General features: G+C 41.9%; 2 protein-coding genes across 3 annotated transcripts; both read right to left on the minus strand.

Annotated features, from left to right (window-relative positions):
* Window positions 1-594: 594 nt before the first annotated feature.
* LIN9 (lin-9 DREAM MuvB core complex component) lies at window positions 595-44,269 on the minus strand. 2 transcript variants are annotated; one of them, XM_069852689.1, is made up of 15 exons: window positions 44,186-44,269; window positions 31,348-31,380; window positions 30,204-30,298; window positions 27,363-27,467; window positions 25,341-25,474; window positions 22,219-22,344; window positions 16,583-16,740; window positions 16,084-16,217; window positions 15,002-15,121; window positions 14,728-14,829; window positions 9,390-9,470; window positions 5,894-6,019; window positions 5,346-5,528; window positions 3,334-3,431; window positions 596-1,999 (listed from the first exon to the last, which is right to left on the minus strand). In XM_069852689.1, the coding sequence occupies exons 1-15, from the start codon at window positions 44,262-44,264 to the stop codon at window positions 1,894-1,896; spliced, it is 1,680 nt and encodes a 559-aa protein (XP_069708790.1). In that variant the 5' UTR covers window positions 44,265-44,269; the 3' UTR covers window positions 596-1,893. The 2 variants fall into 2 exon arrangements, with proteins under 2 accessions (XP_069708791.1, XP_069708790.1); XM_069852690.1 differs by lacking the exon at window positions 27,363-27,467 and having other exon boundaries at window positions 595-1,999.
* A 6,091-nt stretch (window positions 44,270-50,360) lies between these two features.
* On the minus strand, window positions 50,361-82,973 carry PARP1 (poly(ADP-ribose) polymerase 1). Its single transcript, XM_069852718.1, has 23 exons — window positions 82,796-82,973; window positions 78,556-78,718; window positions 77,597-77,715; window positions 76,376-76,590; window positions 70,894-70,990; window positions 69,170-69,286; window positions 68,080-68,256; window positions 67,524-67,665; window positions 65,800-65,940; window positions 64,932-65,174; window positions 63,907-63,975; window positions 63,080-63,212; window positions 61,463-61,658; window positions 60,066-60,194; window positions 57,904-57,987; window positions 56,970-57,092; window positions 56,452-56,580; window positions 55,325-55,423; window positions 54,632-54,784; window positions 54,219-54,346; window positions 53,839-53,900; window positions 52,630-52,744; window positions 50,361-51,216 (listed from the first exon to the last, which is right to left on the minus strand). Exons 1-23 carry the CDS (start codon window positions 82,913-82,915, stop codon window positions 51,135-51,137), a joined length of 3,036 nt encoding a protein of 1,011 aa, XP_069708819.1. The 5' UTR covers window positions 82,916-82,973; the 3' UTR covers window positions 50,361-51,134.
* Window positions 82,974-119,249: the final 36,276 nt, after the last annotated feature.

Here is a 119,249-nt window from a genome sequence, read left to right on the forward strand (position 1 = left end):
GGCAGCCTGTGCTAGTGCTCAAACAACCCTTTTGGTGAAGAAATTTTTCCTAACATCCCATCTAAACCTCCGCTGGTGCAACTTGAGGCTGTCTCCTTTTGTCCTGTCACTTACTGCTTTGGATAAGAGACCAATATCTACCTCACTGCAACCTCCTTTCAGGCAGTTGGAGAGAGAGAGAAGGTCTCCCCGCAGCCTCCTTTTCTCCAGGCTAAGCAGCCCCAGTTCCTTCTGCCTCTCCTCGTAAGACTTGTGCTTCAGACCCTTCCCCAGCTTCATTGCCCTTCTCTGAACATGCTCCAGCACCTCAGTATCCTTCATGTATAGAGAGGGGTCCAAAACTGAAAACAGGATTCAAGGTGTGGTCTCACCAGTGCCAAGTATAGAAGCACAATCACTTCTGCTGGCCACACCATTTCTGAAACAAGCCAGGATGCTGTTGGCCTTCTTGGCCACCGCTGGCTCATGTTCAGCTGGCTGTTGCCCAGGTCCTTTCCCACCAGGCAGCTTTCCAGCCACTCTTTGCCAAGCCTGTAGTGTTGCATGACGGTGTTGTGGCCCAAAAGCAGGACCTGCAATTAAATCATCTTTTAAAAAAATGACCTGAGACCATCTGCAAAAAAGTTTGCATTTTTGTGAAATATATCAACTCTCATAGGTCAATTTATTCAGAGTTACAAATTTCATTGAGAATAAAAGATTTAGGCGTTTCTCTTAATTAACAGAACAAGTTTAGCTAAATATAAACTCTGCACTAAAGTTTTGCAGTGGCACAATACCAACACAGAATACAGAAGCATCTTTAAACTATACAAAATTTTAAAATTGAAAATAATCCTGTTTACATATTCTTTATACATTAACATATAAAAGACCTCATTTAATGAGGCATCTAAAAGAATCAAAAACATCTCTACACAGCTATCTCTGAAAATTCGTATCTGGAAACAGTTGATAACACAGAAGCTTTACAAGACTATTTAAACAAACCAATACACACTTTTTACAAGATTAACATTCCAAAAGGTACTCATAGGCAGGTTGTCACTTTTTGCGGTTTCACTTACTGGTTATCTTTAATTATAAAAGTCTTCATATTTATATATGTCGGGTATTGTTGGATAACCAGCAATCTAATTTAAAAGTTGTGCAAAACAAACAAAAAGTTGGAAAAACAATATGTTTAACCAGTCATTTATTATAAAACACCACGTGTGAAGGAAAAAAGCCATTATCAATCTCTTTCTAGAAAGTTACCATTTACATTCTTATATTCCTTCATTAGGCCCCTTCTATAAGTTATGATAAATTAAAAGTTCTAATAAGACATTGATGAATAGACCTGCCCAACATCCTCAACTTTACAGCTTCTGTTTGCTGTCTGTATCCTGCTGCTGCTTCTTTAGATCAGGAACACTCAGCCCGCGTTGTCACCACGCACCAGGTTGCCGAAATGGCAACTCTCAACACCTCCATAGAAGTGTAGCTTTAGGTAACAAAGACCTGCCATGTGCCTACTGATTTGAGCCATTTCCTCTTCATGACTTCTAATGTACCTGGAGAGCCAACAGCAAGAGGTGTGTAGAATTAATCCGAACTTTTAAAACTAAGTTTGAATTATATGGAAGCATGTTTTCCAGTTTATTATAGTAAATGCAATTACTAAGAGGTTACCAGTTAGCAAAACTACTGCATATGAAGAAGAAATGCAGATATCTAAAGTAACGCTGGCCAGTAATGCTGGTTTTCTCAAGAAGCAGATATATTTAAAAGGGTCCGGTTTTGAGAGGTTTTCTTTTCCCTTATCTTCTGGCAGTTGGGGTATTTGGTGAAGCCTACATAAAAGGAAGAGGATTTTCCAGAACTACTTGATGTACACTTGAAAGAAAATTTTCAGTCTCTGTTGGTGTTATTAGCTGCAAAAGCGTGCAAATTTCCCATCTGGCTCAGACCACTCTGAATATGTGCAACATGGATCTCAACGTTATTCTGAAAACAACTATAGGATGAAAAGAAGAGAAAAAAAAAGTGTTAAATCCCACGTTAAAGAGTCGTGTCTGAGTAGTTCTACAGTGAAAGTCAAAGCACGAACATAACTAATATAACAATTCAGATGAAACAGAGAGTAGTATATACTAATGCAACTTATACTAATGCAGTTTGCTAGAGCTATATCTGAAAATGGCATTTGCTCAAGGAGCTGCATGAAATAAGAGTTCCTGTCTCAGCTACTTTAAAGAAGACTTTAACATGACTGGAGTTAAAGAAATAAAAAAATATTATGAAGAGATGTTAGAATACCCAAAATAAGTGCAGTAAAATGGAAAGATCATCACCTTCTTCACAGTACATGTCAACCTTTGGCTGAGTCCATTCCAATGTGCTATTTCCAACGTTGATTGTAGAGAAGTTTCACTAACGTTTGGGGTTTATTTCTGTTTTTTACTAATGAAAAATGCTATAAAATAGCATTTCTCAGTAATTATTTTTAAATCAAAAGGCCATACCCATCCTACTATCTTTGCAAAAAAAAAAAAAAAAGAAAATTCGTGTGTGTAGCCTTGTATTGTTGTGCAACAATACAAGTTTGGAGGGTGTAAAGAAACACTTGCCATTTAGGTATACTTTCTAAGTGATGTAATTTAGCAGTATTATAATAATTAAAAAAAAAATCCAGGTGACAAACTGCTGGAGGCTGCAGTGTACTCCAGACAAGCATCACAACATTCTTGCTATTTTTATAATGCTTTCTCAGGCACCTGCTCGTAACAACTGTTGAAAAATGGCCTAGGTAGACTAGACTGGCCTTTGATCTGGGGGCAATATGGCTGGTCTTCTGTTTCTTGGTTTAAAATATTGTTAATTGCAGCTGCTCAGAAGACCAAATTGTCTTATATGCCAGGTTTTGATATTCACAGACAAGAGTTTGAGTAACTATGCAAAAATAATAATGAAACTATGCTGTTCTGTGGTTTAAAGAACTTACAATACATTTACTAGTGAGATTTCAAAGTCCAAAACTGTTCTAAACCACTTATTAGTTGTCATAAATGGCTGAAGAGCAAGAAAGTCTAGTTGTTGCTGCATCAATTTAGCACTTTTTTCTTTTTTTTTTTCTTTTAAATCAGGTGACTTCATTGATAGGTGCAAGGAGAAAGCTGCTAATTTCACTCTCCCTTTAAGAAGCCCCCTTTTAAATGGGGCCATTGCTATAAGTAAAAGTTCCTAGATTAAACCTCTTTATTATAATCAATGTTAACTTCAAAAACATAATAAGAATTGCTTCCTGGCACAAACCATGTAATTAAGCATTACATATTCAAAAAGTAATACCTGATATTTGAGGAGTCTATTGAATTCTTAATGTCATTTAACGAATCTGTAAGTGATTTAAATTCAAAGGAATTCAGGTCACCTCCTTCTGCTAGACACTGTAGGAGAAGAAAACAGAAGGTGTTCTCTTGGTTCACACAATCACAGAATGGTTGGGGTTGGAAGGGAGCCCCAGAGATCATCTAGCCCACCCCCCCACCCCCTGATCCCACTAAAGCAGCATCAGTTAGAGCAGGTGCACAGGAGCGTGTCCAGGCGGGTTCTGAATATCTCCAGAGAGTTGACTCCACAATCTCTCTGGGCAGCCTGTCCCAGTGCTCTGCCACCTCACAGTAAAGAAGTTTTTCCTCGTGTTCAGGTGGAACTTCCTGTGCTTCGGTTTGTACCCATTGCCCCTTGTCTGGTCACTGGGCACTGTTGCAAAGAGTCTGGTCCCACCCTCTTGATGCCTGTCCCTTAGATATTTGTCCCCTCTCAGTCTTTTCTTCTCCAGCCTAAGCAGACCCGGGCCTCTCAGCCTCTTCATAAGACAGACGCTCCAAGTCCCCTAACCAACTTCATGGTCCTGTGCTGGCATCTCTCCAGTAGCTCCTTGTCTTCCTTGAGCTGGGGACCCCAGAGCAGTACTCCAGATGCAGCCTCACTAAGCCAGAGCAGAGGAGGAGGATAGCCTCCCTCAACCTGCTGGCTACACTCTTTTTGACGCACCCCAGGATACCACTGGCCTTCTTGGCCACAGGGACACATTGCTGGCTCATGGTTAACCTGTTGTTTACCAGGACTCCCAGGTCCTGTTCCGCACAGCTGCTTTCCAGTAGGTCAGCCCTTGACCAGGACTGGTGCATGGGGTTATTCCTCCCTAGGCGCAGGACTCTACACTTCCCTTTGTTGAACTTCATCATGTTTTTATCTGCCCAACTTTCCAGCCTGAGTGGCAGCGCAGCCCTCCGGTGTATCAGCTACTCCTCTCAGTTTTGTGTCATCAGCAAGCAAACTTGCTGAGGGTGCACTCTGTCCCCTTGTCCAGGTCATTGATGAATATGTTGAACAAGACTGGGCCTAATACTTCCCCTGGGGAACACCGTCATCTGTGCCACCAATGACAACCCTCTGAGCTCCGCCATTCAGTCTGTTCTCAACCCACCTCATGGTCCACTCATCTTACCCAGAATTCCTGAGCTTACTTATGAGGACGTTATAGGAGACAGCGTCAAAAGCCTTGCTGAAGTCAAGGTAGATAACATCCACTGCTCTTCCCTCATGCACCCCAGCCAGTTATGCTCTCATGGAAGGCTATCAGATTGGTCAAGCATGACTCCCCCTTGGTGCACCCGTGTTGACCACTCCCAATAACTTTCATCCAGATGCTTGGTGAGGACATTCAGGATGAGCTGTTCTATCACAGTTCTAAGAACAGAGGTGAGTCTGACTGGCCTGTAGTTTCCTGGGCCCTCCTTTTGGCCCTTTTTGACGACTGGAGTGATACTAGCTTTTCTCCAGCCCTCAGTCTCTCCTGTTCTCCATGATCTTTCAAAGATGACAGAGAGTGGGTTAGCAATAACATCTGTCAACTTCCTCAGCACTTGTGGGTTCATCTCATCAGGACCCATGGATTTGTGAATGTCCAGTTTGCCTAGATGATCTCTAAACTGACCTTCCTTGACCAAGGGACAGTCTTTCTTTCCTCCAGCTTCTGGGATTCCTGAGAACTGGCCTTAGCAATAAAGACTGAAACAAAGAAGGCATTCAAAAATTCTGCCTTCTCTGAATCCTCCATCACAAAGGCACCCACCTCATTCAGCAGCAGGCACACATTTGCCCTAGTCTTCCTTTTGCTGCTGACATACTTGAAACAGCCCTATGTATTGTCTTTGACTTCCTTTGCCAAATTTAATAACAAGTGGGCCTTAGCCTTCCTCGCTGCATTCCTACATACTCTGACAGTGTTCCTATATTCCTCCCACCTGGGAGGAAATTTTATGAGAGAAACTGTTATGTTGCAAACATTTTACCTTAATCTGCAGTAATATTGCTGTAAGTCTAGAGATGAGATCAGTTAAATTTTCACTTTCAACACAAAGCTGTCCTGTTGTTGAGGAATTTGCTTGCCTGACAATCTCCTGCGCCTCCTCTTCACATCTACGCCTCAGATCTGTTGGTTGGTCTGCAGGCTGGAGGCCTTGGTCAGGAGCAAGCTGCATGGATATAATAAAGAGAAACAAAGAACGCCAATCACTTTTGCATTTGGTGTATGTAAGAAATGACAAATTATTCAAAGACAGTTCACGGGTACATAGCACACAGCGTTTTTTCATCATTTAGGTACATGCACGACTATTTAAAAACTGACCACTGCCATCAGCAAAAGTGCATTCTAGTAAAAGAAACGGAGATAGATGGACAAAGGCGGAGACAGAAAGAGAGATGGAATCCAATACAACTGCTAATAGTTTCATTTCAAAGTGACCCCCACCTATGCCTTCTTTCCAGGGAATTCTATTTTTTTTAACTTAGGTTAAGCAAAACCAACAAATACATATAGATTCCACCAAAATCTTACCTCATAACAATACTGTTGAACTTTATGTAAAACTTTATTTAAGTCTTTGTTTAGTTGTTCTAGATCTAGAACAATAGTTGCATATCTCCTTTGAAACTCAATGCTTATTGGCATAGAATAAGACTTCTGTGGAAAAGACAAAGCATATTCAAGTTAATGCAATACTTTACCTATGTATCTTTTGAACGTATCAAAAGGAATTTTCACTTGAAAATAATAGAGATAATTGAAATCCCGTTGTTTAATAGAAAACTGTTGATATACAAAATACTAAACCCTAACCTAGTATTGCTATCAAAACTCTGAATGACAACTGTGTAGTAAATACCATGCTTTTATTCTCTTCATAAAGTGCTATACCACATACAACAACCATGGTCCAACCTGCTTATTACTCCAGTAGCTGGGTATGGCTTCTCTCTACTGTATGAGCAGAAAACTATCCTGTCAGTATGAGAACAGTATAGGACAATATGGCCACAGCCACCACTCCTGCAGGATGGGAGGAGGTACAGTTGCCTACTAAGTTCGTGGTCACCTGAGGATGACTCTATGTGCCTTCTGTTACAACCACAGTTCTGCCAAGAGAGTTACTAGAGCTTATATTTTGTAATACAAGTATTTAGCGTAATACAAGTATTTAGGGTAAGCACAGTTTTCCACTAAAAAAAAAGAAAATAAAAACCAAACCAAACCAGAATACAGTACGTTTTTCTTATAGTGTTTTCAGAATACATCTGAACACCGTTTGGGTGATACTTACAACACTGAAGCAGAACATACAATATATTGTAAAATTTCCTCTACAAATGGCATCTTGCAAGATATATTTCCACTGCTTCTTGGCCACAAGTCTGAGATATATGTATCTCACACAATCAGACCTGTAGCCATAGATTTTATGCTTCAAGATGAAGCAAACTGCAAAGCCAAGAGCCTTCATCAGGAGGATACAGGTCAAAAACTCAAAATCGAGATTTCAGTTATCAGTACAGTTGTTAAGTTCCCCATTAAACTTAATCACTGAAATGATTTCTAGGGATTGACAAGTCTGAATAACAAATTGACAGGGCTTTTAACTAACATCATAGTTTAAGAATTCACTTAAAAGCAAACTAGAAACCAGCATATATTTAACATACTTCCATGGCTCTGGAATGTAAGTAGACAATAGTAACTTTCAGACCTTCTTCAGTAACCAGCCCCTCTAGAGCAGGCTGCACTACCACAGGTTTGCTGTGAAAGCCACATACAATTTGTGAATTCCTCATCGGAGAAGAAAGGCTAAGGGTATTCTATGTTAGTGAGGATGAAAGAAATACTTCTTAGCACCAGCACTATTTCTGATCCAGGAGCAATTGGAGATCTGGAAACACAAACAGCTGAACTGGCAGACAAAACATGGATGGCTTTAACTAAATAGAAGCAGATAACATCTATGACTGAGCATCTACATGCTTCTTTACAAAAACCAGTATCACCTTTATCTTATATTTATTACAAGTCAAGTGAAAAAAATGAAGTAGCCATCCTTTTTATTTAGATTTGTTTATCTGAGTGGATGTTGGAAGTGTATTTACTGCTTTATGTACATGATAACTTGTTTATAGCCTGTTACCAAGACTAGTAGTGATGTCAAGATGCTTAACTGTCCTTTCAGGAAAATTAAATAGAAAATATGCAGTTATATGCACTAACGGCTCCTCTGAAGGCATCCCCTGCCTCATGTAAATTCATTATTATTGTCAGATAATAACATTCAGTATCAGATCTGATTCTGATCAGTTCTGTTTATTTCTATATTGGATCAGTCATTAAAAAAAAAGTCTCCATAAAAGGACTCCTTTAAACCAAACAGAGGTGTTACTCATAACAATTATCAAATCACAATTGTATGAATTATTTTCAAAGTCTGACAATAAAACTAGACCTGAATGAACTCAAAGGATTCTATTTTATTCATGTTCAAGTACATTACTGATGTGCATGGATTGGTGCCAGAAAGACTCTGTTCAAAGAAAATACATTATAAAGGAGAAACGACATTTACTCAGCAGCACAAACATAAATGGGATTGCCAAAGGACAAAGAGGATTAGAAGGCTAAGAATATGGCACCAACAGAAAGGTATCTCTTCCTCTATTTTTATCAGGACAGCCTTGAACAGTAACGGAAGTTGTTTTATGATTGCTAGTTTACAAAGGAAACAGCACAAGGGAAGAATTTCAAATTTGAAGACCTTATCTAGGCTACAACCGAGCTAAAATATGTAAAATGTAACGTTTATTTCTAGATCTGTTTCTTTGTTTGCTCTTTCAATTTTGTTATTTTCCTTGATATTCTTATTCCACAATACAGCTAATGTATGACTTATTAGCCGAGTCACACGTTAACATCTGGATTCTTGTCAGAGGAAGGCTACTGTCATTCTTATGGATTTCCTTATCCATGCAAAAGTAAAACCAAAAAGTTGTTTAGTTTGTTTTAAGAAAAGTTGTTAACTGTTTAATATTAGTGTTACAGGTTGCACTACGTTTTAATCTTGCTTCTTCTTGCATCTATTATTTATATGCAAAATTAAAAGACAAAACATTTGATGCACATGAAAAATTAATGTAGTAACTGAAATGATAATTAGGTTTTGAAGAGCAGCATCACAGCACAAAATAAGAAAATTACAGAGACATATAGATATGGCAGTAGGAAGCAGAGTAAGAGAACGTACATAAGTGTGTGATCACTGAAGGGACAAGGAAAGAAATCTTATCACAATAATCAATTATTCAACATTCAAATGTTTTACATGGAAAAAATCAGCATTTTTGGTTTCAAGAATAATAAAAAAAAAGGATTCCTCTTCCTCTTCACAAACCTTCAGTCTTCTATCTATATGCTGTAGAAAGATCTGTCTGAATAGACACTAGCAGAAGCTTGAGACTGATAGCTTTCCACTTTCAAGTTGATTGATAGCCATGGGTGGCAGAAGCAGCATTCTTATAATCCGATTTGCTAACTAATGATTAGATAAAGCCTACCAAGAAAAACTATGCTGCTGCTGCTAATTATGCTGTAGCTACTCTGGTATTGTAATTTTAAATGCCAGTCAAGGGCACTCAGGGATTTGTATAGAAAAATCTCTAAACTGAGTTATTATAGCCAGAAAGCTAAGTAAGTACCTACTTACTTACGATGTCTTCCCATATAAACTTATACCCAAGATTCTCAAAACACATAGTATTTCCTTATTTTATGTGTCAACTGACATTCTGTTCAGATGTTAACATTAATCAGTTTCCAAAGCATAATGCTTTCAAAGGAGAATCACGGTTTTAAACAACTGACCTCTCTGACTTGTCTTTAAGAAATAATAAAAAATAATTCACATTATAGAAAGCAATAAAATACAGGTTTTATCTGGACTGGTTTTAGTTGTATCTGTTTGCATTAGCTGTTAGAGCATATTCTGTTTTAAGAACTGAAAAGTAAACATCCTCACCAGTTTTTCTGCTTCTGTATTCATCTCCCTCAATCGTTTGATGTGTTCCTTCTTGATCATGAGGATTTTCGATAGCCTGGTCTAAAACAAAGCAACTATTATTAGAATGAATAGGTCCTTAAGTTTTGAAATGCCATAAAAATTCAAGACAGTAAAATGTGTTTATTTCATCATTTAAAAATACATTTATCAGTTGTTCATCAAGTTAAGATGCAGAAATAAAAATAAATTAAAATTAAATTATGGATTTTCTGAGAGACTTTTAAAGAATTTTCAAGAGCCTTAGAGTGGAGAATGCTAAAATCTATCAGATGAAATTCCCTATAGGAAGACTAATAGAATTTGTGGCCAGCTATAGGCTGAAGAATCAAGAATCTTGCTTTTTTTCAGCCTGAATGAAAGCAAAAGGTGTTATCATCACATACTATAATTAATATCATTCACCTTACGATATCTTTTTTCACAGAGTTTTCAGCCTGTTCTCAGCTGTGCCCTTGACCAAGCACCAGCCCTTTGTGTACACTCCTGCAGTAAAAGCTGTCATAGAGATTGGATCTGTCTTACACAAAACAAGTTTTGTGTAAGTTGGGTTTTCTATTTCCCTCTAGTCTCATAGGAATACCCTGTTTGTGCTACCCTTGGGACATAACAGGCTGAAGTGGAAATTACTGGGAGCGCTCTCAACACACACACCATGCCTCAAACTATTCATACTCTCTAGGGCTCTGAGAGAAGTCCTAGTTCTACTAAAACCAGCAACTGTTTTATTACTGATGTAAACAGCCAAGATTCCAGGTTTTATACATCACAAAGGGGTTAACTGCATCCTCATACTGGAAAATGGAACTGGAAGAAATGTGAACTTCTAATTCAAAATACGTGTGTTTTATATATAATCTTCGTTGATTTTCAAGTTAAGACTTAAAGCAGCCAGATTTCTTGCCCTCACAAATCCTAATAGAAAATTATTCCAGGACTTCTTTCATCGATTATGAATCTTCTTGGAATTTCCATGTTAAATGCATCCTTATTCACTTAATTGTAATTTGTTCTGCCAAAGCTGTTTTTCAGCTAAATATAGGCTTGCCCTCTTTGTATTTATCCCTGTTTATTCACAGACAGTAAAGTGTTTCTTCCCCACGTTAATTTAATTAACCTAGATTAATCAAAACCCAGGCCTTTCCAGTCTTCTTTCCCATAATAGGCTCTTGATCTCCTAACCTTTTGTGGCCCTTCCTGTATAATTTTTTCCATTTGCTGTCATCCTTCCTGAATGGGAGCAACAGGAGGCCTGTACCAGGCAGACCTGTAAACCAGAGCTGTAAAATGGCATCAATACTTCTCTCAATACCACAAATACTTTGTTAGATGCATCTTATGAATGGATGGCCAGCCATGGTCATATGTACAGAAGATTCTAGCTGCTCATTTCTGCCCTTGTGCTGTCCTCCAATGCCCATGCTGAGCTGATACTTGTATTTTTGCATCTACATGAGGAACTCAATCAAGGAACCAATAATGACAAACAATAAGTTCAGAAGAGGCATGAAAAAGAAATTTTTTAATTGTTTCCTCTGAGCTGGATTATCACTCTGATCTACTTTCTAGTACACCACACACATGCTCATGTTGGCCAAAAAAACATCTGGGAGGAAGGAAATCACTGTACACCATCTGCCACTGCTGCTAAAAAGTTACTCATCAAGCTCTACTTTCATCACCATTCAGCAACTGCCTAACACATCCAAGTCGTCCTTCTACATGAAACTGGTGAGTCTCCTACTTAATGCAGAATATATCATTTGTTCCCCAAACTTGCAAGGTATTTGGTGCTTAACTTCTATGTTGGAGTCCAGACATATTTGAGGATGCAGGGCCCTAGTTCTCCTGTTTATGAGCTTGGATCTTATATTATATTCCTCCTTGTCTCAAATATACTCCAGTGATCAAAATAATCTGATTCCTTCTAGAAGAAACTCTGATCTTTCACTATATCTATAATGTCTAGCAACTTTCTCTCATTGTTACATTTTACTGAATGGACTTCCATTTTAATTTGCCAATATACTGACTGAATGCCTTAACTCAGTTCAGCTCTATTTCCCTTGGGAAATTCTTGCCTAACAGCTCCATCTTTAGCATAACTCGGTTTCCTATTATAGTTTATGGTGCTCATTAAACTGGAAATGAGATTTTAGTACAATGCTATTCCACATTAAAAAATACGATGGAACAACCCAACCAGTATGTTTAGATTTGTACTTTAGATTTAATTTTTAATCAAGAGTATTTGTAAGAACACAAGAATTTCAAAGAAAAATGTTCAATAACTAATTATGAAATATTTTAAAAATTTTTGTAAACACAAAATCGTCAAAAATCCAGTATCCATTTTCAGACTTTTCATCATGCATTTAAGTTGAGAGAACAACTCCTTTTTCCGCAGCAATCAAGAAGACAACAAGTCACTTTTCTGAACGTGCTGCCTTAACATACTCCCTCTACTGGACACGCAGCAACCTGCAACAATCTCTTTCCTTCTCAGTTTAACTTTTTTCCCAAAACTAAGGGAGAGGGTTGAGCTGTAGCCGAGCACTTGGAAAAGCATCATCTAAATTTTAATACTGACTAGAATGTAAGAATGTAATCTATCAATTTTGACCTGCAGTATAGCCTATGAAATATTTAAGGATACATTACATATTGCACGTAAGCATGAAAGCCTTTTCATTTTTTAGATTTATTACTTGTTTCTTGTTGACTTGTCCCAGTGTTTACTTACAACAGCAAGTTATATGTAAAGAGAACATCCCTAACATTTACTTATCAGTGTCTGCACATGATTTTGGCTATACTTCCTTTTGTAAAAAAAGAACAGAGGGGCTGGGTTGAAATCTTATTCAAGGTGTGCTGGTTTTTTTTCTAGTTGGTCCAAAATAAAGTTTTCCCATGAAATTGTTTATTCATGGTATCATAAATAATTGCCAGTTCTCCATAGAGTTTTATTTGAATCAAACATTTTCTGACCATTTACTTCCTGAATCATCATTAAATAAGAATGAGGACTTTCACCCCTTTATTGTATCAACATATAAGAAAGGCTAGAACATCTATAATGGCCACCTTTAACATAAAAATACATCTGGACTGGTGAAAGCAGTGCAATCAATAATCAGTATTCACCAGTCTCATGTATGTCACGATACCAAATTGCAGTACCATCATTAAACTCTAATAAAAAAGTTGATGCTTAAAATGCCTAAGGTGGTAGACTTAAAATTAATGCATGGTCCTTCAATACGTGTTTTTTTAAGCCTTCTGATTCTTCATCAAAAACCTGGATTAAGTATCAAGATGCCCACGTAAACAAATACCAAAAATCTGTGGCTTGATTTTGTTCAAAATATTTTTATGCTCTTCAAGCAAAAATATGCATTAACACAATACTTCTCTAAAATGCCACCAATAGTAATAATATACTACCAAATGTGACTAAGAAATCACACATTTGCAGATAAAAATACAGAAATATCATAAACAGATCAACATGACACACTAAACAGTTGTGAAGCTCAATACACTTTAGTTACTGAGTTTCATTATCAGTGACTCAAGTAGGATAGGTGCAGATACAGTTTAGCAGCATAAGCAAAGACTGTTTTCTTTGGTGTATTGAAATTTTTAACGTAATTAACCATACAACAACTACATCTATTTTAAATTTTCTTAGTCAAGCTAGATGCCAAGCCACCTTTTTCAAAATTAGCTTCATACAATAAGTTTCCCCTTAAAACCCGAACAGAACATTCTGTCCAATAACATTTATTATGTTGAATGGCCAAAATATTAGTGTCTCATGTGAACTACAGACACAACTTCATTCTTTTGACTAATAACATACACTTTAAAATTTGAGAAGCATTTAGCAACATTATTTCTCAGTTCTTCATATTTTAAACAATCATTCCAATCTCGTTTAGCATGTTCAAAAGAGCTTTCATTGTTAAAGAATTCAATCACAGACTTTAAGCTAAGCCAACACAAGCAATTACATTCTTCCATCATCCTGAAGAGTAACTTACTTCAATGAGATTTGATATGTAATGAGTCTCAGCTCCCTAACATTACTTGTCTGTGCTTTTCTGGACTCGTGTAGAAAAACTGCTGAGGAATTTTTTCATAAAGATGAAGACAAAAAATAGTTCTTTCATTTATAACATAAATTTTTACTTTCAGAGAAAAGAGCGCTTATTTTCTTCTCCAGGAGGGTAGGGCATAACATCAAGTACAATGTTATACAATACATGATAATGCACACAGGCAAATATTCTTTGCATAATGCAAGTATATTTTAATTTTTTTTTAAAAATGTCAGCACAGTACAAAGTTTGCAGGTAGAAATAATATCTATTTTTAGACCAAATGGCAGAGCTAGAGAAAAGAAGACACACTTTTAGGGACATAAGCCCCTTGTGTGGTCTGAAGATCAGCCTATGAGGTCCGACACAAAACCAATGAGACTAATCCCATAACTTGAGAACCAAGAGTGGGAAGGGAGAGACAAAGAATCATAGAATCATAAAATGGTTTGGGTTGGAAGGGACCTTAAGGATCATCTAGTTCCAACCCCCTGCCATGGTTATAGAACGTGTTCTAGCTTCCCAGAGTGAGACAAGGCTCACCTTGGTTGCTTCACGCAGTATGAACAGATATGTGTTCCAATATAGACATTTTCTTATCCTCAGTTGGAAAATTTCAGTGTGCACCAGTCTACAATGCTTTGTCTGTGAAGCAGTTTTTAGCTAATAACATCACTGTGTTTCAGCACCAACCCTGTTCACCAGACTTGGCTCCCTGCAACTCTTCCAAAAGATAAAGTTGATGCTCAAAGGAACCCACTTTTTGTCAGTAGAAGATGTGAAAGCAAAAGCGACAAAGATCCTCAAGTGCCTTTCAGAAAATGATCTGTGGAATCACTTTGAATGTTGGCAGCATCATATGCAGCTGTGTGTCATCTCAGAAGGGAACTGTTTTGAAGGTGATCGTGGTTGATTTTCTTAATTTGTTAAATAAAAAAGAGTTACAGGCATAGTCTCAGTTTGTTGGGTTTTTTTGTGTCAGACCTCGTATTTCAAAGCTTATGGACAAGAGAGAAAATTAAGAAGGGGACATGGGAAGATGGGAGATAAAAACCAAATACTATTTATTAACAACTTTTCAAAATTTGGATATCTCTGCAACCATTATAAATCAACAGAAGATAATTTAACTGCAGAAGAATTGGCAGAATAAACACAGGAAGATGTACACAAAATTAAGAGTTGGAGTTAACACTTACCACTTGAATAAGGAATTCTACTGGAAAGCCTCCTAGCGTTTCACTGTCTGTGCCTGAAATTTTGTTTTTCCATGAAGATTGTCCTAATAAAGGATCACTGTCCTATACAAGAAGGAACATTCAATTTAATAACTTATTTTAGAGGGATTTGCTAAAATTTTTATCTTTCCAAATAGCCTCATGAAATTAATCTCAAAAACTGTTTAAGGTAACAGCTTTGGCATGTATCAGAAAATATTTCAATTATTAATTTTACATGAACAGAGTAACTTACTGTAATTGGAGACTGGAGTGAAGGTGTGTACTGCAATCGGGGAGGGGTAATAAAGAACCTTGAAGGCCGTTGTTTTTGTCCAAAGGCAGCGATTGGCATGGTTTCATGAGGCTCATTACTCTAAGACAGGAAAAGGAAGGATATACTTCAGCTGTCAGACTAATTAATTTTCCACACTTGTTGGAATATATAATGTATTGTATTTCTGGAATCTGGAGTAGCCATGCCCCAAAACCAACAATGTTCAAAAATTAATAGCTCACTTTTGGGCTAGCAGGAGCTTCAAAATCATACTCCACTGCTGGAGTTTTCAAAGTATTATGGCATCACATTAAATAAAACTTGCGAGAATAATTTCAAAAATACTACTGGCATGTTGCAGACAAATCATGACTGCAGTAGAGGATCGAAATTCAGATCATGACAGCAACTAGCTCTTAGACAAATTACGGGTCCTTAATAGATTCAGCACTACAGAACATATAAAAGAAAGTGAGGTCCTCTGAAAAGCTTGCAGTCTAGGTCAGGCTGTTTTGCATGAACAATTTCTGGAGCTCATAATTCAGTACAGAAGCCTATGAGCTAGGAAATAATCACAAAATGTTTGACCAAAGCAACATTCCCACAGGTAGCTTCACTACCATAAGAAATCTCAAAATGAAGTTCAATCAACTCATAATACTTGCTTGGGACTACCAAAGGCCTTCCCAGACAGATTACAAAGGCCCATTTTCTTGAATATCTGCAAATCCTGCCAGGATCCTATAGCAGATTTTTCTTTGGGATCTTACACTACTTGTTACATTTCTCCATATTAAACTCAGCCTATTATAATAACCTATAACAGCAGCTTTAGTAAACTAGTCCAGCCTGAGCCATTATTATAGAGGGTTATCCTGTTCTATAAAGTCATAAAAGGTAGAAGCTCATTCGCCTGGCATTTCCCATGCTTGTTTCTAATTTATGACAATACAACCTGGATGTAAAATTTTGAATTATCTTCTTTTTGATTACAGCATACAGCTGTAGATTTTTTTTATTTTTCATTACATGTATTTTAAGAATGTGTCATTAATACTTACAAGAACTTCATAGTCTGGGACTGTGTGTGTTCCAAGACCTGCCCTGTCAAAAGTCACTCTATATGTAGCATTAAGAGTGTCTACAGCATCTATTTGTCCAGTGAACAGTCCATCATGGACACCTCGCAAACGTGCTTAAAAAAAAAAAGAAAAGAACAACAAATCAAGCATTATCATGTTCTGATATCACTGAGAAAAATCGACTCTATAAATCTTTCGAAAGCAACCCTTTGTCTGCATATTTAAAACCCACAGATTAAACGAAAAAAAATCTACAATTTGGACAGCAGAAACAAATTGTACCAAGGTTGTACCTCTAAATTGTATTACTGTTTTAAAAATACTAGCTAACCCTCACAGGTATCTTCTCAATGAGCCAATGATAAATATATGCAATTGCCGATGTTTTAAATTTAACTATGTGTACTAAGTATATTATCATTTACTAAAATCTTTACAAAACTGTTGGCTGTTCTTCTCTTTGTCTTTAAGAAAATACCTGTAACTTTTGTTCCTATTACAAGTGGTAACGGAATTTCTTCTGGAAGATCTTTGAACTGTGAAATATCTGCAACTTTCCGCTGCTGCAGAAGTCTTATTTTCTGTCGTTTCTGTTTTAATGCTGATCTCTCTTCCTCAAAGAATGCAGAGGAACACCTACAATACAATTAGGTAAAACCATACTTAAATTCAGCACTGAAAACATACATATGTGAAGACACATCAAATAAGCAGGCAGTTTACAAATCAGAGAAGGAAAATGAAAAAGCTTGGGTGAAATGTTCAGGAGAGAAGCATTTCCTTAAATGGATTTAGACAGCCTTATCACTCCTAGAACAATAGTTTATTTATAAAATAATACTCAGGAATGCTAACAGTTTGCATTCATATATCAGAAAAGTACAACTTTTTAGGACATTTTCTGCTTCTAGGGATCCACCTAGTGTCACAACAAAGCTAAAGCAGGTCCCACAACCAGTCAGCTCTGAATACCAGTTCAATGCACATAAAGAGGCCTCCCTGGTTGCCATCACTTATAATACATAGTAGATACCTTTCACATGTCCTCATTAGCTCAATTAAACTAACTTTGTATGAAAGGGCATGAGACTCAGAACATAAAAGAGCACTTCTCCGTTTCTTTTACTCTGCACAGATGTATATTGAACTATTGTGTAAAACCAGATAATCTCCAAGAGTCCCCTGCCCTCTTTTGGGACAGGTGTGTGCGTGTTTAAAATGTAATCTAAAAGATGAATCACTTACTCCCAAGGGCCTTACTTGGCTTAAATATTTTTTCACTTTTAACCTACTGAATAGGCATGATGCATGAGGGAGATACTGAAAGCCTTAAGACATTAAGGACATTATCTCTCATTCCTTATAAAAAAAAGTTTTATCATTCTTATATCAACGAAAATTAATTGAAAATGAATACAAAAGCTACTGTAGGTTTGCTTAATTGCAAAGCAGTTTTTTATCAAATAATTTACAACCTTTGTTAATTGCTTTATTGCAGTCAAATGCAATTTAAATATTTTCTGTAGAACTTATACAGTTATACATTGATCACCAGTCAATAAAATGTCCTATTTTATGAGGTTATTTTAGAAGACATTGACAACTCCTCCACTGGTTCCCCCTTCTATATGGCAAATCATTTTCTCTTTTAAATCCCTTCAAGATCTTCCTCAGTTATTTATTTCCCACTTGGTACTGAGCAGTCAGCTACTATTTCCAAGACTGCTTCTACTACTCTCCTATCATATACTGAAATAAACATTTATTCTGTGTAGCCCTCCCTCGGAAAGTTCCATGAAGCCATTTCACTGTTCTCCAAAACTTCTCTTCCTTGCAGCATGTTTGAGAAGATCATTAAGAATTAAGCTGCCAGGGTGCTGAGACCTCTTTCTTTCATACTTAATAGCAGTTTTGCACTTGCTTGTCTACATGCCTTTTATCCTATACATTGAACTGAAGCTGTGATGTACTTCAGTACTTCTGTCAGGTATACGCAGTAATGCACCGCACCAGAAGTTCTTTTCCAGACTTTCTGTTCCCTATCGCTGTAAAATGTGTCGCTATTCTTTGTAAAGTCTAGAAATTTGCCAGTTTACCACTGAAGAGCAAAATGGGTTTACCTGGAGTTGCGTATAGCCTAATAATCCTCATTAGGAATTCAAAGTAACTGGAAAGGGATATGGCAGAGAGAGAGTGATGTGGTTTGGAGACTTATGCAAAACCTATTTGGATATTCTGAAATAAAGATGCTATTTGCTTCAAACAAGTGTGAAATAATACTTGCTGTGGGCTGTGACTATGCTGTGGCAAAATGGAGGTCAGAGCTTTTCAGTTCCATTGAGGAGAACAGAGTGACTAATCACAGCAAGACATAAAAGGGCCAAAAAAAAAAACCAATGTAGCAACATAGACTTTTAATATTAGTTGTCCTAATCATTGCCAGGGTCTTGCATTGGGAACATCAGATAATGCCTGATGTTCTTTGATCCATACTGCTGAAAATACAAATTCAAATGCTGATATACTAATTACTGATGTAATTACAACAACAACTACTGTTTAACATAATGCTCAGATGTTCTTAAAAAGTCTCTGTTCAGACTGCTCTAGGTCACGGATGTAGAAAGTATTTGCAATGTACTTCTGGCTTCTGTTAAAGGAAATGTCCAATCCCACATCCACCAAGTGTATTTAACAAAGGTTATTCCAATCTTTATGCCATTGCTATGACACAATGAAGATTAAAATTAGGTCACATTGCAACCTCGTCAGTTTTCTGTAGAAACTTTTTAAGGGGTTGAACATTCTCTCTTTCTACCTCAGTCACAAGAATCTGAACTAAGAGAGGAGTCGTCACCATCATATAGTAGCAGTACAAGCATATCGGAGCTCAATTCACATCCATTATTATTTCACAACCGCAAGTTTATACAGAGTACACAAGACTAACTATTACCTCTTCCTTTTCTTGAAGCATATCTTTTCCCACAGTCTACTGGAATCTTACAAGCTTTGCAGGCTCCCATGAAGAATACTGTAGTGCCAATCAACCACACTGTTGATGGTGTGATAGGACATTTAAAGTAGCAGCAGACATAAGAAAATATTACAATATACTTAAAACAAAATTTGAAGAAAGATGACAACCACATGCGCAGCTATCACACAGAGACACTATCATCCTCTGAAATCAATACTGTGGATGCAAAATGTCTCTTTTTCCTTCCCTCATGGCGAGATACTAGTATTCATAAGGAATCTAACTTACTTGCACATGATGAGGAGAGACAGAAGAAATTTGTAACAGAATAGTAACGTAAAAAACCCTTTGCTCTACAGGTAGATGAAAATTATCTTGGAAAACCATTCATAGAATCATAGAATCATTAAGGTTGGAAAAGGCCTCCAAGATCATCAGGTCCAACCATCAACCCAACACCACCGTGCCTGCTAAACTGTGTCCCAAGATGCCACATCTAAATGTTTTTTGAACACCTCCAGGCATGGCGATTCCACTATTTCCCTGGGCAGCCTGTGCCAATGCTTGACCACTCTTTCAGTGAAGAACTTTTCCTAACACCCAATCTAAACCTCCCCCTGGTGCAACTTGAGACCATTTTCTCTTGCCCTGTTGCTAATCACTTGGGAGAAAACACCAACACCCACTTCACTGCAACCTCCTTTCAGGCAGTTCTAGAGTGATTAAGGTGTCCCCTCAGCCTCCTCTTCTCCCGATTAAACAATCCCAGTTCCTTCAGGTGCTCCTCATAAGACTTGTGTTACAGAGCCTACACCAGCTTCGTTGCCCTCCTCTGGACACACTCCAGCACCTCAATACCTTTCTTGTAGTGAGGGGCCCAAACCTGAACACAGGATGTGAGGTGCAGCCTCTCCAGTGCTGAGTACAGGGGCACAATCACTTCCCTACTTGGGCTGGCCACACCATTTCTGAAACAAGCCAGGATGCTGTTTGGCCTTCTTGGCCCCCCTGGGCACACTGCTTGCCTGTGTTCAAGCCTGCTGTCAGCCAGCACCTCCAGGTCCTTTTCCACCAGGCAGCTTTCCAGCTGCTCTTCCCCAGGCCTGCAGCATTGCATGGGGTTGTGATCAAAGTGCAGGACCCAGCACTTGGCCTTGTTAAACCTCATACAATTCACCTCAGCCCATTGATTCAGCCTGTCCAGATCCCCCTGTAGAGCCTTCCTTCCCTCAAGCAGATCAATACTGCCTATTTTGGTGTCACCTGCAAACTTACTAAGGGAGCACTCGATTCCTTTATCCAGATCATTGATAAAGACAGTAAACAAGACTGGCCCCAGCCCTGAGGAACATCACTTGTGACCAACCACCAGCTGTATTTAGCTCTGTTCACCACAGCTCCCTGGGCCCGGCCAGCCAGCCAGAATTTTACCCAGTGAAGAGTATGCCTGTCTAAGTCCTGACCCACCAGCTTCTGTAGGAGAATGCTCTGGGAGACAGTGTCAAAGGCTTTACTGGAGTCGAGGTAGACAACATCAACAGCCTTTCCATCATCCACTAGGCGGGTCACCTGGTCCTAGAAGATCAGGTTGGTCAAGCACAACCTGCCCTTCATGGCTGGGCCTGATCTCCTGGTTGTCTTGCACGTGTCTGGTGAGCTCTCTCAAGATGAGTCACTTCATAATCTCCTCTGGTACAGAGGTCAGGCTGACATGACACTGGAAGGCCTGCAGTCATCTGAGATCTCCCCTGTTAACATTTTATCAATGGCCCAATAGACTGCTGCATGAGGCAAGCTAATCTTTTACAGTAGCATCCACTTTTGGCAAAAGTTAAATTAATAAGCAATCATTAACCTCCAAATACACCATTACCCATTTAGTGGGAAGCATGTTAGTGGAATGAAAAATTATCTCAGCAAAGCTCAAATGATATGAACATCTTTCCAAAAGGAGCTATTTTAATCTGGTTCTGCTGCCTTCCCCTAACTGGCAATTCTTAGTTATGTAAAGTTGCTTATAGGTACAGAAGATTTAATAGCCTCCATCAGACAAAATTTAATCTGACCCAGCACAGTGATCCATGAAATGGATTCAGTGCTTTATTTTTTGTATTTTCAAAAATAAACCAGTCTTTTATTTCTGCAACACCAGTTTTACATTTTTCTCCTGATCTTGCACAATGACAGGACGGTTGAGTTTGGGAGGGACCTCTGAAGATCACCTGCTCCAACCTCTCCAGCAAAGTCACCTACAGGAGGCTGCCTAGTACCATGTTCAGATGGCCTTTGAGTATCAATGCGGATGGACATTCTACCACCTATCTGTGCAACCTGTGCCAGTGCTCAGTCACCCTCACAGTTAAAGGAAGCGTTTCCTTAGGTTAAGACTGAACCTCCCATGTTTCAGCTTGTGCCCACTGACTCTTGTCCTATCTTCAGACAACACTGAAAAACTGACCTCATCTTCTCTATGCCTTCCCTTCAAATATTTATACACAGAGATGAGATTCTCCCTGAGCCTTCTCTTCTCCAGTCTAAATTGTGTAGATTCTGTGAAAAGGCTGAACGGAATCAGTGGGTTTTAAGAATTACAATTCTAAATTTGAGAAAAAACTGTCCTTTGCTAAAGTCTTCTTCTCCACAATTTATGATATTTTATGGGTAACTTTCCTCTTCTCTTTTCCGCCAGGAAAAGTTGAGGATATATAACACGGTTTTAAAAATAACAAAATAAATTAGATGAAAATGTGCACTTGTTTTCCCTATGAAGTGCTGCATAACAGTCAGAAAAACACCTTGATGAAATCAGCCTTTTGTCCATGTCAGAAAGCACTGCAGCATAGAAGATACAATAACAACTGCAGCATATTCTAGGTCAGACACTCAGTTTTCTAGAGCAGGAAGAGAACATTTCAAGTACAGGCTCATAAGAACTATATGGACTGGACACATATATAAGGAGTAGGGTGTGTGCTAAGAGAACATCCTTCCAATAAAATGTTTTTCTACTCTCAGCTATTATTTTGCTTTACTACCTGCATGCAAAATTATTTTAGAAGGAACAATTCCAGTAACGCCAAAACTATAATACATGTAGTTACTAGCTTAAAGGAAGGAAAGAAAAAAAAAATTACCTCCGTGGTTTTCCCATTAATCTTCTGATTTTCCCCCACTCTACTCTTGTCAATTTTCTGGTTTTCAAAGTTGGAAAAGATTCTTTCAGGCATATACAGAAGTCATTATCTCCTTCAAATAGTGGTCTGTTGAAACATAATTGGTCTTCTGTTAACTACACTTAGTAAACTTTTGTCATGAGATTCCAGAAAACATCCACCATAAGAAATACAATGAAAGAAAAAGTATAACCTAGTCATATAAACAAGACACTCCTATTCAAAGGACAAATTTAACCTGAAATAAATTCAGTTGAAAACAAAGACAGAAAGTTTCCAGGACTGTTGTTCTATTTGAGCTTTATCATCAGTGATATTTAAAAAAGTTCCTTTCTCTTGTTACTACAAGGAAATATGTTTTCATCCTGCTTTACAATGTATATAAAGGCACCAAATGAAACTTCAGTAAAGCAAATGCAGTGTCATGAGGGTTCTGCAACACACTGAAGGAAACCATAAAAATATGGTGAGGTATTGAGAATAAAGGGAGAGACAACATGATGCTGAGAAACAGAAAGTCAGCACCTTTTTCATAAATTCAATTATAACCCAGATTCTCAACAGAAGTTGCCAAAACATAGGAAGTTGAGCCAACTTGTCATTCTTTACAGCTGTACAGGTGAGACTTTTACTGTATCATACCATGACTCCATGATGAAGCAGAAGATCGGTACTACAGAAGTGACAGTTCAGAGAACCTACCTACGTAACTCATGAATTTCTCTTTGATGCTATGACCTGTCTGTATGTTTTATGACTGCTTTTTACTTTGTAGTACCACATCCTTATTGGGCTGAAGAGACAAAGGAGCAGCAATGGATAGGCCTGTCTAATTGCAAGTTAATCATTAAAGACTACATGCAACTGAAATAGACCTCACCTGGTGAGAACAAAAGAATAACTGCATGCTAGATAAAGCCACTTTTCTCCACTCTCTGCAGGGTGCTGGGGTTTAGAGGGGAATATCCCCAAGCACAGAACAAAGAGGATCTTGGAAGTTGCACTGCTTTCAAGTGAGCGTGTGGGGTGGCAATAGAGAGGAAAGGTGCATGGAGGTAAGAAAGCTCAAGCAAGAATTGAAAAGAATACTTTTGCAGTAGAAGAATCTGCAGCTGTGGCATGAAATGAGAAGAAACAAAAAGAATGATCAATGAGGCTCGTGAAACAGACAAGGAAGTGTATAAAGAAGTTTTTTATCCAGATTTACTGTTGCTAACTTAAGATATCTGTGTAAAGAACAACTGTTTGGGGTTTTTTTGAGAAAGAGAATCTGTATCTGATTGATTTTACCTTTTTGCTTGTCCCTAAGCAGATAAACCCTCAGCACTCACAAGAATGGAAGCTCTGGGAAATGGTTTAAGTAAACTGTAGCTGCATCTGGTTCTGAGGGTCTATGAACACAGTAGTTAAAATAAATAGCTCTCTAAATGTCTCTGCGTGTCAGAAATCAATGGGATTTTACCAAAAAGAGCCCTCGGTAGCAGCATAGAGAGAATCCAATGGAAACAGTGAAATAGCTTCAATAATTTAATAACCACAGATTACAGTTGTACAAATTAAAATATTTCAAAGACTTATAGCAGACATGGCATTTAAATTGATGATTTCAATTTCAGTTGGAACAATTTGATTAAAATATTTTAAGACTTGTACAGCAAGCCGTATTTTGTCAGTTGACAGCATTTTGCTTTAAGCTATTTTAAGCTTCTCATTAAGTCTCGATCATATCACTCAAAACAACATACATCAAAGTTTTTCTTCCAAAGATACGTAGTTCCTGAGTAAACTGCTATAAAATCTTAACATAATCATATCTTACTAGCATTACAAGAATACATTGATAACTATAAAAGAGGTCTTTCAGAATTACCTGATAAACTCAAATACTAGTCTACCGATACATCTAAAGTTCCACAGATAATTATTTGAGAATAAACTAAAAGTTCTTCAACTGTTGCAAAAATCATAATTATATATGTCACATATTAAAATTACTACTAGGAATAAGTAGAATTCAAGTTCTTTGGCTTGCTTTTTGCTTTGTTTTTTTTTCCCTCAAATAAGGGAGAAAAAAAGGCATGTAAAGACTACTTCTTTCAAAGGAATTAAATCCTACACATGATGAATTTAGAAATAAACAAAATGGCCACGTAATTTTTCTACTTGTGATGAACATATCCTAAAATGTCTTTCTGTTGCTATGACTGCCTTTTCAGTTAAAGAAAACTGCCACAGCAATCGTGATAAAAATAGGAAAAAAACCCACTAATTATTTTGTTACGACTAAATTCTGGAAAATACTGCTTTTTAACCCTGAAGCAATTCTTTAGAATATTATATACTAGTGTTTCATCTATTAGTCAGTCAATGTAGATTTTAAGATTCTATTCATCAGTAATGATTTTTACATTTTCAAATTTTTAGTTTTTCATGACTAGAGGCTAAATTAAAATGGTTCGTTTGAACAATTCACACCACCTCGCTAGTAGTGCCAGAGGGACTGAGACATAAATTGCAGAAACAGTCTAAGAGACAGATTAGGAGATCCAGGAAGACTGCTGATACCTAGACAACAGCTGAATAGTCACAACCCGGAGCTCTGTTAGTGACCAGAATAAAAACAGGATGAGGGGGAAGAAATATCCAAAATCAACATTTATACCTTTTAGGGAAGCAGCACCTTACGAAGCAGCAGTCTCCTTCCCATCCCCCGTGTGTAACACTGATCCAAGGGTTCAAAAAAGTCTAAGGGTTCTGATAACTTCATGCTTAAGACGCTAAAAACATACTGAATAAAATCTTGTATCTGGTAGAGGCAGAGGTGATAAAACAAAATTATTTCCATGAAGGAAGGCTTTCCATATAAAAATACCCACGGAACTACCCAAGTAGGTTACACATTATAAAAAAAGATGGGGGCAGGATGGGGACAGGGGGTGGAAGGAAGAAATAATTTTCAATAGCTATTAATTTAATAATTAACTTTGGGGAGTATCTAACCAGTATATGGAAATTTGCAGCTCAATTTCGGAAAATTACTTGTTTCTATACTAATAAGAGATAATTACATAAAACAAACATACTTATCTATATTTGAATAGAACCATTCGTATATGCACCACTTGTGAGCTTTGGGAAGTTTGAGCAGGTTACGTAGCCGTAAACCAATCTTCTGTGATGCTTTCTTGTCTGGCGTTGACATTGTTGCACTTAACTTCTATGTAGTAAAATAAAGCAAACAGTTAAACACAGTATAACATTCTTCTATATTCAAATAATTGAACTAGATTTTCTTGATAGAAGTTTGCACTTTAATAATTGTTACATTCATTGTACATACTGTTCCACAACAATTTTTTTATGGCAGATTTATAATAATCTTTGCTGCGCTGTATCAGTGATGCAATCAAACATGGCAAGCTTTAGCAGGGTCAATAAAAAAAATTATCTCAATACAAATCTCTCCTAACAGAAACATTTTTCGATACTCAAACTAGATTATTGGCAGCACAGCACTGAAGTACACATAGATTTCAAAGGTTTGAGGCACCACTGAACAGTCTCAAGCAAACATATGTGATGTTGCAGTTCAGATGCCAGCAACACCAACTGCCTCATTTGCACTAGTGCTTCTACTCTTGCTAACTCTTCTTCTGAGGATGAAGCTTATACAGCCAAAGCTTTGAGCAGAGTGTTTTTTTTTTAAGAGAACTGCAAGAGAAACTAGCATGGACTTAAGCAATCAAGTTTTAAATACATTTGGAATTACATTATAAAACAGAACTGCAGAAAAGATGCTGGCTTAGATTGTGTGCAGAATACATAGGCGTGTGTTTAAACATGCCCACAGAAAAAAAATTCTGCAATTTTGTTCCAGGGATAGTTGTCTTAACTGACAGAAAGAAACACTTATTTGCAAAAAGTAACAGCTTTTGAGAACATTAGTTTAACTGGATGCCCATGCCATAATGAGTTAGCCCTCCTCAAATGCTTATAAGTACTTTGACCTTTAGTAGCAGCAATAATAGAGTAAAGCATAAGGTAAGGCTCTTGCTGGCCTGGTGCTTTTAACCACTACCCTCTAGATAGATGTCCTCTTTCACTGGAACTCCAGGAAACAAAGCCTAGCAGGCCATCCAGGTCCATAAGCTACAGCAGTTGCAGTCCCTCACAAATGTTTATCTAGCTATCACTGAATCTCCTGAACCAGACATTTAAGTACAAACCAACCAGACTTAGAACATTATCTAGGCCTTTCTACTCTAATGAAATCATGGTCATGAACAGAGAGAAATGTCACAGTCCTCATCTCTGACAAAATGGACCCAACAAAATGGCAGCTGCTAAGTCTTCCCCATTCAGCACTGCACAGTATTCCAGAAGGCAAATAAGACCAGTATTCAAATAGCACTTTTCCACTGTAGCAAATTCTGGCTCACAAGGTGATGGTACAGAGAAGTGATTTGGATTACAAAGATAACAGAGAAACAATTCTTTAACACTAACATATGTTTCCCTGTCTAACATAGGAAATAAAAGCTGAGAGAAATTACAGCTGCTCTTTCATGCTATATCAAGGAGCAGACAGTCAAGTGGAAGAGTAGAAAATTGAACTGCTTGAATTGCAGGACATTACAGGATCAAGAAGGTATAGATGGCCATGAACACATTTAGGGTACAGATCTAGAGTGAGTTCTTAACCGTTGGAATACACGAAGTTCTACACCAGCTTTCTAAATGACATAGTCAATCCAAGAAACCTAGTCATTTTTTAACTGAAGCTGAGTAAGTTTATGCAGAGTATAGCATATGACTGTTTGTGGGGGCAAGATGGGCAATTAATCTGGAATCCTTTCTAGCTCTTCTGCTTATGGCCAGGATCAAAAAAGAACAGGTACTCCCATAAACAAACTGAGGAACCCAGTTGAGAGGAAGAGAAATAGAAATCTGTTTTGAATTGTGACTTATATCTAGCAACAGCATTCCTCACAAAAATATTCATCAACTGATAATGCAATTTGAAAATCAAACATATTCCAATTTTCCGCTACCACAGACAGGCTTGTTCCCCTTTTTGGTAAAAATATCTGCATACATGTAGGTACCTGTGGAACCATCAAAACCTTCTGATTTCTTTTGGGTGACCTTGTGTTTATTTGTCTGTCATCTTCTTCACAGAAGAGTCGACTCCGTTTTGAATTTCTGAAGGGCTGCATGTATCAAAATTAAGAATGAATTACAAGGGAAAAAAAAATCTGATTTCTATGTTCATGCACAGAATTCACAGTGAAAGAAATGGAATGCCTTTTTCTCTTGCCACCTGTTAGTTTTAAGGCACATGGTACACAACAAATAAGGCCTCCTAGCAATTAGAGATCTAAGGCATAAGAGAGGAAAAGGAATTTAAGATTCCAGGCTTTCCAATGCTAACTATAACCCATTACTATACTGCTGGCCCAGGTCCACAGAACTATTTAGAACCTAACTCCCACTTGTTTCCAGAGGAGTTAGGTGTCTAAACACTTGAGTATCTAAGCTTAAAATAGTCCTTGCTTTGGTTACAAGCACATCTGTTAAGCAGTTCATTATGAATTTTAGGTGAAAAAATGTTTATTCAAACAATGTATTTGTTCTGGTATGTTCCCAGTAAAAGCAGTAGCTGGATATAATGTTTTTGCAAGGATTTCTTAGAGGTCTAATAAAGTGTTGCAGCTTTGTTGTGTTTTTAAAACACTGAAAATGTCTATACTGCAAACACCTGAGCAGCTGATATCTGAAGAAACTAAATCTTGAATGAGTTATGTAAAAATATCAGAAAAGAGTTTAGAATTTATGCTAACTAAAATTTACTTGATGTTACAGCTCAAAGAGAATTAGAAGGCTGATTGAAATCAAGAAACCATATTGCAAATGTGTCATGAAAAAAATACTTCCATTTTCCAACCTAATGATTCTATAATTTAGTTTTCCTCAACATTTTACCCTATGACAAAAAAAACTTGTCCTTTCAATGAGGACAAGAGTTAACTGGCTGTCAGTGCTGAGAGCAAGCAGCTTTTCCTTCCATGAAGACTTTATGGCCCGGCACAACAGCCAGACTCAACTGAAATGTGTCTCATTCGCAGAATGCCATGATTGCACCATGTAGCATTTCTTGCACTTCAAGCTATTTACAAAGGTGATAAGTAAAAGCAGAGCAAACACAGATTCCACTTCTTTCAGAACAGTGGTAAAAGTGCTACAGATTGATACAGGCATGCAATCTACAACATCCACAACGTGAAGAATACTTATGATAAAGATAAACCCTTAATAGGTGTCAGAAACAAAATAAATCAGCAGAGTGAATTAAAACTTCACTAATAAGCAGGTACACATAAGACAGTAAGTACGTGACAGATTAAAGCATCTATTTGAAAAGAGATATTCTCTATTAATTAGCAGTAGCAAAAAAACCCTGTCCCATATCCTGAGAACAGCTGGAGCTTTCCCAGGGAAACATGCCTTTCTTATTCTAACTTACGTGTATTTTATAAACATAACTACATAAGTGTATTTAAGTAACAGTAGTGCCCTGTATATGCTAGACACCTAAGCACATTCAGCACACAGAAGAAAACGACTGTTCCTTGTTAGAAACCAGGAAGGGGACACGCATCGATACAGAGCAACTATATACTGACAAGGTAACCAAATAGTGCCCACATCATATTAACACAGTAAATAGTGTTTTGCAGGTACTAAGGGCCTCGCAAAGTTCTGCCCACTGCCTGGAACTGCATTTTGTAGACCTTATGTTCTGTAGCATGAACACATAGTAACACGTACATATACCTGTGTGAATCCTACCAAAATAAATACCTTCTTTGTGTAAATTTCTCTATACAGGGAGAAGATCACAGAACAAGCTATATCTGACAAACATTAGCCACACTGCCTGATGTGCCACTGGATGCTGCTCAGATATTTTGATTGTGTCCAGAGCAGGTAAGTGCGTTAGTTTTTAAATATAACATCTCCCTTCCAATAAACAAAAAGTTCACAATAAATAACTATTTGAATAAAAAGGTGATAGTTGGCAAGTTGGTCGCAATTACTGTAGAAGGTAGCACCAGAAGAGTATGGGAGAAAGCTCTGCCTATTCATTGAGACATCATTTCATATCCTCTACAAGGTGTAGCAAAAAGAGCACACAGAATTACAAATGCAGGCAAACATGGCACTGAGTGCCATATAGTTAGTGGCAGAACCAAACCAAAATGACAAAATTCAGTAAGGTGGAGGAGGTTGTGAATAGTCAAGAAAAGTTCAAATGCAATATAATGGAGAAAGAAACAACAATGAAATATTTCAAAAAGAGAGAGTGAAATGTTCAACTCAAACACTAGACACATGCCCTTGGAGGCTGCAGGCTCATTACCTTTCAATCCCCCACCCAAAGGCTGTTATTTAACATAAGGTCTCCTACAAGACTTCTCAGAATACTACACAATATGTCAATACTGACATTCCTTCTTTATATCAAAATCAGCCCCTAAGAAGGCACAATGATGGAAGCGCATTGTGACATCTTGCCTTCCTCTTCTTTATATGACAGTTCTCAGCCACAATTAGAAGTGAGATATTTCATGAAATAAAACAAATGGTTGATCAGAAACGGTAATTCCTAAGTTGAAGTACAAACATTTCACACAGAGCTTCCTTTATAAAAAAGATAGAAAATAATTATGAACTATCTCAAACAAGGTCAGCAATTGAATTTGTTTGATTATTCTTTTACAAAACAATTTTTGTCTCATATTCAAACTGTGTGGATTGCATGTGAAGGACATAGTTTAACATTCAGAAATGAAGAAACAATAAGCTCCGGTCAAATTTTTAGATCCTTAAGTTTGATTCACTTTATGGTATTTTACCAGTCCTGAAGTCTTTTTATTGCTTCTTACCATTTCCACTGCAGAACTAGCATTCTTGCTTTTCCAAATGGATGTTTTCTGTAGAGAATTATACTTTTCATTCCATGAACTGGATAAACTTCCCTCTGTTGTAAAGAAACCATGTCATTAATATACATACATATATGTGTTAACATAACTACTTTCCAAAAGCTAGTATAACATCACTAATACATTCCTACTAATCACATTACTACATCACTAATACTAACTACTAATGCATTTTTGTTACTTGTGACACCTTCTTTGGCTTGAACTAGAGGTGGATTTTAGATTTCAGTATTTTTATTATTTTTTTCTGGAGACTAATGAAAAAGAAATTGGAAGAGATCTTCAGTACCAGGAGAAACATGAAGAAAACATTTTTTACTCCTGATCATTTTTAGTTTTCTAGAAATCTCCTTCACTGGAATCAGTTACTTCCACTGCCAGATTGACACATATCTATCTAGAAGCTGTACTGTGGCTGTAGCTGAAACCTGGAGAAGATAAAACTCTACAAGACCCAGACTACTTCTGGTTCTAAAAAATGATTAAGTGGGTGAACACCAAAATCAACGTTTATTGGAACAAACCCATCTTAGTTATGATAGACCATGTCTTCTTCTTTGTGTAATAGAAGCCTTGTAACATATAAAGAAACTGTTATTGTTAGGCAGATTGTAATTATTTGAAATTTGTATGAATGTTCATGAAGACAATTTCAAAGGAAAAGTTTTGATTTAGCCCACAACTTGTTGATTAAAAACACAATGAGATTGTGGAATTCCTCTAATGTAAATTTTGTCACATGTGCAGGTAGCACTAAGAATATTTCTCCTATCTCATCCTCAAGAGAAGAGAGATTATCTCAATCTTCTCATCAAACCTGATACCTAGGCAGCATTTAGGAAAAAAACCCAAGCCACATTTTGGGAACTTCACCCAGAAAAGCAGTGTCTAAATACACTGCAACATATGCAGTTTCAACCACCCCAGATTATTAGTCTACAGATCAATAACAAATACTCACAATAATAAAATATCCATATTTCAACAAAATCTCTTGTTCAGTGTTATTTAGCTTTTTGAGGCCAGAAACTAAGTACACCTAAAGTCAGATTTGGTACAAGTAAATAACACACTAATTTCTTACCTTTCAAGCTCACAAGTGCTTTTGCTGAAGAACCTGCAATATACGAAAAAGTCCATATAAATCATAAGTTATTTCAAGCCATACAACTTATGCACAGTCCACTCACTCTTAATTCTTAGGCAGAAATTGTAATCTAATATTAAGTCTTTCACAGCTAAATGAGTGAACCCAGCGCACCCTCAATGGCACTATGTTTATTACGCAATGAATCTTTAAAGCATGTTAACGTTTTTTTTCTTTAGCTTCACATCTACAAAATGGTTTCAGATGCCAAGCACTTTTGTTTAACATGGCAAATTCTGAACAAGCTTTATGTCCACACTACACACTTCCATGTGGCTACTTGTTTGATGCAGCTGCAAATATATTATAAAACTCACAAGGAAACTGTAGTAAACACTGCTTCTTTTTTCAAATATTTTTACCAATTCAAAATTCTTCAATGCCAAAAAGTTCCACAAAAGCAGTAGCTTATGCTCTTCAAGCCTGGTTCACAAATGCAGATATGGATAGTTAGTTGCCCTCGATTTCCTCCTTATTCAGAAAGGCAGCAAATTCAGATATTGTAAATGCAAACAGGATCCTTAATTTGCTTAAACTGTTCAAACTGTGCAACATGTCCATCGAAATTTCACTGCTCCCCTTCTACAGCACCTGTAGGACCTCTGCAGTGCTTCTGGAACAAAGGCCCTCATGCTCTGGAATTTTCAAATGTCTCTCTAAGAATAAGCTGTTTGAAGCAACTACATTAGCAGAGGGAAAAGATATTTCTGCATAACAATGCTTCCACAGATTAATGTTTTATCAAATCAACTTTATCTTTCCAGTTACGTCTCAATGTTGCTACCACTCCTTTCTGCATTGCATCTTCTTTTCCCCCTCCCTCTTTCAGCTTCTCTTTAGAACCGCTGTTCCAAGAATATTACTGACTCTAAAGGTCTGGAAATTCCTTTTCTTGTGGCTGCTTTATATCTAGGTCCTAAACCCACTTAACTTCACAGTGCCAAGGATCCTTTCTTCTAAGGGGATACATTCCAGAGAATATCACAGAGCCAAAAAAATTAGCGATTGCCCCTTTCCAGGAGAACAGAGCATTTTGGTTTGGGGTGGACTGTTGAAGAGAATACAGGTGCAGTGATGGCAAAAAAACCCCATGTTCCTTATTTTTTCATCATATGGTTTTGTTTGCTGCCATCTTATTATGCCACATGTTTTAAAAAAGAAAAAGGAAAGAAAGTTTCTATTCTTTTAAAAAAAAATTTTAAAAGTGTTTAGGATAGGAAATGGAACTAATTTGACTGACAGGTAATTTAGAAGGCCTTCACTCCAGCATCTCCCAAGCTGTTCCTGTCTATGACAGCTAACACAAAGGAGATTACAGGTCAAAAGTGACAAACCTGGGCTATACTCTCGCTCTTTTTGCATGTTTCTTTTCTGACATGTCAGCTTTGTTGGCTTGGAGACCGAACAGTGGCTGCTACAGGAACATGCTTCTGTGATGATCTGATTGACAGTGAATTCAGCTCCTGTAACTAAGCTGTACATTAAGGGTATAACAGGGTTAAACCCTCCCCCCCTTTTTTTTTAAAAAATTCCATACTAGTAATCAAATACTGCATACCATGGTTGTATAAATATATAGGTACCCTGCTATCAACCAAGAAAGCAGTTCTGAACAGTAACAGCATGAACAGTAAAGAACTAGTGTTATCTCCAAATTAACATAAGCAATAGTGGGAAATACATGCAGCGATTAATAAATATATACAGTTTAAGAACACAGGGGAAGCACATGTCATTGGGGATCAAGAGGCAGAAGCAGGGTCATCAGGACTGTGCAATGAAGGAGATGCTGGCTTTTCAGATGGGATCACTACTCTGGATGATCTTGGGCACTTCATCTGTAGGACTGAACATAGAAGCATTTTCCTCTTTTTCTGACCAGTTTTCTTTCTGACCATCGTCCAACAGGTCTAGGGAGGCTATCCTCCCCTTCTACTCTGCCCTAGTGAGGCCGCATCTGGAACGTCAAGTTCTGGGCTCCCCAGCTCAACAAAGACAAGGAACTACTGGAGAGATGCCAGTGCAGGACCATGGAATTCACTAGGGGAGGGGAGCAGCTCTCTAAAGAGGAGAGGCTGAGAGACCTGGGTCTGCCCAGCCTGGAGAAGACTGATAGGGGACTTTATCAATGCTTATAAACATCCAAAGGGTGGGTGTCAAAAGAATGGGGCCAGACTCTTTTCAGTGGTGTCCAGCAACAGTACAAGGGGCAATGGGCACAAACTGGAACACAGGAAGTTGCACCTGAACAGGAGGAAAAAATTCTTTACTGTGAGATGACAGAGCACTGGGACAGGCTGCCCAGAGAGGTTGTGGAAACTCCTCTCTGTACATATTCAAAAGCTTGGATGTACTCCTGTGCAACCTGTTCTAGGTGACCCTGCTTTAGCAGGGTGGTTAGGCTAGATGATTTCCAGAGGTCCCTTCCAACCCCAACCATTCTGTGACAGGAATCAAGTTCAACGAATTCAGTCAAGGGTTAGTGTGTCAACAACAGAAATGAAATAAATCAGAAAGAGGCACCAACACTCTCTTTGAGGGGCGGTGTCAATCTCATAGCTGAAGTGCCTGAGATTTGCTAACCATCAAACTCAGATGCTTCACCTGTAAGACTGATGATGGGTCAGTGAAGCAGGGTGTTAGATGACTGGCATCAGAAAGAACAGCTAGAGAAGCGATGGACAGCAGAATGTTACTGTGCTACCTTCTAATGCTATATGATTATCACTCCAAAACAACATTAATTGCCAAGGACTTTTCCAGACTGGATAGTTACCGTTCCCCAGATGCGTGCTTGAATAAGCATGACTGCCTCCTGTTCTGAATACCAAATATGTCATAGGCAGTCTTTTTAACCATCACTTTAATTATAAACACAGAGATTAATGTAGAATATACACACATTCTTGAATGCAAATACCTATTATGACAATGACACAGACTTAATTTCTAAAAACATCAAACACTCAAAATAAAAAAATGGATGGAAAGGAAAAAATAAGGCCTATGCATCATTTAGGGTATTACAACCAAAATCTACTGCCAGCTCTTTCAGGTTCAGAGGATCATAGAGTTGACTTTTTTAATACTAAAAGTAAAAGCTCCTCAGCCTAAGGAGAAGTACAGCCAGCTCACTACAGCAGTTGCTCAAGAATTAGAAAGCCTGAATTCAGCAGCCTACACTGGCATACTATTCCAGCGTAAACTGTACATTTGGCTTAGTCTCATCTTAGTATCCTATTAAGCATTGCTTTGCGTACGTAGTTAGTAAATTAACTACTTGAACATGGTGTTCACACTTTGACTAAATTTGAAAAAATTAGGAAAGGATTCAGAATGCAACTAGGAGAAAGATTTAAAGATTTAAAAACATGCCTTATTGCGAGAAGTAGAGACACTGTTTTTAAAGAGAAAACGATAGTTAACAAGAGAGCATGGAATCAATGTACAGAAATGCCAAATAAAAATGTCCAAGCACACATAATGAACAATGCAAGATGATTATAACAGCCTTTTCTAGCCCTAAAAAAAATTTTAGAAAATCAGTAAAATACACCCACCACTGTGTCCTAGCTGATGAGGCATTTAATAGTACAATAACATGAAGCTGATTAGTGAAGAATAAGGAAAAAGTGTGTTTATGTACTTTAGAACACTTGCAAGAACATGTTCACGCTCAGCTAGCTAGAAATCTGATTGGCTTCAGCAGCTGCCAGTGCAGCGTCTGGCGGATGGACAGCTCCCCGAGTACTGAACCTGCCGCTCTCCCTGCGCCGGCACAGCTGCCAGGAATCGTTCCTCTCACCTCAACCTCCTTCTCCCAGCACAAGGAAGTACATACAGAGGATTACCATGAAGAGAAACTGAAAACCTCCTCTAACTGCTCTGTAAGCAGACTTTAAAAGGAACTTGGATAGTTTGCACTCCAAAAAGTATTTCTAATGTGGAGATAGGCTTTGAGGCACGAGGGAAAAGAGATTTCAAAAATCTTTCAAATATTGAAATTTTCAAAAATTAAAGTGAGGTTTAAGTTTAAAACCAAGCATCTTTTCACTCTCCCCATTTGAAAATACTGTTAAAAAAAGAGGTGGAGTATGACTGCAATTTAATATGTGCAGTTACGGACGCCCTTATGCATATTTTCAGTAAAACAACTTCTCAACAGTTGATCTTAAAATTTAAAACAGAAGTGAAGACAAGCACATTACACCTGTGAAATTATTGGCAGTTTTTTTTCATTAATGCATTTGTGACACATGACTATACTTTTGAAAATAAAGGTGACAAATAACCAGAGGGATATTCCAGAGCTACCAGTTTTATTAATGTGTGGGCATAAAGGGCCATACATAAATCAATATAGAAAATCCTAGGATCCACACAAGCAATTACATAGTGTAAAACCTTTCTCCTCCAAATCATCACACTATTGTCTAAATTCTAGACAGGTGAGCAGTTTGTTTTAACATTGTTTGTGTGACTACTTCAAAAGCCTGTGTAATTAAACTATATCATCAGCACTAAAAATGGTGTAACAGAGGAAATTCATGGAGAAAAAGGGAAAAACATAAGCCTTTTTTATGGACTGAGTCATTAACCCTCCAAGATCATTCATTTATCTACATAAGCATGGCAGAAGTTGTTTCAGCAGAGGAAGCATCTCAAATGATTGGCCACTAAAAGGATGGCTTATTCAAGAAAGCTTAGAAGGTAAAAAGCACAGATCAGAGGAAAAAGTGGCTTTGGGTAGCTTTTAAGTTCCCCCAAAACTCTGGGCTTGTTGAAGAGGTGAATAAATAACTAAATGAACAATAACTTTTCTCTTCAAGTATGAATCAATCTTTCTCTCACATTATGAACCCACTATTAAGTGATATTTGTTTATTTCCAAATCCTAATTTAACTACTAGGTGGAAGCCAGTTTTTCAGCCATGTTAACCCTTTTACAGGACTTGAGCAGACAATAACCACAATACCAAAACCCTCTTTTTAAAAAATTGTATTCTCAGGATGGACAATATGCTGATGCTATGGTAACAGACAATTTTAAAGGTATGCAACACAAATGATCCCAAAATTAGGAGTTGTGGATGCTATTTAGCAGTCATGAAACTGATCTTGAATCTTCTCCTACATACTGTAGTCTCATAAAGCTGTGCATCCTGAGCACAGTGGTACTAGGCTCATAGCCCCTTGGGACTGGAAAACAGAAGTGGCAAGAGGTGTGCCATGTCCCTCCTCTAGCCATCCAGGAAAGGATCAGAGCAGAGCAATGGGCTATGTAGGAGAAGGGTACCTGCAAACCACAGCTTAAGGTTGTACTGGGGTTAAACACAACAATTTTTGCATGAACAGCTACAGCTGTTATGCTGTAGCCTCCATCCACGACATACAAGGCGATGCAGAAAGATCCATGTCCCTCTTAGCTTCTTCCGCCTGTCCAAAACCACAAGCCCCTCGAAACACTACCAGTGATGTCTACCAACATATGACATTTGGCAATACACTACTGTTTTCAGTATTTGTACTGTAAAACGTTAACGTTTTGACATCCATCACTACTGCAGCCTGGCTTCTTTCTGATTCACCTGCCACTATGTTTATCTACATACCACACAGAAACACTGCACTCAGCCTTAGCTCAGTGGTTTACTTCTGGCAGTGGCCTCATGCTGATGGTCGTTTAGTTAGTTAAGCATGCTTTCACTTCTAGCAAAAATGGCATGTCACACTCACTTTTACAGAGCTGATTACAGGTGATTCACTTGTGAAAAAAAGAACACACCAAGACGCAGCTTTGCCTATGCTGTTGCCTGCAGAGCTCTGCCTGTACCAGGACTAGGACAGTCTTCTAGTTACATCTGCAGATGTTGTTTGTTATCAAATTTTCACCTCAGCTTTGCTGCATGTATTTTATAACCAAGTTATTGTAAACAAGATTGCTGGGAGTAGTAGCAAGGATGAGAGCAGCATTATGCATGCTCCAATAAAATCAACTGTTTTCCTCTCCTGAGACAGAGGGAGATACCCGTTTGGTTTGCAGCAGTAAAACTGCCCACCACTTACCTCCACTGCAAAATTACCAGCAGGTGGTGAAATGCATTGACTAAAGTTAGTCACTCATTGGGCACCAACCCAATAATCTGCAGAAACAAATTTTCACTCCAAAATATAAATCCAATTGTTAGTATTGGAAGTACTTCTGCGATTGGGACCTTTAATATTCTGGATTTTTTCAGCTAAAGGATTTGCCAGAGGATTGTTCTTCCTTCACAGAACTTTGCACCACCCCAGGTTACTATATCCCCGTCATCTGGCAGCACCGGTAAGAAAAGGCCTTGACCTGAAGAGCACATGAACTTACAGGCTGCAGTCTTAATTTTTTTAGGTTGTCAGTGTGAACTCTCTTATTGGTTTCAAAGGGACAGAATGTCAGCTTCAGAGAAAAATGGAACAATAGCAGATAAAATAAGCACATATAATGGGAGACAACTATGTGCATTACATTTATCTGCCTCCTAGCTTAAGGAATATTCACTGCCTAACTCTACTACAGTAGATGCTATCAGAATGCTCTAGAACAAATTCCACTTCATCAAATTTCCAATTTGAAAATGAAACCGCATAGTCCTTTGCACACTCCAAAACTTCAGTTTTCTTGTTAGCAAGTATGCTGTGTTTACTTACAATTCTTTCTGTGTTAAAAATCAGTAATAGCTTCACTATAAAATATGCCTAAGAAAGTTCATAGGGATTATACATAAATCTAAAGGTCTGGTAGTCATGAACTATTCTAAACTTTTTAGGATGTTACTTTCACACCACTACAGAAGATTCCAAAAACAATTTTGTGATGCTTACTGCTATCATGCCTATAAATTAAGTTGTAAACTGAAATCTGCATGAAATCAGTGTTAAATCAATCTAGACTAAGTTTATAATTTCATTTTAAGTATAGGACTGGAAATGAAAGAACTATGTATGGCAATAGTTATGGTGTAATTCCAAAACATCCAGTTCATCAAAACTGGAAATAGGAATGGAAGCACAAGGCAAACCCACTTTGAAACTTTCACAATTCTAGCAGTTCACCCATGCTAGAGAAAAAAATGAAGCTCCCAACCAATTTGATGAGAAAAACCCCAAACGCCCCCCTACCTGCACCAAACTTAATAAAATAAGGACCTCAGGAGCAAGGACAACACAACAGAAGCCACAAATGCTCATACTGTGCTTCTGTTTCACCTGCCCAACAGATACCATAGCAATGACACTGCTGGCAAGGGTCTGCATTATAGCACAATTCTGAGTGAAACAGTCACGCACTCTACTCTAGTATCTGTTACTAGACAGGGGACAGGCAATTTAAATGGACGTCATTGTGGGAGTTTGCTACTGGCCACCCAACCAGAATGATAACACAGACAAGTCATTCTTTAAGGAACTATGGGATGCCTCCAAGTCATCTACCCTTGTCCTCATGAGGGACTTCAATTTGCCAGATATCAACTGGGAGAACCATACAGTTGGTACAAACGGGTCCAGAAGACTCCTAAACTCTGGACAATAACTTCATGGAACAGGTGCTGAGGGAACCAACCAGGAAAGGGGCCTTCTTTGATTGGCTGCTTGTTAACAGAGAGAGTCTCGTGAGTTAAGTGGCGACTGGCAGCTGCTTTGGCCACAGTGACCACAAAGTGGTCAAGTTGCTCAGGAAACTGCTCTGTAAGGGCCCCTGGGAAAAAGCTTTTGAAGATGTTGAGGGTTCATCAGTGCTGGTCACTTTTTAAGTACCACCTGCCACGAGCACAGGACCAGGCTATTCCAAAATGCTGGAAGTCAAGCAAGTGAGGCAGAAGGCCACCCTGACTGAGCAGGGATCTTCTTCTGTAACTAAGGCATAAAAGGAAGGTATAAGGCCAGTAGAAACAAAGATAGGTGACATGGGAGGACTACAGAGATGCTGCATGAACTTCTGCCCTACAGTGGTGAACAGCAAAAAGCTCAGCTAAGCGCTGAAGCTGGTGATGAACTGTGAAGGATAAAAAAGGATTTAAAGGGCTTTTATGTTATCTTAATAGCAAAAGGCAGGCCAGAAATAACATTGGTGCATTACTTGATGAGCATGGACACTTCACAAACAGGGATACAGACAAAGCAGAGACATTTAATGCTTTCTTCGCCTGTCTTCAATACTGATGATGGGCTTGGGCCTCCCCAGAGCCCTGGGCAAGACTGTACAAACAATAAACTTCCAACCCACCCCAAACTTGTGCAGGATTTGCTGCAACAGCTGGATCCCTATAAGTTGATGGAGCCTGACAGGATTCATCCAAGGATACTTAAAGAGTTAGCTAAAGTCATAGTGAGACCTTTATCAAAGATTTTTCAATGCTCTTGGGAATCTGGAGGTACCACCTGACTGGAAGCTGGCAAATGTTGTCCCCGTTTTCCAGAAGGGCAGTAACTACAGACCTGTTAGTGTCACTTCAGTGCCTGGTAAGGTTATGGAGAAGATTATTCTGGGAGCTACTGAAAAACACCTGAAAGACAACAGTCATTGGTTCCAGCCAGCAAAGGTTTACAAAGGGAAGGTCCTCTCTGACGAACTTAATTTCCTTCTATGACAAAGTCACCTATCTTGTTAACCAAGGGAAGCCAGTTGATGTAGTCTTTCTGGATTTCAGCAAGGCCTCTGACACTGTCTCTCACAGTATCCTCCTAAACAAAATGTCTGGCATTCAGCTGGATAAACACATAATGCATTGTCTTCATAAGTGACCTGGACGCAAGACTCGAAGGTTCACTAACCAAGTTTACTGATGACACGAAACTGGGGGGAAGCTATCAACACTCTTGAGGGTGAAGGAGGAATCTGGCCAAATTAGCGAGCTAATTAGAGGCCAACTACATGAAGTTTAACAAGGGCAAGTGTCAGGTTTTGCACCTAGGACATGGCAACCCTGGATATACATACAGACTGGGAAGCAAGAGGTAGGAGAGCAGCCCTGCAGAAAGCGATCACAGAATCATAGAACAGTTAGGATTGGAAGGGACCTTAAAGATCATCTAGTTCCAAACCCCCTGCTATGGGCAGGGACATCCCACTAGATCAGGCTGCCCAAGGCCCCATCCAATCTGGCCTTGAACACCACCAGGGATGGGGCAGCCACAACTTCCCTTGGCAACCTGTACCAGTGCCTCACTACTCTCATGGTGAAGAAATTCTTCCTTATGTCTAGCCTAAATCTGCCTCTCTCCAGTTTATAGCCGTTCCCCCTCATCCTATCACCACAAGCCTTTATGAATAGCCCCCTCCCCAGCTTTCTTGTAGGCTCCTTTCAGGTACTGGAAAGTTGCTATATGATCTCCTCAGAGCCTTCTTTTCTCCAGGCTGAACAACCCCAACTCTTTCAGCCTGTCCTTGTATGGAAGGTGCTCTAGCCCTCTGATCATCTTCACGACCCTCCTCTGGACCTGTTCCAACAGTTACATATCCTTCTTATGTTGAGGATTCCAGAATTAGACACAGTACTCCAGATGAGGTCTCACAAGAGAGGAACTGAGGAGCAGAATCACTCCCCTCAACCTGCTGGCCACGCTTCTTTTGATGCAGCCCAGGATAAGGTTGGCCTTCTGGGCCACAAGTGCACCTTGCCGGCTCATGTTAAGCTTCTCATCAACCATCACCCCCAAGTCCCTCTCTGCAGGGCTGCTCTCAATCACATCATCCCCCATCATGTACTGAAAACAGGGATGGCCCCAACCCAGGTGTAGGACCTTGCACTTGGCCCTGTTGAATCTCATAAGGTTCTCACAGGCCCACTTCTCCAGCCTGTCCAGGTCCCTCTAGATGACATCCTGTCCTTCTGGTGTGGCAACTACACCAGGCCACAAAGCTGGTGAACGGTCTAGAGAGGAAATTGTATGAGGAGTGGCTGAAGTCACTTGGTCTGTTCAGCCTAGAGGAGACTGAGGGGAGGCCACGTTGCCATCTACACCTTCCTCACAAGTAAAGGAGGAAGAGCAGGCACTGATCTCTTCTCTGTGGTGACAAATGATAGAACCTAAAGGAATGGCAGGAACCTGTGCCAGGGAAGGTTTAGGTTGGATGTTAGTAAAAGGTTCTTCACCTAGAGGGTGGTGGAGCACTGGAAAGTGACCCCAGGAAAGTGGTCATGGTGCCAAGTCTAACAATATTCAAGAAGCATTTAGACAACGCCCTCAGACACACTAAACTGAAATAATTATCAAAATTCACCTACATCACAACTTTTTTCAAGGCTATAGCGTCAAGCCATTGAGGAGAAACCCCCTTCCCCAGTAAATCCCCTCTGCGTTTTAAATCAAGCAAGTGACAATGGATTCCACACACAGATCAATACAACAAAATCTCCATGGAAAAACAATAAAACTATTTTTGCTCTCAAAAGAGTAGAGCCCATAGTATCTATAGATAGCAGAGGAACATTTCTGTCAGGTGTTACCATACTCCCTAAGTCGCTTCCAACAAGAGATTTTTCTTTCCAGAGGCCTCTCGTGAATTTTCAGATGCATTACTTTTTTCTTACTGAAAAAACCTCTCTAAATAGCCACAGTGAATTTGTAGAACCAATAGTTATGCACAAGCAGCATATACAAGTATCCACATGCATGACTTAGGTCTGTATGCAGTTGTGTGTGTACGTTCTATCCAAGCAATGCCTTCACACTGGCTTAATTCTTTATGCTGCATATATTATTCCCAAGTTGTGCACCATCTCTGTTACAAACGCTGTCTTGGCCTTCCAGATTGCCTCACACAAAATCCACCCTTTCCTCTGTCATTCTCTGGATCTCCTTTACTGAAACACTGTCTTCGGTGGTTAAGTGCTAGAACTTAAAATACAGCAATGATTAGGAGTGCATGTAATAGATGTTTTGTTGATTTCATACCATTCTCCATCCCGTGGTTTCTCAGACTAAGGATTACCACTGCTGCTTAGTGTATTGCTAGAAGCAAAGGAAAGACAGAAAGGGCTAAAACCAAAACTTTTTTTAAAAATACACCCTCCGGTTCAGCTTAGGGCTCTGTTCAGCCACTGCTAGTCATTAAGAAATACTTGTTTTTTTCTTTCAGGAAGCAGCTTAGGTGTCTTGTAGCACATAGTCACTATTAGTCTAGAATCCACAGCATGCAGAAAACGTCCCAGGAATTACTTCCAAAGCTGCTGAAGAGCACAAAGAAAGCACATAAAGACATGACTGCTCCTTGAATACTGTGTTCAGTTCTGGGCCCCTCACCACAAGAAGGATGTTGAGGCTCTGGAGCGAGTCCAGAGAAGAGCAACAAAGCTGGTGAAGGGACTGGAGAACAGGCCTTATGAGGAGCGGCTGAGAGAGCTGGGGTTGTTTAGCCTGGAGAAGAGGAGGCTGAGGGGAGACCTCATTGCTCTCTACAACTACCTGAAAGGACGTTGTAGAGAGGACGTTGTAGAGAGGAGGGTGCTCGCTTCTTCTCCCAAGTGACAGGGGACAGGACAAGAGGGAATGGCCTCAAGCTCCACCAGGGCAGGTTCAGGCTTGACATCAGGAAAAAATTTTTCATGGAAAGGGTCATTGGGCACTGGAACAGGCTGCCCAGTGAGGGGGTTGATTCACCTTCCCTGGAGGTGTTTAAGGCACGGGTGGAGGAGGTGCTAAGGGGCATGGTTTAGTATTTGATAGGAACGGTTGGAGTCAATGATCCAGTGGGTCTCTTCCAACCTGGTCATTCTATGACCAATTTTTCCTTACGTGCCCCTACTGCCCTTCACATTTTCTGTTTCTGGTATACCAGTACCTCCAATTACTCGCTTGTAAAACTTAGAAGGCAACAGAACTTGGGAAGACTTTGTAAGAAGATATATCAAGGCAGCAGGTAAACACATTTTATGTTAAATAACATCTTCTTCCAAAACACTTGGTTACCTTGTCCATGAATCCCTATATACAGCAACACATGTATCTTTCTCATCCACACCCAAGTCTTTACCTAATGGTACAATCATAGAATGGTTTGGGTTCAAAGGGACTTCAAAGCCCAGCCAGTCCCAACCCCCCTGCCACGGGCAGGGACACAACCCACCAGACCAGGCTGCCCAGACCCTCATCCAACCTGGCCTTGCACACCTCCAGGGGCGAGCCACCCACAACTTTCCTGGGCAACCTGCTCCAGTGCCTCCCCCCCCTCATCGCGAAGATTTTCCTCCTTATGTCTAGACTAAATCTGCGCCTCTCCAATTTACAGCCATTCTCCCTCAGCCTGTCACTACACGCCTTCATAGAAAGTCCTTCCCCAGCTTTCCTGTAGCCCCCTTCAGGTACTGGAAATCCTCGAGTGCGCCGAAAACCGCATTCAGAGGAACGCTGTGGGTCTGTGCGCGCGCCAGCCCCCTCACACGCTCCCCGCACACACCCGGGTTCCCCCTCCCGGCGCACAGCGCGGGGTCTCCGAGAGCTGCCCCCCGCACGCCCCGGCTCCGGGGGCGCTCAGCCCGAGTTCTCCTCCCCCCGGGACGCCCGAGGGGACGGGAGCCCCGCGGCCGGAGCTCGCTGCCAGCCGCGCCCCGCGCCCCCGCGGGGGGACTCGGCGCCCGCCACCCGCGGGGCCGGGGCCTCGCCCGGCAGGGGCGGCGGCGGGGCTGCCAGGGAGGAGGCCGGCGCTCCGGCGCCGCGCGGCGCAGCGCCCGGGAGGAGCGGCGGGGAGGGCGGGGGCCGGGCGGGCGCCGCGGCGGGGGTGCGGGTGGGCACTCACTCTCGTCGGGCAGCTGATCGAGCTCCGCCATCTTGAACGAGCCGCGCCGCTTTTTCAAAGGCTGCCGCGCGCGGTGCATTCTGGGGCGGGGGGGGAGAGAAGGAGACGGGGCCTGGCGCGAGGGCGGCTCGCGCGTGCGCTGCGGGGCGGGGCGGCTCGGGTTAAGCTGAAGGCGAGTCTCGTCTAAGTCGTTGTATTTCTTGAAAGTCAGAGGGGAGCTCCCTCTGAGAGCCTGTTTGCTTTCAAACAGCGTCCTCCCCGACCCTGTTCGGTGTGCTCTGTGCCGAGAAGCTGTCTCTGCTTCTGCGATCACCTCCGTCTGCAGCCCTTCCCCATCTCAAAGGCGGGAGAGCTGGAGCCAAAGCTCCCAATTAGCGAGAGTTTTGACTGTTGTGGTGCTCATAAGCTCATAACCACCTCCAGGGAGGTGGTTGAGTCACCTTCCCCTGGAGGTGTTTAAGGCACGGGTGGACGAGGTGCTAAGGGGCATGGTTTAGTGTTTTGTTAGGAATGGTTGGACTCGATGATCCTGTGGGTTATTCTATGATTCTACGATTCTATGATAATAACGTTTCACTGCAGGGGCTCACGGGCAGGGGCAGAGGCTGCCGCAAGAGGTGGTCAAGTCCCCATCCCTTTGGCTTAATAATGGACAGGTGTGGTTGGACTTGATGATCTCAAAGGTGTTTTCCAACCTAGGGATTCTATAAGTCTGTGACAAAGATGAGTCTTTGAAAGTAAAAGAATAGTTTAAGATTTCTGGGAGAATTTATCCATCTGCATGTGAGTGGGAGATAGATCCTGTCCCACCTTGTCTCGCTGCACACGGTTGATGGGGATCGCTCCCTGGTGTTGCCCAGCCCTGATAAAGGGTGCTCGCTTTCTCCAAACTCCAAGTCTTAGAAAGAGTTTATTCACTGGCATTTTCAGTATCAAGGGGAAAGGGGCTTCACTCTGGCCCACAGCAGTGTGAACAAGAGTGGGACAGCACCTGCAGCAGAAAACAAACACTCCAGCCCCGAGCCTCCTGTGTTGTGGGAGGGTGAGGGGGAATGGATGACCCACAGCTTGGTGGTGGCAGACTGTCAGTGGGGACAGATGGGCACCCCAAAGCAGCCCTCCTAGCCTAGTGTCTTTAAACAATCCCTACAGTGGCCTCATCCTTCATCAAGTTTTTTTTTTTTGCTGAGCTGTACTTATTTTCCTTTTCTCAGTTTTTCACTGATAGCTGTCCCTTGCCTAACCAAAATGATGGCAAAGGTAAGACTGCAGGAGGGAGTAAATAGCAAGAATAAAACCAGTGCTGGCCTCATAGCTGTGGGCTGCAGCACTTTACTGGAAGAGTTGAGTGAAATGCTCACAGTGTCCAAGACCTGAAGATCAAGGTGTCATGTTCTCAGCCAATACAAGACAGACAACAAACCACCAATAGCAGAGGGCTGCTGCCTAACATACTCATTGTCTTTACCTGCTTCTCATGCAGTCCATCCTCAACCACCTCAGCCAAAAGCTTTATGGAAGCAGCAGTGGTGGTTTCCTTGCATAGTTCCCTTAGGTCTCTGCAGTGAATTTTAAAGACTCTGCATTAAGAACTCAAGCAGCAGAGATACTATTGTAAACCACAAGAACCCTAATACTTGTGGACCAGACTCTTTATGCATGGTGTTGGGCTTTGACAACAGTACCTACTGTTACACCACCCAAAATTCCCTTTTATATATATTTTTTTTTAAAAAGACAGTTCAGAAAAAAAGTAGTTCAAACTAACAGTATATCTTAGTCAAGACTAAGTCCATGTCACATCTCAAACATCTTCCAACAGCACCACTGTGTAGTGCAAAATGGATGCAAGGCCTATTTGTTTCCCTCTCTTCAAAAGCTAGGTGAAACCAAGGATTCCACAAATCACAGAAAATTTATATCTTGGGACATGGAATAGTTTTAAATTTGTATTCTTAATTTGCTAATGAACTCAAGATGACTAGGCACTCTAGCAGGTTGCGAGGGACGGGATATAGGTCATGTTATTAAAGAATTAAAAAAAAAAAAAATCAATGCTGCCCTTGTGCTTAAGAGGAAGAAATTAAGTTTCCAAGAGAAGAAACAAACCAAGTAAAATCCTTCAGAATTTCCCCCAGGGCTTTCTATGTACATTATAGTAGAGTTTAAAAAACCAAACCAAAACAACAAAATGACCAACTAACCAAGAGACAAAGCCTAGCATGCATTTCCACCTACTTTTCCAGGTCATTGTGAAAGGCTGTTAAAACAGCCTTCCTTCCCCTTAGCCCCCAAAGGGCCTAAGACATTTCAGCAAGAGCTTTCCTTACTGCACAGCACAAAAGCAACTACAGTAGAGAGATACAAAGCAGTGTAGGCATAACACCGAATAAACCAATAAGAAAAGGCAACGAAATAGCAATCTGCGCTATTTCAAAAGCCAAAAGCTACACAACATTAAAGCCTGCACAACTTTCCATTTGAATAAAACGCCTCCACCACCTAAAAGGCCTGACAAGGGCCAGAACTTCCAGGCTCCGATAAACAATAACGTGTTAACAACATTAACTTTTTCTGTATTTCAACTAGGCTCTCCTTGTTCTAAGGGGTGCATGTTAATACTCAACCAAGAGTGGTGACACTAAGACTTTCACAGTTGACAGAAGACACTGATCACCAATGGGATTTTCACTGCTGCGCTTTGTAAACCTTGTCATCAGGTTCCACTGTGCTGAAAGCAGTGGTTGCCCAGCACCATCCTGATGCTACAGCTTTCACCAAGGCAATGGATTTTCAAGGGAGGAAAATACAATCTACAACACAATCACATTTTGCAAGTGTTCTCAGAGCCTGAATTTCTAGAAGGGAAAGAGGAAAAAATAAATCAAAAGCCCCAATGTCTTCAGGGCTTCTTTGTCAGTTGTGATAAAACTAGAAAACAAATGAAAAAGCTAGGATATCTTTCCCCTCACTTCAACGTCTCCAGCTAATAATCTTAAAAATTACCAGGTCAGAAGGTAGAATTCAGCTCCCATTTCCTTCCAACAGCTGCATTTTGAAAACGCTTAGCAGAAGCTATTACATTTTACTGTACTGAAAAGGTAACAATCCACACTTCTGAGGATTGCTGCTATAAAAGATCCTTTGCATCTTGGCCTTTTATGAATACTGCAGTGTATCTATATTCTGTTTGGGTTTTCTTTTTTCATTTCTCCTGTGCATGCTGTTTCCAAGTCACAAATGCAACCCTCTTTGATAAAGCTGTAGCCAGTGCCATTTGACAGCATCCAGATAAACATACAATGTTTTCAGTGCATCCTTTTAGCATTCTGGCAAATCTGTGGTTTGCACTTGGGTGACATGCAAATGACATGACTGTTGTACAAGACAGGCAGAGTGATGCTCATTGCTAACAACCTGCCACTAGGTACTGCTGACTCACCTGCACAGATCAAGGGAGATCTTTAAACTGGCTTCACTTATGCCTTTTGCTTTTCCAAAGGGTCACACCAGGCAACTGCCTTTAATGGTGTGTGCTGAAATGCTCCAGAGAAAGCACTTCCACACTGCCATTTTTCTTAATTACTGCAGATGATATTAATACACGGGTTACACCACCTACTAACTGGCACATCCAAATTCTTGTCAGCACAATGCAGGTAGCACTACATCCCAGAGATGGGACATGGCTAGGGTTTCGTTTTCTCACCACCCCGAGGCAGGTGCTGGTAGTAAGAGGGAAAGTACGGACACCTGGCAGAAGAGTGTGCTCTTCAGTCAATGAAGCATGTTCTTGTGAAGTCTAGGCCTCTGCTGTGTTTATCACCTTATGAAATTAGAATTTTTAATGAGCTGGTGGGGAAGCAGCACTTTCCAATTTCAGTTGCCAGGAAGCCATTCCTTCTTGCCTTCAGACTGTCCTTGCACATTAACTGCCTGTCAAAGCAACCCACAAAGCCCATTGGCCACTCACACTTCACACTGGAACAAATGAAAACCAGCAAGTCATCTTGACTGGGATCTACATCTGTATTTCTTCTTATAGGTGCCACTGAACTCCAAAATGATTTCTGGAGAAGAAGCCTGGCATTCATGTGAAAGTAAAAGGATACAGAAGCTCTTGGTCAGGTGCATGTACCCTACAACAACGGAATCTTTTTATAAGCACAACAGAAGGAGTGAGAGCACAACAGACTAAGTTAGGGGTTTCACCATATATATAAAAGTTATTTAAGTATAATCCTAAGTGGGATATAAATTGTCCACAAAAACACTTCAGCAGAAAATCATGTCCCCAGAACTCATAAAGAAAGGTCTGGAACAATCTTCCAAAAAGAAAGCTGAAACAAAGACCTCAGTAGTCACAAGTACTGCATGACACATTTAAGAACATGAGTACAACCCTTCATGGTACTGAGAAAGTTTGATATGCCCAGACATCTTTTTCATTTATAAGTTATTTGGGTGGATTTTCCCTCTTTCCTCTAATTAGAAACACAAGGGAGAGGGGATTTCATTAAAGCCTATACCAACTGATTTAAATATTGTTTTATGGCTAAAGCACAGGGCTGGGTGATCTGTGCTCTACTTTTTTCTCAGCCATTTCTGCCCTGCATAAACTTGGGCAAGTTACAAACAATTTACAGTAACTGCCAATCAGTAAGCCTGGGCTGGCTTCCCTCAGTTTACCCAGTTCAAATAAACTGCATGGACTATCTTACCATTCACAAGCCATTGTAGAACAAAGTCTCCAGTCACACTAAATAAAGATAAAATGGTTAAATATTTATACACTGCTGCATTTTGAGGATTTTCCTCAACGTCCCACCTCTGAAAAAAGCACAGGATGTCATGAGACCAAATGTCTTGACAACTCATTCCTTAAAGTAGTTTTGACAGAAATGGGACTATCTATTCATCCAGCTCTGCTTCGTGCACATACTCCAAAAATAATGCCTTCAGTAGTTGTCATGGTGCTGCTCTTCTCAGCCCGGCCCCTGGGAGAGGCTGCCTGTATGCTGGGTCACAGCATACAGTCAGTTTTACAGTCGGTCAAGCTGGCAGTGGAAGCAGCACCTGAATTCACATTAAATTTCACTGCAGAATAGTCACACCAGACCTCTCCTATGGTCCCCAAAGGGCCACCTGCTGCCTCTTCATAAAGTCGTGTCCCACTGTATCTTGTACTGCTGTATTCACTAGGGACAGCTTGGGATATACTTGCTTCAGCTGCAATTATAACTGAGCACAATGTACACAGCATAAAGCATTCCTTGCACTGCTTGGGTTGGAGGAAAAGTGAACTTTGAGCCACCTGGTACAGGTGGCAAAGGGAACATCAAAGGCATCTACGTTTAATTCCTGGTCCCAAACTGAACTGTAAGCTGGAGGTTTGGGGTGTGTGTTTGGTTGGTTTTAGAGTTTTTTGAGGGTGGAGCGGAAATCTGCCTAACAATTAAACTGAGCCAGTTTTCGTGTTCTCTTTCAGAGAATAACAAGATTACACCCAAGTGACTTACCAGAAGTTTCTGCTGAAGCAAAACAATGATTAGCCACTAGGTAAGCTAGTGAAGAACCAGAAGACAAGGGCTACTCTCTCTCTTCACTTCCTCTCAAAATCCATTAGCACCAACCTCAATTGATTCTCTCTGTTAAACTGTCTTCAAGCCATACGGCCTATCCAGTCCTTCCACATTTCCTTCTCTCCCTGACAGAAGCTTTGTCTTCCATCTACCACTCCTCATCCTCCTCTCCTTTATGAGTCCTGGAAACAGCTGCATGGTAAGCAACCACTTTGGCTTCAAACTTGTTTTTCAAAAGACACTGGGACATGAGAACACCTTAGGAAATGGATCTGCAGTTTCCATGCAGGTTACCAGAGACTCAATCTGCAACCATCACAAGGAGCTTGAACTGGCCCTTCTTGGGAAGGGACTGGTCATAGTGGAGGAGATATTGAATGGTAACGAATCAAGTACTGACATATTGCTCAATGATTTGCTCAAAGTAAGAAATATCAAACATAACTAAACATTGAAATTGTTAGTTTATATTAATGTTTTAAGAAAGAGAATTCAAGACTACCCACAGAGTGGCAATAGACTCCAGGTCATGATGAGTGAAGCTTAAGCCCAAACAACTTACAGCTTTGCTACAACAACCAACTTACATCACATTGAAGGTAGATATTTAAAGGAGGTTTATTTGGGCCAACACTAAATTCAAACAGCCACAAGTTCATTTTCCATGTTTACCACACCAACTGTTAACAGATGAAGTCTCAGCGTAGAGTCCAAATTTTCATTTCACCATGACTTCCTGAAACGTGACTACAGATTTCATCATTTGGCATTTGGTCTTCAGAGAGAGATATCATGTTTAAGAACATTCTACCAAATACATTTAAACCATGACTCAAAGCCAAAACAACATGGAAGTTTTGAAACATAAAGCTGTTAGTATGAAATTATCTTTTATTTTTTAACCTGAAAATAAACGCACATTTATCATTTATTCGAATGAAAACTGAAAAAGAGTATCTTAAACAAAAGGCAACCTTAACAGAGCAAATGTAGCAAACATCATCAAGTTCCTCCTCCTGCTATTGCCCAGCTCTGTTTGGCTAAAAACACAAGCTGCTTTGGGGGAGGGGGTGTCAGAGGGGTGGGGAGGCAGTCAGTTTGGTCAATTAAAAGAAACACTTGAAAGCTCCAGAATGATAAGTGGTGTAAAACAAAACAAGGAACTTGTTCTCCTCAGAATTCAGGCCCATGTGTTGCAACACATTTATAGAAAACTTTCAGTAAGTGATGTACTAAATAGGATTTAATAACCTCTTCTGCAGTTTAGCTCTCATTATCTTGGTAAGAGTAGTTAATGCGTAAGCATGTCAGAAGTAAACGCTATAGTTTAACTACAGTATATGTCTAAAAGGGCTCCTAAACACTGTTCACCAGAGTGATGTCTTATAGTTGAATTTCAGTTTCAGCAGGTACTTCAGATTTACCTGAGCAACATCATACACAATATATCTGGGAAGAATGTTAAGGAAGAATGACAGCTGATATTAATAGCACAAAAACCTCAAAACACAGTCAAACTCACCTTTGAACTTAAGTTACTATATAGATGTCTGTGTGATTATGCAGTTCTAACAGCTCAAACGACAAATCTTTAAAATTGACTCTTCTCTGAATCTGAAAGTGTTTTAAACAATATTTTAACCAAGCAGCTAACAGTCACACAGAGAATGGTGCAGCAGGAATCCTGAGTGACAGGTAAGTGAATTGACTAAGATATGGGGATGTTGGGGGTTAGCTCTTTAAGGGTTTTTTTCAGCCACAGCTATAACTCACAACATCTATCTGCAGTCACAAACCTGGCATCTACAATTATAATTGTAGCTCTGCTGCTACCTTCCAGCAGGAAATCATTAACATCCTCTTAATTTCCCACTAAAATCCCAAACCAGAATCACAGAAAAGAGCTCTGCAGTGCTTGGCAGTGCTTGCACATTCTATGACTGCACCACACCAGTTTACTTTTTCACAAGACAGTCCTAGCTCACCTCTTTCCTTCTCAGTGTTTTAGGCCTCAAACTTATATCTAATCCCAATTTTAGATGAAAAACACTCCCACTAAACACAGCGTAAAACAAAATGAATGCACATCATTTTACTTGAATCTACTATTATTAACTGTATATTTTATCATCTGACCAAGACAAATGCTGTATTTAAGAAAACCCATGATAAAAAAATTATTGCCATGAGTTCTGCTTTCAAGACTGCTTCTAAGAGGAAAACAGCTTACCAAGAGAAAAGAGAGTTTCTACACAACCCAAAAATTGTATTAATGGGTTACTTGTTTACTGTGAGGGAACAGATTTATCTGGGACCTTTGACATCACTTATACTTACAACCTCTTGTGAACGCTGAGCACATATTCATTTGTAGGCACTTCTGTCTAGAAAGAGGCACAATGGCTACATGTCTGATGGGCATCCGAGGTTTACCTCAATACTTGTAAAGGTCTGGAGAACACAAGAGAAGCTGTGTGATGAGAGACTCCAAGCCACAGAGCTAGTTTCCCCATCTCCTCCTGGCCAAGCTGACCAGCCACACCACCACAAGGAACAAAGCAGACTGGAATGATGGGAAACCACAGGTTGTTCCTCTTCCTTTGTCCTGGCACAAGACACTACTGGGCAGTGTCACCTAGCCACTCCAATGCCTTCAGGCACTGAGTCCTGTTGAGGCAGCAGCTATTTGCCTCATGCTTTGTTTCCTTTCTTTGCAGGATGACGACAAGTTAAGTGTGGCAACTGTAAAATCATCTCCCTTGGAAGACTCTGAATTGTCTGCAAGTACCTTAAAGTGGAATTTCCTGCTAAACTAAGCAACACTCAAATACAGTGTGCAGCCAACATGGTAGCAAAGGATACTCATTATACAGAAGACAGGTATCATTAATTCCTGTTGAAATCCCATTCCCTAAGGGAACCTCCACACCATCAAGGGTGATAGTGACTGTGGGATCAGGTGCAGTTTTACCCAAGCCTAGGAAAGGAAAAACCATTAGTTACAAATCTAGAAGGCAAACACAAACTTTGCACATAAAGTAAATGATTCAGCGGGCCAAATGTTACTTCACATATATTTTCAAATGCTGATCAAGTGCAAAAGTATCTTAAGAATACGAAGGGTATCCCCTGTTTATTCAATTCAGCATCACCATACTTAACGGTACTCATACTTTGCTATGTTAGAGGTGAGAATTTTAGACTTCTGGCTGTTAATTGTCTAATCTGTATGGCCAAAGCTAAACAAACCCAGATTTATAGCTCTCCTGTTGTAGGTCTATTAATGAAAATGTGAACATAGCAGCATTTTCAGAGAAGCATAACAGACTAATTCTTTTTCACTTTAAACTCTCCAATGCAAATCTGATTTGACATCTATAATAGTTTGAGTAGTATGCATTAAAAAAATGTGCCCAATCACATTTTGTTCTATTTTAGGCAACTGATTTAAGCCTCTCAACATGAACAGTTTAAGAAAAGCCACTCATTACTGAATGCTACTGTTCTCAGTTCTCCGATCTCAGTACAGAAGATAGTAATGATTACCATTTCTTTTGCTTGAATTAGAGCCACGTCGTTTCTCTTATCCTTTTCAGTGCAATATACTGATACTTTTTGCAGACAGAACTGTAATGAGAACAGCTGTTCCATCTGAACTTTTATTCTTTCATTTGCCCTTCTCTCCAAGCTTCTATGGCACTTTGAAAGCTAAACAATTATTCTTCTGATCTGTGAAACCTCTCATCTTTCTTCTAAATCACAGTCTTGTTATCATGAAAGCAAGTAAGAAGTTAGAGAACACACCTTCTATTTTCTCTTGCATAATATCAAAGGAAAGTTTCCTCAAACTTCAGGCAACATGTCCACTTCAGTCTTAAGATCAAGCGTACTAACTCCCCTCTTAAAACACAACACATACATACATACACAGATGCAACTATAGGGCAACATCACGCAAACTATTGAAGGAAGTACAACTACAAATGACTATAGTTCTCTTTGCTAAGCAGAGTGCCACAAAGTGAGTTTGTCATCAATTACAGATTACCAATGAAAATTACCAATGCTTACCTTTCACACTGTGTTTTCCCTTGGGCAATTTTGTTATGCGAGAAGCGTTCTTTAGCTCATACCTGGAAAGCACAAAGAACTCACAATAGCATTTTGCATTCACCTTAAACCATCATGGTGAAAAAATGGGGTTTTTTTCCAGGTTTCACTTCATAGCGAGTTAATTTAGATTTACTGTTCTGGAACTCTGCAGCTTTCCTTGTCTCGGTTACTAATTTTAGTGATATTGGCAATTAATGTAAGATTCTAGACCTGCAACATTGACTTTTTTTGCCTCACCAAATAGCTCTCATCTTAAGAAAAACAGATGCAATTTTAGCACCACCTTCTACCACAATATATTAAGCATGTTCAGCAAATACTCTTCATAGGTTACTTACATATTTCCAAGAGCAACTTCACCCAGAAGTACTAATCCTATGGGATCAGCCTGAGATGTGTGACAGTAGTTGGCACTCTTGGATACCATGTCTGCAAAATAGATGCCCTTCCCAAACATGTAGCCAGTCTGCAAGCAGCAAAAGAAAGAAAAAGAAAAAAGAAAAAAGATTGGAACAGAAGCACAAAGGCTGAATCCACCTGGCTGGTCTCCTAAGACAGCAAAGCTGCAACTCAGGCAACTCTTGTGGACCCCAGTCAGAAACCCACTCTGGACACACAACATTGCTTGCATGCTAAGAGATAATACAGAGCCTTCCCCACAGAGAAATGCTCTTATTTAGGTTGTCTCCAACTGTGGCCATCTCTGGGCACAGGAACAGAGGCAGCCAGAGAAGCTATCTGTTTAACATACCACAGGAGCTTCAGGGGGAGCTATCCGGAGACCCTGTGAGAGGATACCAGCAAAGTTGGTGGTGCGGGAACCATGCCACAGCAGCTGGCGATTGTGAAGCTGCTTAAATGGCTTGTAACGCTGACTCTCTCCTTCACGCTCAATCCTGAAGATCTTCAATTCAAAAAGGGACAAGAGAAACAGAACAAGCAAATATACTATTACCTTCATGTAACTAATCAGATGAAAAAAAATCATCCAATCTAGAATATACACACTAATCTAGGAAAATTGATCTGGATGGTTTTTAGTATTTGCAGTTCCATATGATATGCTAGCAAAAAAAGAGGGAGCACAGATCACACAGTACTTGTTATTAATTATAATACTTGTCCACCTTCCCTTCTGCATTTTCATACTTTTCTGAAAATTCACTCAATGAACTATGGCTCAGTTTTAGAAGATGGTTATCCTTCCACCTCCTTTTTGAGGCCAATTAAAATAAAAACACACCCTCAAAGACACCTTAGTAAGCTTAGACTCATCTGTGCCTAGACTTTTGCTATTCTACTAAATAGCAATAGGTCTATCAAACCATCCCTTCAACAAGGAAAAATGGATAAGCTACTCAAAAATATACAGAGCTGTAAACAGGTAAGTAAACTTGGATGAGTCCATCTTTGCAAACTCAAACCCCAGTTTTGCCCAGCTTACATCCACAACTTTGAGGTCATACGCATTGTGAGTAGCAGCATGAGTGTTTTTCACATATTGTTTAATAATCTTGGCTTCTTCTGAATCTTTGTCAACAACCTGCAAAGAGGTAAACAAGAAGTTTCTGTAGCATACAAACTAGCAGGCTTCTTATGAAGACATCTACCCTATGCTTGCAACTCCCTAGTTTGAGCCTCCTTTATCATTTAGGTGGAAGTTTAATCCCAGCTGGAGAAGATGAACAGGTATACAGATAGCACTCAATTATAGAATGTCTGAAATGGGAAGGCATCTCAGGAAACTCAGATCATTTCCAACACCCCTTCTCAAAGCAGGGTCAGCTGGAAGAAATTGCCAAGAGCAGACTCCAGTCAGGCTTGAAGTATCTCCAAGAACAGAGTCTCTACAGCCTCCAGTAACCTCTTCCAGTGTTTGACACTCCCACAGTAAAAAAACAAACAAACAAACAAAAAAACCCCAACCAAACAACATCAACAACAAAAGGTTTTTCTTTTCTTTATACACATTTCCTTGTATTTCAGTTTGCACCCACTACCTATTGCCACTGGAAACCACTGAGAAGAGTGTGTCTCCATCATCTTTACTCCCTTCCCCCATCCGGTATTTCACAGAATCACAGAATCACAGAATAACCAGGTTGGAAGAGACCCACCGGATCACCGAGTCCAACCGTTCCTACCAAACACTAAACCATATCCCTCAGCACCTCGTCCACCCGTGCCTTAAACACCTCCAGGGAAGGTGACTCAACCACCTCCCTGGGCAGCCTGTTCCAGTGCCCAATGACCCTTTCTGTAAAGAATTTTTTCCTAACGTCTAGCCTAAACCTCCCCTGTCGGAGCTTGAGGCCATTCCCTTCCTGTCCTTGTATGCAAGGTACTCCTGAGCATACTGAGATATATCCCCTGAGCCTTCTTATCTCTAAGTTAAAAAGTTGCAGCTCTTTCAGCATCTCCTCATGCATATTCCACAGTCCCTTAACCATCTCAGTGGCCCTTCGCTGAGCTCACACTAATACGTCTTACAGTTCAGGAGATTCGTTACATGTCAAATTAACATTAGCACATCAGTACTCACAGTCACTCATTTCCTTCTATTTCCTTTACCTTAATATCAGTTCGAAGCTTTTCATAGTTGATGTCAATTGGGTCTTTATCTCCATCTTCATTTCCACCTCTGAGAAGGCTGTAAGCAACCTCAATATCAAGCAAGTTGTCCAACATCTGCACTTTAGCCTGAAGAATTTAAAGAGGTTATTTTACTTCTGTCTTTGACATCTTCTGAACACCTCTGGAATACCCCAAATTGTAGAAGAGTGTGTGAATCACTGGCCATCTAACAACACTGTCTTTTTAAAAAATATATATATACTTAAATATATTAAAATACACACACACATACAAACATATAAACAGACCATAATATATAACATACGTATCTTCCAATACATGCTATATATAATTACTTGCATATATATATATGCATATATGTACAAACAAACAAAATATATTCTGAAGAAAAACGAACTTGACCTCATGAAAGCAAAATCTCACAAATTCTCTGCATTAAGATATTTGATATCAGACCTATTGCTTGCAAACATTATACTGTTTCCTGTCAATACCTGAATGTATTCCAAGTTATTTAGGAGAGGTGGTTTCTTCATCCCAAAGTCATGAGGAATTAGAGTATAGAAGCGGTTGGAGAGGTCCAAGATCTGGGATTCTGAACTGTTGTCAGAAACTGCCTAGACAAAACAAGCACCAAAGAAAATTACTGAGTAAGACTAAGTCTCCATAGCAATAGACACACACAAGATACTTGAGGACTAATACACAAAAGCAGCAGTACAAATAGCGTTAATGCTCAAACTCCCGCAGGATGAAAAAGGGCATTTCTATTAAATTGTTTTGCATGTTGTAAGTCAAAGTACTTGCAGAGAAATACAGATAATTTCTGGTACAAGAAAAATCTAATCAGGATTGTTTCTGGAAGGCAAAAAAAAAAGGCTCCTGGATATGGAAGGGCTACATGTCCTTGGCAAGACTCTGATCTGCTCCAACAACTGAAGTAAAACTTCCCATATCTATGCTTTGCCAGGGAGTCCATGGCAAAAACTGGGGTATGCTGGTACATTTTTTTGCAAGCTGTACAGGCAATACTCTAGTGATTCTTGGAATGGTCCAGATCTAGATGTGTAAATACAATAAAGTCATCAATCTTCCCCAGTGTCCACTTTACCTTTATTCTCATCCTCAGACCTCTCTGGGGTGGAAACACCAGCTCACTACTAGATCAAGACATCAGTTTCATTTGCTTAGCAGCCATTTATGGCTGGCTCAGCCTGAAGCTTTTACTAGGAAAGTATGAAAGATATGAGTACTGACCAAACTGGTACAACAGCAATGAGAACTAACTAGTTATTGATGGACGGCACATTCTTTTCTCCAAGGAAAGAGAGCACAGATCTTTATACATACAGCTCAGCACTGACCCCACTCCAAGCCCAGAACAACTTCCAAATTCTCCTCTTGCTCCAACATCTCTTTCACATTTACCTGCTGAACTTCATTTAGGATGGAGTATGCGCTCTGGATCTGTCGCTTGCTCAGTTTTCCCAAAGGCATCTTCTGCAGGTCAATCTGTTGAAGATTTAAAGGATTAAAACTGGATTTAACTACATTGAACCCACTGGAAAATTGCCCCTCTAGTTTCTAGGGAACAAATCTCTCTGCTCTGGTAGGGCTGGTCACATGAACAATAGCAACATTTCAGACTCTGTAGATCAAGGAATGATGTCAGAAGGACTGCACAAACTACTGAGAAGACATCCTATAAGCAAAGGAACACTGCAATAGGAAACTAAGCATGTATGCTGGGGCAACACAAAAATAGAGTACTAAGCACCTGGCTAGAAGTTTAAAATTAATCTGGTGTCAGATATATTCCTCAATCACTTCAATAACCATACATCCCAGGCTGGCAAAGCAGCAAACTGAATGAAATAATTCTCCATCATACAGTCATCTGTGTCTCTAGATAAACCTAGATACTTTCTTCCAAGAAGGTTTCCGAGTGCAAAAATGTCCAAAGATCACAGATACACCCTCTGGACTCTTGACAGTACTCACTATTCACTCTGCAGGTCAAAGTAGCTTTTACTTAACTTGATGGGTTTAAGACTCAGCACAAGGACAGAAGATCCTACGAAACACTGTATGTCACATACAGTTTGGATATATTCCATATTATTTATTCACTATATAGCTAGGAAACCCAGCTTTATGCAAATCTGCATGCTGAACTTGGAAGGCTTTTCCAAGCTACAAACTAGTGTGAAAGCCTTGAAGTCATTTTGTATGGTGATCTCCACCCTGTACTTAAGAGAACTTTCGCCTTTAGCTGCAGCTAAGCATACATAAAGCCAGATAACAAAACCCAAGACGGACTGCAAGAGAGAAGACAGGCTTCAAAACTGATGTTATCTTGGGGACGTGAAACTCACAAAAAGTGGAAAAACAAGTCTTCTAAAAATCTGCAGCTGGTGTGAATTAACCGAGTACCAGAGTTCAAAAAAAGCCATAAGACAGAAGACAAAGCCAAGAAGATATCAGAGGATGATCAGTTCAGAGTTTTTAGCCAGTTCCAGTTAAGAAGAATTATTAATATTTTAGAAGACTTTGATGTGAAGAGGCACAGGAGAAGACAATCCAAGGTACTACAAAATGCTGAGCAAGCCATCTGACAGCTTTCTGATAAGCTGACAAAATAAGCTGATGCAAAGCCTGTTCTGAAAAGTAGATACACAAAATACTGATACAGAGAGCAAACAACAGCTGCTTAAATCTAAAGTCTTAGAGCAAGGTAATTAAGCTGGCTGACAAAAAAATCAAACTTGTTATTTAGAATTAAGCCAGATTGAATGGCCGCATTAGAATGAACTGCAGGATCTCTCAACGTCAGTAAAACTGTCTCCAATGCAAGAAGAGAAGGATGGTACTACCAGAACTTCTCTGAAAGCTTCTTAGAAGCATGAATCAAGAAGCATGGAGGAAAGAATGGACAAAAATAGGGTATCATTAGAACAAATGGAAATAGAAAAAAAAAAACCCCAACACCTCAAGTTTGGCCTCTTTCAGAAGGTGATCTGGACTTTGTTGAGGCACTTCATTAGTCCATGTACCAACTGGCAGCATTTCTCAAGCCTGAGCTGCATGTTCATTTGCTACCTAAATTAGTGGCAGTGCTGCCCGGCACCCCCAGTGTGGTTCAGCACTCACGAAAACCAGAAGTGCCTCCTGACTCACATCACCAGCAAACTGGCTACGTTAATATTTTAATATTAAAAGCAGTCAGCGAGCAGTGGCCACGGTGCTTGCATCACTGGAAAAACACCTCAGAATTATTACTGATCCCAGCACTGGCAGATGACTTTCTCACAGGCTTGTTAAGTTGAAGATGCTGATACAGCTACTCCCTGCTGAAGAACAAAGAATACATGCTTTAAAAACTGCACACACCGCAACTAAATTCTTACTTCCATTGCTTGGCAAATTCTGGTCAGACTCTTGCCCTTATTTTAAGGCTGATCTAAAATTCACACTGACTTCTAGGAAGTATGATGCACCCTGGATTGCAAAGAACTTGCTTCAGGCTGTGCAAGTATGATGTAAAGAGAGAAAGGAGGATTAGAATAAAGAAACAAAACATGCGTGGTCACCTCAAATTCCACCATCGCTTTCTTCATGCTCTCTACATCAAAGATCATCTTAATAAGGTCTTGGACTGCCTTCGGAAGTTTTGACTTAGTCCCAGCACCCACTGTCAGTTTCCTGACAGCTTCTTCATCCTGGGAGGTAAAAATAGCATCAGAGTTAGCAAAATCACAAAGGATAAAAGTAACAAGCTGGCTGTCATGGTAACAACTCTAAACCAATTTAGCATATGCATACTATGACTAGCCGGAAGTTCATAGCGAGTGTGGGACATTGCTCTGACAGTCTGGAACAAAGTAGGTTTAGAAATTCACCTATTCAGTAATGTGGGAGACATGATTACAAGACGTAGCACTGTAAAATATAAGCAGAACTAAGGGAATAGGAACTTTCTGTGCATCTTTGCTTCACCACAAACAACAAGCTTATGAGAGCTTACTGCTGCACAGAGATCTTGATGTGAAAAAATGACTGTTTAATTTTGTTGCTTATATGACAAAATAGAGATGCAGTAACTAGTTTCACTAAGTTTTTGTAATAAGAACTGTCACTGATGAGTACAGAAATTATTAAATAGCCAAAATTCCATCTAGACACTTTCATGGACAGAGTGTTGCACCAATAAAGCATCTACCAGACACTTCAGAATATGGTTGCACACTGTAATGTAACAGACCCCTTGCTGCTATATTCGAATTACCAGAAACAAAGCTAAACATCAAGTACCTTGCACTGAAGATGACATCTGGTAATTTGGCCACGGAAAAATGCAATATCTTGAAAATATGTTCTCTGGTATCTTAATAGCCATTAACAACATTCAATTATTTTGTCTGAAAATAGTTTAAGTTATAGGTATGATTTTAAATAAACATACAAACCCCTGCTGGGCAGAGGAAGGGAATTCTTATTTAGCTTAGCTATTGAAATAGCCAGACCTTACTGGCAACGAATAATTTCTCAGCCTGCTCAGTATGTGCACTAAGCAGAATGCTGCACTGGAGTTGCTTCACCACTTGGGAGGATTTTGGATGTGGAAGACAAAGGAGAAACATCTATTTTAAATAAAAGAAAACTGTCTTTTTAGGCAGCATGTATGTGAAATGATTGCTGAATTAAGTTCAAATCAACATCCTTAAAATAACAGTCTAAATAGGAAAGAGCACTAAAGGGACTCCAGACTAAACGATGGAAAGCTACTTAGTTTCCCAACACATCTGTTTTAATGCATGACACTCATTGATCTACAGCGCTTTTTCTGTGGCCCAGAGAAGGTGCAATAGTGGCACCTCCACTTCATTCCTCAGGTCTGTTAACTGCAAGTGATCCAACACTAAGCACTGAACAGAACAGCTTGAGGAATGCAGCTGATCAATGCTCCACAGGAACGCTGCAGAGTTACCTGTCCATAATCTATTTCCAGTGGGTAGAATTTTTTGGGGTATTTAGTGAAGTTCTTTGAATGCCAAGAATTGCCAGTTTTCTCTTCATACAAATTCAGGAAGTGTTCAACAGCATCTTCTTTAGATGGCATCTGCTCCAGCTTGTTACTCCCAATTACAGTGCCCACGCGACCCCAAGATCTGAACACCCAGTATCTACAGAAGTAAAATGCAAGAAAAGACATAAGACATGCTGGCTCTAGATTCCAGATCAAGTGAAACTGATCCGTCAACAATCAAGAGACCGCAAGTGAACCAGCCATTTGCATAACATTAATTTTATGAAAGACATTCTCTTATTGGTGACTGCAGAACAGCAACAGAGGAGCCACCGCAGAGCATACGTCCAAAAACTGGTGTGAAAAAATGCCCAGTGTTAACACACCACACCTACAGCCCTGAGGACAAATGTGCACACCAAGAAAAAGAGAGGCTACTACCTCTTCAGTCTTAATGTCTCACTAATATGAATCTTCAGGCATTAGTGTCATATATTTGAAAAACAAACACAACGCATCTCTAGGCCTCAAGTCTCAAGAGTTCAGTTTTTGGAGAAACCAGAAGTATCTCAAATATTTGTTTGTATCACTGACACCAGTTTGGGTAAACTTTCATTGTATTTATAGTGATACAATCAATTAGCCTGTCCAATGTGTCAGGCACAAAACGCAGGCACTGAGATCCCTCCATGTACTGAAACACTGACCCAGATACAAACCTAAAATATAAGAGCCAGCAACAAAAGCTTATTATGCACATGATCAAGTGTAATAAATCTAAAACTGAATTAGGGTCATTGCTACCAGCCATTAGCTCCCCTGGATTTCTATGTGTCCCTTGTGTGCTTCGGAGGGCAGTTTCATTTTGAAGAACCCTCTCAATTTCTCTATTTATTCAGTAATGCAACCACCAGACAGCTCTATCACATGTCAGATGAGACTGGAAAGCTAAACATGCAATCATCCCCTCACCAGTTCAGTGCATTTTGTTACATCTCTGGGCACATAATTCAGGACTACATTGTGGTAGAATAGCCAGAACCCGGTTTTGTTTCCCAAGCTTACAATTAGAAGACAAGAGTTAGCTGAAGAATATGGAAAGATTCCCAACACTGATGACTTTGTGTGGGGTCTTGATAGAACAGAGGTATGTCCACCAAATTCTGCTTCTGTACTTCTAAGGGCAGCTGTCAGCCAGAGCAGGTTAGTTGACTAACCCAGTCCCTAAAGACACCAATTGTACATGCCTCACATCCTAGGATGCAAGAATGAACACCACCAGATGCAGTTCCCCAAAACTGTTCAGCTGTGTTTCATCAGCACCACAAAAAAACACCTCCATGCCGAGCACAGATCTCTCCAAGGGTGGTTTGTTGTTTGGGGGATTTTTTTGTACTTTTGGGGGAGGGTGTGTTTCTCTGCTTAGCTTCAGTTGGTTTTTTTTTCTTTAAATATATCTATCTATCCATATCTCCTCACAAAGACATTTTACTCATCATTTGCTTTTGTAGATGCCAAAAGCCCAACATTTATCAGGAAAAAACGAACAAAGGTATTTTTAGCGAAAACTACACTCACCTGCTCTCTCTGTCATCCTCCAGTAGCTGCAGTTTATAGTAGGAATTCATTCCTTTCACAATATCTACTAAGCCCAGGGTTGCACTGTAAATCTTTCCACCTTTTTCAAAGACGTGAGCAGAATCCTCCAAACCTACAGAGAAGAAACTATCAGAACACCGTTCTCCTCCCTACATTTGTGCTCATCCAAATTTTTCATGGAGTAGAATGAATCTTAAACATTTCACAAAAACAGTAACCTTGTGCTCACTCCAAACTACTTAAAACATGTTTACTTTTTAATAAACTGTGAACATCCACCTTTAGATACACTGGAGTGAACCTCAATCCTACCTAGAGGGAAAAAAAGATTGTAACTTTTGAAAAAGGACCACCTAAAATCTAGTATTCAACACCACATGACCAGCTGGAGGAATTCTCAAAAGAGACACAGCTCTGCAGGTGTCACATTAGCAAATGGACTGAAATCATCCCAAGACAGTCTTTGTTTAATATGAATTCTCAGCTCAATATCTGTGCATCACAAGTCTGGAAAGCAGCATAAGCTGCCTGGGGACAGATGCTCATTGCAGACCCGCAGCCTTTGCTGGCTGGGCCTTTATTCACCCCAATGACAGACGCTCCTGAAGCTGAACAAGGTGCACACCTTAATTGAAACGGTTCCTGGAAATCAATCAATATCTTTCCTTCAACAGCAAAGAAGAAGTGGCTTAAGAATTCACATTCCTTTAATGAAACCCTTACCCTTTGCCAGGAAAACAGTTTGCGAACAATCATGCATCCTGAAGACTGCGCATGGTACAGGCGCAGCCACTGTTATCACTCACCAGAATCAGGATCTACCGCTGCTCCACCTTTAACTGTTAGCTTCATTTTCTTTTCAGACTTGCTAGGTCCTGCAGTGAAAGAGAATTAATTTTTTTTTTTCTAGGGAAGCAAGTCTAACTTGAATCAATATTTAAATTCTCAGTTTGGGTAATTATCACCCTAAGGAGACTTCAAATCAGCTTCCCGGTATACAAACTTCGATGACATTTATTACCTTGCTTTAACAGACAATTCACAGCCCCCACTTCTCTAGTTAAACGAAAAATAAGATCTCCCCAGATTCTACATATCTCCCTCCTTCTGACCTCAAGGGGTGGGCCATATGATTTTTTCACCTGCACAGCAGATAGACAGAACCATAGATATGACTTCTGAGACTACTGTGAGGCAGTCTGACAACAACATACACAATTATATGCAAGTCCTACACCTGGAGGACATGGAGAAGGACAGGTTCTGTAGACAGGGGAGCAGCTGCACTGGTTTTGTTCACTGTCCAGCATTTATAATGCAAGCTCTCTGCAGCACTGGTGAGGAATGCCACTGGTGTTAGATATTCTTCCTCGTCCATTATAAAAACGTGATTTTCTAAACCAAGTTGAACAAAGATCCATTGCCTTGGACTCCAGTATGTTCTCATTTGCTAACACCCCTTGGGAGTCACAGTAGTGTCTGTCACATCTTGGTGGCCCAGCATCTTCCTGGAGCTGCAACACTGACCCAAACTGGGAAAGAAACTGACATATTATGAGGAAGAGCCTAGACTAATGTCAGGGAGCCACGGCATGCACAGCACAGAAGATCTCTGAAGCAAGGCTGACCTAGAAGAAACAAGAGACAGCTGAGGAGAGAGCTTCATGTTTACTTAAACTAGTCTTGTCCCAGGGTCTCATTATTTAAATTTATTATGAGGAAAAAGGGCCGAGAACTCAAGGAAAGGGCAAGGATAGACTATACCCAGGTTTGCCCTGTGCATGCACAGCACTGAACAGGCCTGTGAAGAAACGACCCCTTTGCTCTTCACCTTGTTCTTCTTTGATCTTCCCAGCACTCTTAGTACTTGGAGGCTTGCTGGACTTCCCATCCACAGCCATTTCCTCATGCTCCATTTTCACCTCCACGCCCCAAGTTGAAAGTGCATGGACAGACACAAGCTCCTGAAAGTTCTTGCTGGAGGATTTCACATCTTGAAGAAATTCCTCTGAGATCACACGGACTTTGGCCTCCTTCACCTCTTCCATCTTCTTGCTCATCTTCTCTACATCCTCTGTAGAGACAGGATGGAAAATGGGAAACAAAAAGCATCAGTGAGGCTTCAGACTTTAGTCTCTCCCTCCGGCCGTAACTTTGGACTCCTAACACTTTGTGGAAACACAATCCCACCAATGCCTTGGATTCACCATGTGATGGTGAATTTTGGGGACTAAAATCCCTGTAGGTTCAAAGCTGCAGATTGGGCTAGAGCAGGAACACTCCTGTTTTATCTGGCTGGTCCAGCTCTCCACCTTCCTGGAACTGGGCTGGTGTCGTACAGTCCCTCTTGGACCCCTCAGGAGGTGGGAGCAGTTCTCCTACCTCAGCAGCCAACTTGCACCTCAACTCCATCAGGGAATTTGCACCTCAACTCCATCATGGAGTACTTTCATCCAAAGATGGGTGGCTGCAGACCAGAGAGAGCCTCATGGCACAGCCCACAGGATTAATGTGCTAGGTAAACAGAACTGGAACAACATGCATCTGTCTTTACTTTTCCAAGCACACTAAGGCCATGTGTGCACACAACACTCCCCCTAGTCCAAACACAGATCCCCAGAGAGCTCCAAGGACATAAGTCCTCTGTTATCTGCTCAGCTATTACCAGCGCTACCAGCAACCAAGGCACAGCTGCTCACTCTGTGTGCTGATGCACAGGGTGGCTTTGTTAGCTGTTGTTGTCATCTTTCCTCCTAGCTCCTCCACAATGCTCTTCACTTCCTCCTTGTTCTTTGACAGTTTTCCAACAACCAGGATCTTCATGTTGGTCAGTGGTTTGTCTAGGGGTTCAGAAATAACACAGCATGTTAGCAACAGGCACAGAGCCTCCCAGGCAAAAAGCAAGAGCAAAAGAACAGCATATGCCACACTCAGGACGATCAGCCCAGCTGGTGGGGAGATGTGGGTCCAAAAGTACGTCTGACTACGCTAAGCAAGTATGAGGAAGCTCCCCTTCACCTAGGAAAGGCAACAAAGCTCAGCATCTGCCAACAAACAGAAGGGGTGAAAGATGGGGAAGATGGATACGTAGACACATTGTTTGCCTGTCCTTCTTTTTAATAAAAACAAAAATAAAAAAAAATATCAGTCTGCTTCAGCACTGTGCTACTAGAGTCTCAGCTCTGCTTCATCTTCCTTTGATGCCTGGATAGCATGGGAAAAACTCACTGTAACATGAAAGCTCCTATTTCTTCAAAAGGAAATCCATTTCAGAGAGGTTGTAGAAACAGGATCATCTATCAAGAAACAATGTTCTCATATGTTACAGAATATTTTAGTCTTGATCTTACAGACAGTACAGGGTTGTATCATGCAAACCTCGTAACAAGTGAAGAGCAAACTGGTAACCATCTGAGGTTCCATCACATGATTATGTTGACACCTTGCCATGCAGGTGGGTTCAGTAAGCGCCTAAGAGTGTATCTGCACTGCTAAAGATAAATGCTCTTAGCCCTGGCTAAGACTCAGGGGTTTGTTTTCTCCTTTCCACCTACTCAGATTAGGTAGGTTGCTAGCAAGCAAGGTAACCTGGCTTTAACTCTGGCCAACATTTTGAATTTACTTTCAAGGGGGAGCTGGCATCAGCTTAGCAATAGGAACCAAGACACAGGTTACTTTGTCTTCACTGCAAAAATAACACAATCCAGCTAAAATGAGCCGTGCAGAATTACTGCTACCCTTTTCACCAAATAACAATAAACCACTGCCCCCAAAACTATGGCCAGGGCTAAAAAGGGTGAATAATAAAGAAGTCAGCATAGCTCTTAGTGGACAAGCTGATCACCAAAGCACACAACTCAGACAATCTACAGAGATTTTCCGGAGTCTAACCTCTTTGTGGGCTTGAGACAGAACATCTGTTTTGTATGAGGGGAATCAGTGACTGGTAAAGCCAAATTCTAATGGAGAATTAAAAAAACAAACCAAAAAAACCCCAAACCTCTTGCCTTTAAAATATAACATATTTTGGAGAAGTGGAATATCTGGCATTATGGAGGTCCCTGGATATTCCCAAAGAAGCCAAACAAGGTGGCATTTCAAAGCAGATGTCTCTTGGGACATATTTTTCACCATCAGCCTTTAAGTTTGATTCGCTACAAACACATCAGTTCCTCACCATTAAGAATTACCCAAAAAGCAACCAGGACCTCAAAACCATGTCCACAGGCAATGCACCATATCGGGGTCTACTTGCGCTAGGAAGATGAAGCACACAAGACTCTGCTCTGCTGTTGTTTTACCAGAGCTCTCTGCTTCAGGGCAGGAGAACAGCATGCCTGTTTCAGGTGGCAGGTTTGTCAGCTTGGAATGGCATTACACACCATCCTGAACTCCACTGACCCATGCCCAGCCAGCTGCTTACCTCTGGGTGCAGACACAGTCTCTGTCAAAGGAGCAGACGCAGAGGGAGGAGAGACAGAGTTCCCTGTGGCAGCATCTGGAGGGAATACCCTGTCTTGCTTCTTACACTTAAATTTCTTCAGGTAAGGAATTTCCCGAAACTCCTGTGGGATGGAAGCATAAGTAGTTTAAAAACAAAAAAATACTATTGTAAGATTTAAAGGCTAAACCGAGCACTGGCCAGATGTTGGCTTTTACTGCAGGTCTTACCCACTTTACTGACTAGGAAAACAAAGGGTAAATTTATAACAGGGTAAATTATGGGTTTCAAACCAAATCGGCAACATCTCTCTCAATTTAGTCTTACTGGAAAGAGATGATTCAGTTACGTATTAGCTGCCTACCGCTGACAGCATGTAGCTGTGACAGAACTTCCCTGACGTCAGAGCCGCTCAGTACTGCAGCACACTCTGCTCTTTGGCATCCAACACTGACTGCTGCTTAATCAATCTCCTTGCAAGAGGCAACATCAGTTAAAAAATGTGCTTCAGATCATCAAAATTGCAGTAAACACTCACCTTTGGGATGACCCAGTCCTTCCTGTTGGGAGTCTGTGTTTTAGCAACACACTTAGTCCAAGCAGTAATATCCCCTGAACAGTAATATGCATCACTCTTGAACACAAACTGCCCTTTACACTCCTCACAGGGAAGCAGAGCTCCAAATGCCATCCCATCTGCTACTCGGTCCAAAATCTAAAGCAACAAAGAATACAAAACAGGTCATGGCAGAAGGAGGCTGAGAAGCCCACGTACTACGTTACACTGAGTGCCACAGAAGAAAGTAACTGCCAGGCTGCTGGCACACAAACATTGACATTTACAGCACTTGTCATGCGTATGCTGTGCATAAACCAAGACTCTTACCAGCACTGATTGATTTACAACACCTTAAAGATGTGATATGAAGTTTCCCTGGTCACACTGTATTTGCTCACACCCATGGCTCACAGTCTCTCCTATCCGGATTCAGCATTCAAGAGAACGTACCCCCACCCCCCCAGCACCTGACCAGACAGCTATGCCAGAACAGCCAAGCTACTGCATCCAACCATGAGTACATAGGTGGGAATGCAGGTGCAGGGATCAGACAAGTCCTGGTTTTCCTGCCTAGAGAATATTTCTTTATCATTTTGAGTCTAGACACTCCCCGCATCCCAGTGCGCGCTCCTTAAAAAGACTATTAATAAATACAAATACTTAGTGATGTGTAGTTCTGAAAGAGAAGACTTTTACAAGGTAGACTGAAAAGTGACTGTTTCTAGAAAAAGGAAACAATTTGTGCAGTTTTTAATTCTTATTGTTTGTAATGTACCAGTTGAGGGAGGCAATGAGGAGTGCCATAACTAACCTGCTCTTGAAGAACCAGCAACAAACATCCCCACCAGAGCCACAGGGGTGGCAATAAAAAAAGCAATCACTGTGGCAAGCGTAATAGCAGCATTGTCAGAGTCCTAGAAAAAAGAATTGGGCTTTGCACTGAATTTTTCTGAAGTGTTATGTTAGGAACCTGTTTCAGACTTGTGGACCTTGCTGCAATATTGGTTTGGGTTGGCTTCACCGAGTCAAAGTCCCAGCACACATGCAAAGCAACTACAGATCAACTCACAGCATTCTCCCCTGAAGGAACTTCCTGCTTGTTGGCGATCAGCAGCTCTTTCAGATCATTAGTGGAGCAGACCTTCCTCAGCTCATCCTTGATGCCCCAGATCAGCTCTGTCTGTTCCTGTTGACAAAACCCAGCAGCTTAGCTACTTGCAATCAATTGCCTTCTAAGAACACTCCTGAAACTGCAGTATGTGGACAAAGTTTTTACAGTGCCATGGGCTTGCTAACAGACTGTGAGATGAAAAGAACACAGAACAGTAGCTTTGCCAAAAGAGAGTCACACATTTTACCCAGAAACCTAGAACAGAACTTTAAAGCCACATGCTTCAGATTTCAGCATGAATACATAAGCATATCATGGGATCAACAAATGCTCTCTCTTAAGATTACATGCAGAAAGACATCCTTCTGGCATTCTGTACAAACCAAGGCTTCTCCATCATGTATATGTGAAGAAAGGCCACAGAGTAACATCTACAGCACTATGCCACACAATAAGGTTCAAATGACACTAACAAGACAGATAGCTTTTAGATAAAGTGGAACACTTCCACCCTTAGCAAGTTCTTAAACAGCATTTGCAAATATCACCTAACTAGCTGACATGGACAACAGAGAGGATGCAGCTGTATTTGCACCTTGCACTAAAATAGAAAAGCTGAACAGTACAGTTCCTTTAAGCCACCTAAACACAAGAGGAATTTGTACCAGAAAAGTCTGTGCGGTGCAGTGGAGCCTGTACGTTCTTTTGGGCCTTCCTATGAAAGGTGAAAGGGCTGGACATTGAAGAAGTATCCTAACACATCTCACAGTTTCTGAACATTATTCACTGGCTACAGTCAAACACGCAGCCTACACTGGAAGAACTGGTTGACTGTGTTAAATTGTTCGATTTTCAGTGTTAAAGATTGTGCTTGATGAAATGCTGTTAAAAAAATAAATTAGTGAACCCAAAGTTAGCCTGGATCCACAAATTGCCTTGATCTGTCCCAAGCATCCGTATTGCAGCAGCAAAACCTTGATAATGTCTCAGCACATTTTTGTTGAAAATTGAGGTACTGCCACATAACAAAAAACCCCCAACTTTCATTCAAAGGCAAACACACCGTTCTACAGCTCTATTAAGACTTCAATTGCAGAATAAACAGTTTGTTAATCTTCTTCGAAAATACCTATGCCAAACTTTCAATAAGTACAAAATTCCCAATCCTCTATTAGGCATTCTTACGACATTCCAGAAAGTGAAGGGCAAAAAGCTGTGATCTAGTTCTTTGTATCCAAGAACAGAATACAGCTCCCCAGAAGGAGTTCTGCTCTCTAGTTCTGCTCTTTACCTCTGTTTAATTTTTACAATGAGCTATTATTGGTTTGCAAGCTCTTCTGCAACAGCACTCATGCTCACAGCTTCAGCTGCCAGAACCAGATGATACAGGAAGGACCACAGAACCACCCTCCCTAAGAGAGAAGGAATTTAAATTAATCTATTTAAATCTCATAAGCAGAAGTCCCAGAGAACTTCCTTCCCATCTTTCAGGAGATCTTTCAGCAAACATTTAGTGACAGGGCATCTCCTGTGCTAGGACATGAGGACTGGTGGTGCTGCAACTCTGCTTTGTCTGGGCAGAAGGTACAGCCCCTCTCCAAGTGCTGCAGCTTTTTAGTTAGTGCCTGATACTGCACTCTGGTAACAAGAAAGTTTTTAGGGTGTGATCAGCTAAAACTCACCTTCAACTGTTTTTCCTGCTTTGATTCTTTTTCTTTTTCTTTTTTCTGCTTCTTTTTCACAGTCACATTTCCATCTACTTCTTCTCCTTTTCTCTTTCTAACAGAGAAAAACAAAATGAAACACACACACATAATAGGAAGTTATTTAAATCCCAGTCCAGCACTTATCAGAGCTCAATATTTGCCAATACTTGTAGGGTCGTGAATATCCTCAGTTTTGGCAAGCAAGCCCATTTTTCAAATTCCTCAGTGCTAGACTCTAGACACATACTTGGCTCTGCAACACTAGCTGCCTCAATCAGGCCAGGTACACTTAAGAGCTCTTTCACAGGGTAACCGTATGGCCTGGCAGAAGAACATGTGAACTACTGCAACATTTTCAGGCTTATTGGTCTACATCTGTATTAGTTAAACCAAAGGCACATCCCAAATATCACTGAATATAAGCACACCTCTCCAAATATGAGGAAGTGTAGCAATGCAGGTTAAAAGACTATAGTGTCTTTCAGCCAAATCACCAGCTTGAATTTTCAAATTAGATGACACTGAATTAGGGATATTGAAAGAGGACAACAAACATTGTAACTTTAATAAGACGATACATTGGAAAACAAGGTATTTCCTAGTTAGTTTCTCTTAGGACTGGAATTAGGGCGGATCTCTGAAATCAGACAGAATGAAGTTCCTACTTGTGAAGAGCTCCCAGGCTGATAGCAGTTCAATGATGTACTACTGTGCAGTTGTATGAGGAAATTTATTATTAGCTGGGGCCTTAGAGCTATGCAGGGAGAAGTTACAGAAAATACTCTTTGAGAAAGACTGGAAAGAAGAGGAAGCCAAATGAAAACTGGGGGGTTTTGGCAGACTTCAGAACGACATGAGGCCTCAGAGGAAGATAATTTATGTTTCCAGAGTCATGTCTTGGTCTGCCTGGCTTCAAAATACATCACTATCAATAAATCAAATCAATGTGTGCTCTCCTAACAAGGAAATAAAGGGAAATTTTGCCCCACTTGAGGCAGGATGGGTGTGGAACTTGAGGCAGAGCATGAACACAGCTTAGATCTTGCACTTCATTTTGACAGAGCTGCTATCGTTTTGAAACATTAGCCAGGTTTTTTTTTAAGAAAGCATCTGTCTTAACTTTATAAACTGTGGCTGACGGTTAAGCCATAAAGTTGAAATTCTCAACAGATCTCCTACTTGCAATTTTAAACCCTTCACTCTTTAGCACTTTGCTACCGTTAAGACTAACCCTGTCTTAATAGCTTATAGCTACAAACCTGCAGGAGGATGTCAAAAGGTACTCTTCTCCCCGAAGACTCACACCTGAAGTTCTATTAACTGTCCTAGCCCTAAAATTGGGCCAAGTTCTCATTCTATTTGCAGTGGCCACCACTAGCCCATCATTAGCACTTCTGACCAAGCCATAATTGAGAGCACTTTGCACATCTAAAGGGCTGGTTTTGCAGAAAAACTCATCTTCAGCTGTCCCCCTGCAAGGTCCTATCAGTGAGGTGTGGCTATGCTGTAAGACACGTTACCTCAAGGAGGATAACAGCTGCACTGTACTACCAGCAATTGCTTGCATTTCTTGAGAAAAACTCCATGTTGGTTTCCAAATCAGACAAGCAGGAACCGGCATAGCAAGACTAGATACAGCACATACACAGCCATGCCTTTGGAAGTTCCCAAGCCAAGCAAGTCCCCTCTCCTTCCCAGCTGCAGCCCCTGCAAGGGGCAAAAGGAGAGCATCCACTGAGCCCTATCACAAGGATAATTATTTCTGCAAGTTTTAACAGTCATGGGTACACAACATAATCTGGGAAAAAAAAAGTATCATCTTGAGTGCAAAGCACTCTGCTGCACCTTTGCAAGCCAGAGGGCTTAATAATGTAAGTATACAGGGTGGGTACTCAAACGCTGTTTATCTGTGGGGCCTCTCCCTCAGCAGACTGACAGTCAGGCTGCCTCCATCAAGGCAGCGTTCAGTCCTATGCCATAACTCGTGTCCCAGTCTCCAAAGGAAGGAAAGCCAGCACACCAGCCACTGGAAGGCAATCACCCTGCAAAGAGGCCCTAGGACCCAGGGAAAGCATCCAAATTCCAGCAGGGACTCACACTTTTGGCAGCATGTCCACAAAGTCAAGAGGACAGCAGGTTGCTCCCACACAGAGTGATTACTGTACCTGTTCCAGCCACTTGAACAAACCACAAAACAGGAGGGATCATCCAGATTGCAGAGAGGATAAAGCTGTCAGTCATCACCTTACCTTTTGTCCCTATCTACGGCCAAGGCTTAAAGCAAACATCAATCAATTCACCTTCCATCTTCCCAAAACAGTGAATTTTAGAACAATCGACAAAATGCATACTCACTGACACACACATCAATTTTACCTTCCATCCTTTGGAGCGAACACTGTGCTGCTGATATCAGATGGTTGCTACTGTGTACAACTTCTCTACTCCTGGGGAAGAGACAGTCTTCCCATACTCAACAGGTACAGCCCAACAACTTCCTTAAAGGAAGGACTGATACTTACCATCCAATGCAAACCACTTCTCACCTGGAGGATACACAACTGCAAGATTTATTCCAACTTTTGAGAAGAGGGATGTGAACTGTTCCACCCTAGCCTGCCCTTCCCCTTACCACCTACAGTTTATTTCTTATGTTCCCCTCCCTATTAAGAAAATGAAGGATAGAAATGGTAGTCACAGCAACCCTGGACAAAGCAAGCAGCTAATGCAGGGAGGAACAAGAACTCCCCTCTTCTCCTCCTCCCTGTAAAGCACCACTTGATTGTTGCTGACCTGAGTATCTACCCTCTGCATCATGCAATCTCTGCAGTTAATCCAGTGCTGCATGACATCTCCAGAATGACACTTGGCTTCTGTCCTGGGCAGCAATTCTACCCAAACAAGTGAGGCAGAAACAGGAAAGTATTACAGCTCGAAGCAGGAGGGTGAAACGCACACTACTGAAGCGGCAGTCAAGAGGAGCTCGCAAGCTGCTACTGCATCTCCTACATCAATACGTGAGCACTCTTTCCAACAGAGAAGCTCCTGTCAAGTACACAAGGATCCTCCACCCCAAGGCCTGCAAAATGCTTGTGCTTGGGCATGACCGCCTGTAGCCCAGGCGAGGGCCAGTTTGTCTAACGCAGAGCTGACTGAGGAGAGAAGCCAGGATTCCTGCACGAAGCCTTCCAATTTTTGCCATTCAGAGGGATTTTCTACCCTGTTCTTGGCAGCCCTGCTCAGCACCTTACACTTCTCTCACCTGCAATAGGCACATTATACTGCCACCCTTACAATAAGGGGCAATCCCAAAGCCTGAGCTTCTTCTCAGAGTACCGGCTAGACATGCCGCAGCAGCACGGGACTTTCAACATGTCACATCTGAATTGCACAGGCATCCGAGTCAAGATATTATTGGGACACAGCACAATCAGAAATATCTTTATAACGATTCTTTTGAGAATTTCGCCTACAGCAGATGCTGTAACATCATTTCTGCAAGATTCTGTAATTTCTGTTATTAATTTCTGTTATCTGATTAAATGCACAAATTGAGGTAACTGTCTCTCATTCAAGCTTCTGGAGTGTTTGTCTTTGGGCTTCTCCAGCGCTTCTGTGCTTTCTTGGCAGAAAATCACCAGGCAGAAAGCACACCACACCTCTCCACACATTCTGTTTATTTACACAGTCAATCAGTTTGTTTGACAGACAGCTATTTTTCCAATTGACCCTTAATCCCCTTGGCTTGAGCACAAAGACCAAACAGGTAGTGGAGCATAAGAGCCAGCCAGCAACTTCACAGTCAAAGGGTTTGTTCATGCTGTGCTTAGAAAGCAGGAAAGATGAGATGCCCTGCTGCTTTTCTGGCATGAGGTCCTGGTTCACATTACCCTACACCACCAGTCGAAGCTTTTTTCCATTGCAATTCTAGGCTTTTATTTACACAGTGACTTGGCAAACTGCTCTGTGGCCTGTCTTTACAAAACCTTCATATTTTGCATAGCATCCCAGATGTGGCCCAGAAAAAGCAATCAGGGCAGACAAGAGAAACACTTACACAGTCAAATCTCTAGAGCTTTGCTAAGGACATGGAAGAAGACTACAAATAACCCTATTAAACTCACACAGTGTCCTAGGACAAAGCAGAATGTGCACCTTGGCACCAAAGGACTACTTGAAAAGCTGCAAGTGTATTAAAATACTAGCCTTCTACTTACATCCTGCAACACTCACAGAGGTAAAATACCTACGTGAAAAGACAGCAGGCTGCCAGGCAGATGCAGAAAGCTTGTCTCAGCCAAATGAAGTCACCAGTGTAGAACCTGATGAAGCTACAGCAAAAGCACCTACTCCTGCAGCAGTGCAGGACTGTCCCCACAGCACCTGCACCGTGGCTGAACACTTCTGGAGGAAACACTTGCCAACCAACAATAAAGGGCAAAGTTGAACGGCAGTCTCTTAACACACAGGTCAGTTTATGCATGCTCCACGGTTACCTATGGCCGAGGATGACAGGCACACACACGCACGACTATGAACAGGAAGCCATGCCCATCAGCCACATACCTGGAGAACCAATAGTGACAGACTGCACAGACTTCACATGGCTATGGCTTCTCGGAACACAACATCAGACTCACTGGACAGTTTAATGGTGAATCCTTGCAAATGCAAAGCTGAATTCAGTCTACGAGGTACATGGAGAAGCCCAATATTTTACAAAACCAAGATATTTCCTATTCATAAGAACCACGAATATTTCATGTTCCTATCTCTGTGGGGACAGTGCAACACTGACTTGCGTTATGAAGCATGACTCTAGTGAAGTCACTTCAAAAACAAGTAAGAAAAGCCTTCATTAACAGAGAAAGATTGACCAAAGCTACCAAGCCACCCGCAAGTGATTCTCTGTCGATATAAGTTCCATCAAGACCCTCCACTAAAAATTTCAATGCAAGGCAACAAAATTTGAGTTGCACTACAAAAGCTAGAGCAAACAAAAGCATCTGAGTGCAAGCACTACAGAGCAAATAAACACCATTATCAGATTCAGTCACAGATCAGCAGCTCAGAGGTAAGAAATGTCAAATCAATTCTCTAACAAGTGGTTAGAGAAACCATCACTGATAACAGCATCTCACAAGGAGGCACAGAGCCCAGTACCCATTTCTATTAAGTATACATTATTTAATGGTTGAATGCCCTACATCCATCCTTCAATTCACAGCTGCTGGTCTCTGTGTTTTCTCAAGGCAGTCACGAGGGGCAAGTGGACTGTCCTCTCCCAGGGATGGGAAATTTGTCCGTTGTCATATGCCTAAGGTCACAGAAACAACCAAATTCTCTTACAATACTCCTTTAAGAGAGAAAACAATGTCACAAAACATTTATCGTGGATGTAATTGAAGGCAAGTAACAGCTCCTCTAGAAAATGCAATTTGTGGCATTCCCCACATACCCTTCACTCTTGGTAGCTGGAAGCTGCTTCTTCAGAGTTTCTTTATCTTCAGCTTTCAAGATGCTGAAGCCCAGGAGCTGGGAGGCCCCATACACCGGGAGGAAGCCCAGCTCCACTCTGCGGCTCACAAAGCAGTCCAAGTGGTACCAGTTATCTATCATTCCCAACTGTGGCTTTTCAGGATGCACCATCTTCTTGGAAATCCGGATCTGGCCCTGAGGCAGATTAAAGCAACACAGGAGCAATTGTCAGGCCCTTTCCAGAAGGGCCTGATGTTAACAACCTCATTACCAACGCCTGTAAAATAGCCACAGCCCTTCTATCAAAACCTGCTACTTTTTTCAAGCCTTTTTCGCTACAGTTCCTCTGATTTTTTTCAATACTCTTTCTAGGTTGAAAAAACATAGCTTTTTAGGTAGTTTTCTGTTCAAAAAACACTCTGAATGGGCAACCCTGCACTCTTAACTCCAACGCTTAGTAACCTTGAACAAGCAAAACTGACATGACCAAACCCCATGCAGGCAGCTCTAAAAATTAACTTTATGTGCCTATCATTTATCAGTACTTACATGACCTCACTCCATCTTACTCCAATTTACTTTTTAGATATGCAACAAGTAGTTGTTTTAGGTGCTTTTATATGTGCAATGCTGTAGCCTAAAATGCTGCAATATCTACACAACAGTCACCAGTGTTTCTGCAGATACTTGCACACCAGCACTGGTGTTTGGCCTTTGTCAGCTTTACCCAACTGGCAGGTCTATTCACATCTATCAGAGGTACACAACTTCATTTTGCCAATTGTCTTTGAAAGTAGAGCACCAAGACATGTTCAACCATGAAGCTTCATTGGTAATTGGCTGCACTGCTGCACAAACAGAGCTCGTCTGGCCGAGGAGGAGAGGCAAATGCATTTGCAGTGCTGCAACAAACAGGAAAAGCTGCAGTTAGTAGCAGCTCCCTTGCCACAGAAACTCTGGTGAGTGGTGTTCCATCCTGCTCTAAGACCAGAGGAAGCAGGCTAGAATGCCTGCCCAGGCTACAATGCCTGAGGGATACCTTTACTGTCAGCTACCCAGGATGCAGCTGCTCCTCAGGCACAGAGGAAAGAAAGTACTTTCCATATGCAAGACAGACAAGAAGCATTTATAAAAGTCGTGATTTCAATTTGAACTGGTGGAAGAAGAGACAACAGATGGAGAACTAAGAAAAGCTTTTTACCTTTTCTATCTTCTGTTCACAGCCTTTGCAAGTACTTCTGTTAGACTTAGCATATTCTGCAGCAAAGTCATGTAGGCTCTTCTCAGCCTTACCACCTCCTTCCTGTTCCCCTCCTTTCCCTGGATAACAAATCAAATACAGAGTTCGGCTTTAAAGGCGTTTCACTTATTTTCTTATTCTCTGTCCCAGATTGTTAGAAGTCTGGGGTAATAAACCTCAGTGTTCCAGCAACTCACTTGTCAAGAATCTGAATATAGAGAAAGATAAGCAGTCTGTAACTTTCAAAATCAAATGAGTTCTTTAAACAGCCAAGTATCAATTGTACAGGGTTGCTTATTTAACAATTTTTGAAGACTTTCAAAGGCACAGAGAACTGCCTTCCCAAACATAGTGTCAAATGATATTTTACTAAAGAACTGACTGTAAGAGTCACAATTAGCTCTGCTTCAAAGACAAAACCTGTCAATTACCTTTTATTTTTTTGTAGCACTACATTTCAACAGGCAGACATCAATCTAAAACTGCACAGCGTTCTTGGTTTACAGAGATACAGTGAATTTAATCCAGTCTTTACTTAGACCTTTCTCACTTGACTCGCTAGTTTATGGTGTAACAGTTTCGAAGAGCTACCAGAACCATATATACTGCAGAGAAGTTACCAATAAAACAACATATTCCAACAGCATTTGTTAATATGAAAAAAATTAAAACAAAACACACTAATCATAATAAGAAATACTTAGTAATACATCTGCCAGTTGCCATGCCTATTGCCCTCACTGATTTAACATGCTCGATCATACCACCAGCATCCTAGTCCTGGTGTGTGGAGACAGCAAGACAATTCTTCCAATATCACTTGCTTAAGGGACACAGCAATCAAACAACAACAATAACAGCTTGAGAATAGGAAACACAGTTCCAACTGAACCTTCAAATACCAGGAGACCTCTGCTTACCTCCTCCAGGGCCTCCAGTTTCAATGGCTTTCTTTATTTTCTCCTGATCTTCCCACCGGAGCTCAGAGAAGCCATCAATGTCTGTGTGGGACACAATTCGAGCCCGCTTCCAGAAGCAGCTGTAGTGGTGCCAGTGAGGGACTTTGCCATCAAACATAGGTGACTAGGAAGAAAACACATTAGGCCAAGATGAAGCAGCTCATGGAGGCGGGAAAAAAACCCAAACCCAAGATAAAAAGGAGTATCTGGGTAAATGCAAGTGATTTCTTTTCTTTTTTAAAATTAAGAGAAGGATACTATTTAGGACAAAGCCTAAGAAGAAAATCTAGTATGACAGGCAAGCTGCTGAAGACGGGTCCCAAAGGAGATAGACATGGAAGGAGCATTTACCCAGCTTAAGCAGTTCATCTCCCTGCTGCTTAGCCCATCCGTTCCACTGAAAACGAAAAGGTCATAGCCCCAGTGCAGCTATGCCAACTCTGAGCAGACAAGGAGAGGTTTCTTCTCTGTGAGAATCAGACCATCAGCAGGCATGAGAAAAGCAAAAAAGAGGCTGTGGAAAAAGTAACACAAGCAACTTTGGAAGTGACCTTCGGAAAAAGGAGCAGGCAACTTGGGAAGATACAAGGACATTATGAGGTTATACAGCAAAAAAAATAAGAAGGGCCAAAGCCCAGCTAAAACTTAATATGGCTACTGCCGTAAAAGCCAATAGAAAATGTTTTTATAAATATATTACCAACAAATGGAGGGCTAAGGAGAATCTTGACCCTTTACTGGATGAGGAGCGGGTCCAGAGGAGGGCCACAAAAATGATAAAAAGGATAGAACACCTCTCCTCTGAAGAAAGGCTGAGAGAGTTGGGGTTGTTCAGCTTGGAGAAAAGAGAAGGCTCCAGGAAGACCTTACTGTGGCCTTTCAATACTTAAAGGGAGCCTGTAAGAAAGATGGGGACACGCTTTTAGCAGGGCCTGTTGCGACAGAACAAGGGGTAATGGTTTTAAACTAAAAGAGGGTATAGATACAACGAAGAAATGTTTAACAATTAGGGTGATGGGACACTAGTACAAGGTTGCCAGAGAGGTGGTAGAAGCCCCATCCCTGGAAACGTTCAAGGTCAGGTTGGATGGGGCTCTGAGCAGCCTTTTATCTAGTTGAAGAAGTCCCTGCTCACTGCAGGGGGTTTGGACTAGATGACCTGGAAAGGTCCCTTTCAACCCAAACCATTCCATCATTCTTATCATTATGCTGCTAAACTGTGTCCAGAGAAGGAAAACAAAGCAGGTGAAGAGTCTAGAGAACAAGGATGAGGAGCAACTGAGAGAATCTGAGTTGTTTAGTCCAGAGAAGAGGAGGCTGAGGGAAGACCTTAGTGCTCACTACAACTACCTGAAAGGAGGTTGTGGCAAAGTGGGTGTTGGTCTCTTCTCCACAAGGTAACAAGTGGTATGACCAGAGGAAATGGCCTCCAGTTACACCAGGGGAAGTTTAGATTTGATTGTTATGAAAAAGTGTATTCACCAAGCATTGGGACAGACTGCCCCAGTAAGTGCTTGAGTCACCATCCCTGGAGGTATTTAAAAGACATGTACGCATGTTTTTAGGGACATGGTTCAGTTGTGAACTTGGCAGTGCTAGATTAAGGGTTGGACTCAATGATCTTTAAGGTCTTTTCCAACCTACGTTGCAAGCCCAATGAAGTCCTGCATTAAGACAGAAGCATAACACATCTCCTCCCCTGAAGTGCAGCTCCAGAGTGCCCTGCCTAGCACCAGCCTCATCATGCAAGTGCTCTGCTTGCTCAGAACTCATGAAGTACCAACCTGACACCATTTTAGTTACCCATCAGACAAAACAACCGTACAGTGGTTTGCCTCCAAGTAATGCACCCAAACAACTGCTGTACAAAAAATAATCAGCATTGTACAATTATTATTACTGATGATACAGAATTAACAACACAGGAAAGCATTCCACTTAACGCTGACAAACAGGATGGAGATCTCCAAGCTGAAAACAGCAGAGTTTTGAGCATGAAAGAGGAAGATGGGGCTTCGAAGACCATGGTGTGGAACTGCAAGACTGGGAGCCTCAATTAACCATCAACCTCAATTAACCATCAACCAAAACTGTAAGAGGACATTTCTATTTCCAGCTGGACTCTTTCCACAAGCCAGGATTCAGATGACCAGGTTACCCTTACAACACAACAGCCGCATAGCAGCCTTCCTAGAGTTGCTCTCAATATGTCTGGAAGTCATCCACAACTTTGGTACTGCAAGTTGGTCAGCCCTGAGCTCTTGTTTGGAATTTTTCCAGAGGATACCTCATGGCTCTGACCCTAAAAGGCTCTAGGGACCCAAGGCACTGGGATGCATGGAAGGGGGCAGAGCTGGCTTTAAGGCAATCATTAAGGCACTCATGTCAGCAGTGAGCAGATCTCCAGTACATGGAGTTGTGCATCTGGAGCACAGCTGCTGTCTGGAAAATGCAATCTCCAGGTGACCTAGACATTGTTTACACTACTTCTCTGAGCTCACCTACCTATAGACCTTAGTTTCCTTAACAAGCTACGGAAAAAGGAGAGATCAGTTTGCTTTCACATTGTGGATAACAGAAACTGCTCATTTCCAACTGGAAGCAAAAGTCAAAGCCGTGCTGGTCCTGCAGGTGCCTGCTCTGGGCCAAACACTGGGTATCTCACTGTCATTCAGAGCTCTTCATTTGAAAAACCAAAACATACGGGCAGAAATAGTAGAAATTGCACCCAGCAAACAACTTGGTTTGGGCCTCCCAGTGACTTCTGCACAACTTGCAAAAGGCTTTGGTGCGTGGAAAGCAGTGCAGAGGCTGCTCTGCATGGGATTTCCTCAAGAGGAAACCAGGGGCCTGGGTGCCCTGGGGAAATTCAGGTCCTCACAGGCGTGTGAGGGAGGATGCACAGCAGCCAGCAGGGTGTGAAACCTGCTCTGTTGACACAAAAACTGGCAACTGGGAGAGAAAGCCATTGGCGGAAGTGATCAAGTAAAGACATTGTGAGGGGAAAAAAAAAATACAAGCGTTTAGTGTAAGGCCAGCAGTTTAGAGTGAGATGGCTGGCTACAAGGCAGTGACTCTGTGAAGGATGCCACTATCTCACCTACCCCCAGAGATCACTCGGTAAACCTCACCCGACAAAAATCAAACCCACTAACTGAGCTGGGGCACACTGTGACCCCAGAGCCCCCCGTGCAATCCGCCTCACATCAGCTTCAGCTGCCGGAGAAGGCAGGAAGGGATAACAAAGGAGAGGGAAGCAGCAGCCGGAGCAGGGGAGGAGGAGCAGAGGGGAGCAGACACTTCAAGCAGAGCGACTGAGGGCAGCAGGAGAAACAAAAGAAACAGGCAGCGGGAACACGTGCGAGCACACCCTGCAGCACCCGCACGGTTACGCGTCCTTCCCAGGGACGGAGGCTACGGGGAACAAAAGCAGAGGCAGATCTTTTCCCTCCGAGAGGCTCCGACCCGGGCAGCCCAGCAAGCAAGGGGCGCGGGCAAGGGGCGACTAGCCCCTCCTCGCCCATCGCAGCGGGGCTGGGCCACGCAGCGGTACGTTCTCCAGAAATCGCTCCTCGAGCGGCCAGGAGCCTCCCCGCCCATCCGCGGGGCTCCGCTCCAGCGCTCGCCCCCCGCCCCCGCTCCCATCCCTCCGCAGGAGGCACATGCCGGGTTCAGCCCGCTGTCCGCCCGCGACACCGGGTCGCCGGGGGCGTCTTTTCATCTCCTCGGGTAGAGAAAGGCCAGGGCAGGTAGCTACTCGCCCTCCCCGAGCAAACCCCAACCTGCCCCGCAGGGCGGCCCGTTCCCCCGCACCCGCCCGCCCGGGCAGCGGGGAGGGGAGGGGAGCGTCGCGCCACTCACGACTTCTAAGCCGCTTCAGGACTCGGTTTTTGTTTCCTGCGCACGGCACGCACCAAACGGAGATTTCCTCGAGCCGCCGCCGAACGCCCGGGCGACAGACGCTGCCCGCGGCGCCGCCCGCGCCCCCGGTGAGGCGGGGGAACCTCGCTCCGCCTCGCCTTCGCGCTCCGGGACGGGGACGGCGCCTGCCCCCGCGGGGCTAGAAACCGGCTGCTCTCGCCCCCGCGGAGGGCGCGGAGAAGCCGCGCCGAGCGGCCCCGGGGCGCCACGGCGGGCGCGGGGAGCGAAGCTCCGCCGGTGCGGGGAACCGAGCGGCCGGCCCGGCCCCGCCACGCGGTACCTGCACCATCAGGGCCAGGCGCAGCGAGTCCTTGGCGATGCTCTCGCCGCACTTCTTGCAGGAGGCCCGGCCGCTCTTGGCGTACTCCGCCCGGTACAGCTTCTCCGCAGGCGCCGCCATCGCCGCCGCCGCCGCTCCCGCCGCCGCGGTGCCTCCCCGCGCTCCCGCCCCCTCGCCCGCGGGGCCGGTAGCCGAGCGCCGAGCGCGCGCCCCCGCCTCGGCACCCGGCCGGATCTCCCGCTCGGGTATCGATTCAGCGCACCTGGCGGAGCGCGGAACGTTCCGGGTTGCTGCGGGGGGATCAATGGGGGGCGGAGCCCGGCGCATCATGTGGCCCGTTCCCTCGCGGTCCCCGGGAAAGCTCCCGCCAGCAGACGGCTCGGTGAGGGACGCGGCGGCGCCGCCGAAGGGTAACCGGCTTTTCCCGGTGCCTCTCCCTCCGCTCCGCCCTCGGTGTGGGCCCCACCGCCTTCGGACGGCGGCGAACTCCCGGCCACGCGGGAACAGCGCGTGACCGGCCAGCGAAGCCGCCGGCCCGGGCCGCTGTCCTGGCCCCCGCGCCCGGGAAGGTGCGGGCGGGCCTCTGGGGACGCGGGAGGAGCATCCCGGCTCCAGCTGGGGGTGCCAGAAGTAGTTACACAAAGAGCGCAGTATCTTTGATTTAAGCGAAAGTAGACTTCATTTTCGTCTAGGTCTCTGTATTTGTTTGAAAGTCAGGCAGAATGTCCCCGAGACCGTGTTTTCTTTCAAGCGGCGTTTATCCAGGCACTGTTCGTTCTTTGGAGATTATAACGTGTGCGGTGTGATCTGTGCTGGGCAGCTGTGTCTGCTTCTGCGATCACCTCTGTTTACAGCCCTTCCCCATCTCAAAGGCAAGGGCAGGCAGAGCTGCAGCCAAAGCTCCAAATCAGCAAGAGCTTTGACTGTTGTGGAGTTCATAATAACACTAAAATGAGCCCTTGGAAAGTAATAGAATATGCGTAAGATTTCTGGGAGAATTTATCCATCTGCATGTGAGTGGGGGATACATCCTGTTCCAGCTCTTGTCTCGCTGCAAACCATCGGTGGAGATCACTCCCTCGTGTTGCCCAGCCCAGATAAAAGGGTGCTCGCTTTCCAAAGAGTTTTCTTATTATGGGGAGCCCCGGCAAGTGAGGAGAAACAGGGAGTTTTTGCTGTGTGCTTCCTGAGGTAGCCCCTCCACCCAGGGCACAGCCTTCCATGGCAAGCAGGCTGCCCAGGTCTTGGGATAACCTGTGCTTAGCAGCTATCTTGGCCAAATACTCACCGGGTGATTTCACTCCCAGGTGGAAGTTTTCTCCGGTCTGGTAAAGCAGAATGGATGCTGAAGAAAGCAAAAAAAGAGCGCTTCAATTAGTTCAGTCTTGGCTTTTTCTCTGTTACAGGAGGTAATACCCTCTAGTATCAGCAGAAGGCATTGGTTCCCTAGAGAAAGGAATAGGAGAGCACTGAAGTTATTCCAGACTCTTGCTAGTATTTGTTGTTAGTTTTACAGGAACTCGGGTTCAAATAAAGCAGGATATTCAGTCCTGGGTGGTCTTCAGGCACCTCACAGGTATACGTCAGAGTTGCACACTGGCATCTCAAGAAATCAGTGTAGCCTGAGATGTTAATGTACATCTAATCTTGTACTTTCCATCTTCCAGGCTGTTATGCATTTGGTATGAACGCACAGAGTGTTTGCCTTCACAGCGAGCCCTCCAACAGCCTACAGACTAGCAGTGTGCCAGTGATGAAAAGATGTATCTTGAACATATCGCTACAGATTTGGGGAAGGAGGGAAAACAAATTTCTGTAAAGCACTAGGTGGTGCTGCATACACACAGCCAGATACAGATACTCACTACAGCAGTCTTCACTATTTCTTATTCCTTGTTATGGAAGTCCTTGAAGCAGACACCAGTGGTTCAGAGGCAGATCAGCACATTTAATCTCACACTGGAGAAAAATGAAAAACCCAGACAAGCTCATCTAGATGATCTAATCAGAAGCAAGAGGTGGTTTCTCCCCCCATTACCTAGCATGTCTGCATGCTTTACCCAGTTTGAAGATGACTAGCATTGAGGTATGGAGCTGCATTCACCCATTTCAACAAACTTACTGCCACCCTGCTTCATCCCAGACTTTCCAAGAGAAAACCAAATTGTACACGAACAAGCATTGACTTGGAAGGGTTGTCCTTAGTCAAGTCAATGGCCTGTTTAGCTCATATCCTGCCTTTCCCAGTGACTATTTGACAGGAGCTGACATAAGAAAGGCCAAGCAAGCAGTACTTGCTCTCCCAAATGTTTCCCAGCCTCCTAAAATTTGTGGCTCAGGGATTTCCTGCATGCTGTCATCCTGGAGGGAATTTTTCATCCAAGAATTTGTCCAATTTCTCTGGAAATACTCTTGTTTATACAATATTTATTTATAGGGTTTGAGCAAAAGTGAAATGGCTTCTTGTTAGTGTTTCCTCTGGCTGGGGCCATTTGCACTTCTAAGGAAAGGCAGCCCTGTCTAAATACCCAAGTGCTGCTTCACAATCTGCAGCCTAGATCTGTAAGATATCATGAAGATATCAGCCAGCAGGGATCTGTAAGATATCATGAAGTAGTCTACAAAACCATACTCAGCCATTCACAGGCATGCAAGCATGAAAACAGACAAAGAAAGTGACAGTAACAAACGGCTATTTGAAGTTTAGCCTGTTTTTGTTTTGGTTGTGAATGCAAACCACTAAGTTAATACTATACAGAAGAGAGTTTAGTGAGGTTTTTTTTCTTTAAGAGGTCGGTGGTTCTTGTGTACAAATGAGCTCTAACACACTGCTTGAAAGGATTAAGCAGAAAGCTCTGGGCACTTTGCCTCTTCAACCTTACTTTGAGAAAGCGTACAGGATTTTGTATGGTTATAACCAGTGTTAGCCTTGCTTTGGTGCAGGAATGTCTACACTAAAAGAATTACATTGTTATGATTCTTTTTATTGCAATGTAATATCTTCTGTAGGCAAATTGTCATCCTGATTTGTGGTGTTAGAGTTGCCAAATCACATTAACCCCTTTCATAAATCTAGTATTCAACATACCTTCCTCACTCTGCGCCTTTGTTTCCCAAGTGTGATATGTAGATCACAACACACCCCTTCTCCTGTCCCAGGGCAGTGAGGGACCAGTGAGTTAGTACCCATGCGGGGCCCTCAGTAACACAAACAGCGCTGAGAATCTAAATTTTGTTACAAAACAGAGAATGCTCTGGCAGGAGCCATCAGAAGTGGCACCTGCAAGGGAACTTCCCTTTAAGTAAATCCGGTATTTCAAAAGCCCCTGCATTTGGCTGTGGAGTTTTTTAGGGGCTGCAGAAGGAGCAAGGGCAGGCAAAGGGGAATGATTTTTATAATCCCGTGCACACTGTCTACATCCCTTTCTAAGAATATTCCCATCTCAGTGGACTGCTGACTTTTGGGATCCTGTTGGATGATAAGTACTGCATGCACACCTGAGACCAATGGTTTGGTTTTCCTCTCTGTTACCAGAGCAGAAATCGTGGATTACAGCACAAAATTCCCTAAAGTTGAGTTTTGGTTATCTCCAAATACTGACACTGAGATGCCAAACTGGCTGCTGGTGCTTACAGTTTAGTGCTTGTAAGGAAAAACACACATCACACCTGCGACTAATGGCTCCCCTGGCTCACTGTGCTGGGGACAGGAGTGTAGGTGAGGAAGAGGATATAATCAAAGGTCTGATTTGCAGGCTTCATCATAAATGTCAGGGCATTTGGTATTTTTATTAAAGCATCTGTTTCTGAAGTCATGTAATTATATAGGAGTCTCACTTACCTTTAGGATGCCGCCAGCAATTTCTGACCTCCACAGGTAAATCCCTGAAAAACAGCTGAGAGGAAAAGAGCAACCCAAGCCCCAGCTCTGACAGTTTTGATTATCTCATGATGTGACTCGATGTCAAGCATTCAAGTGCCTGGCTTGTGGCTTCAGGGCACCACAGAGAATTGCCTTCTGCTTTCTGGGCCATTTTGCATTAGATTCCTCTGAAAGCCAGAGGGAAGCAGGTCAAACTCCTGGTACTAGGAAGCCATATGAAATCTCTTCAGCATCACAGGACCAAATGCTTCCCCTGACACTGTGCTGACAGTACCCTAAGCACTAAATCTTCCAGACTGTGTTGCTTTGGGCTCTCTTTCTAACATATGCTTGAGATGCCTTCCTACAAGACTTCCAGCCCACTAAGCCTCTCTTAAAGGGTGAGAAAAAATTGGACATATATAGGGAATACTATTGCTTATAGCCTGTAGGGATGACAGAACTGTTCTTGCTCGAGTCAGGATTTGTTTCTAGGGGCGACTTTGTATTATCTGGCCTTTAATATTGGACAACTTGACAGTATTTGTAACAAAACTCCATTTCAGTGCTGTCTATATTGATTCTAAAAAATGTTTTTAATAGCTTAAAACCCCCCCATGGCTCCTCTCTCCTGTTAACATATGCAATCTCTTAAGCTGAATTTAGTGTTCCCACAGGGCAGAGGTGAAGTTCTAGGGCGCAGAGCTGACTTTATTCTCAGGCCTCCTGAGCAATTTTGCATTACAGAGCAGCGCAGAGCTCTCGGGGTAGCAGCTCTGACAGTTCCTCCATTATTTAGAAAGCTTCCTTAAATAAACCTGTTTTTTCAGCTTTGCAGATGCCTGGGAAAATAGATGTGGGAAGAGGCAAGGAAGGAGGGGGTGACTGAAGAGAAGCAGCATTGCAGTCTGACTGGTAGCTTAACCGAACAACCTGCTCTCAGTAAATTCAGTGGTAAAATAATAGTGGTGTGACTTACACGTCCTGAGTTTCGGGAAGATTATAGTCTGAAGTCAGTAGCAGAGAGCTGAGTGCAACCATAGTACTTGCTGTGGTTGGTACCTGGGTGCTTGCCAGGCTCTGGTGTTATCCATAGAATCATGGAACAGTTAGGGTTGGAAGGGACCTTAAAGATCATCTAGTTCCAATCCTCCTACCATGGGCAGGGACATCCCACTAGATCAGGCTGCCCAAGGCCCCATCCAACCTGGCCTTGAACACCTCCCAGGATGGGGCATCCGCAACTTCCTTTGGCAACATGTGCCAGTGTCTCACCACTCTCATGGTGAAAAAATTCTTCCTTATGTCTAGTCTAAATCTGCCTCTCTCCAGTTTATAGCCATTCCCTCTCATCCTGTCACCACAAGCCTTTATGAATAGTCCCTCCCCAGCTTTCTTGTAGGCTCCTTTCAGGTACTGGAAGGTTGCTATAAGATCTCCTCAGAGCCTTCTCTTCTCCAGGCTGAACAAGCCCAACTCTCTCAGCCTGCCCTTGTGTGGAAGGTGCTCCGTGCCTTGGATCATTTTTGTAGCCCTCCTCTGGACCTGTTCCAACAGCTCCATATCCTTGTTACGTTGAGGATTCCAGACCTGGACACAGTACTTCAGATGAGGTCTCACAAGAGAGGAGTAGAGGGGCAGAATCACTCCCCTCGACCTGCTGGCCACACTTCTTTTGATGCAGCCCAGGATACCCAGATACTCATTCTGACATTATCCCTGTATCACTATCCTTGTTTTACAGTTCCCATGTGGCAACTGAGACACAAATGACTATTTGATGAAATTAGAGATTGGGAAATTAAGAAGTGGGTAAAAGAAAATTTGTTCTCATGGCAGATTAATTGAACCACAGAGTCTACAGCCAAAGACAGATGTTGAGCAAATGTTAAAAGGGACATAAGATTGAATTTTGGAGATTAAGCCTATACCTAACTAATGATGATCATGAGGAGACATAATATGGAGAAGAGATGATCACCCTTCTTTGAAACACTCAGTCCAGTGAGTTGGAAATGCATGAGTACTCCCTGAAGAGGCAGCTGTGGTCCATTCTTGATTTCTGCTACCTGCTAACAACAACGAGAAATCACATCCAAGCAAAAAGCAGACCGCAGATCTCCCAGATCCTCAGCTAATCCCATAGCCGTTTGGTCAGCCTTGAGCACAGTTTATGAAAAATTATGGCAAACTCCTCTTTGGGTTCCCTTGCTACATTTGGATTTTTTTTGTGGATGCTGCCCAGAGACTTGTTCCCTTTCCTGAGTTCCCCAGCATTATGCTGCAATGTAGCTGTTAGGTATCCTGCCTGCCTGGATGCCACTTGTAAAATCCTTTTCTGCCAAAGGAATGAAGCACCAGCTGCAACGCTGGAAACGTTCAAGAGCAGGAACCAGGAGAGAGCATTGGGAAGTTCATGCTCAGATCCTTATAAACCAGTTCCAAACAACAGCATTATAGAGAAGGAGCTTAGTTCAGGCTGGCAGTTTCCCCATCCGAAGCTCTAATCTTAAATATCTCATGTCCATGTAGGTTTGAAACTCAGCTGTGACTCCTGACTAGATCACTATGCTACTCTGGCCCCATGGCAGATGACTGTATCCCTGGGGTGCCAGATACTTGTGCTACTTGTACCAGCAGTCTGAGTATCCTTTGGCCCAGCATAGCTGCGAAAATATACATTGGGCAGCATGAGTACCAACTAGAGAGTCTAGATACAGCTCCCAGTTTGAGTTTCTGAAAATGAATAAAAGCAGAAAAGACGAGCCAGAGAGCTAAGAGGGACAGAGAAGCCAATGACACTTTCAGTAGCATTGTATTAATGGGCTATAGGAGAAAATTATATTTCCACTGCCTTGGGCCTGCTTTGTGGTATATTCAGGCTGCGTAGATCTATAGAGCCCTTCCACAAATGTCACCTGCCCCTGAAACAATCACCGTCTTTGAAATGGTGACTTCTTACAGCATCCTGCATTCTGTTAAAAAGCAGTGAAACTGCACATGGAACTGAAACGTGTCAAGTTACTGACTCAGCTAGTCTTTATAATTTATCCAAAATCTTAATCCCATCTAATTTTGATGGACACTTACAGATGACACCCTGCTTTTCCAGCCTATCTGAAGACAGAATTTGCTTTGCTTTTACCCACTCTGACTCTTCTTGTCAGGCAAAGGCCAGACATATGTTTGTTTAGATGTTTTGCCCAGGTGAGCAGCAAGATGTTTTTTTCAGGCCTTTGAGCACCGATTATGTGACTAATTCCAGTAATTCATTAAGTGCAATAAATGAATTTTGACAGTGGATGCTATACTACCCTAGAAATTTTGTGTGCTCTTTTTCCTCAGTTGCCAAAAATCTGGAATGTTTCCTGTCTTGAGGATCCTGGCTTTACTTAAGAGCTCAGAATTGCTTATGTTCATTTAGAAGAGGTAAATATTCCTGCCTGTGTCATAAATTAGTAAAAACCCAGTCTAGCTCCCCTGTTCTCATCTGGTTTCAGAAAACTGTGGACTAGTATAAAATACCACAATGAGGAGCCCTGATGGTTTATCTCATCCAGTTTTCTTTCTGAAGTGTTTCTCAGCTCTGACTGTTACAATCACAAAAGTTCATGTTACTAAAGATCTCCAAGTATGGATTTTATCTTGAGAGTCTTTTAAATTGTATATTCCTGATAGGGAATCTTAGTCTTCCTTTGTGATTAATAGCTGTTAGGGGGTTGCCGAAAGGATAATTATTTTCTTTGTCCTAGTAAATAAGAACTTTATTAAGAGTATCTGATGCACTCACAAATCTGCAAAATATTCAGCCACTAATTTTGGTGCCTTGCCTTCAGTGTTCTAATTCCAGAGATCTCATTTACATTTAGCTCTCTGTAGTGATCACACAGAGAAGGGAAGCTGGAAGCAGAACCCAGGAGTGCTGATGTCTGCTCTCCTGGTCTCAGAGAACAATGTCTACACTGAATGCCTGTGCTTCAACACTGCTCTAATTAGAGCTAACTAGTTACAATCAGATTAACTATTCTTGCACTGTATTTGTATACAAACTGTACATAAAGCATACCAGAGAGCTAAAGCATACAGGACAGTGAGAAGATATGGCATAAATTAAAGAAAGCAATGATGAATGTGACTGCCAGTCACAGGCATTACATTTTTGAGGAAGACGTTAGTTTTAAGTAAAGCTGCAGCAATCTCTCCAGATACTAAGTGAATTTTACAGAGGATTGGTAGTCCTGGAAACGGAAGTCCTTTCTTCATCCAGATTAAAATTGCACGAGAACAGTACAAGGCCAGTTTTACCACTAATACATCTTATTCCTGGGCACACCAGCTTCTTGGTAGGGGTAGGAGGGGAACAAATTCATGTATTTTCTGAGGTCATGGGCAGCCAGAGCTGACTGTGCCATTACTGTTGAGAAGCGGACACATCCATTCTGCAAGTGAGCTGAGACCACGTGACCACTTCATGAGGCTTAGCACATGTTCAGCTGTTGGCAGCTAATTTTGGATACAATCAAGTTTCAATTACCTATGGGAAGCTTATATGGCCCTGACTTCCCACAACACCACTAGCTACCATCCAGGGTTGTGGAGGGTGTTACAGAGGACAAGTAGCTCTTGCCTACCTTGATGTGGCAGCGGCAGCTGCTGCAGCAGAGAAACCGGCTTTGGCGTTTGTCAGAGGGGAAGTCTCCAAGTTTGCTCACCAGGTCTTGTTTACATGTATTTTGCCTTACCAGTGCTTTTGCTTTGTCTAAATAAGGGAATTATTCCCCCCTGCCCCAGAATCAGCTTTGGCAGAGGCCTCATTATTATTCTCAGTCTCCTCAGGTTGTGTTCTCTCTGCCGTGTCAGCCTGATATCATAGTCTACAATTATATTGCATGAACTGCTTTTGGAGGTTGTGGCCCTCCTTTACAGCATTTCTTTAATAGCATCAGCTGGTTGCAGGGACCAGTGCCAAGTCTGGTAATTCTGTTGTCATTAAAGGACTGACAAATCAATGACCTCCAGGAGAGATCTTGGAGTCCTATAGTCTTCTTCCTCCCAGGGTTTCATGTGTAGTTGCTAATTTGTTGTCATGTGCATGCTTATCTCAGTGGGTGCTCATTAAGTGAGACCCATTATCATTACAGCTTATGGGAAAATATGCTCCCCCACTGAACCGAGTGTCTGTAGGAGTGAATAGGATATGATAACTTTCATTATCTTCTTCTCTAACATAAAGAATTCAATGGCCAAAAGCAGCAGGGAACGTATAGTAAGATACTTGCATTTCCTAGCCCAGGGAAAACATATGGAAACCATTTATGTGGGGCATGAAATGCTCATGGCTCTCCCAAAGGAAAATACTCTTCAGTTTAATCATTCTATGACTAGTCTTAATTAGTTACCATGCATCATATTTCTGTTCACATCCCCAGGAATCAAAATAGGCCAGTGTATGCTTCTCAGGACACAGTGAAAAAAAATGTATAGCACCACTTCAGTTTATACCAGCTTTCATATCACGTAGCTTTCATAGAATCACAGAATCACAGAATAGTTTGGGTTGCGAGGGCCATTAAAGATCATTTAGTTCCAACCTTCCTGCCATGGACAGGGACTTGTCCCACCAGACCAGGCTGCCCAAGGCCGCATCCAACCTGGCCTTGAACACCTCCAGGGATGGGGCAGCCACAGCTTCCCTGGGCAACCTGTGCCAGTGTCTCACCTGCACAACCTGGATAAGCAAACCAGGCCCAGAGCCGCTCTGAGGAAGTTTGGGGTCACCTGTTCTGGTCACAAACAGTCGCAGCATTTGGGATATTGGAGCAGAGAAATCATGCAAAGGCGGATGATGGCGATGCCATGGTGAAGCAGCCAATGCCATTTCTATATATCAACAGTTGTCCTGGCCACAATGATGTTGCTGTGGTATCACTACTGAAATAAAATGAACTGTAGCCCTGCTTCTGAAAGAGTTCCTGTTTTTTTCTCCAGTGCCTGCGTGGTTAGTGGCATGTACTTTTTGAGCTACTATAAGGAAAGTGAAGAACTTTAGACTGATGTAGCCTCTAGTTTCCAAATGCCACTGATTTAAAACAAAAGAGGAGGTAGCAAAGTTTTCAGCCCTCCCTAGTCCTGATTAAGCATTGTTTCTGTACTCATGGTCTTATGGGTCTTACATGTCTGTCTAGCATTAACCATACACTTAGGATGTCTTGTTGCATTCTGAAGGCTGACACCCAATGCAGCTCTGTGACAAGCTGCTATTTTGCACATGCTGCTGCAATGAATCAAAGAAAAGGTTTTTCATGACCTATTATGCTGGGCAGCAGCAGAGGTCTGACTGGGAAAAAACAAGTGCTAGTACTGTGCCCGTGACTTAAAAAGAGGTAACTGCTAGGCGTGAAGGGGTTAAGGATGCTGGTCGTTTGCCCTCCACCTTCAGGCCTCAGTTTGCTGTCTGTGAAACAGGAGAGCAGATAGGGCCTGAGCTCTTCCCCTGCCAACTGAGCACTGGGTCACATTACAAACACTTTTTTGCAAGCCCACTTAGCTCAAGAAGTGGTTTCACTTTGTGAACTTGACCCCTGTCCATGATACTGTGCTGTGCCCTGCACTTTATCAATTTGCATGTAACAAGTGTAATCAAAACATGACTGCTGGCACCAAAACAAAAGATTCTACTTCTCCATCTAGTAAATCTTGTCCAGAAAACTCAGTTCTGACACGGAATTCCTCCTATGTTAAATGTGATGCTTTTTGGAGCAAGGAATTGTCACCTCTGATTTTTAGAAATAAGCGCCTTAGTATTGGCAATATGAAACTGTGGAAGAATAACGTGCTACAGAAGAAAATACTGGCAGATAAGTAAGGGCAGAACTAGGAGGAGAGTAAAAAGGAGCAGAATATGGATGTAGAGAAAAGAGGAAGCGAAAGATGAAGGACAATCTAAGATCTAGAGCTGGGCTGCAGAGGGGCACTTTCCCTACACCTCAGAGCCAAACCTGAGTTTGGGGCCCAGGCTCTAGTACCTCCTCAAGGTCCAAGATCAACTCAAGCTCCAAAATCTACATTTATAGCTCATGAATAGTTTTACAGTAGACCAAAACCAAACTACGCCCAAACACAGCTCGACTGTGGGAAAACGTCCCTGAAAGCCCAGTCAGAAATCTTGTGGCCTGAACACAATTCTTCTCATGTACTCCAGGTATTATTGCTTTTTGTGGGATGAGGCTAAATTCCATTGCTTAATGGTAAAAATCACATGAATGTGTGCCAAACAGATGGGAGAGGTATTGCATAAGGACTGGTTCCTGTGTTCTTTGATTACTGCCTATTAGCCTTTATCTCATACTTGGAAACACCAGATTTCTATCAAAAGGAAATGTCACTGTTTTAGCTAATACACTTTTTTCTTTCCTTTTCAAGAGGCTCTAATTCACTTTGGTACAGCTTTAAATAGGAATATTTAATGTCAAGCATTAAAGATTCCATATTGGCTTGCAGAGGAAGTGTCAAGTCACAGAGTTGCTTGTCGAGAGGAAGAAGAAGAATGAAAAGGCAGACCATGCCTCCCTTTCCCTGCCATACATAGAATCGCATTTGTCTTGATGTAGCTCTGCTATCCAATTGTATAGGTGATTTTACCTCTGAAAGGATCTTTTTCCACCCAGTCCTTCCTGAAGGGCTCTGATGGATAGGAGAGCTGCTTCCAGCACCCATGTGCTCTGTTCAAAGAAATATTGACTCTGGCAGGCCTGTGGCTTGTGCCTATCCAGAGGTCAGCAAAACCTGCTTATTTCATGAAATGTGTGTGTCGTATTTTTCCCCAGCTGAATAATCTCCCAGTTTTCCAGATCGTGCTAGAAGCATTAAAATTGCTTTGCAATTCCGAATGCCATGCCCTCTGAAGAAAACAGAGGACTTACTTAGAATTCTAACAAATCTGTTGAACACTTGCTTAATTTTGTGCCTCTGCCTAAGCTCCTTGACTTTAGACTTAAAGTGCAAGCATATGCTTTGCAGAATAGCAATTCAAATATCTGCAGAATCAGGACCATCTGAGGTTCATATGATGTGATGGCTTCTGTACTAGCTAGTTCGCAACCATCGCCTGCCACCCCACGGCAGTCTGATGGCTGATGCCAGGTCTGTTTGAGAAACTTGTGTTAATTTTTTGTGAAGTGCCACATATAACACAACACCACTAGGGATGATCATGTGTTCAGAAACTGCCTGCCAGCCATCCTGGCCATGCTCTCTGCCACCTCTTACAGCAGTAGGTCCTCTCCCAGACTCCAAAGCACACAATAACTAATCCACAGCACAGGCTATGGCAGGCTCTGCTGCAGACAGATAAGGCACTTGTGCCTTCTGTAAAGGCCCGTGAAATAGTACTGCGATTTACAAAATGCCAGCTACCTATTGCCTGCCCCTTCCTTTGTCATTTGCCTACAGGAATGCAGAAAGCTTGAACTACTGCAATGAGAGAGCTGTCTCTGGCTGCTGCTGCCACCCTTGTACTGCAGCACCAAGCCTTATGTCCAAGTTTGCTGTGTTAATCTGAGACTAGAGCCAGTACTACAGCCCTGTGCCTCCCTGGGAATCTTGCTCAAATGTATTTTTGTGAATCCTGGGAATATTATTTGTTTATTATTATCACAATATAGTTTATGGGAAGGCACGGACTGCCACATGCCAGGAAGTTCAAATGGGGCAAGAACTACATTCAACAGTAGAGTTTGCCAGAGGGGAACAGATCTCACTCACCTTCAGAGTGTCTTGTCCACCTCCTCTTCAGGGGCAGGTCTGAAACTGTAAACTGAAAGAGGCTATAGTGATGCAAAGAGCTATCATGAACTAGGCAAGACAGATGAATAGTCAAGTTCTTTACAGAATGGGAGCAAACAAATGTTAACAGGATGCCCTACAGTTATATCCCCTCAAGATCCTGCCTCAGGGTCAGTTTGTACTGTGAAGTGTGAAAATTTCCATCTGTGTTAAAAATGGTAAACACTGCTTTTATCCAGGGGAATATCTGATCCTTTCTGCTAAACCACTTGCTGCCCCATGCAAATTGTGAAATGAACATTTGAACACAGCTAATTGCTAAAAACAGCCACTTTTTCAGCAGCAGAGGAGTTGGCAGTTCTTTCAAGTCATGTTAAAAATGCTGCTTTAGTATCACTTCAGCAGAAAGTTGCCACTGTGCATACTGTGACAGCGAATGGGGACTCCCTTGTCCCTGGGCAGGATTTCCTCCAGCATGTGACACTACGTGGGACCCACATCTCAGAAGCCGGTCAACTGCAAGGCTAAAAGCTTGACGGCTTTAACAACGGAGTCCCTTGTGATTGTAGTGTCATCTTTGCAGCTCTACATATTTTGAGTCCATTTTATGGAAATAGCTCTACTAGGTCAAAGTGAACAAGGAGGTACTTCTTAGTATGTAGGAACATTCTGGATCCTTTGATGTGCAAGCCTAGCGGTCTGAAGACAAAAAAAAGACATGCTGTTTGCTGTTGATATCTGCTAATGATGAAGAGCAGCAAGTCACTTAACCGGCTGGAAAAGTCCAGCCAGCCAGTGATCAGTCTGGGCTGGGTGGGAAAGTCACTGTGTATACCAATGACTGCCACTTTATTGTGTAACCTTTTGGTTATTTGGGGACATTTTGGTTATAAAACAGTTTAACAAATATGTGGAAGGTCTTTCGATTTTAGGTAGTAGCCTGCCACAAATCCAATTTTCTAAACAATGTCTTGATTTCTAATCTAAAATTGAAAGATCGCTATATTTTTGGGTAGAAAGGTTTGAAATGTTAGGAGGACACGATTTTCACTCAACATTCACTCAACAGATTTCTGCTACTCAGGGTAGTAAAACTCATGCAAATAGTGCAAGCGCTGCGCTTTTCAATCCAAACCCATGATGAAGCTGTGTTTCAGTGCTGAATCCTGTTTCTGAACTTACTCTTGAGACTAATATTTTGTGTTAGCCTAGCTGCACTTTGTATTTATGAATCTGGAAAGTGGAAGAAGAACGCATATGAGACCAGACATACCAGCAAATAAACTCTCTAAGACTCATTTTGAAGTTTTAGTAAGCGAGCAACCTTTATCAGGGCTGGGCAACACGAGGGAGTGATCTCCATCAATCATGTGCAGCAAGACAAGAGCTGGTTACAGAATATATTTCCCACTTATATGCATGCGGATAATTTTCCCCAGAAATTTTATGCATATTCGATTACTTTCCAAGGTCTAATTTTAATGTTATTACAAACTTCACAACAGTCAAAACTCTTGCTAATTTGGAGCTGGCTGCAGCTCTGCCTGACCTTGCCTTTGAGATGGGGAAGTGCTGCAAGCAGAGGTGATCACAGAAGCAGACACATCTGCTCAGCACAGATCACACTGCGCAGAAGACGTTATCATATCCAAAGAATGAACAGTGTCTGGAAAAAACACTGTCTGAAAGAAAACATACTCCCAGAAGGACATTCTGTCTGACATTCTGGGATGGAAATACAGGCTCGTGCTGTGCTCTGAAGAGCAACAAACCCTGACACAAGGAGCTGTCAGTGGAAGCATATCTGTTAATCTTGGCTGCCTGGATGTGCCAGCCCAAGAGACATGTTAATCACAATTTAGCAGATCCAGAGGCTGTACTCTGTCCTGTTTAATTAGCTCTGATTTTGTTTTTCTCCCTTTCAGAAGTACAAGATAGTGGCCAGCAAGGAAGCAAGGTGTAACCTATTCTGAATTCTACCTGTGGAACAAGGGCAAGAAGTTGTTTTCTCCAGCTTCTGCTGATTCCCAAAGGTATGTGAAAAGTGCTTAGTGAGACTGAGCAAAGTGAAAAAGTCCCAGTCAGATCGATATAACTCAGTGGTGCAAAAGCACAGTGTAGCCTTCAAAATTGAACAATACATCTTTCTTTTTTCCTTTCCTATTTTTTTCCTTCTAACTTTTTCCTTTTATCACCTAATGTGATGTTTTCTTGCCTTCGCTGCTTCTGTCAGGTGTATTTATAAACTGGATATGATCACAATCCAATATCTAAGTAGAAGACAGGACAGGGAGGGAGGGAGGGAGGAAGGAAGGAAGGAAGGAAGGAAAGAAGGAGGGAAGGAAGGAAGGAGGAAAGGAAAGGAGGGAGGGAAGAAGGGAGGAAGGAAGCCTCCCATAATTCTTCTCATGTGCTCCAAGAGATTATTGGGTTTTGTGGGATAAGGCTCAGTTCCAGCTGAGGATTCATATTTTATGGGGCAAACCCCCCAATTTATAGAGAAGTTATCACTAAATATCATATCCCAGGTTCTGTGGGGGATAGGACGAAAGGCATAAAAAAGGCTGCTTTTTATGAACCTGTAGCCAGAAATAAACCAAACTAACTAAAGCTCATACTGGATGTAATAATATGACACACTATGTAGCACAGCCACACACTGAACTGGTGTGTTTGGAGCTTTTGGAGCAAAGGATGTGCTCATAGTGCTGTGAATATGGATGACTGGCATATAGGTGCTCCTGCTGCCCTCACAGAGGTCCTGCCTGAGGTCCACATGTAGTGCATGCCTTGCATGCAGGACTGGGAAGAGGAACGTCTCTGGCAAAGCAGGGAGCCTTGCTGGAGAAGAATTTCTGCTAAAATGCAGACACCATGTTTCTAGCAGTGATGGACTACCCTTAATAAGGCAGATGAATAGCATGTATTTCTAACTAAGAAACCCTAATAATTTGAAAAGGAAGTTAGAAAGCTAACAAGTGAGTTTGCTGAGCAGCAGCAGAAGTAGTTTGGGAGCCAGCAACCTGCAACTCCCACCTGCTTCTGTGCAAAGGCTGAACTTAAGTGTTATAGACACATCCCTCTTCCTCATATAAAGATAAGCCTGGCCTAGCAGCCGTGTATGCTTGCTTTAAGAGTTCTTAAAATATTTCCAATCCTTGTGTTGCCCCTAGCAGTCCAATGCACTCTTATCTGATAAACTTTTTCACATAACTTGAAATGACACGTTGATCATCAGTTAAGCCTGATTACACTTGTTGCTTCTACCTGAATAAAACAGGTACCTAATATGAGCGCTGCAGGAACACAAACCACCCCTGCTCCTGCCTCAAGAACTGCTTCTCCAGACTTAATATACAGAAATCCCAAATGCTAAATATTAAAGCTCAGGAAATTAATTCAGTGGCGTTACACTGAAACTGTGCAGCAAGCAAATAATTCTGCCTTCCCAGTTCTGACTCATTGCACAGCGACTCTGCATACACTCTCTCCCTCCCCTACTGCTGCTTGCACGCTCTGGCAGGATAACAACCTCTCCTTTTCTGGTCATATCTCAGTCATGTGCTGCTGGTGTCAGTAATTTAACACTCCCATTGCTGCTACAGAGATTAAAAACTTTTTATAGATGTGTTTGGGCTGACCCTTAAGTCCCTTGAACCAAGATTACAGGAACTTCTGTGGTGTTTTGGGGCAGAATAAAACTCTCCCTGATTCAGGCTGGTCCTGTGGATCCTGTGCTTCACAAGGGGACAGACCAATCACCTTTCTCAACCACCTGAAATAACAGACGTGCATCATGCACATAGAGTGTTTCCCCTCAGCTGGGACCTGTTTTGTTGATATCACATAAATCCTTCTCCCTAGAAATACCCATCCTCTACCAGTCCATCCCACATACTGCAGGCTACCAAGCCCCAGTGCAGTTCAGCAACATGCAGCACCAGCAGAGCTCTGGTACTGCCACCCTTTAAGGCTCCAGCACTGCCTTTCTGCACACCTGGAAGAGCTCCCTGAGCATCCAGGGGTTTATTTTGCTTGCTAAACAGCATACTGCACCCTTGCAAGGGGTTTTCTTCAGTTAATTGAAAGCAATTTGATGGTTAGAGAAGATTCCATTAATAAATTAGTATGTTTCATCAAGGGATCTCAAAACATTTCTATCAATGTAAACATAATTTCATATTAGCTGAGTGGGAAAGCCGCAAATCAGTAGCATCTCTTTTGCAGAGATGAAAACTGAAGCCAAGAGCCCACTGCATGCCAGCAGCAGAAGTCAGGACCCCTCAGCTCTCAGTTCCTTGCTCCAGCTTCTGACTGAGCTTCCTTCTGGTGACAAATCAATAGCATATGCGCTATATCGGATGACAATGTTATGTAAGTACAGGGTAGTAGGATTATGGGTGTGGGGGAGAAAGATCTCCTGGGGAGAGGGGACATTTTGTATCAATCACCCCCTCCCCCGCAGATACCCACCCACTGCAGGGAGATGATACAGTTTGGTACATTTTAACCAGTTTCTTACTCCATGGAATTAGGGTAGAAACACTGCTTAAAAAAAAAAAAAAAAGAAGGGTAGACACAGCAATTATGTGCTGTGTAATCTGCAAAGGAGATACATGTATGGACAGCACGTGCACTTCAGACACTGTAGTGGAGACCATAGCTGCCATCAGATACCTCATTTCTCCCCACTGGACAACAACTGTGTCAAGTACTAGGACTGCAATTAAAAAGTGACAGCAATTCGAGTGCAGCAGGACAGAGACTTGGCTGGCACAAAGTGGTAGCCTTTGGGTTACTGCTCATATCTGCTTATGTTAGGGTTGTGCCTGAAGGCCTCATCCCTAGAGAGGAGAACATCAATAGTGTGGAGGAGGGCAAACAAATACCAAAACGAGAGAGGAAAATTTGGTCTCTTGCACGCTGTAGTAATCCCTTCTGGGCTATAAATCTATCACCTTTAATTTTAACAAACTGCCTGAATCTGACAGTCATGAAATTTAATATCATCTAGACTAGCTCTTCAACCACAAAAATGTGTTTTATTTTTCTTGTTCGCTGAACACCATAAGAATAAAAGAAACACTCTAACAGGCATCCAGATCATCCATCCTGTCTCAGATCACCTGAGCCTGGCCACTTTCTGCAGCCTACTCCCTGCTTAGTCCGTCAGGATGCACAGCTGTTGCTTAGGGATGCTACAGGTTATAAATGCAGAATCTCACTCCCCTCTTTCTAGAGAGGTACACGTTACTTCTCTATGAAACCCATCCCCCACAAGCTCCATCAAGGGCTCTAGTACTATGTGATCTGATGAATAACAGTTCTGTGTTCGTTTTGCCTCCTGCCTCCATGCTGGCCTACCAAGAATGCTGGTAGGGTGCCCAATGGGGGCTTGTTCCAGCTGGAGAACATGATTACTAAACAGCAAAGTCAGAGCAGCAGGGCCAGAAGGGTGTTGTGAACAGGGGTGGCTGTGGGCAGGGCAAGCCAAGTGCTTGCAGGGTAGTCCAGGACCCTGCTGGGGAAATATGCTTTGTAGGACACATACTTGGTTAATGTCCTCCGTGTGGACTTGTCCTACCTAAGATGTTCAACTGAGGTATTTATGGTGAAGACTAATATCACTAGGCTCTTTATCTTGTCAGTAGAAAGGCTCAACATACTCTTGAGAGCAGTTTTGTCCATGTGAGATCACCTGAGAATGTCTCACAATTTTGTTCCCTCACCTGAGCTGCTATAGCATTCTATGGAAACAAACTCTATAACTCAATTAAGGGTTATAAAGTAGGTATGTGTTTATTCGCTGGCAAGGTGCAGGGGGGTTAATCCACCTAACTTGTATACGCTATTGTCTAACAAGCAGATAGTTATAGTGTAAAGGCATACATATTCATAAATGCCTACTACATATTCATAATCTTTCCCCCTTCCTATTATAATTAGTTCTAGAAGGATCTCTTCAGGCTTGCGCCTGCACAGTGCCTCCTGGTGGTTGTGGGCAGGGGTCTCAGGGATGAAGCAACTCTTCTTTCTCTGGGTGAACTTTTTCTGACCTTAATCTGCACAGGTGCCGTCCCTTTCAGATTATACTCCAAGCCACGAAGCAGGACAAAGCCAATTTTCTGCTTAAGGCTGCTGATGTTCGCATTCCAGCTCCTTTTTATCAGCAGATGTTTGCATACCAGCTTCTTATAAGTACCCAGTGTTTTCAAGACCTTTGCTAATGGTGTGGATTGTATAATGAACTAGGCTTCTTCCCCTGTATTTGATATGTTTGTTTATCAATTGCATCACCATAAATGCCTGTCCCCTCTGTGGGCAGTGGTGTGGGTGTGAAAGGAGGCATTCTATGCTATTAGGTTGATTCTTTCTGCTAGTTTTATCCCCTGCCTTCCCTGATTAAGAAAGAAGTAGCCAGAGAGGGCTTAGATAGCGACACCATTAAATCCTGTTGATTTACTCCCGTTTTGAGTCAAGCAAGACAGAAAGTTTGTCTCATGGAAGCTGATCTTCACTACCTATTTCTGTTAAAAATTTTAAAGGATCTTTTTTCAGGGGCAGTGTTTATTCTTATGAAAAATCAGTATCTGTCATACGTGTTCTGTGCTGAGACAGCACTGTGCAGCTGTAAGGAAATAAACACAACAGCAAGTGAAGTCCTTTCACAGCCTGCATATGGAAGGGAGAAAAACATGGAATAATTGTGGGTTTAGTGCCATTTCTCCCGTGACATTGACTGGGATATCCTTGGATCCTGTGATATAGCTGCTCCTGCACAGCTTTTCACCCCTCTCCTTCCACTTGGGCACAGCATCTTCAGTTCTTGAGGGCCATGGCAAAGCCTTCATTACTGCTGACCAGCAAGCCAAGCACACAGACAGCACATAACAGTACCCCAGGCCCTGCCTGTGTCCCCAGGAGCCAGAACCAGATTTGTGTAACTTTGTCCGCTCTCACACTGTGGCTCAGCGTGAACTGTGGTGCTGAGTCCATCCTGCAAATGCCACTGCTGATCTGCAGCAAGCACTGACCCTTTACTGGGGGCTGGCCCCAACAGAAGCTCAGCAAGAGACCAGGCTGCCAGCACGGCACCCCTTGTGCAAAATATGCTGCAAAGGGAGGAAATAGACTCAGCAACAGGCCTAGCCCATCTGCTTCTAGCACTTTGGTGAGGCAGAATTGAGAAAACACCCCCCTAGCCTCTGCCAATAGCATACAGAAAAGGGAGATAGCAGCAGATCAAATACAGGCACATAGGGTCCAGCCCTGCTAACTGAAGAGATGAGGCTTCTTGACCCACTGTGCTAGGTACCTCTTGACAACACAAACACCAGCGCAAGAGTGAAGCACATGGTTCAGGACCCTGTGTGGCAGGGTTCCTGGCATGAGAGCAACTGGCAAGCTCTGGGACAGAACAGCAGAAGGGAGTGGGTGCTGCAAGCCAGTGGGCTGGCCTCAGCACATGCCTGTTGTCCAAAGATATGAAACAAAGAAACTTATGCTTAACAGTTTAATTTAACCATTAAGGCAGGTACACTTTTATTCAGCGCTGGAGAAGACTCGGGATTTGTCCTCAGAGTGCTTCTGCCAAGCAGTGATTTCACAGAAAATTTAGACACAGAATTGTTTTCAAATTCATATCTTTCCCCGAAATGGCAAGTATACCTTATTTCCTGAACCTCATTGCATATCCGGGGGAATGAAATCAGATCAGCTCAGAGTCATTAAGGTGTGGCCATATCTGAGAGGTCAATCTCAATGACTCTGTCGACAAGAAGATAAGGGTCGGGTCGTTATAGTCATCTTAGTGGCTATCTTGTTTCTAACACATTATAGTTGATGTTCCATCCCACCATTTACAAATCACCATTTCAGAAACTTGGGGATACAGGGGAGCTTCTCTCCATTCCATTCCCAGACATGTCTGTGTTGTTAATGGGCCATAAAACCTCTCCCAAGGAGAGCTCAGAAGCTCCTCTGGGCCCCAACATGCTGCTGGCTCCTGGCGCAGGTAAGCAATGACCTCCCAAATGGACATGTGCTGAAGGTGGTGAGAGAAGCAAATATCTAAGTACCCTGTTTCTCTCAGTAGCAGAAAACTGAACATAAAAATAATGCAGACAAACCTCTTAGCCCATGCTAAACTGGAACCAAAAACCAGAGCAGCGAGGAGGCAGCAATCCTGGGCAAGAGAGTGGCCCCTGGGGCAGCTCCCTGCTGTCCTCCCTGGAACTGGACACGGGTCACAGGCCTTGATCCCATGGTCAAGGCACCCATGGGATGCCACTAGCACAGAAATGCATGTGATGAAACAGTGTCCTTCTCCAGCAGCTGCTCAGTGCTTTGTGCCATGTATTAGTGCTGTGGTATTGCCAGTTTGGAAACTTGACTCCTCTCTCAGCTGTCACAGTGCAGCAAAGCTTGATGCTCCTTCCAGTAATTCTTCATGTCCACCTTGTTCCCTCCTCCATCTCATCTGCTCCCCACACCCTGCAAGTGATTAAGCTGTTATTAAGGTACATCAAGAATCACCAAGAAAAGCTCCTGGACCAGATTTTGCCTGCCCTTTCCCTGAATAACTCCTGAGAAATCTGCAGCTGTTGAAAGGCATATCTTGCACAGCAAGACAAAATCTAGCTATTTTTGAGTAATTCCTTGCTTTCACTAAATGAAAGAATGATCTAGAAAATGCCTGACTACCAGGCACACCCTTCCTTAGCATAGTGGTTTCTACTGCATGGAAAGCCATTTTGGTAATTCAGTTAATATCAAATGTGTGAGATCTTGCAGTCTCTGTACAGCTGCCAGCAAATGGGCAAAAGCAAGTCTAATTAATCCATCTGTTGTAGGCAGCATAAAGGGGAAAGCTGCCTTTGCTACAACACAGAGGAAGCTGCAAATGAGACTTCTAGAAAATAATTTGACACTTCTGCCCAGGTTGCAAGTCCTTTTGTGTTTTGGTTGGTATAAAAGTGTCAGAAGAAATCCAAAGCTTGGAAAAGAACACTTAAAGTTTGAACAAAACTTAGAGATACCAGGAACAGCCTAAAAAAATCTTGCACCTTAAACCAGATTCCGGTTAGAACTGGCTGGAAGTTGACATGAAGCCTAATGTGTGTGGGCTCTCAGATGGCTCACCACCATTCCTATAGTAATCAGCCTCTTCTTGGTAAGAGGACAGGAATAGGCCACAGGGTGTTACCTCTTCTGTTCCAAACTATTCACTGGACCAGAAAGCCCTGGAGTACTTTCAATTACATTGCTTACCATCTGTGCTCAGTTCTATCAGCAGGCCTGTTTTCCCTGCCTTCTCTGTACCTGGTTTTCATATTCTTTCCCCTCCCAGGCTGATGGAAGCCTAGGCACAAACAAACCTCCAGGGTCATAGAGTTTATAATACAGAGCTGTTCTACTCCTGGTAAAAACCAGCAGCATGGAAAGCAGCTGTAGGATGATCTAGTCTTAGACTATATTGATAAAGCTACAGTGTCTGTAGGATGGGGAGAGGTTTGTTCTGTTAAGACACATGAATTTGGATCTGAGGCCCTCCTGACAGGCTCTAATGGGGTCAGGGTTCGAGCACCACAAGGAAATATTTCAACAGTGTTGTTCTTGGCCCTGTGCAGGAGAAGAACATCAGTTCAGCTTGCTACCCAGATAATGAGTCCTCAGCCTGGGAAGCTGAGACTAAGAGTCTAAAATAAGTGGCTTTACTTGAGGAGGCAGTGGAGAAAAAGCATGCCAAATAGCAGACAACCCTCTTACTCCTAGTCCCCCTGCAGTGAAGGTGCTATGATAAGACAATATATTTTCACATTAACTGCCCTCCCTATGACTCACTTGCTTTTTCAGAATCATAGAATCATTGAATAACCAGATTGGAAGAGACCCACTGGATCATCGAGTCCAACCATTACTATCAAACACTAAACCATGCCCCTTAGCACCTCATCCACCCGTGCCTTAAACACCTCCAGGGAAGGTGACTCAACCACCTCCCTGGGCAGACTCTGCCAGTGCCCGATAACCCTTTCCGTGAAAAACTTTTTTCTCATGTCCAGCCTGAACCTCCCCTGTCAGAGTTTGAGGCCATTCCCTCTTGTCCTGTCCCCTGTCACTGGGGAGAAGAGGCCAGCACCCTCCTCTCTACAACCTCCTTTCAGGTAGTTATAGAGAGCAATGAGGTCTCCCCTCAGCCTCCTCTTCTCCAGGCTAAACAACCCCAGCTCTCTCAGCCTCTCCTCATAAGGCCTCTTCTGCAGCCCCTTCACCAGCTTCGTTGCTCTTCTCTGGACTCGCTCCAGAGCCTCAACGTCCTTCTTTGTCGAGGGACCCAGAACTGAACACAGTATTCAAGGAGCGGTCTCACCAGTGCCGAGTACAGAGGGAGAATAACCTCCCTGGACCTGCTGGTCACGCCGTTTCTGATACAAGCCAAGATGCCATTGGCCTTCTTGGCCACCTGGGCACACTGCTGGCTCATATTCAGTCGGTTGTCAACCAACACCCCCAGGTCCCTCTCCTCCAGGCAGCTTTCTAGACAGACTTCTCCTAGTCTGTAGCACTGCATAGGGTTGTTGTGCCCCAATGCAGGACCCGGCACTTGACCTTGTTAAACCTCATGCCATTGGACTCAGCCCAGCGGTCCAGCCTGTTCAGATCCCTTTACAGAGCCTCCTGACCCTCCAGCAGATCGACACTTCCACCCAGCTTAGTATTGTCCGCAGACTTGCTAAGGGTGCACTCGATGCCTTCATCCAGGTCATTGATAAAGACATTGAACAGGGCTGGACTCAGCACTAGGCCCTGGGGAACCCCACTTGTCACTGGCCTCCAGCTGGATTTCACACCATTTACCGCCACTCTCTGGGCCCGGCCATCCAACCAGTTTTCCACCCAGGAGAGTGTGCGCCTGTCCAGGCCAGAGGCTGACAGTTTCTGAAGCAGAATGCTGTGAGAAACTGTGTCAAAGGCTTTACTGAAGTCCAGGAAGACCACATCCACAGCCTTTCCCTCATCCAGTAGCCGAGTCACTTTATCATAGAAGGCGATCAGGTTAGTTTGGCAAGACCTGCCTTTTGTGAACCCGTGTTGACTGGGGCTGGTTGGACTTCATGATCTTAAAGGTCTTTTCAAACCTAAATGGTTCTGTGATTTGCAGAAGTGGGACTCTAGAGGCAGGCTTACAGCAGTCTTAAGCTACACTTCCCATGCCCAGAGCTGGTCTCTCCTACCCTAGCCCCCATCAGCATTTCACTGAACCAAGCAAACTCAACCCATCACTCAAGTGAGCAAGAGACAACAGCTCAAGAGATAGCAGCCTAAGTACTTCTGTGGCTATGAACCCAAGCAGCCTGGCTGAGTGGATCAGTAGCTGAGAAGGGACTTGAACAAAAGTGGGACAAATGTGCTTGAGAATGCCTGATTAGCTCTCTTTGCATTTTGCTGTCTGATCCACACTAGGTTAAAGTCATGGCAAAGTAGTACTCAGAACCACAAAAAAAAATCTTCTCATCACTGTAAAGAAATAAAGCACCAAGATCCATTCTGCATTCTTCTGTAATAACTTGATGTTCAGCTCTCCTCCTGTTCAAATCTGTTTAAGTCAATGAATTTAGGCTGGCTTGCTTAATCAAGACAAGCCAAAGAGCAGGGTCAGATGTGAATCCAAATACAGATTTTCAGGCCTGCTTTAGTTTGTTTGAGATGGCTGATCTATCTCAGAGTTTCAGAATGAGTTGGTCCTCTTGTTGCCAGAAGGAAAGGAAATAGCTTCAAAATGTTTCCTCCTTTTATGTAAATAAGTTGCCACTGCAGCAGCTGGTGGAAGGAGCATGATTACAACTCTATTTTATTTCAGTACACCTAATACGTGTCCCTGTAGGTTATTGAGAGTATACATAGTGCTATATGCACTTGGCAGACTAAGAAGATAATCTGTGATTATTAGTCCCTAGATATATGCTTAGTTTAGCATTAAGTCATTTGCTCAAATATATTACCTGGATATTATCTTGAATGAAGATGTGAATTAGTTTGGCTTCATTCATTCTCCATTCATTTATCAGTATTCTAGAACATGAAATTCTTGGTGTATATTTGCACACACACAATACATTTTAAAATAAGTCATCCAAGTGAATCCACACTCAGGACAAATATTAAATTCCACAATCAGACAAAATTCAATAGAATTACGCTTGGATCATCATATTCGCTCAACTCTGTTCCCTCCAAAGTTCAAACAGAGACCTGAGAAACCACCTGGAGATCAACAATCATACTAGAAGAATAGTCATACAAAAAAAAAAATCAATCTTGACTCCCTCCATGATTTTCCTCAAACGGACTCGAGGAATTGGACTTAATACAATTGTGGAAAAGCGGAAAAGAAAGCAAGAATTGCCAGTTTAGGTAGTCATTTTAAACTGAGCAATCAGCTTGTTAATGACATCGTTCCTACCAGAACTGTTTTACGCAGTGGGCAGGAAGAAAACAGCAGACTTATGTAGAGGGTAAGATTTGCCTTACTAAGAAACTAACTACACCAAACTACATACTGAAATCTTTACTGATTTGCACAGCTTTCACTTACACTTCCCAGAAGTTAATAGCTCTTTCCAGAAACATATGTTACAATTGCAATCAACTGCAGTATTTTCTATTTTAGTTACATATCCAATTAAAAAAAAAGAAAGTAAATTAATGCCTCATTTCCCTTGCCCACAGCGTAGCACCTATGAGGTGAGTGAACATTTCCATACTTATATCCTGTGAGGGCTCCTTTTTTCTTTCCCCAGTTTCTCATTATGCTGAATCAAGAGGCTCAGACTCATTTTGACTAAGCCACTCCATGGAAGACAAAGAGCTGCAGTGACTGCTGCTTTAAGCTGGCAGTCTATCAGCAAGATAACTGAAGTCCCATTCCCAATCACACGGGATAGCTCCCTTTTCCCAAGAATTACCCAGCTCATTCAGAAAAGATAATTTTTCTTGAGATAACCACACAAAAATAATCTCAGTTTCCACAATACTGTTTCTCCCTCACCCTGAGGAAAAGATCAGGACAGGAAATATAAAAAGAAAACTGTTCCTAGCATGTTCCAGCTGCTGGGTCACTGAGCTCCATAGCTCATGCCAACTGACTTCTCTGGTGCTAAATAACTGTTTGGAGATGTCACAGTGCTACAGAGATTATTTATTCTATGATAATCACCTTGTTATTATTGCAATTAAATTGTTCCTACCCTACATACACAGCTGAAGACTTGCTGCTAGAATTTCTGTAGGCAATCTCAGTGTAACAAAAGGACATTTGTATAAGAATTGTAGGCTTCCATCAGAGACTTTAATCTTCAGAGCATATTTCCAGCGCAGATGTCTTCAACCAGAGGGTTTCTAGGAGGCATAAAAGACCTTTGCAGGTAGGCAGTAGTTATTCACAGGACCTGACAATCACTTCTGTTGTAGCAAAGTGTTTGAAAATTTGAGTTAAATAAAGTATTTTTTATTAAAGAAAGAAATTTAAAAAAAATCAAATTCAAAATAAATTAAAAAAAAAGTTCCATGGAGACATAGCACAGGCAGGACCTGAAGTAGCAGCCTATCTCACAATGGCCACAGCTCAGAGTTGGACCTGCCCAGTTCCTTTCTTAGCCCTTCCCCAGCTCTGCTCTACCACTTACCTATTGCCACTGCAAACTAGATTCCAAAGCTGAGACAGTGAAGCATCAGTTCCTCCTCTCTTGTGAAGCTCAGATCTCTGCCAGCTTTACTATCTTAATTTAATTTTTCTGTGGCCAGATAAATGCCAGAGCTGGTACAAGGAAAGCCATAGTACCACATGGAGGTTTGGGGGAAGAACACCCTCCCTAGCTGGCAGCTGTTAAATCAATGTCAATCAAGAAACCGAACCCTGAAGCATCATTTGCCAGTTTCCATCCTTCTCTCAAATACCTTAGCCAGGAATTTGGCTCAGCTTACTCCAAGCACCTTTCCAGCTGAAAAAGCCAGCTGCTTGTACAGGTCTTTAATGATGTTCTTCTAGGTCCATCTTCTTAGGTGTCTTATTTGCACAGCCCTAATCATAAAATTATGTCTTTGTACCTGATGAAAACTGTTCTTTTTTTCTAAGATGAAGAGGCTACTTGTGCATGGATATTCCCTAAAGTGATGATGGCCAGATTCTAGTGCCTGAAAGAAATAATGTGGCCACTCCACAGCAAGCTGTTTTGGCAGGAGCAGCCAACTTACCCCAGCTACCTGCCAGACTCCTCGTACAGCCAAAAGCTACTGGACATCCACCACTTATTTCAGGGACATACGCACAGGCAGGGGACAACTGTAGCCTACCAGCAGGTTACGCTGCAAGATGCACTGTAATGAGCACGTAGCTGGAGTCCACAGCAACATGCTAGTAGGAGCCCAGAGCTGCCTGCCTCCTTCTCTTCTCAGGGAAGGAGAATTTCCCAGCAATGTCTGTGCATGTACAGTCTCTTTTGTGGTCATGGAATATGGCTGCAGTGTGCAAAAGCCACACTTCAACTGCCTGACAGTAGCTTGAGTCTTACTGCGGAGCTCCTCTGCTAGTGATTTATCTATCCGTCTTCCCCACTTGGGAAATCAGAGTAACAAAGTAGTCCTAACCTTTTCCAGATGCACAAAGGTCACAGCCTCTACTCTGCAGCTTTCTAAATGTATGATCTCTTCCTTGGAAGTCTGATGTAGCTCTATAAATGGGAGAAATAGATGCTACACTTCTGTATCACAGAAATGCTAGTTATTGAAGTTTACTAAAGTTTATGAGGTGCTTTAAGAATGGGTGTGGTATGTGTGTAAGCCTGATTACTTTAATAAACTTGCACATAGTTCTAGCATTGCTATTTGCTAACATTATTTTTCCTAGGTGATTTTAAGCAGCTTTTTCGAGATGTAACTTGGCTTTGCCTGTTTACATCGTACTCACTGAAAAGGCTGAGGGCTATTTTCAGCAGCTTTTTCAATATGTAACTTGGATTTATTCTCCCTTTGTCAATTTACATCATACTCACTGAAAAGGCTGAGGGCTAAATAAGAAATCTGAATATTACAAGTGTATTTTATTTGAGGTGGCAGATTTGTCATACGTGAATGAGAACAGTGCTTTTGTATTATTGTCTACTAGTGAAGGCTGTGATCTTGTCAGATCTCATGAAATAAACAAGGTCGATCTTTGGATGAAAACTTTAGAATACCACCCACATGCTGTGTGAAGTAATATTTCACCTTGCAAATCATCAATCTTACCTGAGTCGTTTCTGCAGCAGGAGTTCATCTAGGTGTTTGGGGTTCTTTGCTGATAGCTACTACACCTATTACGATTCACAATGTGTTCAAAGGGATTGCTTATCATCTGTAATCATTAAAGAGCTCAGAATCATTACTCCACAAGAACAAAACTGTATATAGGTATTTTGCACAGGCTGTACTTTATCTTAGGAAATCCTGCCAGCAATTTCATTTGGATTCAGTATTTTTGTCCTTTTGTCTGTCTGGGACAAAGACAAACTGCTACAGGTTATATTTCTCTCAGACACTTGTGAATAATTACTTTTATGAGAGAAGAAACTGCTGACTATCCAGCAGACTCCTGTGGTTTCTAGAGAATGTGGAAGGGAGCTGCAGGTGCTTGACATACCTCTGAATTTGGCCCAAAGGATTCTGAGTTTTGGAAACAGCTGAGCATTACTCTACACATTGAGCACTTTGTCCTCCCCCTGAGTACGGTAAGATCAGGAGAACTTGCTTTCAGAAATACACACTTGCGTACGTGAATGAACGCCAATGCATGCAGTGCTTGGGCAATCTGCATGTGCTCCTGTCATTCCTGGATTTGAAGACCCAGTGCATTCTGAGAGCGGGCCGAGTTCTCGCCCCCTTCCATTATCACAGAGGTGGACTTGAGCTGCCAAATTTCAACACGCACAATTTCATTCTGGGTCTCAAAACTCTCCACTTAACACTATTTGTACCTGGAATGTGGATTTAAGGTTCATCTTTATCTTTCCACATTGCTAGTTTACAGAGTTCTAATTGCCTTTCTTGCTTTGCCACAAATATTACTTGTCATTGCTTTAGCAAGACAAATGGTAGACTTCTCTTCTTAAATGTCTTTATAAGCCATAAGAGACATGTTCTCCTCAGTCCCTTTAACGTGATGATGGGAAGAATAAAAATTTTTCTGTACAGAGCCATTTATAATTTATTTCTAATTTGTGTGTATAGCACAATTTTGTCTGGTAAGCCTGTTACTGCAGTGCTTGTACTTTAATAGTTCAGGAAGATTAGGATAAAAAGTGGTTTGGAGAAACTCTATGACAGTTTCATTACTTAGTTCTCTTTCTAACCAGGAAAGTTAACCCAGGCTTCTTGCTTCCCCCACAGGTACAATGGCTTTTTTTTTTTGCTTTGTTTCCGACTGTATGGGGATCATCCCTGAGTGACTTCCTACTTCCCTTAGTGACAGCTACTTGACTTATTTCAGGTGTGAGAGCATATCATTGTGGATATAAAATGTAAGATGTTTCTCCAGGAAAAACTGGTGATCGAAACAATGCTTGCAATAGTCAACGTTTATTTATTACATGCTTTCCCTGAAAAGCCCCAAAGTGTTATCAGTGGAAAGCCTGAGAAGGTTGTGTTTTCAAGAACTTGTGAGACTGAGAAAACACATTTGCTTTGTTACATAAGCATGGCTTGTCGCAGCTTCTGTTGCCTTGCTTGTCTAATAGAGACAATACTTGTAGGTTTAGCTTCTCAGCTCAGATTTGGCACTATAGATTGTTTGTCGAGATTTTTTATTGCCTTTTGTACTCATCTGACATGAATGGTATCATCAGATGAATAGTTGATATCAAACTAAAGCAGCTTAATATGTTGCCATGCCTGAGCCAGAGATCACCATCGCACTGCAACAAACACAGTGATGAGCTGCGTGCACGCACATACTGTTCCAACATAACATAAAATAAATACAGGTATGTCACTTTCATCAGGTCACTACAAAAATTAGGAGTTTATGATGAACCGTTACTACTATAAGAAGCTGGGAGCAGGGACAGTAACTTTCCATCCACATGATCACACCCAAGTGATGCCCCTTTCAGCAGAGTAGGGGCATTAGTGAGTATAGCCCACAGGTTTATGCCAAAATTAGGTCTATACTTACGTAAACTATTTAGGACAAGGAATTTTTACTTTATCCTGCGTATGTACTTAGTTTGAGGTGCCCTTGTCTTAGTGGTTCCCTGAAGATGATGATGATGATGATGATTATTATTATTATAATGTTGTGACTTCTAAAGATCTATTGGTCCCACGGTGAGAAAAAGAAATTGCCAGCTCACAGCTCCTCTCCCTGTGTCTGAAATATGAAATAAGAACAATAATTGTTCATCATCTGTTCAGCAAAAAGGCTGGAGGATCTTAGTCCAGTTCTTAGCAGATGTCTGTCAATAGCATCCATATCCATCATGGGTGTGCAGTCAACTGTGTGGAGAAGGCAAGATCCAACACATAGACTGCTTATACATTGTTTTTGCACGTGTACATCTGTAAGTTCCTCCTTGGAGTGGCAACTATGTTTTCGAACTGTCTCTGTGCCTGTGTCCTGCTGACATAGCAGAGCATTTTAGTATATTGAATTAAACATGAACTACATAGCAGGTTGTTCTAGGGTCCCCACTGGTATGTATTACACCCCTTTAATTATGCCCATGACAAGGCAGTAGCAGGAAAAGCTCAGCTGAGCATTTTTCTGCTGGATACATTCTCCCACTACAGTTACGTGTTCCTTTGTTCTATCTCTACGTTGTACCAACTTTTCAATTTCACTTTAAAAAGCCAAGAATTGCACTTGCAAGCCTTAGCTGGTTTAGGGGTCTGCAGTCGAAGCTTCACTGCCCTGCTGACTGTACAGCAAACTTTTGCCGAGTTGCTTCAATGTTTCTATGGGAACAGTAAAATGGCTGCTCGATTTGGCATACGCAACAGGATATGCCTTCCAGATGAACTACCTCATGTTTGATGAGGGGGAATGGCGACAGATTGGAAAGGGGAAGAATTAGACCTGATATTAGGAGGAAATTCTTCACGATGAGGGTGGGGAGTCAATGGTACAGGTTGCCAAGGGAAGTTGTGGCTGCCCCTGCCCTGAAGGATTTCAAGGCCAGGTTGGATGAGGGATTGAGCAGCCTGGTCTGGTGGGAGGTAACCCTGCCCATGGCAGGGGGATTGGAACTAGATGATCTTTAAGGTCCCTGCCAACCCAAACCATTCTATGATTTGGTGATTCTAGGATTCTAATCTTGCTGGATGTAGTGACCTCAATCAAGCTGGCTCAGACCTCCTGCACAGGCCTTATGCAGTCAAGAGTTTTACAGGAAAACTCTGCTGAGAAATCTTACAAACACACAGATAGCTTTCCCTGGAGACATTTCACAGGCAGCCAGGATTTCCAGCTTCAGTCTTCCAGCCCTGGGGAGATCAGCAGTCCTGTGCAGAGGGTTCTGGGAGACCTGCTCCTGTTGTTACTGGAAATACTGTGAGGCAGCTGGCCTTGTGCTCCCTCAATGCACATTATGGCAAGCCTGGAGGTGTGTGCACTAGAGGAGAATTAGTTTATCTTTACCTGATAAGAGAATAAGAAGCAGAGGACGTCCAAGGGGTGGTGAAGGAAGAATGGGAGAAACTTGGCAATGTATCTTGTATCTGAACAGAAGGGCAGTCTGTATTTGACCAGAAAGAGACACTTGCAAACTGTGGGAAGTGACAAGATGGAGAATGGATGGTATCCACTGCTGTCATTGAGTTAGACAGATTAGCTGAGGAACCCAAATGGCTTTTCACCTTTGAGCACTCCATGGGCATCACTAGCGGACACATCTCAGGATCTGCAAAGTCAGCCATGCCAAATACCCTTTTCTTTCCCTCACCCTCATATACCAAATAGGACTCCATTAGTCAGAAAATTCACAGAGACAGTAAGGCTGTAAGTTCCTGATTCACTGATAATTGAAAGCTGGAGATGTATTCTGAGGAAGAGTCACTACTAATTTTCCTTGTTCTTATACTCACCCCTAGGTCTCCTTTCTTGGCCGCCACTCATGGACAACATGCTGAGCCAGATGGACCTTTACTGTGAGCATGTATGGCCTTTTTGATGTTCCTCCATGAAGTATGACAAACCAGCAGTTACAAAAAGCAGTAGAACATTTTAATTAAGTGCTGACAAAAATGTCAGTTTAGTATTCATTGTACCAATCCTTAAAATTCCTTATGCATACTTCTTTTTTGTGATGAAAACAGCACTACTCTTTAAAAGCAAAAATGTTCACAAGTTTGCTATTCACTAGCTCCTTGACCAGACATTGCTTCTAAATTTTCTAATTTTCTTCTAGTTTTTCAGATTAAAACCACAAGACTCTGTATAACTGACATTGCGATGAGGAGTCACTAGAAAAGGAATTCCTACCAACCTCTCTACGAAGTCTGGAAGGCAGCCTGTAAATTCTGTTGCCCTTGGATTATGCAGGTTTATTGGGACACAGATATCTTGTTTTCCTTTGAGTGCTCCGTGAGGGAACTAAACTGCAAATGTGTGTGTTTTATCATTGCGGTTGTACACAGTACCTGATGGAGAAATAGCCTCACTGGCTGCTGGCTAGTGTCAGGACCAATGCTCCTTTAATAAATGCAATGTTGGCAATGCAGTTCCCATCTGGCTCCAAGAGAGCTCACCATTTCTTTTCTATCTATTAAGCATTACGTAGTAATACTGTAATCGAACAGATGTCCAGAGTGAAAAGATCTCTATGCACTACTCACCAATTCAGTCTGCGTACTTTCAGATCTAATTAATTAATAGTCCTAGAGCACATTTAAATCTGAGTGAAAAGCCTTGTAGCACCCAAATGGAAATGTGTTTGCTATGTTAACCTATCTGACAGCAGTGTGAAATGGCAATACTGATTTGAAAGGACAAGTAAATCATCCCAATGAGCTGGCCAAGGAGAGAAATGATGTGATGGGGCACAAAAAGCTAGTAGTGTAATTCCAACTGAGTGATTAATTTGCCCATTGATGTCAATAAGATTTTGTTGTCATTGGTAAGGAAATGAGGGTTGATTTCCATAGTCTAGGAATGCTAAAGCCCTCAGAATAAAATCTGTTGAACATAAATAGTACAGACCTTTTTTCTAGAACAGTCTTCTATAATTAAATCTGCCAGTTAAAGATTGTTACTTTTCCTCTATAAAGCATCTGTTTAAAGAGTTTTGTGGATTTTCAAGTTGCTTTTTCAGGGCAAAACACTCCAAACTACACTCTTGTTATTCTTTTGGAAGAAAATAACTAATGGCAGGTACTTGACAAGGCCAACTGCATCCAGAAAAGACTAAAAACTATCTGCTTGTGAATGTGATAGTTCATAGCACAGAATAATACAAAGCTAACAGCAGACTGTGCACCTTGAGGAATAGTTAAAACATGCCCTCCCTCCCATGTCTGTGTTCATTAATTTTATAAGCAAGTGGGACATTACTTACAAGTTAAGTACTAAGACTTAAGTGCAAACACACTTGATGTAGGTGAACACAAAGGGTGTGAGTTACTGAACCTGCACTGGTGGCTGTGTGTCAATGAGAACAAATGGATTTCCCTCCTCACTGAGGACGTGGAGGGAAGGAACTTTGATTCAAGTCACAGCAGTGACTGAGTTTCAGAATCTTGAGGCTGGGGCTCAACACCATCCAATGGACCAACTTCTGTAATCCTTTCAGCTGGAAGTGCACACTGAATCATATTTTTCAGTAAATAATTCAACAGCTGCTGGTCCCTTGGCCTTAGATCAACTGGCTGAGAAATCCATGTTTGAACTTACTGAGTAAGCCGTAGGAGCTGTGTGCTTGGATTGCTCAGAGAATGCCTTCTCTGAGGGATAAATGACAACTTGTATGTGTTGAGTTGAACTGGTTACAGGGCCTGCAACTAAAATATCTCCTTACTTTTAATGTCTTACAACTTGGACACATGTCAATGACATGGTCAGATCTTTCCTACATTGACTGAGTTTGAATTAGTTTTCAAGGTTCATCCAGGGTGGAAAGATTAAAGTAAAATATGTTTAGTCCAAATTAACACACCTTTCTTTAGCTTTTGAAAAACTGTTGCATATCCCTGTCACAGGGTTGTCACCTCTAACAAGGAATGTAGCTGGAATACCGGATTTGGTGCAGTAAAAGCAAAATCATTATTAGTGCTAAAGAGAATAGCATTTCATTGTGCAAGTAAAATGTACTGTTTTGTAGCACTGCAGTTTTGTTTTCCTTAAGAAGTGGGTACTAAATTACTTGAATTCAGCTCTACTCTTTTCATCTAAGCCCAGACGCTCCTTAAGCATTTTCCTCAGGACTATTCAGTAGAGTTCATTGTTTTCCAGGTGAAAAGCAAAATGTAAAAAAGGGTTGAGGTTTTGGGGTACTTTTTGGTAAAGACGCTTTTGATAACAGTTCTTGTTCTTCTACTCCAAAATTAAAGCTAACAGTGACCATCTTTTAAATGAAAGTGCAGCTGATAATGTTAAAAATTGACCATTGCCACACAAATATATCGAAACCAATTTTGGATAACATGAAAATGTCAGGAGGCTATTTTAATTTTGAAGCTATTCAAGTTCTTCTTTGCTTCAAAAACACTGACCATTTTTTAAGTTTTATCTTACTTGTGCGTAAGGTGCCCCCCACCCCACAGAAAGCTACACTATTTCCAAAATCTACCCAGATGAAGTAGAGCAGAACTTTCCCTTCCATTAGCAGGGCAAACCTGATTCTGCAGAAGTCAACATAAGCCCCTCTGCTTTAATTGTACTTTAATGTTCTTGTGAAAGCACATTCTCCTAGTAAGGCAGTCACATTAGGAACAGTTTCAGGTCATGCCAACTACTGCTAGAGTGATAAATTAACGTTACCTTGTAAAATCTCTAATCAGACAACCAAAACCCACTATTTTTTTCGTTTTTGAAAATTCATTATTGCTCTTGGTTTGGGGACTGAGCCAAATAATATTTAAAAACCAGATGGGTCTCAGATGGGTCTTTTTAATGTAAGATGGATGTACTGTGTTGAGCAAATGCCTAATAACTCTGTGGGTGTTTGCTTAGAAATGGCATTTAAACACCTTCGGAGTCTGTACTTCAAAGGGTCAAGTGGTGGTGTTGAATTTGAAAGAGAATGAAATTCCAATACTTGTGTTGATCATTTAGAGAAGGCAAAACTTCTAAAGTCTCCTTTTAGAGAAGAGCAAGACTACAGCAGCAAATAAAACTTAGAAACGTGGCAGTGACAGTGTAGCTTGTGCACTGATGTATACAAAAAGATGATACCTGATGTGTAAAGTAGTGCTCACATTTCTGAGTCGCATTAGATAAGATCTGTTGGCTCCCAAGGTATTTCTGTGCGGGATGTAAGGCCGGGGTGGAGAGCATTTATTAAGCTGTTGGAAAAAATATACCCTTGAACTGTTACATTGTGAAGTTCACTTTGTGACACAAAATTAATTAAACTGTCCTAGAGTTGATCCCTACATGAAAAGTTCATATTTGGATTCAGGCTTTAAGCATGCTTAGGCATGATCCGGAGTTCTGATTCAACCTCTGACTGAATTTATCATGACAGTGGGCAAAAGCTTTGAATTGTTTCAGAGCAGTCAAATGAGAAAGCCAAATCCCTGGCAATGATGCAGCTTTGCTCAGAGTCAGGAGTTGGTCAATATACAGAAGTCTGCAACACAGAGACTTTTGTGTTCCTTGCAGCAAATCTCCTTTTCATTGTCCAGGTATTTCTGGCTGAGTATGGATTCCAGAACTGGTCCTTATACATGTTGGATATAAATGAAAGGCTATTTTCCATCTTGATACAAATATCAGGTGCAAAGCAGTTTTCATAATCTCTTAGATCAGCCTTGCTGAGATACTCAGTTATGATGCTGTAATTACTCTTTGGTCATGACAATGCTGTGGAAAACACTGGCCTTAACTTCTCAACACCACCTGCGCAATACAATAAACATGGGATGTTTTGACAGCATCTCCTCTGAGCTCCTTGGAAACAGAATTTGCTGGGAACACCTTAAAAAGCAAGTCAGAAATCTGAGTTTATAGAAAGGATTCTTACTCAGTTTATGTGTTCTACATGTTTTTGTAAATCTTGTTTTTACTATTGAAACAGTACACACAGAGGAATGAGCTGGATTCTGTCCTGTCTTTGGCACTGCTGGTAGAACTGTCAGCTTAGCGCTATTTGTAGACTTTCTCTTGTTTGGGTAATGTGAGAGACAGTACATGTTTCTCAAGCAGGGAATGAGTCTGTGGGTCAGATTCTCTACTGTAATAAAGACTATGTGATTTCAAAGTGAGCATTATGGTGCAGTCATGCTCCAAAAGTCTGGTGATCTTCCATACTCCTTCTACTCAATATTTTTCAGATGAAGTCCTCAATTTTTCAGGCTTAAAAAACAAATGTCTGGACTAGGGAGCCAAATTTTTCACTAACGTAGTTTGAAGCAGCATCAATTTATAGAAGATTACATGACGTGATTTAAGAGACCTGCTGATTTTTTTCTAACTTATTTTCTTTAAGGCTTCTTACAGAGTTATTTTTTAGTTAGCCTTTAAACCAATTTTCCTGCTTTCTGGAGGAAAATCCAGCCTGCTGTTGGGTCTTCAGTATCACACCTAGTATGGGGGTCAAACTGGGTGCTTTTTAAAAGTAG

The sequence above is a fragment of the Phaenicophaeus curvirostris genome, chromosome 2 (genome assembly GCF_032191515.1).
Source record: "Phaenicophaeus curvirostris isolate KB17595 chromosome 2, BPBGC_Pcur_1.0, whole genome shotgun sequence".
In the NCBI taxonomy this organism is placed as follows: domain Eukaryota; kingdom Metazoa; phylum Chordata; class Aves; order Cuculiformes; family Cuculidae; genus Phaenicophaeus; species Phaenicophaeus curvirostris.

Bases quoted from the DNA above. Each gene is read 5' to 3' on its own strand.
- LIN9 (XM_069852689.1), bottom strand. From the start codon at position 44,264: ATGCACCGCGCGCGGCAGCCTTTGAAAAAGCGGCGCGGCTCGTTCAAG. The intron at 6,020-9,389 runs GTGAGGATGTTT...TCTTTTCCACAG, and splicing joins ATACAGAAGCAGAAAAACTG to AAGTCTTATTCTATGCCAAT. The intron at 5,529-5,893 runs GTAAGATTTTGG...ATATCCATGCAG, and splicing joins TTCAACAGTATTGTTATGAG to CTTGCTCCTGACCAAGGCCT.
- PARP1 (XM_069852718.1), bottom strand. From the start codon at position 82,915: ATGGCGGCGCCTGCGGAGAAGCTGTACCGGGCGGAGTACGCCAAGAGC. The intron at 65,941-67,523 runs GTAAGCAGCTGG...CTGAACCCCTAG, and splicing joins GACTGTGTCTGCACCCAGAG to ACAAACCACTGACCAACATG. The intron at 63,213-63,906 runs GTGAGTGATAAC...TCTTCTCTGTAG, and splicing joins AGCGGTAGATCCTGATTCTG to GTTTGGAGGATTCTGCTCAC.